Here is a 131,856-nt window from a genome sequence, read left to right as displayed (position 1 = left end):
CAAAAGTGTGAGACTACGGGATAGAAATGCAACAAAAAGAGGAGAGAACCTCTAATTTCTCTCTCTCTTTTACTCTGTCCTCGGCACAGCCACCCTCCTCCTCCTCCTGCCAGGCATGGCGGATAGGCACAAAGTGGTTGGTCTTGGAATGAAATATCTGGCCGCTAGACAATTTCCCCCTCTTCCACTCCTCTGAAACCCCCCTAACCCAACGTGAACACCGACAGGGACTCAGAGAGCTGCATGACTGCACGTCCCAACAATGAGGCCACACAAAAAGCACCAACTCAGCAGAACTGGACGTCCGTTTCTCAGGCGTTTGAGCATGCAATTATGTTCCCCTCTGCTCCCCGCTCCACAATCAGGATCAGGGGGAGCACAACGTGGTGTCTGTAGTAGTTCAATTCCTACAGGGGAGATGTGGAGACAAGGGTACTTTGCCGTCTAGATTGGACAGATTTTGTATGCAGGGGTTGTTGTGTGTGAAGGGAGATAAAGTTGAATGGAGAGCTTGTGTGTGCATGTGTGTGGGTAAGTGTGTATGTGTGTGAGGGAGAGGGAGAGAGAAAGAGCAAGAGAGTGTGCGTTTGTGATGTTGTGTTTGTCTGTGTCAGAAATTGAGATTATGTTTGTGTGTGGACCCACAGTGAGATGTATTACATGCATGGTTGTCTGTGTGTTTGCATGGGGTCGCTCTAACTTGAACCTCAACCTGCTTCAATAAGCACTAAAGAAACCAATATAGCCAGCTTAAAAATAGATTGATGCCACATTACAGATGACACCAAAATGTATATATCAGCCTTTTGTACCAATGGTATGCATATTGGCCATGTCTCATATGTGTGTGTGTGTGTGTGTGTGCGTGTGCGCATGTGTGCATTGTGTGTGTGTGCGTGTGTGCATGTGTGCATTGTGTGTGTCTGTGTTTTATGGGATGTTATCCGGTGGGGAGCAGTCCTGCTGAGGGCTAGGCCATGCGTCCATGCATGCAGCGCACACATATTCCCCATATGGGGTCCAGAGGGGCTTGCAGGGCCAGGCCAAGCCATGCTTATGGACCATTTAGCACACATTGCTTTCCCCTTCATGGTTGTACTGCACTCCCCCCCAACACACGAGTCAGAGCTGGAAAACTTTACACTGAATCACAGAGAAAGGCCCCACAAAGCACAAGGCTTCTAACTCAAAGGACATACAAATCTGTATTTATTGGCATATTATTCAATTTTTCCATTTTTCTTTATTTTGTTTCTTTGATACAGGAGGGTACCATCTATTTAAATCTGTCAAAAGTAGTAGTATGGCCTGTCAAGGTAGACTTGTGAAATACAACCATACATCCAATTTACAGAAATATGACTTTCAAATAGATGTGGAACCTTTTAATTAAAATGATTCAAATTCAGCTGACAGGGTGGCCTGGGTTATGAGTAAACCACATCACACACACACACACACACACACACACACACACACACACACACACAAAATCATCAAAGTCATACTGATATTTTTGACCTACAATCACAATTCACAGTGACCTTGGATCAGCAGCTCTCTCTCTCTCTCTCTCTCTCTCTCTCTTCCTCTCCTCCTTTTTTGCTCCACTTCTCCATATCCTCTCTCCCTCTTCCCCCTCTCTCTGTCTGTCTGTGTGTGGTCTGGAGACACTGTAAATCCCCAGCTCACACATGGTGCCACCCAGCGCGACGCTTAGGCCTCCTTATCCACAGAATCAGCTGTCTGCTACCATGTCAGACCAACCAGTTCAAGGCCATTCATGCCTTTAGACTTCCTTAAACAAGCCTTAATGAACTTCTCCCACGTATATAAAAAAGACACAATGCTCAACTGCTTTGATCTATATGATAACAGTAAAGTTGTTTGCTCACACCCATTGAGAATGTGATTGTCTACAGATGCCTCATTTGTCTTTGTCAAGCGGTTCGCAGCTGTCTTTGTATGTGCATTGATTGCGGATTGTAGACTGTGATACTGTGGAAATCATGGATACTGTTGAAATTGTCAAGGAGCTGAGGTGTCGTTCCTTTTCTTGACTTTTCTTCCACAGCCACTAGAGGGAATCGCTTTAACAAATTACCTCCTCTCATTTGACTCTTGATTCTTTCTTTCTCCCTGCTCAATCACTGCACACACAGAATCTTTCCTTCCGCTGTCCCATCTTTCACCTGGATGTTGCACAACTGATTGCTAACCAAGCTGCGTCATATTCACAGATATTGGTGACAGAGAGGGATTAATCGCATTCAGCTTTGAGGCCCTGGGAAGAGCGGAGGCGTTGAAAAATAAAGGCTAACACCCCGTGTCCTGGCCTGGCTGGCTGGGTGGTCTCACAGGCACAAATATCATACTTAGTGACCATGCCCTCCACAGTTCACATCAGCATGTTCAAACAAACAGAGGGCCAGAACACACTGCTAGACTGGAGATAGAGCCACGCAACGACGGCACGACTCGGGCTGCACTCTGCCTCGGCCAGGCTGGGACCAGGGGGGCGAGATGTAAAGAGGAAAACAGTGAGGGGGGGGGGAGAAGAGAACTAGGAGAGTAGAAGAGGGAGTGATCCAGAAAGAGAGACCCTATACGAGGGAATGAGAGAGGAGGTAGGGAGGGAGGGAAGGAGAAAACAAGGGAGAGGGAGAAAGAAAGAGAGTCAGGGAGAAGGGGAGAGAGTCTTGCGCTGCTCTGTGTGTGGTCTGAATACCTCCAGGCTTGTTCCGGGGTGAGTGTATGAGTGCGCCCTTCCTGGGCCCAGAGAGGAAGGGGAAAAAATAAAAGAAGGAGAAAGAGAGAAGTCTGCACAATAAAGGGAATGTTTGCCTTTGCTTGTGTATGAGAGCGAGCGAATGAGCTCTTCTTTTATGTGGAATAAGCAAGCAAACACTGGCATGTTTGGCCCGCCATGGGGAGATTACCGTGTTATTTGCAAATATATCAGCTTCCCACCAAACAGTGTGCTTTTCACTGGGCCATCACCCAGCGAGAATGGAGCCTTTTCTCTCTGACACGCACGTCTTCACATAGGACTCACAAAAAACTTGAGCAACTGTGTGCATTCTAGTGTGTGTGTTTGGCAAGGGTGTAAATGTATTTTTGTGAAAGGAATAGTCACAAGATAGATTTTGTAGATTGCATCCATTTAAATAGATTGTTAGTGGAAAAGTATTTTTTACCATTGTTGCATTCTTTTTCAATATACTGATTAAGTTGTACTAGGCCTATATACTGTATACTGTATATAGTACCATCTAATATACAAACCATGCTTACAATCTATAATCTTTTTTTACTGTCCTATATGAAACTTTATCCATGATTTACTTGCCTATAGAAAATGCTCTATGATTACCAACCAGTAAGTGAAACCTCTACCAATGGAACTTATAACTTAGTAATTACTGAGCTATAATCAAAACATCAGTACTATTGCATCCTGTCACAGATGCATATATCATTGAGCTATTTGTCTTGGATCGAGCCTCGCTGCACACAGGACACATGGCTAGTTGTAGGCTCAGTATATGATCTGTAAGTGGCAATGAGGCTGTTGGATGGAAACCTTGAATCTCTAAAAGGTCAACTTTTGACGAACTGAGGAATACTATCTTATAATGCCATTGAGGTCCATACATTTTGAAATTATACATTGAGTTTTGAATGAATTTCCTGGGGTTTAGTGGCACTTCAAGTAAAAAAGGCATCAAAATTAAGGATGCAATGTTAGACGTGACAGCAGAATTATGGCAGGTAAGTGTCATAATGCAGAGAGCAGCGAGGCGATCTGGACAGAACAGGCTCTGTTGCTCTGTGTGGATGGAGGAAACAGCGCAGGACTGATTCTGCCTCTGTGTTTGCACAAGCTCCCCGTTAGACACTATTTTGCAGCCCCCTACAATTTTTCTTCTTCACCATAGAAGAACACCCCCACCACTACACACACACACACACACACACACACACACACACACTAATAAACACTATATATACACACATACGTAAGCCATGGTCACAAACTTACTTGCACAACAACAGGTACACAAAAGGTTGTATGAACACATTGCTGCAAAAGCATTCACACACACATATACAGCACACACACATACACACCCACATACATCAAACACACACAAGTTGAAGCAGAGCCCTGAAAATTACTCATGCTCATTTAAAATCAACACTAACTGGGGCCTCAGACCCCGAAACCATTTCCAGAGACATTTTGTGCCCCTGCAGTAAAATGTGTCTCTGCGTCTTGGTGACTGCAAGGCTCAGGAATAAGGGGGTCTGGTGCTGAGCAGACAGGGGGTACACATGAATCCACCGCTGTGTGCCCTAAATATGGAGACCCATATACTGCTTCTTCAAATAAAGAGTCTGATTGGACTCCATCAGTCATCGCTTAGGGTTGAACCAGAGGTTTTTCCACCTTCGACCTAGAGGGGAACAGATGTCAGCGCACACATGCACACACACACACACACATACACACACACACACACACACACCACCTCCGGCCTAGATTAGGGAACTACATTTTTCATTAGCTACTGCTTGATTCAGGATTTGTGATGATTTTTGATTAACACTAACATGAGCCTTCCTTTGAAATCGATACATGCACATACATTAAATGTCAAATACGTAAAAGTGAACATGACTAACATCACATCGGCCTAACAAAAATATAAAATAGGTGTAAAATACAAAATAGATGTGTCCTCATCAGTAATCTAAATATACATGGCTTGAACAAGAATCTACAAGTTGGGAACAAGTGTGTTTAGTATTAGCATGTTTTTGTTTTTTTTTTCTATCTAGACTCCCCTTTCTGTGTGTATCTGTGTGTATCACTGTGTCAGATTGAGGGATTTGTCGCAGTTCTAGCTCAGTTAAGCCAGATTGAGGTATTATAGGTTGCTTCACTTGCAAAACTTTGAGGAGACCAGAACATTTATTAATGCAAGTCTGCTGTACGGTACATGTAAACCTCTTTCAACAGTGCGTGCAATGAAGTGCATTAATGTGACATGCATGCAGAATCAGTCAGGATGAGGGCATCTGCTGAGGAAAGAGGCAAAGACTGATGAAGGCACGGAGTGTTTATTTAGTCAGGATTTATTCTTCGGAAGCTCAGCATGTGTTGAGGCCATCATCAGCAGCCCCACATGGCCCTCGGTGCAGGCAGGATGTCCTGCCTGACAGATAGAAATAATCAGCTTCATTACTCACTCGGCCTCGCTGACACACAAAGCTACAAAGACACAGGCCCGCATACACACACACCAGAGACATACGTACCCAAGTATGGCAGCACGTACATAAACACACATGCATAAACACACGCACATACAGACACAGACACACACACTGGTACCATTGGCCCTTCCATTTCCTCTGCCTTTCAGACAAAGCTTACTTTCTATACCGCATATGCTGTATGAAAAGTATTTATTTTTCAATCAGAACCGCGCCCTCAGCGAACTTCTCCTCCCTCCATTCCAGTAAGTCCACTCTGTGCTTAAACAGTGTGTCAGATGTGTCACAGTAATATGCAGGGAGCATACAATGCATACAGGGAGCCTTACAATGAGATTTTGTTAATAGTTTGGAGCTGTGCACAAAATAGGTTTTAGACTATCATCACTTATTGGTGACATCCTACTAGTTAGTTACCCAGTGTTTCCTAAAAGGAGAGAGTGAAGGTTAGGAGGGCATGACAGAAGTGAATAAGGAAAGCGTTGGATGGTTGGCGCTTGAGGGTTAATTGGTGGGTGGATGGGAGTGTCAGGGATGCTTGCTCTGTGACAAACACAGTCATACGCACACACACACACACACACACACACACACACACACACAAATGTTAAACACATATGCACAGTTATGCACACACACACACGCAGGCGTTTTCTGTGGTGCCTGGTTGGTCTCCTCCAGAGTCTCATCTCTACTGCAGAAACCCATGGAGATGTACAGGGTGACGACGGGTCAGTGGCTTGGCTGTATGGGCACCATTGTTCTCACACTCCTTCGCTTTTCAGAATAGCTTTTAAACATCAGCAGCCTCATCGCACTGGGTGAGAATACAGGGGAAACATTTTAACGCAATGAAGAAGACCAATGTTCCCTTTAGATGGGGACTTGTAACTGTGGAAAACAAAATGTCGGTGATATGTGAAGGTCAAAATGTGAAGAGAAAAACTATGGGTCATAATTGTTGTGCAAAAATTCCTACCTACATTACCTCAAAATATTCACTGTCTAATGGCGTATAAAAATACATCAGATTAGACAAAATCCCTGTAGTTTATCCAACTACAACAGATCTGTGTAGGCCTTACTGTATATTATGTAAGTCATGCTTAACTTTGACTGTTTTGGTAATAATATGTTATCATGTAGTGAAACCAGAGTAATCTACAGATAGAATAGAAATGATAGAAAGCAGACCCACACTGTGCCTAATGTTTTCTATGGTTGTTACTTGAGCAAACCATATCATGGAGAAAGGGAGTGTGTTGTTTTACAAACCTAGGTTGTAGCCTAAGGTGCATTCCCACCTACACTCAAGAGTCATACAGGTGTGCCTACATGGTAGACCAGTGTGTGTGTGTGTGTGTGTGTGTATGCACGTGTGTGTATGTGTGTGTGGGCATGTCTGTGTGCATTCTTGCACGCCTATATGTGCATGATTCTACGTGTGTGTGTGTGTGTGTGTGTGTGTGTGTGTGTGTGTAAGGTCGAGTCCCCGTGTTTATCCACCCGTCTGTCTAACGAGACACATTTACCATTTACATCCAACGTCCAAGAATGTTTATGATAATCTGTTAAATATAATGATGGCTCGGTTTGTCTCCATGAATTAAGGCCTTTCCTATAAAAAGAAGAAAAGGAGGCTTCCCCTGGGGCATGTTTGGGGCTCTCTCCTTGCAGCACAATGGTTTTTACACACAGTTCTGGAGAGCTATAACTGCGCTTTGTATATATGCTGTGACTTCACGCTGTCTGCTAAATACAAGCCAGAAACCCCATCTGACATTCGCTGGGTTTTTATTGTGAGTTGAAATTGGAGTTCTGTTTTATTTCACCTCTCTTTATAGGGCGTTGCAGCGGTTTTTGTGCAACCATACCTCAGAAAAAAACGCTTGAAGAAAAAACACAAAAGTTACTACTGTCTTACCATCAGCGACTGTAAAAATACATCAGTACGGTAGTATGCATTTTTCTCAACAGAATGCATGAAACCATACAGTGTGTGCTTCCAATATAGCAAGAGATATAAATCATGTTTTCATCATTGACACCGCAGTTTTGTGTAGTTTGCAGTGGCATAAAATTTGTGTAGTTATTCTCATCTTTGTGCCCATTTTCTTACTCACCCTTGTCCTCCTCCTCCTTTTTCTTCTGCTCCTCCCTCTCCTCATCCTTGCCCTTCTTTTCCACAATCACACCATCAATAAATAAACATTGCAATAACTACTTTCTAAGAATTCAATTGATATAAATGAATGTGGTTTCATAATCCACCCTTTTAAAGATAGTGCTCTACAGGTTGAACCATAGGCTATGCATGAGGGTGATACAAATCTAGAATATATGAGAGGAAGAAATTGTTTTGGAAATACAAGACCACCTATTGCCAATCGCCACTGGCACCTCGTACATATGGACTGTAACATGAACATGATAGCAATCTTTGAACATGGCATTTTGACAGTCTATGATGCAGCTTGTGTTGAAGCATTTGTTCCAGACAATGCCAATGTTTTACATACCATCTACTTTGATTTTCTCCTTTGACGTTGTACAAAACAACTCTGGGGAAACAATGGAGCCTGCCGGGCTCCTCAATCAGAGCCCAGGCACGGCCCGACCAGAGCCAGATGTGGCTCTCGAGATGCTGATTATGTTTGTCTTGTTTACAAATGCAGCTCAGAGCAGATTCCTCATTTTCTGGCTTTTCCTTTTTTTCTCCGTCAGATCTATATACACAGACCCCCACTTCAGCAGAAACAGCAAACAAAGAGCATTTTGGTTCTGTCATATACAGAGGACTGTTTGCTGGAAAATGTCGCTCAGGTCTGTGGTTTATGGCATCAAAGTAGAAATGGTGATGCTTGTGTGAGCCTGCTCTTATCTGTTATGTTTATTCAGTGTGAACATGTACTAACCCCTCTAGTCTTTGATGTCATATTGAGATATAGCCCCAATCAGCTGGAGACAGACATTTTTAAATGAAAACTATGACTGTGATGAGTACTACAGTGTCATTTTTAGTTTTCGTAATGTTTTTAACAAGATTCATATAATTCATATAATTTACATTTACATTTTAGGCACTAAGCTGATGCTCTTATCCAGAGCAACAGTAGAATAAAAATCCTTGGTCACCTACATTACAAACAAGCAAGAGTAAAGAGTGCAAGGGCCAGAGCCACAGTGTCCTGACAAAACACATCAAAAATATCCCTGTTACCCTTGAATAATCGAGAGGTAGAAAGGATATATTATTTTAGTTCAAGATGAGCCATATTGGAACAAGTAGAGGGGGAAGATATGGGAGGGGGAGGGAGGGACGTGAAGTATTTATTGAAGAGATTAATTTTCAGCTTGCAACAGAAGATACAACAATGGTCATTCCACCATTAGGGAGCCAGAAGGGAGAAGACCTGTTCATTCATCACAAACTCAAACTGAACTTTCTGTGGGTGTATTAAAGTAACCTAAATTGTCTCTGGCATGGGTTGGACTTTTGGAAGGTTAGAGAAGCAGGATTCTGACCTGAAGGTTTGAATGCATGGACCGGCTGAGAAGAGCTGGGTGGGAGGAGTGTAATGAGTAATGCTCTCCCCCAGTGTATCTCTACAAATACTGTGAACTGCTACAACTAATTGCCCATGAATAAGGCACTGAACCCCCAACTGCTCCAGTGGTAGTACTGGGTACACAGGTGTGTAACACTGTAGCAATTCCAACAGGAGTTAGCTAAGAAGGAAAATGTGGTCTAAAAATAAAACACACTTTATAGAATATGTTCAATGAAATGAAATAAAATACAATTTGTTACAACATATTGTGTAGTGGGTTATGTCCTGTTTTGTCCCTCAGTATCTGTATCATGAGGCCCCCCACTGTGCCTCCGTATGAGGTCAATCAATACGGCCCCCTTTCGCCCCTCGCCGCCACTCTGGCAGGAAATGACCTCATACACAGAGAATGAACCCTCACCATCACACAGCGACCCCACTCACCTAAGGTCAAAGGTCACTGGAGTCATGGGGGAGTCAGAGTGTGTGTGTTTGAAATGTGTGTGAGGGCAGTCTCTGATCAATTGTCAGTGGTGGACAGTTGAGTGACTCATATATTTGTGTGAGTGATTCTGTGGTATGCATGGCATGTGTGACTGTCCATGTATGTGTGTAAATATGTTGGGGTTTTTTTTTGAGTGTGCGTATACGTATATCCACTTGGGCAGGTAGAGACAGATAACTTTACCTTTGATCACTGGTCTGTGCTGTGTATGTGTGTGTGTGTGTTTGGAGGGGTCACCAGGTATTGGGGGTGACTATGGGTTTTGTTGTCTGTCTGTCCTTTTAAGTCATGCATGACCTCTCCTGGAATGACCACTCAAAACACTGACAGAGCGAGGACCTCTGCTCCACACAGATGTCAAGCATGGTTACTGGAAGACTTCCTCTTTAGATGGGATGTGCCCTTCTGTCCCCTCTCTAGAATGCATGCACATATACTGTATGTGTGTGTGTGTTTGTGTGTCTGTTTCTTTGCCTGTGTGTCTGTGTGGACTTGTGTAAGTTTGTAGAACTTTTATAACTGCTTGTGAGGGCTTGTTGATGAATTAGTGAATTAGTTGGTGAAAACTATAGTCAATGCAAGGTCCTCACAAATATAGCAACAAGGGCTGCCAACTTTTAACATGTAATAACTTAATTAACACTCACTTAAAAAAATGCACACTGATGTGGCCTACTGTGCACCGAGACAGCACCAGAGAGGAAGAGAGTTTAGCATAAACTTTTGAAACTAATGGTCAAAGTAACTGTGACGTCACCTGTGGACTTTCTGTTGGCAGTTTGAAGCCCAGGACTGCAGGAAAAGCTGGACTATATGGCCTTATATAGTCATATAGTATGCACCTGTGTAGCTGCAGCCATGGCTGCTGCTGCTAACCTGACTTTCTCTCTCCATATGCCAACCATAGCCGTATTTACGCAGAGCTTTTATACTGGGTTTATGATGGAGCTGACACAGTTTTGATTTCTGTGTAAAGATGTCAAGCCGGAGAAAAGGAGGGTTGAAATAGCTCTGACCAACCTATAGCCAGAGAAATGCCTGTGCCAATGCCATGGTAACTATTTAATGTAGACAAGATCACACACCAGTTATCCACTGGTAGCATGTACATGGCAGACTGTTAAGTAAATTCAAGCACATTTCCACTTTATGTAGATTGTTTACATTCTATTTCATTGCTTTATTGTTTAATAGTATTTTACTGTTTCTATTGCTTACCTTTTCTGAATCATGGGGTTCCGCCCTTCAATTAAGCTTACATATGATTCACTAAGCAGTACTTTATTTCAATAAAATCTCACAATATAGAATTTTAAACAATTAGCAGCTCAATAGCATACAAATGTGCTGCATGCTCGTTTGCATGCAATCCAGTATTCTTACAATATGTATGTGATTACTGAATACAGAGTTTCCTTGCCAAAAAATGGTCCCCAGCCAAGGAGCTACGCTTTTGTCACTGACTAACCATACATTATGCATGTCATATCTATTTGCATTCAATTTGATAAGCACATGGTGGTATTCTTCTGATCTCAGATGCTAAAGAACCCATGGGGACATTGTGGTTTGTATTGGGTTATGGTTAGAGTGGGTATTATTGTGATAAATCTTGTGCAAAGGAGACGGTCTATGTAAATATATGGCCACACACACATATGCACACAAAAACATTAGCATGCAGGCACGCACACACACATGCTTGCACACATGCATACAGACAGTCGTATTTATCTTATAGCTCAATCCAGACCCTGTTCACAACCATACTGTGTCCCCATCTTTTTCTTCTTTTGGTGAATCAGCACATCGGCAGATTTGTGTTTTTCCAAATTACCTCATAATTGAAGACAAGTTCGGCTCATCGTTGCCGATTGCATTTTATGTCCAGATGCTTAAGGGAATCCATTCGTCTTGTTTGGATGTTGACTGGATGTCTGACAGAACTTGTGTTGGAGTTTCGTGCCTTTAAAGCCTGTTTACACATACAGCCCCATAGTGTATGCCAGGATCAGGGAGGCTCCATTTTGTACAGAGTGTTCCATTAAAATATTATGAAGTGAGGACAGGGATGAATACTAAAGCGTCTGTAATCTGGATGAAGTAAATTCCTAAAATGTATTCCTGAAATGTTTCAGTGTCCTCACTCTTTGTCATCATGTCTCTCGCCACTGATATAACCAGGAACAGCTTTCAGCCTTTCATTGTCCCCTAAGCCAAATAACCTAATTTAATAGTGACTGTGTAACAGCACATGTTGATTTTATTTAAGATTATTTATTTGGCATTTCTGCTCTACACACCAGCATGGTGGGGAGAGGACAGGTGAAGGCTTGTTTCATTCTAGAATTGATTTTGCATGCCTATTTATTTTAATAAACTGGTTTTATGTTTTGAAATCGTACCTGACCTCTTTCAGCTCATATTTTATTTTTTCCTCCAACACAACAAGAGATGCAGGGAGAAGGTTTGCAACAAATACCTACAGAACACCATTACATCACACATGACGGATCAGTTCACCACCTAATCCCAAACAATGCTGCTTTTGAATTGAACAGATACATTTTTCAGTGTTGCCAAGTCCTTTTGAGTTAGCACCTTCTCCGTGGAAAGCGAGGCTGGATTCAGATAAGCTGTCAACGGCACATTCTGTGTATACACAACAGGCCTTGGCAGTCGACGGCAAGGCAAAGCAATAATTAAAATGCAGCCAATAAATGCTCTTCTATTACATCCAGCTGTGTTTACATTCAGCCATTCCATCTGGAAATGTCGAGTCAATCTCCCTCTCTCTCCGTCAGCCGACTTCTTCTCTTTCTTGCTGTCACCACTTCTATCCTCCTTTAATCTCTTCTTACCTCTGTCACCTTAGCTTCTTCCACATTCATGCACACCTGGTACCTTCTCTCTCTCTGTCTCTCTTTCCCTGGAGAACAGAGAAACCCTGTTGAACTTCTTCCTCAGTGCTCTGGTATCACGTACAGTTGTTTGGAGGTTTCAGAGGAGATTATGGTTGATGAATATTCACGAGTAACAATTTTGGCAGGACTGTGAGAGTGTTTGACCAGAGGGTGCCCACATCTCGACCAACACGCATAAATTAGGCAAGAAGATTGTTAGCAGGCCGTAATTAGGAAACAGGGAAGTTAGCCGAAAGATACAGACATGGGTAATTATGACAGGCTATTTTCCCCTGCTCATCCCAGACCTCACAGTGAGCCCACCAGAAGTTTAACCAAAACAGATTAGACACCCACAGACATGAATCATGAATGCACACACACACACACACACACACACACATGCAGGTGTGATAGTAAGATGACAGGCGTATGTTAGGTAGGTTTCATGATCCTCTGTCCGCAGATGTGCTGCAATCCAACCATAAATCCCTTTCCTCATTTTGCTCTTGCTATCTCTGGAGATGTCCTAGATTGAGCTGTGTTTGGGCTAATTTGCCACTTAAGCTATGACCTCATGGTGTTGTGGGGAAAACAAGCAGATGATGACTGCGACGGCACATTGATGAACACTCAGCCAACAGAGAGTTGATACAGACACAGTGGTTTGGCTGCAAGTGCTGTCAACACACACTCTACAAGCCCACAGCGCAATCTCAAACACTGATATCGAAATGGATGAACCCTATTCTCCCTCTCTCTCTCTCTCTGACACTAACTCACTCCTTCCTCCTGTCTCTTTCTCCACTCCTTACGTGTAAATTGGGGGTTATTAGTTTGCACTTCAGTTCTCTTTAGGGGGATCAAACATGAAGTGCAGAGGAGCTGTAACCTTGAAAATTGATTTTCCCAATTGCACATATTTCAGCCTAGGAGCAGCAATTTGTAAAAACTGATCCAAGGTCGAGTTTTACAAGGCCTGATGTGTCCTCATTAGCCTTCTTGCTACCTCTAGAGATGCTCAAAACAAGCCAGCATCCATCGCAGCTGCACAAAACTGTGTTTCCCAGCAGATATAGGTCTGTCCGGATGCTTAATTTCCATGACAACTGACACAAACACAACCATAATTGAAAGAGCCAAGGACGTCCCAGTCACAATAATGAGGATTTGTTTGTGTCAAAGGAGCTCTCAATCACACATTGTCTAATTTACTCCATGTACTGCATTGTCTGTGGGTGAAAAATTAAGCATTTTGTTGGACACTCTTTGCTCATTCTTTTGACATTAATTTCAAGTCTTTGCCAGTGTCTTTTCCAAGAAACATTAAATTACTAACTTCACCAAAACAGAAATTACTTAAAGAGATATTGATTATATTTCTTTTGGTGATAATATAAATTCTTACATTCATTTTAGGTAAAAATCCTACTTTCTATTCATCACTCAGGGGTTGAATTCAGATTTCAAAGAGCACCTTGTGTTCATCAGAAAAATGTAAACTTTTATAACAGACACCAAATCCTGTTAATTGCGGGTTTTGGCGCTATTAAGCACACCTCAGAAGAGCTCTGGTATTCCAAATACTGCTTAATGCCACTTCGTCACCATTAATAGGACTCTTATTCCAGAACTGTAAACTTCTACACATGGGGAGAGGCAATTACTGACACACCACTGACAAAAGCTTTGTTTTGGTAAATGAGAAACGTAATTGACGACATAAATACTTTGTGGTGAGAGAGAATTTGAGAAATGTGTGTTTTATACAACTGAGGCTGTGAGAATAGATGAATTAAGGAAGACAAAGGTACGCCTCCTTCCTCGGTCTTGTTGAAATAATTTCTCTTAATGACGGTTGACGCTGCTTGTTTATGGGGTTGAATTCCATTCAGGAAGGTAACAGTTCCCGCCATTGTTAAGACTCATCTGAATAGGAGGTCTGGGTGAGTAAACAGAGGTCTGGACAGCTTATGAGGCTCTTACCTTTAAATGTGTCAGTTTTTCCAGAGGGCCTCATAGAGAGACCCACCTCAGTCAAGCCCTCTACCGCACTGAGCGTGTGCAGTCAAAATGTAATTTGCTGCAAATGTTAAGTTTGTGTTTATAATAAATCAGTGTTTATTTGTGCGTGTGTATGTGTGTGTGTCTGTGAGTTGATTTGTAGAGGAACCATGAAAAATACCTTTCTCTACTTTTTACAGAATTTAGAAAAATGGATATGTTGAGAAACAAGCTCCATCTGTTTGCCTGCTCTCTCTCGCTTTCTCTCACTTTCTTTCTTTTCTCCTCTCTTTCTGTGGAGCCACAGCATTGATATTGTATTATGCTGCTTATTTGTTGAGGCCATGTGTATACATTCAGAGCAGCACACGTTTCCTGTTAACGTTGGAGGCTGAACTCACTTCCAAAAATTACAGCTTCTCAGGCCAGTTCTGCAGAACAGACCACTGCCTTGTCTAAATACCAGCCAGCTCCAACATTGTCTATCCCAGACCTCAAGACAAATACAGGCCAATTGCAGCAGTGGCTTGCTGTGTGCAGTCCAAATGGAATTAATGGGAGTTTAAGTGGTTAAATGTCCGCAAATCAATATCCATAATGTCCAACAAATTTAAGTCTTTTATTTGCAGTCCCACACGTTCTGTCAGGCACACTCCTCCTCTCGTTTCTCCACTTTCACTTATGCTGCCAGCTTACTTTTCTGAGAAACATGGCCACAAGGTATGCATATTAAGAGTTTGTTAAAAAATATACAGTATGTAAGAACACACACACACACACTCACACACACACACACACACACACACACACACAAGCACGCAAACACCATCTGAGCTCCTGCCCGATCAAACCCTTTAACCCAGTTCTTAGAATACTGTGTAGCTACACCCACTTTCAGTATAACTTACTTTCTTTGCTATATAAGTATGATTGGATTCATGCATTCAAATGAATAATATTTAGCATCTGAAGCACTGCTAGAAACACAAAGAGAAAAATGAATTCAAACATGTATCCAAAATGAATGCAGGCTGCTTTTTCCTGCTTGTCAGTTTACCTCTTCTGATTAAGTCAGTCAAACATAGGCATTTTCTATGATATCACATTATGATGCCTTCGATCCGCTTCTTCATCCTGCGGCTGAACGGAGCATTGTGGAATTGCCTTGGATCGTCTCTGAGCTGCACTGATTGTGCATACAAAGCCAGTCGGAAATTGGGAGAGGTAAACAGAGGCCAGGCGGTGCTGCAAGCTGTCAAACAGCTCTGTGTATGATTGAAGACAACCTTGAGCTGGAACATAAACATCCCAGCAGACTCTCACCGTGCGCTCAGCCCCTAACGCCCCACAGGCAACCGTGATGGACCAGGGGGAGCCAGCAGTTGGGTCAAGATGGAGGAGGAGGGGATAGTTTTATGGCTTGGCAGAAATATTGGAAACGTTACCTGCATGGTTGCATGGTGCCTCCGAGAGGAGGAGGTGCACCGTGTGGGTTAGATTAGAGAGTTTCTTGTGAAGACGAACACTGACACACAGATAGAAACACTTACAAACACGCACCTTTGTGTTCAAATGATATGCTGACACACACACAAGCACACACATGCTTGCTCTTACACACCTATGTACGACTACTTTGAAGGTATAATCATAAAGGAACAATGATATGTGTTTCCCAACATTAACACCATGCAGCTAAAGCCACATATGCTCTATAAGCAGTCTGCATTTCTCAATGAATGATCTTTTAATCACCAAGAACCCCTCACTCCCAGGCATCCATATTTGTTTTCTCTCTTTTAGAACCTTTGGAATGGAGGAGAGAGAGAGAGAGAGAGAGAGAGAGAGAGAGAGAGCGGACATTCTTACTTAATTGGGATCTTGAGTGCATTTGTTTTCAATAAAGAGGTGTGCTTTGTTTGCATTCTCTCTCTCTCTGCTGTTTTTTCTTTCTTTCTTTCTTCAATGCGTTCCCTGAGAATAGTTTTAAATGCGAGTGGCTGCCTGTTCACACTGTGCCACTCTTCCACCTAGCCTTATGATAGCTGGCAAACACAGCTGGCTCATCATTTCCATTCATAACTAGTCAACTAAGAAGCTCACTGATTTAGGAGAACATGTACTAGACTTCATGTACTAGACAGTTTGTTTACAACGATGTGTGGATGGACACTGTTGGAAACTGTTGCTGTTCCCTGTGGCAACACACAAAAGTCTCTGACTAAAACTAAGTTAGAGGTTGATAGTTTCTCATGGTAATGGCTATGAAATAGTTCAGAAATTACACTGAATCATGAGATGAATCCATATCTCCACATCAAGTCAGTTTTCCTATAACTTGAAACACATTTTTTTCATACGTCTGACAATGAACCTGGCTAAAAAGAGACTTGGGTCTTGACTGAAGGATATTAATTCGCTGGCACACTGCTGCTTTGAACTGTAATCCACCTGCAAATCATAAATAAGTGCATGCACTAAACAGGGTTTTTCCGTTTTTTCCCATGGCCGCTAGCCAGCCGCCAGCCTTGAGGGGTGTGAAGGGCCCTGCCAGGGGTCAAAGAAGGTGATTGGTTGATGAAGTCATTCCGGGATTGATGCCCAATTCCTCCAACTCCTAAATGAACCCTTCGTCTCCTTCCCTCATTAAGGAATCCATGTGGATCTGGAAAAGGACTGGCTAAATATGAGCGATAAAGGAAAGGGAGATGAATGTTGACCAGTAAAATCCTTGGAGCCACAAAACTGCTGAGGAGTTTGATTCTAAAATGATATATACAAGCATTTTTAATACTTTACAAATGCAAATATACTGTCCTGAAAATGTCTTTTGTTAGCAAAAGTCTTAGAGAAGAATCAGAATCAATTCACCAATGTCAATTAATCAAGTACAGTGAATGTACAGGGACATATCCATAAATATAGCTGCAAATGACCATTAGTGGAGTCCCAGCCCATGGGGCAAATGATTTTACAGTGAGAATATAGTGAAAGTCATGTGACAGCAGGTGTAATGGTGCCTGACATATTGCCATCTGAAAATGTGTCACATGGTAAAGTTATAGAACACAACCAAATGTGGTCTGACACACTTTTAGGCCTTTGCAAACATATATATGATGTTTTGTTGCTTGAACATTTGGGCATTAAGGAATTATGCATTCCTTCCTGTTTGAATTTAAAATTTGGTGGACAGTGAGGCAACTTGGTAGAAGAAATAAAAAAAACTAGGTAGTATTGCATGGGTGGCCTGATGGTGGTGCTATGGAGCATGGCCAACTGTCTGACACACTTCTGGACCCATCCCAACATGTATGTGAAATTTGGTTGCTCTAGCATTTTTTTGAATTATGCCTCAGTTGCTGTTTGCGTGTCATCTCTTTCAACTTCATTTGTGCCTCAAGAAAAAATGGTTTGGATTTAATCTAGTAATCTAGGAAGTTTTGTTTTGATTGGATCAATTTTGTGGAAGAAATAGTGAAAAATGTGCAATTCCTGACCCGTAAGCCAAAACATAAAGTTGCTTGTTATAGCACCACCGCCTGACTGATTGGTGTAATTTTTGTTGCCTCACTAGTCGGTGAGATTTGAAACCTATTCATCTAATTTGGTTGCTCTAGGACTCTAGACTGGTCTCTGAGGTACATACTGTTTTAGGGCAGAAGAAGAAGAAGAAGAATCTATGTGCAGACATACATTACAGGGACAACAGCACCTCACATTCACTCCAAAGAGACAATGTAAGATATATAATAGACAGTAGACTATACATATCCCTCTGCATATAGACATTCAGCACTCTAGGCATTTTATGTGCACTCAGACAACATGGCATACAGCTGTAGCACGAATGGTGAGTGTTCAGCAGTTCATTGGAACAGCGTTCCGTGGGATAGTGTGTGTGTGGGTGGGTGTTACAGTAAACTGAACAGGATTAGAAGTATGAAATCATTTCTGAGGCTAAAGTGGGATAGTGTAAAAAAACTGCAAACATTATGAGCATTCTGGGCGATAATAAAATAGCATGGAACAAAAAATAATTGTAGAATTACAGTCAAGAGAGGATACCAGTAGTTCAGCAATAAGAGGAGATGAGCAGATAGGCTACAAAATGACTGTGACCAGTTGCAGTCTTGTAAGAATTTTATATTCTTTTAATCAGTAATTACCTGTTCTACGTTGTTTCACATATATAACTTTAATCACAAAATGATAATACAGTTATCACATAAGTACAGGGCAGCTACTTCATCTTTATAACTTTCTGCTTTTAGTTAAAGGACAATAACTTACAGGCCTAAACAGACTCAGCCCCCAGTGCTTACAAAAGGACTGAAATCCAAACTTGTGTCTGCAACGCAGGCAATTAATGAGTCATATTCTTGAAGAAAACTGATGGAGAATGAATTTCTCCAAGGTATGATTCTGAAAGTGAACGTTTAGTCCATCTGATACATATTAGCACATGGCGGTAAATAAAAAAAGGAAATATGTTCATGTTTGGTCGAGGGTGTTTTGGCATCCTATGTGCATACGTATTTCATTAGGTAACACAGATGCTTGCAATATAATCTCCCAGAGCATTTTTACTGGCATATCTTTACAACCTCTACAGTATTTGAAGGAGAGGACCATTTTCCACAATCGCCTACGGCACTTTGATGGAGTCCTACAGTGTTACCATCATGACAACGGCCTTAACGTGTCTAGTACCCAGATATGGTGTGGTGGTTATGACTCCTGCCTTTGGAGCCATAGGTACCCCTACTTCCTATAGGGGCATATCCCGCTGTAACATTCTCACCTGTGTCTGCCGTCCCAGGCCATGTTCTACACGGGGGCCATTAGGGGACATCGCACCCTTACTTTGTGCCCCCATCATTTATTTTTCCCTCTCAGATGCCTCACTAGGAGTCTCTGATGCCATTTAAGTTGCATTATTCTGTAATCAGTGAAGTCGTCTTTTCTGTATCCAGCCTTCCTACTGATTTCAAAGGGAAGAAAATGCTGACGGGACTGAACTGACGACCCTATTTAAATAAAAACCGTAGCATGTCTAGCAGCCATTATCTAAGCTTTTCTCAAAGAAACTATCTGAAATGAAGCAGGGTTTAAACCAGCTAGAAGAATACGGTTGAATTTAGTGATCTCGGCTATAGGCCAGTTTATAAGCAATGATACAAGACAAAAATAGACTTGTTAAGAAAAAAGACATTCAGTGTGTGATAGAGTGAGCAAATACAGTATTTGCAGCCACACAGTGATGTTGTTTAAATTGTCATCACCAGTCAGTCCAAAGACTTTTCAGGCATCAAAATTCAATATAAAATTCATGAATTTGACGTGTGCTTGAGTATGTGCAGGTGTCACTGTGTGTGTGTGTGTGTGTGTGCCTATGTGTGCAAGACTTCCAATGTATACACGTCTTCTGTTTGGATGTGTGTGTGTGTGTGTGTGTGTGTGTGTGCGTGTCGTATGCTTGAGTTTTTATGTGAAGCATATGTGTCTGTCTCTGTGTTTGTGTGTATGTGTGCATGTGTGTGCATGCGTGTGCATGCCTTCATACGAATACAAAAGTGTGTTTGTGTGCATGTATGTATGTGTGCATCTGTGTGTGTGCATGCATTCGTACATGCGTTTTTGTGTGTGTATGTGTGTGGATCTGTGTGAGTGTCTGTCTGTGTGTGTGCATGTGTGCGTCCCTTCATATGTATACAAATGTGTTTGTATTTGAATATGTGTGTATCTCTATGCTCTATGTCTCTGTGTGTGTGTATCTCTATGCTCTATGCCTGTGTGCGTGTGTGTGTGCGTGTGTGTCTGTGTCTGTGTGTCTGATTGACTCACTGACACACGGGATGCTGCTGTGCATGGGTTGGCACTGTTTACAGTTTTGGGCTAATCACGTGATAGGCAAAGGGTCCTGCCTATGCAGCGGACGGGACCACCCACGTGGCCAAAAGGAACAGCCATGTAATTGTGAGTGAACCTTTTCCAACGCAGAGCAAGATGCCTGCGACCAAGACGGATTACGATGCGTCTGACTCTTTTTTTCTCCCTGCGACAATAAAGCAGCTCTTTTCATCCTCATCATAAGTAACAAGTTTCGGAGTCTACCGGGGGCGGATATTATTGATTTGTCCAGGAACCTTTCCCCACCTAGAAGGAAGATGGTAAGTGCCGCCTGGCAGCCAGACAAGACGCTGCAGCGCTTTAACGCCTCAGGTGTGAAATCTTGGCCGGCTGATAAACTGATATTCTGGTCCATCAAGTGGTTACACTGGCTAATTACCGCTCCGACACTTTATTGGGTTGTGTCGGTTTTACTCTTCCAGTTCTACATTTCAATCTAGTGTCAGATGGTTTGATAGCATACTGTCTTTTTCCAAAAGAAAAGTGTAAACTCGTGGTTGTATTGGCTATTATAGTTCTTAGGCTTTTTTTTTTTATTTGCCTGCATTTTGCGGACCTTAAGGTATTATGTGATAAACCTCGTAATGACTTCATAACAAGGAGTCTGTGTTGCTGAATTTCATATTTCAGTGCATTAACATTCCATGCGTGCTTAATAAAAAAAAATGCATTGGGATCTTATACCCGATTTACGATGTGATTTGAATAGTCTCTTCAGGTATGAGAAATAATCATATTGAACTTTATCAACATAGCCCAGTACTGCATCCATATTGTAATATTGTAATAGGTCTACTACTGCATAATAGGCTACTGCATCCACACATCAACATTAAGTGATGTAGGAAAAATAATCATTTCCATGCGTAATTGTACAGATCCCAAAACCTTACTTTTGATTGTGAATAAAAAATAACAGGTAAATTAATTAGTCTGATAATGTTACAATTTTAGGCACAGCATGATATCCGCGAATAATTAATATTGTCAAACTGCAACTTAAACTATTAACATAATTCACTTGGGATGCTGCAGCGCTTCTTCACGCATCCGCACATACAGCCTTATCCTTATCCAGGGTTGAGGATGGAGGATTAACTCTATCACCTCAACACATAGACATCATTACAACGTCTATCTACAAAGGATTGTTATATGCCTATATATTTGATCATTATGACTATATGTATGACATTATGATTTCACATCTCCAAAAAAATTACAGTTGTAACATCATTATTTTTGTTTAGTATTGTAATTTTAATATAGAAACAGTTTAATCTATGAACAACAAAGTATGAGTTTATTTTGCACTGTTGGTGTCGTCTCCGTGTTTTCCTTTATTATAGACTAGCCTATGCTACAGTAGAGCTAACATTATAGCACCGAGACTGATATTTAGGACCTCCCCTTGAACCGCTGTAATTTGAGGCCCAACTACCACCATCATGGTGGTGGTAGAAAAAAAAAATCAAAGTTAAAAAACTGCAGTTCTGACATTCCTCGGGCCCCTTCCGACGAATAGACCGTGTACCTTGCCTTGGACTTGAGTTTTCTCAGAGAAATGCTCCCTTTAAGCGACGCAGCTCTATGTGGAAAACCCAAAAACCAAACGCACCAAGAAGGTTTGGCTCTCTGCAAGCCTCCCCTGAAGTTGGAGATGCACACATGAGGTCTCTCTGCCTGGGTGGTCTCTCTACTTTAGTGAGCTGTTGCTAAGCAGCTAATAATAGTCGTGTTTGCTGAGTAATTTTTGCCCTTCTGGAACCAATCAGATGCAAGAAAGTCCTGCAATCTGACAGCCCCAGAGGCGGGATCTCGACTCTTTTTTTTTTCTGCTTTTCACCCCTCCTCCTCCTCTGCCTCCAAATGGAGAGAGGTCTTTTTTCTCCTCATCTATTGAATCTCAGAGTTGGCCGTGACGCGCGGCCCAGGGGAAGACCACATAGATCTCACCAGAATGCAACGACCATCGAGGTTCCTTACCCGACGATTTGTGTATGGGAATCACTTTGCGCACCTCGCTTTTTGAGAGAAACTTACTTTTTTTAAGAGACACGGTGAATGCGGTGAAAGCGGTGGAGACCTCCGGATCACGAAATGTTGGGATGGAAGGCGCAGACTTTGACTCGCCGTCTCCAACAGGAGTATGAAGTCCTACTTCACGGGTGTGAGATCACCGAGAGTGAAACTTTGTTGCCTTGGGATATCGCTACACGCTTTCGGGGAAATATTATCAAGTGGGAAACGGTAACCATCGCGCAGTCCCCGCAACATGGCCTCGGCTGCTAATGCGTCCTCCGAGCAGGAAAACAGAGACCCCGATCGGCCGAGGATAACGCGGAGGAACAGGGGGAACTATACCCGCAACACACCGCTGGATTTGGAGTATTTGCAGCGGCCGAGTTACTGCGATGCGGGTTTTGCATTGGAGCAAATATCCGAGGTGCTTATTTCACGTGTTATTATGGTGCAGTTGTTTGGTCTTGGTGTCATTGTAGCCGCAAAAAGTGCCCAAACTATGTCCAGTCGCTGCTAGGTAACGGGATATAGCTGCGGACGGGCTGGGCAGGGGGATAGAGGGCTTTGAGACCAGCTTGTAGCGAGCCCGGGTTGGGTTTGTTTTGTTTTGTTGAACTTTTTTTTTTTTACTACTCGTCTGCAGTCGGGCTGTGTTTTCGGAGCTGGAGCAGGTCGTGTTTGCAAATAAATTGTAATAACTCGATTGTTGCAGCCCCCAAAACAACGTCCCAACCTATAACGGTCTCAAGGCAAAACATGCAACTTTCAGTTACAGGCTATATTACCTTAGACTGTAACTCAGTCACCAGCTCAACGTTTCCCGGTTTGTGTAGCTATCAGGACACAAGCTGAGCAAGTTTTTTGAGTGCCCGAGTAAAGTTTTGTGTGACATTATCTTAACTTAGGCGAATCGCTCACCTCGCGTAAAGAAAAAAAAAATCCATGTGGCTGCCCTCTTCCGTTCACAAATATTGTAAGTCCCTCTGTGATGGCTCCTCCACTCCCCAGCCCGGATCACACAGGCTGCTGGATTGGGAATGGAGTTGTGTGTGGTGGTGGTGTGTGTGGCTTTCACCACATGCACCTTTTCAGGGGATTTAATATAGGCCTATCACCACTTGATGTGTGCGCGTGGGTGTCCTTGATGTCTGTCTACTTCAACGGAAAAAAACACTATATTATAATATTCCTATAATATAAGGACTTATATCTGTGGCACAATAGCGAGCGTATAGTGACCTTATTGTGCTTGATTGTATTATTCTTATATCACTATAATATTCTTATAGGGACTTATAACTTTTTGATATTTGCATAGAACCCTTCCAAAATCGTTTAAGATTGCTATTGGCCTATATATTTTTCGTGTGTGTGTGTGTGTGAGAGAGAGAGAGAACCTATTATCAAAAAAATGTCATATAGGCTAATGCTGATTTGACAGCTATCTCTCTTTTTTTTTCTTTTTTCTCTTTTTTTTTACCTCCGTCCACGTTGGAGGTCCAACCACATCCAGAGCTTTGGGGCAGAGTAACAGCACCCCTCTCAAGTTTTAACCGTGTTAAACACAAAACGGTGACACCTATTACTCATAATTGTCAATCTTTCTGGATCAACATCTTAATAACTCATCACTGTCCGATGAAGTGACACAACGAGGCCTTAGGAAATGTAGGCTGCTGTATGTAGGTGAACTAATGCTCTGTTTCTGTGCGTGGAGCCGTGCATTAATAAATCGTGCTTTTGCATGCATGTAGAACTATAGTGCAAGTTTGTCCATGTCAGTGATATGATATAGCAACCCAGTGGTTCTCAAAGTGGGGTCTGGGAACCTCCTGGGAGCCTTGAGTGGTTTCCGGGGGTCTCCAGCATATTCATTTCACTGTTATTTCATTCACAGTGAGAGAATGTATAAGTGTGTATGATTATTTTGATCATAACTCTCACTGCCCCTTCCCTCCTACGTTATAGACACGTTTGCAATTCTATAGTAAATCATATGTAGAAACTAATATGCTCACATGGGGTTCCATAATTGGGTCTAAGTGTTATCTAATGGGGGCCTGGTGGTCTGATCACGTTGGGGGTCCTTGACATGAAAAGTTTTGGGACCCCCCCCCCCCCCCCGTGATAGCCCATCCCTAGCCCATGTGGCATACATGCAGTTCAAAAGCTGATTTGTTTTCTTTATTGCTGACAGACTCACCTGTCCAGGTAAGCATGGTGTTGCAGTGTTTTTCTGTTGTTGTTGACAATAACATTGGGACTCTTCTCTCGTCGCAGGGGAAGGCGACTGGGAGAAAGGCACCTCTATGGCTGAGAGCGAAGTTCCAGAGACTTTTATTTAGGCTGGGCTGTTACATACAAAAGAACTGCGGAAAGTTTTTGGTTGTGGGCCTCATGATATTCGGAGCTTTCGCCGTGGGCTTACGGGCAGCTAATTTGGAGACGGATGTGGAGAAACTCTGGGTGGAAGGTAAGATACTCTCATTTATTATTGATTGTTTTTTTTCCTGAGAAGTTATACTGTTTATTATCTCTGATGCAAGTGTATATGGAGGGGTGTGTGATGAATTGGGTGTAAGATGCTCTATTATAGATACTGTATTATTTATTAATGCGTTTTTGAAGTGATACAGTTTGTTATTGTGTGCGTGGAGGGATATGGGATGGGTTGGGGTGGGGGTGAGGTGGGGAGGGATGGTGGGTGCTACTAAACAAGCTAGGGGGATTGTTTATTGTATAGGGTCTGGCAAGTGGCCAAGTCAAACTTGAAAATAGTTTTATTTATCGTAAGTTGTTGCTTCGGCTCACAAACCGTGGCGGATGCGCGCACAGGGCGACGCGCAGTAGGTGACTGTAACTGAACACAAAAGTAAAGTTGTAATTAAGTTCATAAGCAGCTTTTGGGGGAGAGGAAATTTTGTCAAAGCCGCCATTTTGTGAGAGTGTGTGAGTGTGTGTGAGTGTGCGAGTGTGTGTCTGCCTGCCCCCAGCAGTTGAATGCTCGCAGACTGTGTGTGGTCCCGTTTTGGACAGCTCTCAACTTTCCAAAAAGATTTGTCTCCGGCTGAAGGGAAAAAGCGGAGTGCGGACAGGAACTCGTGTTTGTGGAGTGGATAGACCACTCACTTGTTGTTCTTTGCGGAAACAGCTTATGAAGAATGAATTCTGTTTTGTTAAAGAAAAGGACTGTGTGTATGGGTGGTGTTTGGGGGGTAAGGGAAAGGGGCTGCGCTTTTTTCCTTTCCTTTGATCTGCATTCCAGCACTTAGGGCGAGAGTCAGCTATTGGAGTCATGAATGGAGCTGCAGTTTTAGCTGTTGAGAAATGCTATAAGGATTTTTAAAATTATATATTATATAATATATATTATTTAGCCTATACACATTTCTTGTGTGTGTGTTGTTGCCTTTTTTCTTTTTTGTGCTGGCTAGTCTGTTAGGATTTGGCAACCCATTTAGACTAGCCTCCTTCAAATACAAATCAGAAATGTACAAACCATTAGAACAGACTGATTCCTATACAGATCACACTAGCTCTCTCCCTGGGTTGGCTGCTCTCTCCTTGCGTGCTGCAGGGGTCTGACAGACAGCGTGTTCCTCTAATCTGCTGCGCAGGCGCAGTAGGGAGCAGCTTAGTTGGAGGGGAGCTGAGGCCTTCAGCCCAGGACTCCTGATTTTAGCCTTGGTTAGAGAGGAACACCCTGTTTTCACACCCTTTCCCCATGTCAGACCACGGTCATGTGTGATATGGCTGTGTGCACCATATGGAACAGTATGGTCATTATAAGCTTGATAATACATAGTTTACTACCATGTTATTACAGCACAGACATTGCATAGGATTCAAATTCATTGCAGTTTAACCTACGATTCAATTTGTTATCCATGTTCTTGCTTGAGTCTACTGTTAGGCAGACCATCACAACCCTATAACAAGCTGTCTTTCACATAAGTTAGACCATATAGAATTGGTGTTGGCAGAACAGGTTAGTTTCACGTTGAATCAGAGAGAGATCATGCACTAGCACCAAGGCTGCTGACCTCTGCTAGACGTTGTGTGTGACATGGTCCCACTCTCTCTCATGCATAGACAGGCTGATACACAGAGACCTGCACATACACACAAACACACACACACACACAGACACTGACAAAGAGACCGGGCTGCGGTGGTTTCCTAGGTCCCAGGACGTGAGGGGTTCCAGATGCTGGTAGGGAGAGATCTGTTTGTTTAGATTAGGCTGCACAGCTGAGGGATAGATTAGTTCTGCCTGGACCGTGGAACGCTGTGCTGGGCCGTGCTGGGGGACTGGCCCGTCGTCCGAGAGCGGAGAGGAGGAGAGGAGAGGAGAGAGGAGGAGAGAGGAGGAGAGGACAGAACGGCTGTTTATGTTTCATTTGGAACTGCCCTCCACAGGCGACCCGTGGACGACCCCGCCTGGAAGCTGTGTGGCCTGGGGACGCGCGCACACACGCACACACACACACTCAATACACCCACCTCATATTAGATCTCTCAATCCCATTAGAATTGAGTGGAGCTACATTTTTACGTGGGTGATCTCATCCCGTGTCTGTCGTCACCTGCCGCTTGGTCATGTCGAGGAGGCTGCGGCCCTCAGCAGACCACCATTAGCCGCGTACCAGAGCCGGCCGGTGTGTTTATTCTATGGCCCGTCACGTGCCACAGCTTTCGCAGGGATTGTCTCTTCTCACACAGCGCTCACTCAGCACTGTTTATAAACACTCAGACACAGGAAGTTCTGTTTATTAGACAAAGCGACAGAGACCAATTGGGAGCTAAACACACTTGCACAAAGAATCGATTGTGTCGGCCTCCGAGGCTCTATAGGGTTTTGTGTTTTGCTGAACATTTGCCGAATGATAATAAAGTCGTCTTAAAGTCTTTTTTTCCCCCTACCCAGATCACATGAAAATGATAGCGGCGTGTATTCGGGGCAGATTGCATCCACACTGCAGATAAATGCTGTGTTTATGTCGGCTGCAACGCTCACAGGAAATTATTAGCTGAAGCAGGAAGTTGTAGTATTGTGGTCTGCTATCTGGCTCTCCCCACACACAAATGTGGCTGGTTGCCCTCTGTGCTTCCCACAATGTCAGAACACATGCACATTGGCCCGTGCACAGCTTCAGTTTTGAAATGTAGATGATTCTGGATGATCTTGTGATGATTAAGTATAAGCCACGTCCACGGAGCAGAGATGTGGAAGAGAGGAAGAAGCCCCCTTTAGAGTTCCTCCCGGCCACAAATGGAAAGTGGAGCCATCCCTTGGCATTCTGGGTTAAGGCAAACACAGGCCAAATTGTAAAGAAAATAGCAGCGCCGCCTGCCTCTAATTAAAACAGTATCGCGTAAACATTGGCCTTCCTGTAGGACGGCCCCTCACTCTCTCGCTCTCTCTGTGCGGAGAGAGAGGGGCTGGAGATGTGGCTGGGGTTGGGCTGTGGTTATGTGGCTATGCCTTGAGTTAGGGATGAGGGGAGAGAGAGAGAGAGAGAGAGAGAGAGTGAGGGGGGTAAAGGGAGGAGAAAGATTGGAAATGGGGCTTTTGAAGCTTGAGCTCTGAGCAGGGGTTGAAGTTGAAACTGGGGGTGAAGTGGATGAGAAGGGCGCTGGAGCTGTACTGTAAATTGGGCTGGGGATAGAGTTGTGGTTAGCCTATAGCTTTAGCATGGACTCAAGATAGAGAAAGGGGCCTATGGCTTTCATTTGGCATGATGATAAAGAGGATGTCTTTTGTTTTCAGTGTCTGACATGGACTTGAGTTGAACTGTACAGAGTTATGTGTGAGTGACTCTAGATGAAATGAGTCTATGGCAAATAGAGGTCCCGGAGCGCTTTCTTGGGGGGCATAGTGTAGAGGCCAGGGGCCACAGGGTAGACCCCTGGGGCCCTGAGGTCATCTCATAGAGGCCCCGCTATTTAAAACCTCACCTGATACTCACCCTGTGGCCGGGGTGCAGAGTGAAGACTCACAGCAGAGGGGAGGGGGGGTGGACGAAGGGAGGGGATGAAGAAATGGCGTAGAAGTAGCAGCTGTCACCATTAGTTGTTTGTGACCTGTATGTTTGCATGCGGGTGTGTGTGCGTGCGTGTGTGTGTGTGTGTGTGTGTGTGTGTGAGTTTGTGTTCATGTTTACCTGTATGAGTGCACACATGCATGATTAAGAGAGTGTGTGAGAAATGCATTTTTCTTCTATCTCAATATTTCATTTTAGGAGTGTGTGTGTGTGTGTTTCCCTGGTGACATCTGTCCTCCAGCAGAGGGCAGTGAATCTGATATAATCTTGCTTTAATCTCTGATATATAATAATTGTCACTAAAATCAGTGAATGCTGTCTACTCTCTGAAGATTATGAATCATTCTTGCTTTATTGGACAGAGTTTATATTCAAGACTGACAGGAGAGAGAGAGGCGAAGAGTCAAACTCAAACCCATGTTGTTTGAGATTCATGGTTTGTGCCTGAGCCCACTGCATTGCAGAATTCCCATGATAGTCATATTTTTTATCATCTCATTGAAAGTTGACTGCCATTAACTTAACTTAACTACTACTGATATTGATCAATCAGTCAATATGGTGTGAATCGTTAAATCGGTGCCCCTGCGTGTGTGCATTCTCAGCCTGATGTAAGTGTTCAGAATATAGTCTGATAGGAATAAACTTTGTTCTAAAGCAACTCTTTCCCTCCCATGGATGTCTGTTTTTTATCTAGCGTGATTAAGAATCGAGCTGACAGAGTTGGTGGTTGTTTTGTTGTTTTGCTGGTAATGGCAGTGGAGAAGAGAGCAGTATAATGTTAAGTGCATGCGGAAGAAGCCTTGACATCCTTTCTTGTGGACGAAGATGAGGAGGAGGAAGAGGAGGAGTGTTCTGAATGTGGCTTCTCTGCTGAGAGGATTGTGGTTTCCATGATTGAATTATCCAGCTTTTGATGTGTATGGGAGCACGGATGCATGCATGAGCACGCAAACACACACACACACACGCACACACACAGACCATGTTCCCTCTGGGTTTTGGGTTTTGGTTCTGTGAGTGAGTAGGTGGTTGAGCAGGGTTGGCATGGCAGGCTATTTCTATGGGCCTCCTTTGCCGTACTTCCATCTTTATCCCTCTGTTTTTCTCCTTCTCTTTTTCTCTCTCTTTCATTCTCTCTTTCTCTCACTCTATCTCTCATGCTCTATCTCCAACCGCTTTCATTTAGCAGCCGCAAGCAATCAAACACACAAATGTGCCCACACCCCATATTTTTTCCTAGTTTGCACAGAATACACAACACACAGTCATCCATCTTTCTCTCTCTTCTCTTTCATTCTCTTCTCTCTCTCCCATACACACACACACACACACATACACACACACACACACACACACACATATATATACACATGCAGAAACTCAGGCAGTCACGCACCCACCCATCTACATGGACACACACCCATGCACATATACAGAAATGTGTATACGCACACACACACACGTTCACATTTTCCAAACTGGACTCAATTAAGTTTGTGTTTATCAATTCACTACAAACAGGATTAAACCTCTCTAGAAGGAATAACATTCCAGCGTGTTGTGTTAAACTTTACGAGTTGATGAAAAGTGCAGGCTAGCTGGTGAGGGATTTAGTGTGGGGAAACATTGTGCCTCTGGTACTGTACACTGACTTACAGCCCTGTTTTCTCAAGCTAGCTCTCCTTCATTTGAAAGCAGCTTTGTTTATATTAGCCCTACCTGGCTAAGTAAATGTGAAATAACTTTTAAAAGTTTACTCGCTCAGGTCTCCATGTGTGTCCGGGTGTGTGTGTGTGTGTGTGTGTGTGTCTGTGTGTGTGTGCGCTCCCGAGGTGAACGCACTCCCATTCACAAACGACATCCTGAGATGCCTCCAAGCTCTCTGTTTACATTTTGCATTCTTTCGGGCGCTCTTATTCAAAAACCAGAGCCCTGCGAATGACCGACCACAAGAGACTGTGGAGAGACTTACCCTTCCCCCCTTCTCTGTCTCTCTCTCTCTCTCTCTCTCTCCCTCCTTCTCTCTCTCCCTCCTTCTCTCTCTCTCTCCCACTTCTATCCCCCTCTTTTCCTTTCTGCCAAAAAGGTCTCTCTCTTTACCCTAGCCTCCTCCTCCCTGCACCCCCCCCCCCCCTCCCCCCTCCCTCCCTCCCCCTCCTCCTCCACCCCCCCCCCCCTTCCCTGGCTGGAGAGAGAGAGTGGCCTCAGAATGCCAGATGTATTACAGAGTGAGGCACGGCAATGTAAACACTCAGCCCTGCCATGAGAGCAGGGTGGTCTGGCCTCCCTCCCGCCCTCCCTCCTTCCCTGCAGCCCTCCTTTCCTCCCTCCCTCCCTCCCTCTTCCCCTTTCCTCTCTTCCCTCCCTCCCAGCGCTGACTGCCAGAGGGGCGGAGAAAGTATGAAACAGCAGAGAGAGAGAGAGAGAGAGTGAGAGAGTAGGGGGGAGAAGCAGGAGTATAGTAGCGGTAGTGTGTTTGTGTTTTGGCTGCAATGCCTGCGGTACACTAGGAGAGAGATTGGGGTGTGGATTGATGCTTTTCAGACTGCAGCACAGAGAGTTTTTCATGTGAACGTACTGTAGATTTCTCCAAATTGTGTGTGTCGCCAGAACGTTTGCCCATGTGTGTGTGTTATGTTAGGCCTTCTGGTACGCACGGGTTACGTCGCAGCTCAGTTCATTGCAATTCCTACGGCACAACGTCATTGAATCTTGTAACAACAGCAATTACGCCACTGCCACACACACACATACACACACACACACGAGACATAATGATACAATAATATAAAACGTTTCCCCTCTCAGATGATTGAGAGGGTTGGAGTTCCAGAGTGAGTCAGTGTGCGTCAGAAGGCAGCAGCTTCCAGCTTTGAGCCTGTGCTGAGGCCGTCCTGCTAGGCTAGCTGTAGTGTTGGGACAGGGGAACACCTGTGACCCAATGCTGCAACAGGCTGATGTACTGCTGGGTCTCTCTTTCTTTTTCTCTCTCTCCCATTCCCTCTGTCTCTCTCTCTCTCTCTCTTTCTGTCATTGTCTCTCTAGTCTTCTCTGTCTTTTACATTATACATTTGTAGCTTACACTCTTCACCAGAGCGATCCACAATGAAATAAGTTTCAATTCCGATATCAACTAAATTGGTAACAAAAATCAGGAGTGCAAATGTCAGGGTATTAATGCGCTCACAATCTTCCTGTGATCATAGAAACATCATGTAAGAGAGAAGTGCTTTGAAAAGAAACAGAATTCTATCTGTCTTTCTCTCTGTTTTTCTCCATCTCTCCCTGTCTCTCTCTCCGTCCGTGTGTCTTCTCTACTCCACACTTAGGAATGTGTGATTTTGGGATACCTGGAATCATGGGCCATCTTTCCAGGAAATGACAGAGAGATGGCTGGCTGAGATTGGCTGCTCAGGCTCATGTCACGGTCTGTTATGGCTGGGCTGTGGGCCAATCACAGGGCAGTAAATGCAGCAGGGGGAGAGGGCTCACCTGGCTTGCATTCGACAGGCACCGACAGGAGAGACGGCCTTATGTAAAACTATAGGATGTTTTTTTTTTTTGCTAGAGTTGATGAAAGAGTTTTTGTAATTTCACAAAATTTGGGGCTTTTTTATAGTCTTCGCTCTAATTTGAACCATGAATGGGTGGTTTTAAAAACATTTTGTCCCTCGTTTTCGTTGTCTCGATTTTATGGCGCGGTAAGAATTTCAAATCACTCACAATGAAAATCAAAATGAAATCTCCTGTGTCCTCTTGGTCACATACGTCAATTAACACATCATTTCGCCCGACATCTTGGGTATTTTCAGTCGAAACCGCGACCGCCGCACACACGCACACTCGCTCTCACACACACACACACACACACACACACACAGACTTTCTCTCATCGTTTTCTTTCCTTACTACTCTTTCCACTGCTCTGTGAATCCAGTGGCATTGAATAGGATTTTTTTTAGGGGGGGGGGGGGGGGGTTGGGGTGGATGGGGGGTGGGACCTGAATGAAGGCAGCAACGTGGAAGAATCTGCCCATTGAGGAGTGTGTGAATGTACACCTCGGGCCCAGGGGAAGCTGCATTGGGAGCCAGCCGACTGCTAAATACACCCATTTTAGGGGCTGCAGGGGCCGGACAGGTGATTAGCATAATCAGGGGCGAGGGGACCCATACATATGGTAATGTTGGAGTTGGGGGGTGAGGGCTGGTGGGGTGGGTGGGGGTGTGGCGTCGGAGTTGGGGGGGGCGGGGGGGTTGGCAGCTGGGGTGTCACATTTGTGTCAGGGGTCGGGGTGCTGTCGGGGGGGGGGTGAGTGAGCTGGGGGGACAATGTGCTACAGCTGCATGTCAGAGCACTTCCCTCCCCATTTCTCAATATTTCTCTCCCTCTCTCTAGTTCTCTCTCTCTCCCCCTCTCTCTTCTATATATATATCACTCTCTTTCTCTCACTCCCTTACTTTTTTCTTTTCTTTCTTAATCACTCGCTCTCTACCTTGCTTGTTTTACCCTCCCTCTGTGTGGCAGTCCCCTCCCCTTTGAAAGCTGAAAGGAGAGAGAGAGAGAGAGAGAGGGTGAAGGGGGAGGGAGAAAAGAGTTGCTCTGGGTCAGATAGGGTCTCGGCTCTCAGTGAGGCCTTTCAGCAAGCATTTGTGGATGTGTGCACACCTGCATTGCACAGCTCACATTCAGTACTGCTATTACTGCTACTGCTCCTGCTATGACTGCTAATAGTCATGCTAGATGGGTCCAGTACGTTCAAGGTGATGAGAGAGAGCAGGAGGACTGGAAATACACATTTTCTAAACAAATCTCAAACCAACCCAACCAATTCATGTAGTCCAGCAAACATGCAGTAAATGGTGGGACCTCTACAATGGCTTCATCTAGAAAGAAGCTGTGGGCAAAGTCAAACTAGTAGAAGTTATAAAAGAGTGTTGGAGGAGGAACAATGTGGAAACAATGCATGCCTGGAGAGTAAGAGAGGAACACATAGTAAAATGTTGAGAAATAAAAGACAGAAACAGGATAATAGTTGATGGCGTGTTATGTGAGGCGTTTATGGTTTTGATAGAGGAAGGCAGAAAAAGTGATGGTCACACTATTGCTCTGCTTGTGATACAATTCAGTACACAGTAACAGGTTCAAGATATTGTCATGAGAAACAAAGTGGAAATAAAAGTTTCTAAATGAATAAGTCAAATTAAGTAATCAAATAAAGTTTGGGAACAATTCAAAACTCAAAACTTCCCAAACTTGTTACTTTGACATGAGATTATGGTAGGCCTTGTCATTGAATTTCATTACCCAGCTATAGTTAAAAATTTTAGATCATGGCTGTAAGTGATACATCTCCACAATATAATGAGTGACAATATCTTGATTCATGCCTTATGGCAGAGAATAATAGACATTTGCTGAGGTTTTAATTGGGGTGTATGAGGATGTAGCAGCAAGAGCAACAGTAAGGCATACTTTAAAAGATGCAGTGAAGGGCAGAAATGGAACGACAGCAGATGAAGGTAGAAGCAGAGGGATGGCGGAGCAACAGGTGGGTTCTCCTCGGAGATCAAAGCCCTGTCAGGCGATTGGCAGCAGCAGCTGAGAGAAAGAACAGGAGGAAGGAGGAGAACAGAGAAGAGAAAAGAGGAGGTCCCTACTGTGGGAAAACCATACCTGGACAGACTGACAGACCACTGGTGGGGACAGAGGGAGGGAAAATGAGAGACGATGATGCAATCTTTTTCTCCCTTATATACTTCCTTCTTTTAATTAAATCTTCTTTTGAGTTGGAGCCTGCTCTGTGTTCATCAAACTGCTCCAATGAAAATAGACTATTTGGTGTAGATGTCTTGTGTCATAGCTGCATGTTAAGCATGTCTCCACTGCTTGTAGCATAGATATATGAAGCACTGTGTCTATGGCAGCTTACCTTGTATACAGGGATGTGATGCAGTTTTTCTCTCAGTAATTCAGCCCTTACAAAAAACGTCACCTGGGAAAATACACATGTGAATCCAAACCACATGTGATTTTTGGATACATGCTGGTTTTCACGTCAGCAATTTTGTCACGTGACAATTTGCACCTCAGATGTGAGAATTTTGGTTTTTTTTTACTACATGTAGTCAGCTACCAATGTTTGTTTAACATGTGAAAAATGTATTTCACATGTCATGACAAAACCAACATGTGTCCAATAAGCACACGTGCTTTGAATTCACATGCGTATTTTCCACATGTGACTTTTTTTTTTTTTTAAATGGCTTTTGGCTACTATGGAGATGCTGCTGCTTGTGTCCGCTTGTGTATCCATGATTGCAACCTGTTTTTTTTGTGGGGGGTCATCCTGATCACATCCTCATGTATATGTTGTGGGGAGCTGTGGAGCGCTCCAACTCTCCTGGCGGTGTGGTATCGGGGGGCTCAGGGTATGGGAGGTCGCTGAAAACTTGGTGGCAGAGAGATGACCTGGTTTTGGGGGGCTTCCTCCTCACCACAGGGGGTCCCTGCTGAGAGGGGGCCTAATCCAGCTAATCCTCTCTCTGCACACACACACACATGAACACACACACGCACGCATGCGCATGTAGATGCGTGTATCCACATGCACATACACGTATATACACACGTATATGCACGTATATCCTACACACACGCGTGCTCCTATCACGTAACATGACACTTCTCCCTCTGCTCCCTTTAACAGCCTTGTCTCGCCCCCCGCTGAGCTCTCTGATACTGGGTCAGATATTATATCAGACCCTTTTTAGTGGAGGTGAGGGAAAGTGGGACTTAAAACTGATTCTAGACCTGCTGATAGGAGGGAAACACATCCTGGGTGAGACTTGGGATGTCTATTCAGGTTGTGCAAAATTTCACAGGAGGAATACTTTTATTGTTTTGTTTATTTTGATTGTTTTTGTATGTCTGTACAAGGTGTGTGTGTGTCTGCATGTGTGTGTGTGTGTGTGTGTGTGTGTGTGTGTGTGTGTGTTTGTCATGTCAGAGCCACACACAAATTGTTGAAATCAAGTTGTTTGCCACTGGTGGTGCATGTTTCACTTTAAAGTGAGGGATGCTTCCGTTGTCAGGCGTAGGAGATGTGCAGGGGGTGGGGCTGTGTTGTTGTGTGTTGCAGCGTGGAAGAGAGAGAAAGGGGGGAGAGAGAGAGAGAGAGAGAGAAGGGGGAGGTGGGGGTTGGCTTTGACAGAGGGGCTGGGCTGATTGCCATCATGATCTGGCCAATCACAGACCAGCGCTGAATAGAGCCGAGAGAGAGAAAATGAGAGTATGGGGATGGAGGGGTGGGGGTTTGAGTTCAGAACTGAGAAGGGGGAGGGGGTGATGTCAGTTCCTTAGAAACCCACTTTCTCTCCCTCCACCCCCACCCCCCCCATCCCCGTCCCCCACATTGAGAATAGGGGGGACCAGGGGTTAATGTTATGCAACAAACTGAATACCCTGCTGAAGGCTGCAATACAGTGACACACATAGGGCTGCCCGCTCTCTTCTCTTCTCTTCTCTTCTCTTCTCTTCTCTTCTCTTCTCTTCTCTTCTCTTCTCTTCTCCTCTCTTCTCTTCTCTTCTCTTCTCTTCTCTCCCAATCCTCCATCTCTCATTTTCCCTACATGGACAAAGACACTCATTTGCTTCTTTTGTGTGTAGGCCTATTTTTGAAAAGTGCTGCCTTGAAAAGCGTATTAGTAATGCATGCACACATATAGTAACACACACACACACACACACACACACATACACAGTGGTGGCAGTACACATAAACACCTCACATGTGTGTGAATGACAGTTGGGGATGGGTAGTGGAGGAGATTGAGAAGGAGAAGAGAGGGATGAAGGAAAGGGACTAGGGAAGAGAAAGGAAGAGTGTAAGAAATGGAATGCAATGGGATGTATTTGGAAGTGTCAATGGCACTTTGTTTTAGGCCGTAGCTGTCGAGGCCTTGAGCAGGACACCTTTGAGATATCAACACATGCCGGGGTCAACCAGTTTTCTTAGGAGAAGGAATATGGGAATATGTGTCATTGAAGAAACACAGCTGTGTGTACACACTCACACGCACATGCTCGCACGGACACAAACGCACACACACACACACACTCACACGCACACATTTTCTCGGTCCAGCTGGGGTGTTAATTTCACCCTGAGGCTGTGCGAGTGTTGACCCCAAAACGCTGTAACCTCGTGAAGTGTGGAATTCTCCAAGCCTGAGGCCGTAATGTGCTGTTTCCTGTAGAGAGAGAGAGAGAGAGAGAGAGAGAGAGAGAGTACATTCCTTTGACTTGTCCCATTCCTCACTGCTTGCTGTAAACTCAAGGTCTTTGGGTGGCAGTCCAGATCTTGGAATGTGTTCAGAACAGAGAGAGAGAGAGAGAGAGAGAGAGGTCTTTCTAAGCACGTCCCTCCCATCTTTTTTCAATCATCTTTTCTCATCTTCTAGCACGCTTAGAAGCAAACTGAAAATGGATGCACCAGTCTCTCTCTCTCTCTAGTATCCGCTGTGTTCCCAGTTCTACTTCTTGTCAGTGTTCTTTGAGAAGAAGCCTTGGGCTAGCTGTGCCTTTGAGCGCTGAGTGTACCAGACAAGTCGACTTGTTAGTGCACTGTCAGTGTGTGTAGGGTCTAAATCAGTTCCATGCGTGCTCTTTTGAAGGGGGGGTGGGGGGGGGCTTGGTGTACCGTTGCTGTCTAGCTTGCCTAGCAGTGGAAAGCATGTCGCTCCGGTTAGCCTGGGCCTGCTATTAATGATGAGTATTATAAACATGCCTTCAGACGGGATCAGATGGGAATGCTGTTTGGGTCCAGAAAAAAAGAAATCAAGTGTGTTTTCCTAATGCCCTGAGACACGGCCCCCTCCCTCCCCGTTCCATTGGTCTGACTGGGTGGTCCAGCCCAGCAGAATAGGCATGCTTATGTTCAACTTTAATGCCATTACAATGGGCCGAAAATATTCAACCTATGCCTGTTGTTGCATGAATTGAGCGGAATTGTTCAATTGGATTAGGGCATAGTAAAATGTTACAGATTTTTCACACAGTCGGCTTTCTCACAGTGCATTTTTCATGTCGGTGGGTGTGCGCGCCTGTGTGTGTGCGGGCCTGTGTGTGTGTGTGTGTGTGTGTGTGTGAGCGAGTGAAAGAAGACAGAGGACTATACTGAGTTGTCATTGAACATTCACTCACTGATGATGATGGAAGGGCTCAAATCTTCTGCTGGTAAATCAGACACAGATACACAGAGTTGAGGGATACAGACAGGCAGACGCACACAGACAAACATGCACATACACATGCACAAGCACAAACACAACCCCCAGTCTGAAGTGAGTAGTTTAAAGTGATGTTATATTTAAAAAAAAACATGTACTTTTATTGCACATTTAATGTTGTAGCGTAGCTGGCGGTCAGTAGCTTCAAAATTCAGCACCAATGTTTTTGCCAATGCAAGGTTGGACTGAATCAGCCTTGTAGTTGACTGACACAAGTGTGGGAATGTGTGTATGTGTGTACATGCATGTGAGCATTTGCCTGCATTTGTTCGAGCGTGTGTGTGTGTTTGTGTCTGTGTGAGAGAAAGTCTTTGCCAGAGTTGCCTTGGCTATGCTGGGGTGGAGCAGGGTAGCTAAAGGACCTGAAAGGCTGCTTTTGTAGCTGGGCTAGCTGAGAGCTCAGAGCGCACGCACAGGGCTTAGTCCCACCACGATACTGGGAGCAAAGCCTGGAAGAGAGCCTCTCACACACACACACACACACACACATGCACTGAACGTGGTCTGGCGCTTGCTGACTTGTCAGCAAATTTGAGTAGAAACATTAAGCTGTCTTTTTGAAATGTGGATTTGTTCGAGTGATGTTGCTCTCCTAGATCCAAAGGAGTTAGGATGTTTGGCAGTGCACCGGTACGAGCTCGCTGTAAGCAAAGCTCTTTTGTTTAAGATAGGAGTCTGATAATGTCGTGGCCGGGCTGAGATGTCTTTGGGTTTACTTTGCGGGAAAAATAGAGGATTATTTCTTAGGTCAGAGATGTTGTAGTACATGATTTTGCTTGTGAGTGTGTGTGAGTGGGGGGCTGTCAGACTGTGTGTGTCCTGTCTGTCTGACCTTCTGTCATTCTTGGAAAGGAATGTGTATGTGCAATATACTGATTTGAACCAAATTGATGATCAAATCAATCCAATACAAATGCATCTACAGTAGGAGTAAGTTTGGTGTGTTTGGATGTTTGCACGGTGAGTTTAAACACGTCTGCTCCTCTCTGTGCAGTCGGCGGGCGTGTGAACCAGGAGCTGAAGTACACACGTCAGAAGATGGGCGAGGAAGCCATGTTTAACCCTCAGCTGATGATCCAGACGCCGCGGGAGGAGGGAGCCAACGTTCTAACAGTGGAGGCGCTACGACAGCACCTGGACTCAGCTATCCGAGCCAGCAGAGTTCATGTTTACCTTTACAACAGGTAAGCATTGTTGCACCATGTCTTTCTGCTTGTCTATCTGGCTGATATTAGTGGATACAGATGATAAATGTATTCTTGATGATGATGATGAATTTATTCTAAGAAAACTGATCATCTGTTTTGCTCCCCTTTGTAGACAATGGAAATTAGAACACTTATGCTACAAATCAGGAGAGCTAGTCACGGAAACTCATTTTATGGATCAGGTAAGATCGAAGACATTTCAGTTTGACACTGTAAAGTTATTTTTTATCTGGACTTTTACTCCCAAGGTCCTGTTGAAATATCATCAACAAAATTTGTTGTTTTTTTTGTCTTTGTTGCTTGTTTCCTCCATTCCTCAATGTGTCAATACTCCTCTGTGTGTGTGTGTGCATGTGTCTGTGTGTGTGTGTGTGTGTGTCTGCCCAATTAGATCATAGAGAAGCTACATCCCTGCCTCATCATCACCCCATTGGACTGTTTCTGGGAGGGAGCCAAGCTCCAATCTGGAATGGTCTATCTCCCGTAAGTACACAAAACCTTTTCTTATTTTATGATGTGGTAACACAATCTGATCATGCCAGCACAGCATATCATTAGATCAACCGACCAGTCTCTTTCAAGCAGTTAAATGGTCAGATGATCAAATGCTTTTTTAATTGGTCACACATAGGGCTTTCCTCGCTATGAGGTCAATTGGCAAACGTATTAAAATGATGTTTGGGGATAATGAGATCTGGAATGCTGAGCTCATGAGTGTTGGTTATGGAGATACCGTATGGTGACAGTATGTTCAGATTGTTGCCGTCTGTTATGTTGGAGAGAGAGAGAGAGAGACAGAGAGAGAGAGAGGGAGGAGATCTGGAACTCTGGATCTTGTTTTTACCCCTTTAGCAGTGACTGCCAAACACGCTCAGCCCAACCAAACAGACACCACAGAGGAACAAGAGTGTGTGTGTGTGTGTGTGTGTGTCTGTGTGTGTGTGTGCATGTGTGTCTGTGTGTGTGTGTCCTGAACTCGTCCCCTCTGAAGGCTCTATTGTAGTGGTTGCTGGCATGCGTATCGCTGGCGATAGTTTCTCTCCAGCCCTGGGCCTCACACCATTGTCTGGCCCTTCTGTTGCTAATGGCCTGCTGCTACAGTAATACTCAGCAGACCTTTACCTCTGCGTGTGTGTGTGCATGCACATGCGCGTGTGTTTGTGTGTGTCATTGCTGTCAGTGTATATGCATGTTTTGTCTATGTGCGAAAGCGTATGAGCGAGAGCCGTTGTCCTTGGTGTATGTGTGTGAGTCTGCGTGTGTGTGTGTCTGTGTGTGTGTGTTGCCCCTTGGTCTCAGATGGTAAATAAGGTTTTTACTATGTTCTGGTTGGGAGGCTGGGAATAATGACCCAAGCCTGGTTAAGCACATACAATGTAGTCTGAACCACAGAGAGAGAGAGATTCAGAGAAAGAGAGAGATTGGAATGTGCGAGGCATAGAGAGCATAGAGAGACAAGGACCGGTTTGGAGCAGGAATTCACCACTGCTGCACGATGGGAATAGGTCTCCATTTATTGTTTTCTAGCACAGAGCAAGACAGAGATTCTTTCTGGTCCCACTCCTTATTATACTTGGTATACCTCACAGAAATTTGTCAGCCAATCAAAACTGCGAGTGAGAGGCAAACTGTGCACATAATTGCACCTAAACATCTGACAAATGCAACCCAAAAACTTAAATGCATAGTTTCCTTTCTCCCTATACAATTCTGGAAGTAGAATGGCAATTAAACAGCAGTTAAGGTTTAAAAATGTAGCTAAAGTAAAATACACAAGCATAAAGTAACCCCACAGCTCAGTGCCGCTAAAACAAGATTGCTGTGATAGTAGTTTGGTCAAATATTTGCTCTAGAATCCAATCTACAGACTTTCTACAGACAACAGTCAAGGAATAATACTAATCTTCAGGCAGAAACACAACACATGCAGATAGTTCACTGATATCCGAACAGAAATACAACACACGGGATAAAACAGATAGTCGGAATCAGTTTAGTTGTTCTAGCATCTGATGAGTTAACTCTATGTAGAATAGGTAGATTGTTTGTCTTGCTAAAATCTACTCTTGCCTACCTTGTGTTTTTCGCTATGCTTGTCCTATATAATTTTGCTCACCATTGATTGTGTTTAGTTAGATCTAGCTAGACACATTCTCTGTAAAGTCCTCTGAGACATGTTTGTGATAAAGGGCTATATAAATAAATGAACTTGAACTTGAACTTAACTCTCAAAATACACAAAACAATACCATATTATCAGTCAGGGTCAGAGTCTAAACAACAGTCCTAATCTGCCCTTCACAGAGGGAAGCCCCCTCTTCAGTGGACCAACTTTGACCCGAAGGACTTCCTGGAGGAGCTGCGAGCCGGGAACTTCCCGGTGGACAGCTTCGAGGACATGCTGGAGAAGGCCGACGTCGGACACGGCTACATGGATAGACCCTGTCTGAACCCGGCCGACCCCGACTGCCCCCTCACCGCACCCAACAAGAACGCCACCAAGGTAGACACACACACACACACACACACACACACACACAGGACAGGCTTTGAAGGCCTGTACACACATGCAGGCTCACCCAGCAGTTGAGCATTACAGATCTATCCGAATTCATACTTTTTTGGTAAAATATAAGCAAAATCTTTAGCTTGAGCCTAGCTGCTGACGTTTTTTTTTTCTCCCTGTTGCTTTTATTGCTGGTTCGCCAGCCATTCGACGTGGCGCGGGCCCTGAGTGGCGGCTGCCATGGTCTGTCCAGGAAGTACATGCACTGGCAGGAGGAACTGATCGTAGGAGGGACCACCAAGAACGGCAGCGGACCCCTGCTCAGGTAACATACTCACACTTACACATGCACACACACACCCATAAACACCGCTGTGATCACGGCAGCGCTTATTCTGGACGGAGTGTGTGTTTTTTGTTCTTTTATACTCTCCGAAACGGCGCGTGCGTGCGTCCGTGTGCGCTCTGTGCTGTAAATCTTGCAGTCATTAGCAGATTCCAGTGAAATCTTAGAGCTCCAGCTGTTCCTGCTCAGCTCTGGCTGCTCTGCTTGGACACTGCCTACCCACTTCTACACACACACATAGACACACACACCCGTGCACAGAGTGATCTGTTGCCTGGCTCGTTTGTCCAAATATACAGCTATATAAGATGAATGCACTTAATGCCAGTGTGCATATCAAGCACAGAGACAAAGTACATAAATTTGTTTGTGGTATACTTATGGACCCTTAGTTTTATGTGCACAGTAAGCTCTTTGCCCAACATAACAAAACACATTACACAGGGCACACAATCATAAATTGTACATGATTTTTATATAAGCATACAACATAAAGTATACACATGCAAACGGAAATTAAAACATGCGTATTTTATTAAGTAGTAAGAAGTTCGCCCTAACAGGGATAAACTTTACAGATTATGTGAAATTTTTGCTAATGGACCACTTATTTTCATATTAAATCGCAGTTTGGATGGTGCATACGCACACACACACACACGCACATTCACACACATACTGGTCACAGAGTACAGTGGGGTGCGTTGTTTGTTTTGTGGTTGTGTTTTTTCCTGGCAAGGTTGGGTCATTAGGGTGTCTGTGCGTGCCTGACTCTGTCTATGTGTGCGTGCGTGTGTGTGTGTGAGAGTGTGTGTGTGTGTGTGTGTGTGTGAGAGTGAGAGTGTGTGTGTATATATATATGTGTGTGTGTGTGTGTGTGTGTGATTTAGCCATTGGGCTGTTAATGTTGGCGTCTTGGCACTCAATGTCTACATCTTGTTTACTAACTGCCACCATTACCGTGATTATCACCATATTACAGTGATCACATTCATAAGGAGAATGACTAGCTAATGTCTGCTGCTTTGGTTTGTAAAATTTGATGATTTACTATTACATTGACCGAGTTGACTGTGACATTTTTAGATGACACTCCAGTTCCATGTCATTTTGTTAAAGACTTGGCAAGGTTTTAGGAATTTCACACAATTTAAAGTGGTACTTTGCAAGATCCTCATTTTGGCGTCTTAAATCTTAAATGATAAATGGTCGCTGCTGTGGTGTCTCTGAGCTGCACGTCCCAGAGATCACCCTGCAGTCAGTGTGTTCAGCTCTGTGACGTCTTTTTCCTTTGATTTTGTGTTGATGAAGTTTGAGTTTCTGTAGGTGGCGCTCTTTTCTTTGTCTGTTCAGCCGTGGCGGCTATCGCTGCTCATGCTAACTACCCTGTTTCTTCTTCTGTTTATTCTAAACAAACTTCTGTTGCTGCTGCCGGAAACGTAAAATGCATCTCTTCCTGTGAGGATTTTTCCTAGGAAAAACAGAACAGAACAGCAGATGTAAAAATGTTCACACAGTGCATATAGGTTGGATCATAACTGTATTATATCAGTCGGCAATAGAGAATAGCAAAACTGACATTTATTTATATGAAAATGTCATGGTTTATTACTTTAAATAATAATATCTCCTTCCCCACCTCTCTCTCTTCTCCTCCCTCCCACCTCCTACGTCTCCTTCTACCGACCTCCCTTCTTTTCATCTCCCCCCCCCCCCCCCCTTTCCACCTATCCTCCCCTTTTCCTCCCTCTCACCCTGCCACCCTCCCTCCATCCCTCCCTCCAGTGCCCAGGCCTTACAGACCATGTTCCAGCTGATGACTCCCAAGCAGATGTTTGAGCACCTGCGGGGCTATGAGGAGGTTTCCCACATCAACTGGAACGAAGATAAGGCCGCAGCCATCCTGGAAGCCTGGCAGAGGAGATACTCTGAGGTAAGGGCCAAAGCACTGTGAGATGAGACATGCAGAGAGGGAGAGATCCAGAGAGAGAGAAGGAGAGAGAGTGTGTGTATTGCAGAGAGAACGGGAAAAGAGAGGCTTCGTTTCAGACCTTAAATCCTCCACAACCACGCTGTAAATCACAGGCCGGATACAGGTGAACATGGAAAGGCCCCATCCAAAGCCCGGGCCCCTGATAGATACTAGGCCCACTGTTGGTGTGTGGTAATGGGCTAAGGCTCACCTCCCTCTCTCTGCTCAGTGGAGGGGAGCAACAGAGCAATGGAGCAAGCATGTCTGGAATACATTAAGGGAGTGCTCTCTCTCTCTCTCTCTCTCTCTCCCTCTCTCTCTCATACGCACATCTCGCACACACACTCAAAAGTTCACACACAATCTCTTTCCCAGCTGTGGCCCCATTGGTGGCTCATGTGTGACATCATCTGGTCTTTGTTTTGGAGGCCCCAACCTCTGCTCGACACGGTGTGACCTTGTATTCGTGTGTGTGTGTGTGTGTACGTGTGTGTGTGTGTGTGTGTGTGTGTGTCTGTCTGCGTGTGAGCGCGCCATTCATCTTGGGGCCCAGGTTTCAGTGATAGAGAGGAGGTGTGATCATTTGTCTGACTTCAGTGTTTTTATCAATGAAATACGGCTCTGGCAACCATCAGTGAAAGAGCCAAGAAATGCAAAAATTTTGTTACACTCTGTGTGTGTACAAATGTGTGAGCACGTCTCTAACAGTGTGTCGTGTGTTTGAGTGTGTTATGCACAATTAGGCGTGTCTGGAAGAATATGTGCGCGCATGTCGGTATGTGTCTCACACATGTGCGTGTTCACACGTGACCGCGAGTGTGTGTGATGTAGTGCGTGTTTCCTAATGTGTGTCAGCCAGCATTGCTCCCCACTGAGCAGTAAGCACAGTTCAATGTTGAAGCCATCTGTCTGCGATGAGACAGTGAGAGAAAGAGAGGATGGGTCATGGTACTGTCTACGGATTCTCCTGAATACCTCCTACACTGGAGGTGGAGCTTATTATTCAGAGATGGGATTTTTCTGTTGTTTATGTAGGACATGTAATTTCAACAACATTTGTGGAACAGACTGCTGCTTTTCCCATATTATCCCCAGCTTTTTCATTCTGTCTGCTGTCCTAGGAGACATCATTCAATGCTACAACTTGATGACTTGCACAATTAAGGCATCATTTGGTTCACTTACTTATTGATTTTTTCCCCCTCTCTCCATTTCTCCCTTGCTTTTCCTTCCTCTCCTCTCTTTCTCTCTCTCTCTCTCTCTCTCTCTCTCTCTCTCTCTCTCTCTTCCTCCAGGCGGTGCAGCAGAGTGTGGCAGCGAATTCCTCTCAGAAGGTCTTGTCTTTCACCACCACCACCCTGGAGGACATCCTCAAGTCTTTCTCCGACATCAGCGTCATCCGTGTGGCCAGCGGCTACCTGCTCATGGTGAGAGCCAGGCGCACCTTTTGGCACGCGTTTGTATTTGAGCAAACTTGAAGAGTAAAATTAAAAACGATTTTTTTACATTTTAGCTTGAAATGAAAGGACAAGTTTCTCTTACAGGGATCAACAGAGTATCATGAACCCCAATTAAGCAGTCCTTTGTTTATTTTCTATGGAGAGAAATAATTTAATTTGTTTGGACATTATCATTTTGTGTGTGTTCTGTCAGTGGTTTCTGCTCTGTGTATAATAGGTTGGTTAATTGACCGGTTACTTGTGTGCCGTTTGTGTCCAGCTGGCCTATGCGTGTCTGACCATGCTGCGGTGGGACTGTGCCAAGTCTCAGGGGGCTGTAGGACTGGCAGGTGTCCTGCTGGTGGCGCTATCTGTGGCAGCCGGCCTGGGCCTCTGCTCTCTCCTGGGCATCTCCTTCAACGCTGCCACCACGCAGGTAACTCACACACTGGACGCCGCTAGACAGCCAGCCAATCGGGTAGCTGGTCAGTTAGCAAGAGCCAAGGTGGCTTGAGTATCATAACACACACAGTCAGTGAGTCAGTTAATTGGATGGTATGTGAGACCGTCAATCAAGGTCACATTTCTTACAATGATTCTTTATTTTGCAGTTTCAGGACCCAAAATAGTTCACGGGTCTGTCTCTTTTGTTTGTCCCCCTATGACAGGAGAATTAATATGTTTTAATGGGTTGAAGGGTGAGAAAATGCAGATTTTTGAGAACCCTTGCTTATACGGTATCTTAAATATTGTAAACCATGGAGCGCTGTGCTGTGTGGTTTCATGATATAGCTTTGGTTGCTCTGTACTTGGAATAGAAAAGTCGAGATTCTGCACTATAATGCCAGAACAACCCGACCAGAACAGGACATCCCATCCACATAACATGCACTCCTACACAAAGATACCCACTAAAAAGCACTAAAACCGAATACGGCTGTAATTATCCAACGAGACACACAACACAAATCAGTCACACTAGAACACGTTCCCGGCTTGTGTTCCTCATAGCGGCTCACGAAGTGTGTGTGTGTGTGATATGGTGTGTCTGTATTACAGGTGCTCCCCTTCTTGGCTCTGGGTGTTGGGGTGGACGATGTCTTCCTCCTCGCACATGCCTTCAGTGAGACGGGACAGAACAAGAGGATCCCATTCGAGGTGAGGCAAACACCCACACTCACACACACACCCACACACAGACGCAAACTTTACACACTTACACACTTCTCCCTCACCCCGTCTCAACCCCTCTGTCCTCTTATCTCCTCCATAGAGGAATGTGTGAGTGCCTGTCTGTGCCTGTGATGTAGCATCAAACAACCCCTGTGCCACACACTCAGCCCGCTCATCAAAGCAAAGCTCCATATTAAATGTCTTCTGTTCTGAAAACATCCACCAGAAGATTAAAGTTCTGTGGCTGCCTGCGTGCGTTTCAAGGCAGTCTATCTTAGATATTTAAATTCACTCTTTGCCTTTTTGTTATTCAAGGATTATCTCTAATGACATTTTATTGCAGATCAGTAGTTGATTTTATTATGAAGATACTTGTATTAATTGACTCAGTATTGCTAAACAACTGTACTGAACAAAGGATATCATGACTTTAGTACCTGCTGAATGAATTTGGATGATGCAGGCATGCAAGTTCTCTCAATGAAAGACAGCTATTGACTTACAGGATCACACTGTCTACTTTACACACCTGCACCTGTGTATGAAGTGTATACTCTGTGGACTAGAGTACTGCTGTAAATGCATGCTCATGTGTGGTCCTAAGTGTAGGATGTATTATAGTGTCATTCCATCAAATGAAAGAAAGTGTTCTGCCTGTGCATGGTGAATGGAAGAGTATACAGTAAATTGTCTCTTTATCAGCAGTCAATAGGATGGAAGGTTTCCTCAGAAACCTCAGGCTTCAGTTTAAAGGGGGGGGGGGGGGGCTGATTGATTGATCAACAGGCAAAGACACATTCCTTTTACACTGCTGTGGGTTTGTGGGTTTGAGTCCAGCTCATGATATGTCATTAAAGACCTACCTCCCTTGCTGTCACTCTCCACTACACACTGTACAATAAAGCAAAAGAATGCAAAAAAAAATAAACAAAAAAACTGATAGAGATTGAAGTTTATATTATTTTCCATGTGTGCAGCCGTGCATTCATGCATGTGTGTGTGTGTGAGAGAGTGTGTGTGTTTGTGTGCAGTGGGATAACTTTCATCTCCAGAAGGGGAAAACACAGACATGTATTTGCTTGTTTTTGTTTTCCCCCGCTTTCCTCTCCTTCTCGTCCCTGTCCCCCCCTCAACCCCCCCAACCCCCAGCTTCCTTTGTGTGGCTGAGATGAAAACTAAACAGAGCTGAACCTGATCTCTCCTGTGTGACACACACACACACACACACACACGGACACACGCACACGCAGATACGCATGCACACACTCGCTGTGTGGTCCTGCACGTCCTCAGCTCTTCACACAACTGCCGACAAACCCGCTAGGGTTGTGTGTGTGTTTATGTGTGTGTGTGTTTTTACTCAGAGACGTAGTAAAAAGGATGTTCAGCAGTTACGATTTTGCAAAAAATCGATAGAGGTGAGAGAGGCGATGTGTGTTCTTATGATTCCTCTGACAGCTAAGAGCAAAGTCAAGGACAGTTGGATTAGGATTATTGTAAACACTTAGTGTCTCAATCAGTTTCCAATATGACTGACTGATTTTATCTTCCTCTCTGTCTGTCTGCATCATTTCCTTTTCCCTATTACTGGTCTGTGCCTCGAGCCTGTTGGATTCTTTTCTTTCTTTCTTTCTTTCTTTCTTTCTTTCTTTGCTCTTTTCCCCATCCTTAAAACAGAGGTAGACAGGCCCAGGTGGATTATCTAAGTGCACTTCAGGTCTTCAGGAATCATTGTAATCACTGTCAGTTGTATCATTACTATGATAATTGTACATAATCTCACGTATTACACATAGACATTTGCCTTTGGCTAAAATCCGAACGGAAGACTTGTGTTTAATTGCTTTTCTTTCCATCTGCCTCTATCCCTCTCTCTCTCTCTCTCTCTCTCTCAGGACCGTACAGGCGAGTGTCTGAAGAGGACAGGGGCCAGCGTGGCTCTCACCTCCATCAGTAATGTCACAGCATTCTTCATGGCAGCCCTCATCCCCATCCCAGCACTCAGAGCCTTTTCTCTACAGGTATGCCCGGTAGTGTGTGTGTGTGTGTGTGTGTGTGTGTGTGAGAGAGAGAGAGAGAGAGAGAGAGAGAGAGAGGGAGAGAGAGGGAGGGAGAGAGCTCAGTCGTGTGGGGCCTCTCTTTCACTAATGGTCCTGTTCCAGTCTTCATTGGCTCCAGATTTCTCCAGGCCATTGTTTTATTGATTTCATTCATCAAACTGAAAGTGAGTGTGTGTGAGGAGGGTGTGTGTTTTGCTAAATCCACCCCCATCCCCCTCCCATTTAGACGCTGTTTAGTGGTGGGCCCGGTGTCTGTCCAGATTGTGGCTGAGGTTCACGTAACCCAATCCCTGTGTGTGAGTGTGTGTGTGTGCGTGTGTGTGTTTGCATGTCCTCACGCTATGAGTATGAGTGAGTGTGGGGGGGTTGCGGTATCTGTGTGGGAGGTTTGAAAAGCAAAGGTCTAACTGTGTGTATGTGTGCCTTTCCGTGTGTGTGTCTGTGTGTGTGTGTAAGGTCTGTGTGTAAGGGCGGGGGTATGCAGTGGGGGGCTCTGACTCCTCTAACATCTGTCAGTAATTATAGACGTCACCAGAGCGGTGAAAACTGGGACAGAGAGAGAGATGTCTGTCGGTCTGTCACCGAGTCAAACCGCCTCCAACAATGACCGAATAGTTAATTCACACACACACAAGGGTTCATACTGTAAAGAGAAGATAAGATCAGATGAAACTTTAATGATCCCTGTGTGGAAGTTGGGTTATTGCAGCAGCAAAAGTAGTAGAATATAGCCAGAAGTAAATAGAATATAGATGTAAAAATAGATTATAAACAAATTGGGGTTGTATAAACAAGGGCTAGACTGATGAGATTGCTGATCTATCAGGCCGATATTGGCGTTTTATTAGATATTGAGCATGCCAGAGTTTCCCCTACCATTGATTATGTGTGGTGGGTCACTAGCTGCGAAACCTAAAAGAACTTCATTAGTCTGGTTTTTCACTGGAGGGTTTAAGTCTTCACATGATGGTCTACATGCTGTTTCAGAGGCTTTTCCATCCTGCTGAGAATATACAATTCTGGGAGAAGCAGTGAATCCTTGTAATGTTTTGGCATGAAAGTGGTCAAATTTAAAGATATTGAATATTGGCAAGAAATATCAGCTATCGGCAGCTTTAGTACAAAAATATAGGTATCAGTATTGACCTTCATAAATCAGCTGAAACAAATGTAATCCACAATTTCAACACGTTAACTGGGCTATATGAGCGGGAAGTAAGAAGAAAAGTATGCTGCTTGATTTCACTTACAGTTACTTACAGTTAAATAGTACACAGTTAACAAGTGAGTAAGTATATAGTTAAGCAAGTGGTGATATTTGTCTCTCTCACACTCTCTCACACACACACACACACGTGCTCACACACATACACACACACACGGAGTTAGGCAAGACGTCGCCACAGTGAGTAGAATATTAGCATGTGTGGATAGATGGCTTTAGTACAGCGAGTCTGTCAAACATGATCCATTTACCCCATAGGTCTAATCCATGCAGTATGCTCTTATAGGGGGGACATACACACACACATGCATACACATACACTCTCACACATGCATACACACACATACACACACACACACGTGCACGTATACACATAGCATACATACTTTACACCTGTGGCTTTGTGACTGTGGTTGGGGGGAAGACTTGCACTAAGGCAGACATGCTGATACCCATCTTTTATCATGGACACACACACATAACACACATACACACACACACACACACACATACACACATACACGCCTCACTCTAGGGTGTTTGTCTCTCATGTAGGGCTCTGCATTGATGCTGGGTTGAGAGATGTGTATCTGCTGACCTGTGGTTGTGGTTTGTGTGTGTGTGTGTGTGTGTGTGTCTGTGTGAGTGCTTAAAAAACAACATTCTTGCCCTTATCGCCATTAAGCACTTCCTATGGTCGACTCCTCAATGGATTCATCTCTCTCTCTTTCTCTCTCTCTCCCTCTATCTGTCTATGTCTCGTTTTCTCTCCTCCACCAGTCTGGGGAAACAAAAAAGCAAGAATCTTAGCTTGATAATGGCATGAACACACACACACGCACACACACGCGCACAGAGGACAGATCTGATGATAAATCTTCCGAGTGGTGTCTATTCTGGGGTCAGCTAACGGTCGCGACAAATGAGTGTGAATGTGTGTTGGTGTGTGTGTGTGTGTGTGTGTGTGTACGTTGGTGGGTGTGTGTATGTGTGTGTGTGTGTGTCATGATACTGTATCTGTCTAGCTGATAGCGGGCCAGTTGAGAATGAATTGTCTTTCTCTATTTACAGAAGTTTCTTCTATGTCTCCCTCTCTTTGTCTCATACTATTTCTCTCTGTTGTTGACTGAGTAGTGAGCAAAGGAATGAGGGAGGGTGAGGGGAGGTGTGTGTTTGTGTGTGTGTGTGTGTGTGTGTCTGTGTGTGTGTGTGTGTGAGTGTCTGGTTGGTGTTAAGGTGTGGTTTAAGTAGGAGGCTGTACAGTTTTTTAAGCTGGCAGTAGAGATGTGTGTGTGTGTGTGTGCATTTTTTTGTGTGAGTGTGTGTGTGTGTGTAAGGGGTGTGTGTTGTCTGTACAGCCCCAGCGCCTGCTCATCACCTCAGGCCTGCGGGCCTCCGGCTCCCTGGGTGGTCTGGCACACACACAGGATTGTGTATGTGTGTGTGTGTGTGTGTGTGTGTGTGTGTAGTGGTCTGGCAACTACGCAAGATCCAGATTGTACTCTGGGCAGGGCCCCAACCTAACCCCAACCCCCACCCTCTGCTCCAGTGCACCACCTTCAAATACTAAACTACACACTGCACTGGCTTCTATTACACACACATGCGCACACACACACACACACACACAGACACACACACATATACTCTCACACGCACACACACACCTTGCTTTTTTCTATGCACATTGATCGTGTTTTTTGGTCTTGGAAAGAATTGAAGATGTGTTGAAAGGCATTTTTCTCTGATGTCAGCTTTTCCAGATACTGATATTTTAAGGTATATGTAAGGCTTCAGAGAGACTGTAATTCTTGGAGCTCATATAACATTTTCAATTTTATTTTGGAAACTGGACATGGATGGAGAGGCAGAAATATTTTTTTGAGAGAGAACATATTTACTGTAGATTGATAATTAAACTGCATTCAGGGATCCTCTCTTTGAAGCCATTTGTGCCCCCAATTCCACCAGAACTTTCTCTCCTGTGTTTCACCCACTCTTGTCTCTACCTCCAACTAAGTAAATAAAAAAATCTCTCCCAGTATTTTCCATAAAATAACATATTGTCTGTGTGTGTTCCTGCAGGCTGCGGTGGTTGTGGTGTTTAACTTTGCCATGGTGCTGCTCATCTTCCCCGCCATCCTCAGCATGGACCTCTACCGGAGAGAGGACCGACGCTTTGACATCTTCTGCTGCTTCTACAGGTAGACACACACACACATGATTATTTCTGAGATATCTTCACCTTAATCCCCCTCAGTCAAAACCTAATTACTGTTAAAAGTTGTCTGTTTGTCTGTCTGGGTGCTTGGTTGTTTGACTGGCTGTTTATCTGTTTTTATTAAACTTCACTAGTCTGCCTGCCAGTCTGGGCATGCTTACTGGCACAACAACCACACAGACACACACAGGAGTATACACTATTAAATTCCCATACTAAGTCTCATCTCTGTATTTCTTGTTGTTGTCTAAGGGGGGATTCACAGTAACGCAGGATTGATGAAGGTTTTCAACCAGATTTAATGCCAATTAGAACATTTTGAGATAAAAATCTCAAGTTAATGTTTTCTTTTGAGGCTTTGCCAGAACAACCTGATCTTGAAAATTTGAATATGAGAAACTGGTGCTTAATCACTTCTAGAAATCTGATGGTGTACCTGTCAAACTTCTCAGCACTCTACGGTCTAACTCAACTCTTTTCTCGCTTTCTGTCTCTCTCTCTCTCTCTCTTTCTCTCTCTCTCTCTCTCTCTCTCTCCAGCCCGTGTGCCAACCGTGTGATCCAGATCGAGCCTCAGGCCTACCTGGACGGGGCGGACGGCAGCCACTACAGCCCTCCCCCATCCTACCACACCCCTCCCTCATACCGCACCCCTCCCCCAAGCTATAGCAGCCCCCCTCCCTCCTACAGCAGCCACGGCTTTGCCCAGCAGACCCAGATCACCATGCAGTCCACCGTGCAGCTGAGGACGGAGTATGACCCCCGGACACAGGCCTTCTACACCACAGCCGAGCCCAGGTCCCAGATCTCCGTGCAGCCCATCAACCCGGCTCCGACACGGAGCAACCCTAGTAACGAATATTACAGCAGCAACAACAGCGGGAGCAGGAGCAGCAGCAGTAACCACGACAACCTCAACAACAACAACAGCGGGAGCCGCGGTAATGGGGGATCTGGAGGTTCTGCCACCTTCTCCCATCATCATCCTCCTCCTCCTCCTGCTGCTGCTGCTGCTCAAACTCCAGGTGCTGCCCCAGTCCGCCAGGGCGATGCGGCGGCAGCGGCCTGCCAGAGCCCCGAGAACACCAGCTCCACACGGGACCTGCTGTCCCAGTTCGGAGAAGCATCGCTGGGCCTGCGCTGCCTGGATCCTCCCTGCTCCCGCTGGACCCTGGCCTCCTTCGCTGAGAAGCACTATGCCCCCTTCCTCCTGCAGCCCACCACCAAGGTGAGCTTAGTTTCTGTGTTTGTGTGAAAGAACGAGAGAGAGAGACAGACAGAGGAAGAGACTACTGTGTAAGGGAAGTGTGTGTGTGTGTGCGTGTGCGTGTGCGTGTGTGCTGACTCACTATGGTGATAATTTCAGTGGAAGCGTTAGTCACTAGCAAATGGAGTACGAGGAGGTGTGGGGTTGAGGCTGTGGTCATTTACTATCTGACTCATTCACACACACACACACACACACACACTAAGTCTGACCACAGTCTACTGGGTGGCCTGTCCTCTCAGAACTACTCATCCAGTGGCACAGCTGTCATTATTAGAGCATGTGAGTCTTACTTAAACCACACACGCAAAAGTAGAACACCAATAATTTGGCACTGCCACTATTCATCTCAGAGCTTTGAACTGTGATCACAAAGAGTCAAATGTTCCTCCACATTATCAGTTCATTCATGCAACACTGCTCTGACAGCTGACTGCCTTAAGGAAATGTTGATGCCTTTATCTATTCTGGAGGGTTTTGCAAGTAATTCCTCTCAATAGTGGTGCAACAGTGCTGCAGCATGCAAACATGGGATGTCTATAATGGCTGCATCTGTACATACATAGTGATGATGCCACTCCCTATGAATATAACTCAAAATTTAACTCAAGACAGCTGATCATTCACAATGAAAGATCTCATCCATGATGTAAAAATCTTGTCTTAGACAGCCTAAAGATGACAAAAATCACACAATACGAATGGCTTAACATGAAACTACCAACTTATATGCATGAAAATGGTTCTGTAGCTCAATGGGCTGACCATGGTACCGACACTGCCAGGGTTAGGGCTTTCATTCCCATTGGGACTTATGCTAAACATGTATGCAGTCTGTAAGGCACATTGGATAATGTTATGAAGATCTTATTGGTCGTCCTGTCTCCAGGTGGTTGTGATAGTGCTGTTCCTGTGCCTGCTGGGGGTCAGTCTATACGGGACGACCCGGGTGAGGGATGGCCTGGAGCTGACTGACATCGTACCCAGAGAGACCAGCGAGTACGACTTCATCGGCGCCCAGTTCAAGTTCTTCTCCTTCTACAACATGTATGTGGTGACGCAGCGGGCTGACTACGCCCAGAACCAGCCTCTTCTGCACCAGCTCCACCAGAGGTTCCACTCCGTTCGCTACGTGCTGAAGGAGGACAACGGACGGCTGCCCCTCATGTGGCTTCACTACTTCAGGGACTGGCTGCAAGGTAAAAATTTTGCTCAGTGTTTAACATTTAACCCAACTGAAACTCCATTGAATTGGGTCACTTGGGTTTGGATCCACTGGACTTGACTGGGACACATTTTCAGGTTTGGGTCGGGTTCAGGCTCAAATCTTCAAGCTTTGAAAGTAAAGGGGTCAGAAGGAGCAATATGGTTCGTTGTTCAGTGTTTAATTGATCTGAAAACAGATTTCAAAGATGTTATTCCTACGATATTATTTCATTCAATATCAGTGATCAAGACATTCAGGCAGTTAGAGTTGGAGTTAATTCACTTTTCTTTTAATCAATTTGGTATGTTGGTAAGTTTGAAAGGGAAGCTGTCTAGTAATCAATAGTAGTCAATGGGTTGCTGGTTCTGTCCCCACTACTGACAGTGTCTGAGAATGGTGAAGTGCTTCTGAACAAAAGTATGTAGCTCCCACATGCATTATCAACCTAATAGAGAGTTGGGTTTACTATAAAGCCAAGTGGAGAGTGCCGGTGAGTAAGTGCACTCACTGACTTGTTTCTTACGGCAAAACACATTGTGAGAGTCTGTGTGTGAGCAGGCTGGGAACCACACAGAGAGTGTGTGGGTGAGAGAGAGAGAACTGTGTCTGATATTGCTCTCTGCTATGGTGGGACAAATTGGAGCCAGACAGGCCGAGGAGCGAGACCCAAAACAACATGTCCCACAGACGGACCACAGCGTGGGCCATGGGGGAGAGCTGAGAGGGAGGGGAGGGGAGCGATCCACATATGGATTAGAGAGTAATACAGAGAGAGAGACACATGTTGCTGATATATTCCTAATGATCGCCTTGAATCAAAAGCAACCGATTCTAGGCTTTTGAACTCTGGTGTGGTGGGTGAGAATAAAACAGAGTTATCATATTAAATCAGTCAGGCTTATTATAGGGTTAGGTTTAGGTTGCTGAGTTGTGTTGTGATGTGTTCTGTTGTACTGTGCTGTGTTATATTGTGCTATGTTGTGCTGTGCTGTCGGGCTATGGTTGAAATCAAAATGCACGACAATCAAACGTTTTTTTTCCGATACCGATTTACATGTATATCACGATATGCCTTACTTATGCAATGTTACATTGGATAATCAAATTGATATTCATCGCATTGAACTGCAAAGTAAATTAAGTGTGATGTCAAACAAAACTCTGAAATTGTTTCATTTTTTAAATACAATTTGCTTGTTATCCTCAATTTATACAACGGCATTGTGTATCACAATATCACAATATCATCATAATCATCACAATATGAATCCACTGAAAGACAATAAATGATAGTATTTAATTATTTCCCAGCCCTATTATGCTGTGTTGTTATGTGTTTTGTTGTGAACTGATGACTCATGTCTTAAAAGTCTTCATGGAGCCTCCCCATCTTCATGATTCTAGGCTTTTCAAGTTTGTTGCAGAGGAAGAATGAAGATAGCAGCATGTAACCTTTACTATTATTCCCATCCAACCAATCTCTCCTGCTGTGCTTCCCTGCAGCGCTCCAGCAGGCGTTCGACAGGGACTGGGAGGCAGGCCGCATCACCCTCAACAGCTACAGGAACGGCTCTGATGACGGCGTCCTGGCGTACAAACTCCTGGTGCAGACCGGACGCAGAGACAAGCCCATCAACTTCAACCAGGTACGTTCGGGATTCAAGCCCATGTCCTTCCTCTCAGTGTGGTCCCAGACGTGTTGTATTGCCTTGACTAAAAGGTGATTAAAAGGCAGTATATGAGGGGTTAAATGCCTGCTTTGTCAGAGGCGCGACTTGAGAGGGATATCGACAGCAGTGTCAAAGCCATTTTGTTGTTTTTTGCATGCATGTATGTGTGTGCATGTGTGTTTTGTGGTCTGTGGCCGAGGCTGAGAGAGCCACACCTGGCTTATAAACGCTCTCTCTCTCTCTCTCTCTCACTCTCTCTCCCCCTATCTTCTCTCTCTCTCTCTGATGACTTTACCGAGCCCAGGAATTTAAAGCCCTCACTGGGGCTGCAACCCGCCTCTGAAAAACCTATTAACTCTTCATTTAAACCATTTGTCCCATTTGCTAGCTACAGGCTAGAGATCGCTGTGTGTGTGCGTGCGTGTGTGTGCGCCTGTGTGTGTGCGCCTGTGTGCGTGCGCCTGTGTGTGTGTGTGTGTGTGCGTGCAGGGCCCTGACAGTAAGATGCCTCCCCTTAGCATTAGGGTTGTCAGTTTAACACTTTTGCAGTGATTCCAACTACAATTCACAGTATGAGAAGAGAGAGCATGCTGCAGAACACAGCTGCAGGCCACAACAGGTCTATAAATAATTAGCTGTATAAGTAATTAATCAGCCTGGGTGCTATGGCCCTGTAGGGATAAATAATTATGAATCTCAACATGCCCTGTATCACAAAGAAATGTAAACAAAAATTGGAAAATGGCACATGTCTTAACACCCCAGATTATATAAAATCAGACTGCACCCATAAAGGTGTACTAATACTCACCATTTCAATGCAATGAGGGCAGTTTGATATTCATTTATCCATAGCAACATTTGATTTTAATACTTGTTTTGATAAATGGCAGAGTTGACAAAGGTCAGCTCCAGTCGCTGACCTTTCAACACGCAGCTTTACAGTAGGTGGTTGTAGTACACCCACCATGTTTGCAGTCTTGTCATGATTTCCAAAATGGAGGAAAAGCACAATCAATCCTTTGACTCAATTTAATAACACTTCTTAACGTGCATTTCCATACTACCACCTCCAAAAAGCACCAAAGAAAAAGAACCATGGATGCATGGCTGCATTCTTTGGCAGGAAACACAGAAAACAGACGATAAGAAAGTAGAGAAATATGAATACAACATTCCTGGCATAAAACAAGTCACGTCCTTTTCAGCATTGAAATCATTTTTCTCAATAGTGCTATGTAATTTTGACATAGACCTGATGTTTTTCGTTATACTTCAACAAAGAATGTACATAGGGATGCCCCCAAATGTAACTACTATAGATGGGATTGGAAACAAACATTTCCATTTGAGGTGCTATTTGCAAATATACACAAAAAAAAATGATTTTTTATAGGGCAAAGTAATTTATTCTCTCTCATCAAGAACCAGGTCTTTCTCCTTCGATTTCTCCTGTGTTTGTGTTTGGGTTGTGTGTGTCTATGGATGTGTGTAAAGGCTTTCTCCCCCTCTATTCTCTTCTTTCTCAGCTTTTTTTTTTTCTACTTATTGCGGCTGTTTCTCCAACCGAGTCAGCTCCATTGCGCCTACTCTGCCCCGCTCTTCCACTAGCCAGCAGGAAGCAGGAGGCAGGCCTGGTGTGCGGCCCTGTGACATCACTTCCTGTGCCTGTGAGGGAAGTGTAGTTGCCGTGAGGCGCGGGGGCCGCCAGCCATGCCGCCTGGGCTTCCCGTGACAGCTTGAAGACATACAGTTGTTGCGTATCCCGCTGCTAAATTCAATCCAGATCCTCTGGAATCCAGCTCTCTCCCTTGCCCCCTCTCTCTCTCCGCTCTTGCTCTCTCTCTCTCCCTTTCTCTTCCTCCTCCCTCCCCTCCCTCCCTCCCTCCCTCCTTGCTCTACTGCTGTGTCCTCTTTCAATGAGGAGAGCTGAAACACGTGGTCTCTTTTAGGCAGCTCAGTGTGTGTGTGTGTGTGTGTGTGTGTATGTTTTGAGTGTGTGTTTCTGTTTTTGTCAGTTGTGCATGCACATACAGTAGTAGCTATTTTGTGTGTCTCAAAATGAAGACCAGATCTTTCCCAACCCTGGCAAATTGCAAAGCTAGATGTTTTATTTTGATATGCCACACCATGGATCTCTGCTGAGGTGTTCCGCCTTTGATCTGTGGCTGCTAACATTTCTCTCTGCGCTGGGCGACCATTCATTCCTTATGGCCTTGCATGGGAATCATATGGGAGTTGGTAGTCTGTGTGTGTGTGTGTGGGGTAGGAAGATAAGGCCAGGGAAAGATAAAGCTTTGGAGAGTGAAGACAGAAGGAGCGAGAGTAAGCGAGAGGGAAGTAAAGGGAGAGGTGGAAAGTTTGCGAGTGCTAAGGAAGACTGCTAGTGCTATCAAGAGCTCTTTTCTTTTCAGGGCCGGGTTGGTCTCTGGCGCCGGGCATTCTGGGTACCCGTAGGGGTCAGGAGAAGCAAGTGTGAGCAACATTTGTACAGATGTTGTGTTATTTTTATAGCTCTACTCCATTTGCTGGGTGGCATTTCCTTCAGTGTTAACAACCAGGTTAACTGCACACAGACGCGCTCAGGGACTCCAGCCAATTTTTTTATTGTTACGCTAACTCAAGCAATTTTTCTCCCCCCACCCCCCACCCCCCACCACAGAAAACCTTCGTCGTTTCTCCATCTACCTAGCCCCATGAGTCCAGCCTCACCCCCTAACCCCCCACCCAACCCTTCCCCTGCCTCCGTGAAGGAGGGATTTATCGTTCTGAGAAGGGAGAGTGGCATGGGGCGGTGTGCAGTAATGGTTTTACCTCTCAGGAGGTAGCCATGCTAGGCTACGCTCCCCTGCTTCCACATGGGAGGGCGAGAGCAATGGCAATGAACGAGACAGCCGTGCTTCGGTCTAACTAGCCAGTGACCACAGTGGTTACAGCTAATGACACACTGCAAGAGAGCTTGGTAACAATCTGCAAAGGGATAGAAACACCCTACATGGGTTTGTTCTGAAAGGTATTCATAATGGCAGGATAGCAAGGCCTGAGGTTTCAGCTGCAAGGAGACTTCATAACACACACTCTGCAAAGGGACTTAGTAACACTGCAAGAAGACTCAATGTGCAGGGAGACTTAGTAACACACTCTGCACTCAGCAGCACCTTCTCAAAGGACCAGTAACACATGCTGCAAGGGTTTGTTCAGAAAGTTATTCAGTGGTCAGGAAGTTAGGACTGAGATCGGCCAGCCAATATCTACTGCATGTAGGGGTAGAAGCTGATTTAACATTTTCCATGTTTTAATGTGGCATGATAATTCTGGGAAGCTGTGATGAGAAGTACGGGAATTTTCAGAAAGGCGACCAGTGTTTTACTTGTTGACTTTTCTTTGGTCGGAAAGAGAGAGGGAGTAATATTTGACTCTTATTTTGAAAGCTGCTCCGTTCTCTTGCGCTCATGCATGTGTATAAATAAGCATTTCTGTGGTCAGTTCACCTGCAGAATGTTTTGGTTCAACATGTCTTATTTCTACAATGACTTTTCATATCCAGCATAGACTTCGCAGCCTCAGTGTGATTTCCTATGCAAGCTCCTCCTAGGTTTTTGACCTCACCTTCCCATCTGTTAATTGTCTGTTTCCATTCCATTCCATGGATTTATCATTAAACCGTCTCCTGTCTGTTTTGCAGCTGACTCGTCAGAGGCTGGTGGATGCAGATGGGATCATCAACCCCGGGGCTTTCTACATCTACCTGACTGCTTGGGTCAGCAACGATCCTGTGGCCTACGCCGCCTCGCAGGCCAACATCCGCCCACACCCTCCTGAGTGGCTCCACGACCGCACCGACTCCATGCCCGAGACACGCCTCAGCAGTAAGTCAGCGCACCATGTTAACCTCACAAGATACGGTGGAATAAAACAGAACAGAACACCATAGCATAATGGAGTGGAGGTTTGCTTCCACATATGGATGGAAATGTAATTTTGATTCCAGGCCACAATAATGATGTAGTTAGCTCCAACAAATTAAGCGTTGCGTAATGTTGAAGTTCATACTTGATGGTCGAACAAATTGCATTTACGCACTGCACACTGGGTTTTGTATCATGACTGTTGTGTGGCTCATTGGACTTGGCTCTGACTCCTTTATCTAAGTTTCTCAGGTTCCATAAGGCGGCCGCTACATGTGAGCAGTGTTTACCTCTTGTGGTTTGGTTTATTTCACTCCATCTGTGCAGTTACTGCTCCTGGTCTGCCTCTTAGCTTTAAGTGAGGCAGTAGACTTTACTGTACCACTGTGGTGTGTGTGCATTTGTATATGTGTGAGCTCAGGTTGCAGGGCTGAGGAACAAGACATGGCTCACTGTGGTTCTCCTAATGGTGCCTGTGGTGAATGCTATAATCCTGACTACCATGGGGCCCTAGCATTACACAGACACACACACACGCACACACACATACACACACACACACACACACACACACACACACACACACACACACACACACACACACGCTTACTATTAAAACTCAGTGACCCCCAACACTACACACACCCTGTTCTCATTTCCCTACCACACAGACTCTAACTCACATAAAAAATACACTCATATTGTTGTCTGATTCTAGCCCGTGATTTGGTACAAGTCAGGAAGTGCACTGTGGGGGAGGAAAATGATTGGATAACAAGCAGAGACTGGGCTTGGGTGGGAAGCGCAATTGGATAACAAGCAGGAAGTCCTTTACAGGGGGGAATATGATTGGATAAGCAGCGTGAAGTGCTTGGCTGTGCGGGAGCCCCCCGGAGCAGATCTGTGTTGGCCGAGGGCCAACTGGTGTCCTAATGGAAATTTATAGTGGAGATTATAATGGGCCAAACCGTGTTAGCAAGTGCTGCTGTCTGACCCTGCAGGCACTGGGGAACACACACACACACACACAAACGAGTCCAAAAACTTTTTTAAAAGAAAATCTTAGCCACAGTGCCATGGCTATGCATACAGATACATACATACATACATATATACATACAACAAAAGTTTGAGTGTGTGTTGGTTTAGTTCAGTCGGAGTGGGGGTGGAGTAAATAGGAGTTTTGGAAGAGTGAGCTCAGACTCTGGAGTTGAAGAGTAAATCTTTCAAGCCTTCCTATGATCAGCCTTGTGCAGCAGTCTGTTTGTTGTTAGTTACATTGCAAGCCAAAGTCTGAATGAATATGCTGTTTTGTAAGCAACAACTATACTATGATTTCATAGCCGTGTTTGACAGACAGGTATGCATGTTTGTGCATCTGTATTATACACTGTATGTGGCGGTGGTAGGTTTAGGGTGTGGTAATGGTGGTGATTCTGACATTGTAATTACCGTGAATCAACGTTAGCTCTGACACTCTGCTGTGTCTGGAACTGATAGGCCCTCATTAGCCAGGCTGGGCCACAGACCGGCTGGGTTTGAGTCAATGGAGCTCTGTTTCACACTGCTCCGCCCACACACACACACACACAGACACACACACACACACACAGGCGTACTCTTGGAAGAAGGTTGGGTTAGGGAGGGGAAGCCTTGATATTGGTGGTTTGGCTGACTAGTGCAAAATTATTTCTACAGATGGGCTGAACGATCAGAACTTCAAACTTATTGCTGGTTACCAAAATAATTTTAAGTCAGCATAGACAATATCAGCTGCAATATTATAGCCAACTTTTTTTTTCCACTGTTGATTTAACTTTCCTTGTTTCCTTTAACTTTCCTGGGTTCCCTGGATAGAAATTTTACTATCTTGCTGGGCTGCAACTTCTATTTCTCACACTGGGCTAGGGCAAAATCATCAGCACTTGCTAAAACTTGGGGTCTAATAAAGATGGTGCAGTGATTACAGCTAAATACTGCAGGGCTAGCAGCCAAGATCAAGTTCCACCTCGTTTTGCTTCCAACTCATTTATCTCTCTCTCTCTCTCTCTCTCTCTCTCTCTCATGAATTTTTTTTATGTCTAGTATAATGAGTAAAATTAACAAACAAATGCATGACACATGAAACATGTAACTAAACGACTAATGACTAACTAAACTAAACATGTAAATAAATAAAAGGTAAGAATAAGGTAAGAATGAAAATCTCACTCTCTCTCTCTCTCTCTCCCCCAGTCCCGGCTGCCGAGCCCATCGAATACGCACAGTTCCCCTTCTACCTCAACGGGCTCCGGGAGACGCCCCAGTTTGTGGAGGCCATCGAGAGCGTGCGGGCCATCTGCAGCAACTACAGCCGGCAGGGCCTGCCCTCCTACCCCAACGGCTACCCCTTCCTCTTCTGGGAGCAGTATGTTAGCCTGCGCCACTGGCTCCTGCTGTCCATCAGTGTGGTGCTGGCCTGCACCTTCCTGGTCTGCGCCCTCTTCCTGCTCAACCCCTGGACCGCCGGCATCATAGTGAGTGTGAAGAAAATGGAGAGAGAGAAAATAGACATACACCTACACACGCAACAGATATCCATGTACATACAATAGGCCTGCGTGTTGAGCAAGACGCAGAATCCGTAGCTGCTCACTCATTGGGGAAGAACATCAGCTAACTGCCTTGATAGACTGACTGATACACGCCATGGACAGACCCACTCTTGCACACAGAGAGACAGAACCCCAACTTTCAATTAATGAATGTTTTGTAATGAAAAATCCCCTTTTCCTGCTCCCCTCCCATTATTTCCTGGTTGTTACGTGTGGTCCAGAAGGTCCCTGAGAGGAGAGCGTCGGAAAGGAGAAGGGGCTGCTGTGTGTTATTCTAGCCCCAGTCACCAGTGTTTATCTTGTGCTGTTTTGTTAGGGCCAGTCTGTTTAGTCTACTCCAACTCTCCCAGACACCAATGCTGAAATAAATGGGGAGAGGACACAAAGTTGCTCGGGCAACTTGCTCCCACTCTAAACTTATAAAAAGCTAGATTTTATTTCCATCCTCCCAACCTCTCCCCCTTTACTCACAAGAGGAGTTTCCAAGGATACACGCTCCCGTACACACAGGCAGGCGCAGACACACACTTCCTCACACACGCGGACATGTATATGCTTGCACATGTATGATTGTGTAAACACACAGGTACATAATTCACACACACACACAGACAGTGCTCTGGTTTTTCTCTCTGGTGGGTTGTATTTTACGACAGGCAGTGGCCAGGCCACCCGAGCCCTCTAAACAGGGGAGGAGGGGACCTCATGTTCATCCTTTAGGCTTTACAAGCGAGATGAAAAGAGAAGTTATGGAGAGGCGTCAAGTTTAACCATTTGCTCTGTCCCGACCAGACCACCGCCAACCCTAAACCATGAAACCTACAACCTTAACCCCACCTAAAACCCCTCAGCTATCTGGCCTGACACCCACGTTAATCACATAGACGCACACATACACGTACACACACCACACACAGATACCCGTGTGGACATGCATGTGCATGCTCCATGCTCACACACTTGTACTTATATGCACACACACAGACACACACACACACACACACAACTCTCTCTCCCGCCCACCTTAGCCCTCTTCAAAGGATTTGGGCCTCATGTAACCCGACACCTGTCAGCTGATAATGGCATTTACTCCCAGCTCCTGTCCCAGCTCTCCTCAGAAGCCCCTACACACACACACACACGCACGCACACAGGCATGCACGCACACACAAACACTGACACACACGCTTAAATATTTCACCCACATGCATGCCTACTACTTAACACATGTCTACAAGGCAGCGAACACTCTCACGCATATGATCCTCCTGGCCACACATCAGAAACGCCCCCTGTCTGTCTCACATACATCCAAGCAAGTACAGCTCAATTGTACATTCTCACAGCCCATCCAGTGGATAAAACTTATTGTGAGATGAAAAAACCCAAAGAGCTTGTAAAATCATCTCACCTCAAAATATTCCTGGGACTCAAGTATTAGTATTCAAATTAATATCAGTACTAGTATTAGCATGAGCACTAGTATTAGTATTTGTAGGTTCAAAAACACTTGATTTGCCTTTGAAAACTATTTGCTTAGACACAGTCAAAAGACTTTCAAATGTTGGGGACTTGCTTGCCACAGATGGGTCCCATGCATCCTGCACATTACTTACTGCTGTCCTGTCCTGTGTTTGATTACATGCATTAACAGCAATTGCCATATAGATTTACTGGCTATCTTCATGATTGCTAAACAAGCTTCCTTCTTGTTCCTTGCAGGTGTTGGTGCTGTCTCTCATGACTGTGGAGCTGTTTGGCTTCATGGGCTTGATGGGAATCAAGCTGAGTGCCGTCCCTGTTGTCATTCTCATCGCCTCTGTGGGCATTGGAGTGGAGTTCACCGTCCATGTGGCCCTGGTAAGCATATGCATACTGACACAATACAGATAAAAAAAAGAATCAGGGTCAATGTAAGGCCATTCTCTCTTCTTCTGATCCAACATAACATAGTATAATAGAATATATATTGCTGGCCCATGTTGTCAGCTCACAAGAAGGGTGAAATATATGTATATAGTTGAAAAATCTCTTTGATACTGGCTAATGTCTCCTTACAAATGTTGAAGTTAAGATAATGCTTTTTTGGCTGAATGGTTTTGGTGAATTGTTGGTATCAGTGACTCCTCCGAGTGTGAGTCACAGTATGTATTTGTGTGTGTTGCAGGCGTTCCTGACAGCCATAGGGGATCGTCACAAGCGGGCGGTGCTGGCGCTGGAGCACATGTTCGCTCCAGTGCTGGATGGGGCCTTCTCCACCTTACTGGGCGTCCTCATGCTAGCAGGCTCCGAGTTCGACTTTATCGTCAGGTGAGTTCGATGGAAACAATTGGTGGCAGTCATGCGCTCACACACATATGGTTCCATACATGTGTAGTCGCTCACACCTATGGGCAAACCCATTGTGCAAAACCAAACCTTATGAGGCTTGAAATCCTACATTCATCCAAGTAGAAATACGCTCTTCCACACAGTAAATGTGAGTGTAGACACATGTGAGCATTTACGTGAAGACACACACAACCACACACTATCAGACATACAGTGGCTATGGTGTGGCGTCTTTGTGGCGTCAGTAGACGGTTGAGACCGTGCCTGAGCCTGCATGTCACACAGGAATCTACCTGAGACGCCACTCATGCATGAAGGCCGCTCTCTCTCTCCCTCCATTCCCTTCCTCCCTCCCTTCCTCCATCTCTTTCTTCTCCTCCACCCGCATCCCCCTTTCATACTCTCTCTCTCTGTAAGCCCCTCTGTCTTAGACCTCATCCCTTTTCCAGCTCCAAGTGCCTCCAAGTTATTTTTTTGTCTATTTCTGGGGACTTTCTCTCCAAGAAACTTCATACACAAGGTCTCTATCTTTCTCTACTCTTGCCCCCCCCCCCCCCCCCCCCCCCCCGTCTGCCTTTCTTTCATCCTCCTCTTCTCTCCTTTACTGTCTCTCATGCCATGATATTTTAGGGGAAACCAGGGGAAGGATGGAGAGTTGAAGGTCAGGGGAAGGAGGAGGGATGAGGGGGTGGGCGGAAAAGCAGAGGGGAGTGAAAGGGAGGGAGGGAGAGAGAGAGAGAGCAGGAAAGTCTTCTGGCTTTTGTAATCTCCTTCAGCTAGTTTAACTGCCCTCGCTAGACATTTATAAGCATGGGAAGGAGTAACGGGGTGGGGGGCAAGAGGGCAGTTGTGGAGAGACAGGAGAAGTGGAAATTAATACCGACACACTGTGGGGGCTCTGTGTCGGTGGCTCCTTCTGTGTGTGTGTGTGTGTGTGTGTGTGTGTGTGTGTGTGTGTGTGTGTGAGCTTGTGAGTAGCAACTGACTACTACACAAAGGAGGAAAATTTATGTATTTTTGTTTTACATTCTCGAGTATAACGATACAACTTTCCAGTGAGCTCAGTGAATAATTTCATGTCTCCTACGGTCTCATGTGGTTCCATATGAGCATGTTCTTGGTAGCCACTAGATGAGGTAGCTGTATAATTTGGTTGACCTGCCCCTTTAAGAAAAGGGGGCCACTTTCATCCATGTGATCTGGAAACACACACATTCTGTCATGTGCACACACACACACACATACATACTCTCTCTCATATACACACACCACCCTGCTCCCTGACCTTGTAATCATGGGGGTCAATCATGGTGTGCCTGCCAGTGAGAGCACGCACACACACAGACACACACACACACAAACAGACACGCAAAAACGCACACATACACACACACACACACACACAAACAGACACACATACACACACAAACACAGGGAGGCCTATAGACCTTCTCTCCTCACCTCCAGTGGTGTGCTCTGGTTTCTGGCTCAGTCCCGGGCCTCCATTTAAAGGTTCTGCTGTTGTCTGAGCAAACAAAGCAGCGCCCCAAGACGGTGCAATAACAACAGGCCCGGCTCGTATTTTTCTGCTTGCGCCGAAAGAAATGTTTCCCTGACTTTCCCCGTCAGCCCTGTGAATGTTTTGAATCTAAACAGCCCGGCGGTGCACACAGCGTGGTATGTGGGCTGCACGCGTGCTTGTGTGTGTGTGCGTGCATGTGTGGCGTGTGTGTGTGTGTGTCCAAAGGTGACGTGGCGTTAACCCCTCCTGAAGTGTATGGAAATGCTAACCAGAGGGATGACACCGTTGCTCCACATCCATTCAGATAAACTGTTTGGAAAAGCATGCAGTACTAATGAGGATAGATGCAGGATAGGGTGATATAAAAAATGACACTTTAGGTAGTCCTAGTGTGTCTGCTTTCAGTAGCTATATGAAGCTGTGTGTGTATAAAAGGTTACGAGAGAGCAGAACAGATTAAAGCATAACTGATGGGTAAACGTCATCCGCTAACGGACTTCATCAGCCAAAGAAATTTATACAGACTACTTCAAAAGGTTTGGAGACACGCCCACAACAACGCAATGAAGGTGGCTTCACCACATATGTCTTTCCAAATTTCCAAACGTTTCCAAATTTCCAAAAGCTAAAGTCAGAAAATGAGAGAGATTGTTTGTAGGCCACATAGACGCCCACAGTGTGAAATCATATGTACGGTTTCATTCCCAAATGAGATATCAGACATTTGAAAAGTTACGCCTCCACTTACAAGTGATTGATGGCACAAAATTAAGATAAATGATGGTGATTTGTAAAGGATGGGAGTTAACATAAATCATGGGTGAAACAAAAAGATAACACTTAAGACGAGATCATTTAGATTTTGGAGGTATTTAATGATGAACTTTGGGTGAAAAAAAAATCTAAAATAGATTTATTGTATTTTCGAATATAACTTACACGCTCTTGTTTGGTTTGGAGCAACAGAGTGTGTCCATGCAACACATGAAGGTATTTAGTGCATTTAGTCGGTTTCCATCCTTCCATCCTGTCTCGCAGTCAGACAGTGTAGCAGTGTTGTGTAGCGGGGGCCACCCATGCTGGGTGGACAAGGACCAGCTCTCCTCACTCGCGGTTCCTCTCCACAGCGCCTGCCTTCCTGCTGTGGAATTCCTCTCATACACACACACACACACACACACACACAGGCATGCACGCATACACACATCGACAGATTAGTTATGAATGTGTCAGTGCGTTTAGTCTGAGGCCCAGCTGCACAGCATACCAGCTGGCATCAGCCCATCTACACCTCTCTGTTACACACACACACACACACGCACACACACACACACACACACACACACACACACAAGCACGCATAGTATACGTAGTCTACTACATTCAGAAACAGTTTTTGTTATAGATGTTATTATAAATCATGAGAGTGACCACCTCAACTCACACCCACACACAGACACCCCACACACACACACACACACACACACAAACTGGTCCATCAGTGTGTCCCTGGCTTGTGTACCTTAATGAGCAGGGTGGAAAGCAGTGGAGGGAGCGCAACCTGAGAGCTTCCACTGGAGAACCAAGCGAGGAGGAAAGCCCTCCTTAATGAAGGGAGCTGGAATGGCAAGAGAGGGAGAGAAAGAAAGAGAGAGAGGGAGAGAAAGAGAGAGAGAGAGAGGGGGATTTAGAGTGGAGATTGGGGGGTCTTACCTGATACATTGGAGATTTAATTAGACGGAGGGGATTGTGGAGTGGCCGGGAATTTCACAGGGGCTTAGCTGGAAAGAAGGGAGAGAAAAGAGAGGCAGAGGAGAGAGAGAAAGAAATAAAGAGAGGGAGAGAGGCCAGGGAGGGGTGGCACTCTGAGGGTCCCCTTCTCTTCCTCCTAGACTAAATTGTTTAAATTCTATACCCTTCACTTCATTTGTTTGCTTCTCCCTCTCTTTTTTAGAGCCAGAGAGGAGAGAGAGGCCCCTGTCCCTTTGTGCCCCCCCCCCACACCCCTCCTCCCTCCTCCACCCCGTTCCCCTCACACTCCTCTCATCCCCCCTTTTTTCCCTCCCTAACCCCTCCCCCGTCCCTCCACATTCCTCACCGCTTTGTTTTCTCCATGTTTGCTTATACACCACACACCCAAGAGAGAGTGCCCCCCCCCCCCCCCCCCCCAACTCCCCCTCCCCTCTCCTTCCCCCGTGCCTTTGAATTAACCAGCTCCGGCTAATTATGCTTCCCCTTTCTTTTCTCTCTGCGGCTTCTTAAAGACTAACCCTCTTTGGCAGGACTTAGAAACACACAAGGTACATTTCTGTTTTGCTCTTAAAAACCCGCAGTGCATGCCTGCCTGTCTGTGGGGGGTTCGTGTGAGTGTGTGTGTGGTGTGTGTGTGTGTGGGGAGTGGCCGGGTGTCTTTGTGGAAGTATTATTTCGGGCATGTGTAATGGTTGATCTTGCACATGTCTCCCCACGTCTAAACCTCTGTGCTTCAGCCCTGTGGTTTGCGCAGGTATTTTCTTTGTTTCTTCGCCATCGCTGTCTGTTTGTGTTGGTTTGCTGGCTGATCTGGGCGACTCTTTGTTATGCTACCTCTCATGAAATTTCCTTATGTCTGCGAACTCGTCGTATTTGCCATGTCTCATATAAAAAGTGTTATATAAAAGTGTTTTTTCCTACACGTTGCGTTTTGTTAAATTATCCTTGAGATTACCGTTTATTCTCCACGTTAAGTCTGATTTTGTGCATGTTTATGTTTTGCAGGTATTTCTTTGCAGTGCTGGCCATCCTAACAGTTCTTGGAGTGCTGAATGGATTGGTCCTTCTTCCAGTATTACTGTCATACTTTGGACCCTATCCAGAGGTAAGATCACAATAAACACAACTGTCTGAGAGAATCAAATCAAAGTCTACAATTTACAAAATAGGCGAATGATTTTCAGTTTGATCCAAAATGTGTTTCTGCAGCTCCCTAAGTTTGACACCTGCTTATTTTGTGACAAACTGTTGCTCTCCTCCCCCTGCAGGTCATCCCAGTAGATGGTCGTAGCCGGTTACCCACCCCGTCCCCCGAGGCCCCTCCTCACGTGGTCCACATCTCAGTCCGTCCTCGCCACACCACCGCCACCACCACCTCCGGTGCTGCTTCTGACTCTTCCGACTCGGAGTACAGCTCTAACACCACAGTGTCCGGTATCAGCCAGGAGCTTCAGAACTACAACCTCCCCTCAGCTAGGGGGCGAGCTAGAGCGGAGGAGCAGCAGTACCACCTCCAGACCAGCAGGGGCAGAGCAGCCAGGACAGAGGAAGACAGGAGGGCAGGAGCAGGGCACAGGCGCTCAGCCAGACAGCATGAACCCCCAGCCTATACTGTGTCCTCGGTAAGAGAATAGCCTCCTTTGTGCTCATGTATGGGGTCGTTTCTGTTAATTCTTTCTGTTAATTTAGAGCTTAATGTTGACTTTGACTGTTCTCTTCACAATTTCTCACATTCTCTCTCTCTTTCTCTTTCTCTTTCTCTCTTTCTACCATTCTGTCTCTACCAATATATCTCTATCTACCTTGCTCTTGTGCAGTCTGTCCCCTCTCAGGGTTGTGATTCTGGGCCCCAGCCCGGGGCTACTCACCGCCACAGCAGCAGGGACCCCAAGAGCCAGCTGCACCGGCAGTCCCCGCCCCCAGCCCGCCCGCGCATGGACGCTTTTGAAACTGCTACTGAGGCTGGGGGCCATTATGGCTCGCATGGCTCCGGCCATAGAGAACACTCAGCAGGCCACAGAGCCCGCTCCTCCCACAACCCACGGCCTAGTCACCACCTCCCGCACCACTCCAACCCTACCCCTTATTGCCAACCCATCACCATGGTAACAGCATCGGCCTCCGTTACTGTCGCCGTCCATTCGGCCCCCTTGTCCAACCAGAGCCCCCCTGCTTCCTCTTACCCGGGATACACTGCAACGGACAGTTACCACCCAGCAGGGGCGGGGTCCTCGGGGGCAGAGCCGGAGCCTGCCGTACAGGATCCTCATGTGCCCCTGGACACCCACACAGGGCCCAGGGGAGCCAAGGTGGATGCCATGGAGCTCCAGGATATGGAGTTTGAGGCAGCTGAGAGCAACTGTGGCAGACGGGCTAGCTGAGGTGAGCTCATATGGATGATGCAGTCAAGTATCGGTCCTCAGATTTACTGCCTTCAGTAAATCAGTGTGTCAATATTACTGACAATTCAAAGTCCATATAAATATGATTCCAGTACTATAATCCTTTTATAGAAAACTGTTACATTATTCCCTATGATAAGGGCATGACACTATATTGTCCTTCCCTTTTGTTTCCAGTTGTGGAGAGCAGAAGTACAACGGCCAAAGATGGACTCCTCTGTATTACTAAGCAGCTGACCGGCCCGGCCCAGACCGGCCCGACCCAGCCCAGCATGGCCCCGCCCGGCTCTGCCCGGCCCAGCCCGGCCCAGCCCGGCTAGCCCCCGGCCCTAGGCAGCGAGACACTCACCAGTGTTGCCGTCATGGTGCTCATTCTTACTGTAACCCAGTGGACTATTGTCTTAGATATGTCTATCAATATTTAAAAGATGTACACATATGTAAATATGAACAAAAAGTAGCTATAATTTTAGGAGCTGTACAACTCCTCTTGTTAACAGACTGGGGCAGCCATTTACATGGCATGTATGTGCGTCTGTGTTTTGTATAAATGTGTGTGAGTGTGTGTGTGCGCATGTGTGTGTGTGTGTGAGAGAGAGAGAGATAGATCTCTGATTACTGTTCACTCATCTGTGGATCTGTGCCATGAGGAAGCTTCATCTAGACAAAAATACCTGTCAGCATTCATTGTTGCTGCTTGAAATATTTTGAAATAATATACATTTATAACTCTATGCAAATGTCTCTTTAAACAAAAGAAGTGTGTGAGTTGATCTGTGTGTGTACATTAGTGTATCTGTGTGTGTGTGTATGTGTGTGTGTGTGTGTAGTGCTGTGATGTGAAACAGCCTCAGTTCTTTCTGGCTTATCCATCAGATACATCTTCAAATAGGCTAACATTTACACTCATTTAAAACATGAGGGAAATTGTTATCAAACAGGGCTCTTGTATACGTGTGTGTACGTGTGTGTGTGTATACATGTGTGGGATACGTGTGTGGGTGTGTATTATTGTATAAAGGTACGCATGTTAAACTATTAATTTTTTATCACAAACCTGTGGTAGTTATGAAACAATTACTGTTTAACTTGACACACGCTATGCGTGCTATTTAAGACAAGCAGATATGAAGAAAATTTAAAAGCTGTTTTTTTTTTTGTTTGTTTTGTTTTTTTGTAGTTGTAGCCTCTGCATTGGAACCTGTTTCTGCTCTCAGCTTAGTATCACTGTCTGTTTGGCTGTTCTCCGGTTGTATTTTACTGTAAGAGGCGATGTATTGTTTAACCCTAGCAGGCTCTCTCAAAACAGGTTCTATCTTGTATACTGACATGGGATCAGTAATCCCACCTCAGAAACTAACCCAACCATTATGGGGATGTTCACATTACTGATTCTGGACCAGGGTCAAAACGGGGCACTAACTCTTTGTACCCTAAGTGGCTGTGTCTAGTGGATAAGCTAAAGCTCAGAATACTGTATGACCCAACTCAGCCTGGCACTTGACTGCATCCAAACTTCCATTCACAGGAATATCTCTCCTTGAGTAGCTCTTTACTTCTGTCCAACCAATAAGCTAGCCCATGCAGCCTGCTAAGGGCTAAGCCCTATATGGCCTGACAATGCGCTCCATTTGTGTTACAATTTACATGTGTGTAGAAACATTTCTCTGTGTGTGTGAGTCCATCCTCTTGCTCCCTTTCAGCTCTCCTTTAGTGACAGCAAAGACAACTGGCCCCAATTTGGCCCCAGCCGTCCCCACTGACCTCAGCCCATAAAAATCCACAACATAACGCCATGACACTAATTGGAAGTCCCCCCTCAACTGCCAAATGGCACAGCCCAGAGCCTCAGGGGTCAGAGTGTACACCCCCCCCCCCCCCCAGCAGTGGCCCAGTTTGTGTCTGCATGTGTGACTGTTGCTAAGTGTATGTGTGTGTGTGTATCCATCACTTCTAACTCCTTCCACCCCCCCAACCACCAAACACTCCACATTAACCCCCTACCAACCCCTCCCCTTTTACACTCTCCCTTCCTGTTGAACATGTGTAGCTCTTACCATCTTCCTCCATCCCAGAAGTCTTTGCAGTTCCTCCCTTCTGTCCACCATGTTACATCAGCTGCTTGCATTAAATAGGTTGTTTTGTTTGTTTTTGTTTTGTTTTCTCCTGATGTCACATTGGCAGTAACGGAGAGAATCATGGCTGGCAACTATTTTATTCATTTTTAAATGTTTTTGTTTGTTTTTGTTTTCAACGTTCAATTTGCGATATTTATATTTTTGTAATATAAGATGTGTTGTTGTTTTGTTTCTTTCATTATTGGTCGTGATGCCAGTGGATAACAAATGCAGGGATTTTTATGTCTATTGAAAAAAACACTATTACAGTTTAATGTTTTTACATTAATGGAGTTTGATCTGTATAAAGTGCTTACTAATGTTAAATAGGAAAAAAGAGTATATAACATTTTACACTACAAGTCTCATCATAGCTCTTAGAGGATTTTAAAAGGAAAAAAAATAATCAATGGTTCTCCCAGACTGCCATTTTGGTCTCGGTTGGCGTGGATGTATGCTGTTTTCAGTTACAAAGATAAATGTATGCCATATAATTTATTTATATGAAAATTTATTTTTGTAGTGTACATAGTAGTTGTCAAGGTATTTGACAGAAGTATATTTTTAAAGAGTTTATATGTAATGATATACCATAACAGGAAAAAGAAACCTTAAGGTGCACACTTTCATTGCTAACTGTCTTCTGAGACGACATGGACACCTCCCCTTCAGTATTATCTTCCGATCCTAGGAGAGAGAAGTCAGACAGCTGTTTCTATGGGTTTGTCAAAGGCTAGCCATGAAAGTAGAAAATTGTACTAGCTCTCTAAATATTAATGTTCAAACACTGATAGAATTCTAACAAATAAAAATATTATAACTTATTTGTCTCTTTGTTTATAACTTTAATAAATGGAATCTTAAAGGAATTGCTTTGGTCTGACTGTGGGTTGATGGCTTCAGAAATGGTTTTGTGGTGTAGTGCGACACTAAATTGTGTAGCTTCACTTCTGATTCAAAATTTAACATTCCACACCATACACACCTTTCAAAACACTCCATTATGAAGCAGCTCCTTTGCTGTGTTACAGATTAATTACAAACTTCACCTCCATGCAAGTCCAAACATTTCTGGTATTCTCTATTAAGAATAGCTACAGGTAAACATGAACTCCACCCCTCTATCTCCCTCTCTCTCTCCATCCCCCTCCCTGCATCCCTGCTCTCCCTCCCTCCGTCCCGTCCTGGAGTGCAACTCTGACATCTGGTCTCGAGCCCCACAGCCCTCCTGAGCAGCCCGCCCAGCTCCGCCCCTCCGCCCCCCACCTCCACTCTCTGTTCCGTATGATTTTGATTGACAGCTTTATAGACTGCAAGGAAATTGGTTGTAGTTACAATACAGCTGGCCTGTTCGGAGTAATGAAAAAGGGCATGTGGCCTTGAGCTTGCAGCGGCGATGGTGAGAGAGAGAGAGAGAGAGAGAGAGAGAGACTGCCTTGTCAACTGCATGGGTGGCAGCTATTTATTCTCATACTGCAGGGTTACGTTCATGAGAGTGAAAGGTCTAGACTCTCGCCACTGCTTTTCGGTAGGCTCACAACTAATGCGTTTTCATCAGAATAGAATTAAACCTGCTCTATCTATTGCATCACATTTTTGCAATGCAGATGAATACTGATCGCTAGCTTTCACAAATTTCCAGCTGTTGTCCGCGAGTCTAGATAGGGGATTGTTTTTTTCCTATAAGCAACAATCCAAACCTGAACCTCAAGGAAGCTGAGGAACTCACTGACCCTGGATCAGTGGTTAGAGGCAGCCTCTGCTAAGCATGTCATTATCTTTTAAGGCCAATAAAGTCATAAGCTGCTGCATGTCGTCCAGCCAGTGCAAAGAGGCAGGCTGACATCTTACAAATGACAAGGTGTGTTTGGAGAGCTGGGTGGCAGGGTGGTATGTGTCATGTTTTGAACTTTTCTAACCCAAGTTGAAGTTTTTAGTGTGTTAGGCAGGTAAAGATCGATTCAGCTGTTGCTCGTGCAGAGCATAAGAGCTTGAGATTGCACCGCCCCGTGTGCAGCAGCTCTGCAGCTGAATTTTAGGGTTGGAGTTTGAAGAATGCATGGCTATGGTTATATCCAACAATCTAAAGAGTGATGAGGAGAGTCAGCGGTTGTTTAATATGCAGTTTCTGCTGTTAAAATAGGTCAAAAGTGCAAGTGTTCCCACAACTACTGCAGTAAACACCGCCACAGTGAAAATGCAACCATTGTGAATTCTTCTATGAGTGCTCATCCAATACGTTAATGTGTGGGAAAAAAAAGTGAAAAATCGGTGACCACCCTATGGTTGTTTGTAGGTGACACGGTTCATTGAGTTCTAATGTTGTTAAGGTCTCTCTCGCCAGGACTCCCCTCATCTGCTGCGGGACCCCAGGTCACCAAACCAACAGACCACCCCCCACCCCCCTGGCCCTGCCTTACCCTTTAGCCCCCCCTCACCTTTAGCCTCCTGACAAACACACACACACACACACACACACACACTTGCCCTCAGAGGTGGAACTGCACATATTGTGAAGAGTGCTTCATTCAGCTAACGAGCTCCAGGTTGTTAATGAATGAGTGTTTCCTGTACCTGTCCTCTCAGCCAACTGAAGGAGGGATGAGGGGAGGGAGGGAGGGAGGGAGGGAGGGATGGAGGGAGGACGAGAGAGGAAGAGAGAAGAGGCAATTAAAAAGTTCCTTCTCTCCTGGAGTAATGGACTGTTCAGCCGTGGCTCTCTGCCCAGACTGGGTGACAATAGAGGGCAGAAGTACTACACAACAAAGCTTTTTTTCATTCTTCCGTTATTCATTTTCTTTCTTTCTTTCTTTCTTTCTTTCTTTCCTTCTTTCTTTCTTTCTTTCTTTCTTTCCTACCACAAACCTACATTTGCAACAAAGGGAATTCTTGATTCCTCTGTTCCAGTCCTTCTTTTCCTTCCCTCTATCTCCCCTCCCTCCTTCTTTCCATCCATCCCTCATTCGTTCCCTGAAAGGCTTGTCCATCATCACCTGCCGGCAGAGCTAAAGCCTCTAAGTGTATACACTCCTCCACATGAATGATTGCTCTGTTGACATGACTGCATGGGACACACACATACACACACGCACACACACACACACGCGCCTGCCAGATCCAGGCCAGATTTACACATTCTTTATAAGAACGGAGTAAAAGGATAAATCTGCAGGAAGCATCAGATGGCGTGTTGATACGACTCCAGATCCAGACGAATGGGGTTTTACCTTTGAGGCCTCACAGACACCTTGAAAACCATTCAACTTTAGAACTCAGTGTGTGTGTGTGTGTGTGTGTGTGTGTGTGTGTGTGTGTGTGTGCGTGTGTGTGCGTGTGTGTGCGTGTGCAACAATATGTGTATGAACAAGCGCTGTTTGCCAGATTGACGTCAAAGCCGCTGGTGGTTTCCAAAAGCTTGTCTTGAGTGACAGCAATATTTTATACAACACTTGTAGTTCCATTTCCCGGTCTCCTCGCATGACATGAGCCATTTTCAAGCCATCTGATTTGATGTGGGACAAAGGGAGGTGAGGCAGGCGTAGGATGGGTTGGGGTTGGGATGGATTTCTATGGAGCAACTGAATAAATAGTGAGTAAGCCCTGTCTGGCTAGACTATTCATACCTATAATGAGTTTACATTCGAAGGGTAAACAGCCCGACAACTAGAAATGACTCTGCTGTAGGTTAGAAACAAGTACTGGCAAGATACACGCTTACTGTAGGTATTCATTTAAGCTCCCATATGATTTCTCTGTGTTCAGAAAGGCCAAAAGAACAATGGCTATGTGGCATATTTCTAGCATGGCATAGCCTATTCTATTCTATTCTATTCTATTCTATTCTATTCTATTCTATTCTATCTGGGTCAGCAGTGTGAGGCAGCCACGGGGTTTCAAGATGGGTGGTTTTGGGTGGGTTTTGGTTTTGGTGTTCGGTCCCACCCAGGGACGCGTTTGGCTTGGCTGACTGTTCAGCTCCCACAGAGGGAGTGCAGTCGGCCTGGAAGACTGATCCAGGAGAATGTGGGGTCCAAGTCCCGAACGGCCAGACTTACATAAGGCCAGTGTTACAGTGCAGCACAGCAGGCTGCAGTGGATAATAAGAAAATGGCCCTTGTGAGAATGACATGGGAGAAATATGCTTGGTATTTGATCAGCTGAGCCGTGTGGACATACTAGAGAGAGCGTTGACCCGCGGTGTCAGGATGCAGGCCCAGGAGAGTGTGTGTCTGTGTTGTGTGTGTTAGTGTTGCAAGAGCAAGCCCATCGTTGTGTGTCAGTGTGTATTTTGTGTGTATCTGCTTGCCTGACTGCCTGTGTGTCTATAGGCCTGTTTGTATGTCTCTTTGCTCTCTCTCTCCCTCTCTCTCTCTGTCTCTCTCTCTCTCTCTCTCATGTCTGGGAGTCATTACAGTTGGAATTCAGCATTCTGAAATCAGACCTCTAATGATCAGGAAAGATCAGAGCGAGAAATTGATGGATATAGTGGAAGGCAGGGAGGAGGATGGTACTGGAGGAAGTGTTGATAGAAAGTCATCGGAACTTGCCATTGGACATAAAAGCAACAAATGATCTCTGACCAGCATTGAGAGTGTGTTTGTGTGCAAACACACACTTGTCAGCAGGTGTGTATGTGTATGCATAAGTGTATACTTTGCATGTGTAGACATTTATATTTTAAGAGTTTGCTTGACAAAACAAAACTTGTATTGACTGGATCCTCTATGTTTTTGACATATTGAATGGAAAATGTCTGTTTTGTTTTCGATTGTATTCCAAAATCCATATATAACCTTTTGGAACAGAACTCTTCATTTTTTTAATGCATGCATTCTTTCATGTATGCACGAAATATGTGTGTAAAACGCACGTGTGTCTTGTGCATGCTCTTGCAGCAGAAAGTACAAAAGCCTTTGTCGAGCACATTTTCTTACGCACTGTCTCAGCTCTCCAGGAATCTAATGAGTGACAGAGAAAGAGAGAGAAAGCGAGAGAGAGAGAGAGAGAGAGAGAGAGAGAGAGAGAGAGAGAGAGAGCAGACAGTGCGGAGGTCCAAGTCAGAAAGAGAACCAGGTCCAATTCTTAGAAACAGCTGACATGATTCACTATGCATTCAGCGGGGTTCAAAGGCTTCTGCTGCAGGAGAGGTCCACCTACAGAGCCAAAGATTGTATCTCTCCCATAGTCTGCAATAAAAGCTCAAGAAATTTGCCAAGATTATTATTACTTTTGGCTGCTGGGCCTGTATTCAGACAACATTCTAAACTAAATGCTGATGTACGATCATTTGTAGAAGTCTTTGTCTCCAACATTCACAGCCTCACATTTCTGCCATACGGTGCAGATTCAGACCACCCGACTCTCAGCTTGGGAAGCAAAGGGCTGATACAACTAGGTCAATTAAATCAGCAGTGTCAGTGCAGGATTCAGTCAAAACAGAGGAAATATACTTGGCCGCGGAGGGATAGAGAGAGAAAGTGCCGCGGCAAGCAGGAGGGATCGAGAGAGAGTTAAGTGAGAGGTGTAACTGTGAATCGAGTCATAAGAGAGGGGGCAGAAGAAAGACTGGGAGTAAAGGCAGATGGAAAATGGAGGGAGGAATAGCGCGAGTGGGGGGGGTTGGAGGATGCTTGATGGTGGATGGGAGTAGCCGTATGAGAGTGATTATAATGACTGATGTTGTTTACTCCCATTTCCCCTCGCATCATTTATTCTGTGGAGGTGGAAAACCCACCCACTCTTTCTTTGCGTTACAGACGACTGCTGCGGAGCCATGCCAAGCCATGTCATAATCTCTCCTCTTCCGCTAACACTGGAAGCATTTATCCTGCCCCTTAACTTCTCTCCTTCCACCCTCCTTCACCTTTATTCCACTTCCACCACGCTCCTTTCCTGCTCTCTTTTCCTCTTTCACTTTCTCTTTACTTTCTCTCTCTTTCTCTCTTTCTCTCCCTGCTCCATCTTTCCATTCTTTTTTTGTTTTCATGACTGCTGCGTTGACATGGCAGTGTGACTGCTGTGACTGGGTCCAGCACATGTTAGATGTTAGCATGATGTACGGCCGTTTACACTGAGGATGACAAACTGAGGCTGGATGCTGTCTTCTTTTCTTCCTTTTGTTTAATGTAGTCCTGGTGGCACGCACACACACAGACACACAGTCACCGGCACACATGCATATGAACACACAGATACACACACACACACACACACACACACACCACCCACCTCTTTGTTTAAACTATGCTGTTTGTCTTTGCCAGAAAACATGCAACAATGTATGGAAACAGATGCGTCATCTAAGAGGCAAAGGGGGGCAGAGAGGGAAAGGGAGAGAGAGAGAGAGAGAGAGAGAGAGAGAGAGAGAGATAGAGAGAGAGAGATAGAAAGAAACCAACAACTAAATATTTTCATCTGTGTCTGGGAGTGTTGAGCGAACGCACGATTCTGCAAATCCAAACAAAACTGGAACACATGATTTCACACATCTCTCTGTTTCTTTCTTGGACTTTTTTCCTGCACTCTACACATTAGTTTAAGGAGGGGGTACATAATCTGTGGGTCATCAAACAAAGAACGGTGCTACAAATGAATGAGGGACCAAAGTACAGTGAAGAAGAGGAGGGTCTTTCTTTGGTGATGATGGTAAACACTTTGGAATTTGCTAATGATCTACCCATTCACAAAGAGAGGAGAGGAGAGGAGAGCAGAGGAGAGGAGAGGAGAGGAGAGGAGAGCAGAGGAGAGGAGAGGAGAGTGATTTTTTTTTTCTTCCATCTGTGCTTATTGATTCTGGCACCATGACAGGTGCCTAATGAGGAACAGGGCTGGAGGAGAGCGCTGAGGACCCCAGAGGGAGGCTCTGACTGAATCAAAACACACATACACACGGACACACACAGACACACACACTAGTAAATGAACACATGTATATGTAGTATTTACAGACATACATGCACACAGAGAGAATGGTAAAATGGATTATCACTAGTATTCACCAACACTGGCCTCCACTGTCTGACTACAGCTCTTTAAAGTTCTCTTTCAGATCCTAATTACTGAGTTAATTATACGTATTTTACCCAAATATTCCATGGTGCAAACAGTGATTACACTAAGTGGGCTGTTGAGAGAGAAAGAGAGAGGGAGAGAGAGAGAGAGAGAGAGAGAGAGAGAGAGAGAGAGAGAGAGAGAGAGAGAGAGAGAGAGAGAGAGAGAGAGAGAATAAATGAAATGATTACAGTGAAGTGAGAAAACTAATTTTGTCTGTATCCTTTTATCAAGTCATTACTGGATACACCATTAATTTCATAACCTGTCAAGTCACAAGTCATCAGCAATCAAGTCTAAGTTGGGTCCTGGAGTAGGCAATTACAACGCTGACACACACACACACACACACACACACACACACACACACACACACACACACACACACACACACACAGAAACATCTGAGACAGTTCAAACAAGCAGGAGTGCTGCAAGTTGTTTTCCTTCATATCTTTATGCGTGCCTTATAGTACAGTTACTCATAGTATGTAGTGTATCAGTGTCACCCCTGATGATGCACACACACACACTCAAACACACACAGAGACATGATTGGAGTGGAAGCTGTCGGGGAAGGATTTTAGAGCAGGAAATGTGTAATTATCATGGACAGAGGGGCAGATAGATGGATGTGTGTGTGTTTAACACTCCCACTCAATTTCCCTGCAATCTACTGGACTAATAGAAAGCAGGTGTGTGTGTGTGTGTGTGTTTGTGTGCATGCGTGTGATAGTGTGAATGCATGTGCAAATGTGTGTGTCTGTGTGTGTGTGTGTGTGTGTGTGTGTGTGTGTGTGTGATTGTGTGTGAGTCTGTGTGACACAGCATGTCAGAGCAAAAATTGAGACACAGCTCTGGTGTCAGGTTGTTGAACTTGGATGGCGGATGCGGGACAGGGACGGGGTTGTGGTGGGGCCTCCTCCCTGGCATTTTCAGGTCAAGAGCAGTCCAAGAGGGCCCAACGCAGTCAGGGTTGATTTTAGCTTTTGCAACACTGTAAACTGTGGTCAGATGTGCTGTTATGTTTGCAAGTGTTGTGCAAATGGGGCCAGGGCAAAGAAAAGCCATCATGGATTTAAAGCACTATTTCACTTTGCTATAACGTTCATAGTTTTTAGCACTCAAATACTTTGAGTTTCTGAGCAGTCAGCCACTAACATTGGCTATGATGGTAACCAGTAGTGATGGCATTGAAACATACTCCTAACACATACAACAAGTAAAGATGATGAGACAAAACTTTTTTTTTTTCTGTATACTGCGATCACTCACTGCGATTTGTAATAGCAATGTATTTTTCCTCTTATGATCACTCTTATGTATATTTTGCTAATTGCAGTAATCAATCATGAGTCTGAATGCCGGTAATGATGTAATGCCAGAGATTGATGGCTAACAGTGGGTAGGCATGTTGCTTTAAGCTGCATTCAACAGTTCCACAGTGTTGTGCCTTTGTTTAGGGAGGGTCATGTGGTTTAGTGTGTGATTTCTGGGGTTAAAATGAATTAATAATATTAATTGTTGTATTGTCTCTATACAATAAATACAGTTTTGGGCTGTACAGTGAAAAAGTAGCTGTTAGAAGACTGCTAGAGTTTCACTGGGTATGATCTTCTTACTGACTGATTGCAAATGCAGAGTCTCAACTGGTCGATCCGATCTTACTGGTTGATTACCGGCCTGTAGCAGCCAGCTGTGTTACATGTGACCACCTGTAATCAGTTGGTCTATTTGATTAACCACACACACCCACACACACACACACACACATAATGTGCGCATAAAAGCATAACTAAAAGTATGTGTAAGAACTCAGTATAAGCATATACAGTTTATAGGAGAACCACACTCATAATGTCCTAATATAAGCATAAAGATATGAAGGAAACCAACTTGCACCAATCCTGCTTGTTTGAACTGTCTCTGATGTTTCTGTGTGTGTGTGTGTGTGTATGTGTGTGTGCGTGCGTGCGTGCGTGTGTGTGTGCAGACTTATGCATGTGGCGCTGTTTCAAATTGGTCACAGAACCTCTCTCCCTTTCTCAGCCAATCCTCTGCTTCCTTTCTAAGCAATAAAGAAGCACGCTTTAAAAATGCCTGGAATTGCCATAAAGAGTGTGTCCTTGTGTGCATGAGTATTTGCATGTGCATCTGTTTGTGTGTGAAAGAGACAGGGAGAAAGGGACAGAAAAACAGAGTGTGTGTTTGTATTAGTGTGAAGTTTTACCCAGACATAAAAGAGTGAAAGATGTAAACAGGTAGAGTTAGGGAGAGGATTATGTAAGGTAAGACCCTGGTCCTCTAGGCATGATTTTACACCCATCATGTGTAACTGCTCACACCAAACATTTTGAGGCAGAAGGGCTTGGGTAGGTTTTGACTAATTACAGACTCTTCTAACAGCTTTCTAGCTCCGGCCTCTCTCATCCAACCAAAGAGCTTGAAATATATTCTCTGGTCTAATGAGAAGTCTCTGAATGCACACGCTGATATGAATGATGATGCTGATGCTGATGCTGACATGAACTCTCAACTCGGGCACAATGAAATATCAATGAAACCATGAATTAAGGCCTCATCTTTACTGTGGTGGATTATCTGGCTTGAGTAAGGGAAATTGTTCTTCATACAAAAATGAATGGCAAGAAAAGGGAAGAAGGGAAGAAAACAAGCCTTGATAGAGTCAGCATAGTCAGAAAGACTATGCTGACTGTTCAGACACCAGCAGGAATAACATAAAGGAGAGGGGCAACCTAAATAATTTGCAACAAACTAAAAAAAAACACAAAGGATGATACTCAAAAAACAATATTATCCTTTAAGACCCTCTAGAACCCATAGAAATGTCCATGAACCTAAGGATGATTTTCAAAATCAATCAGAAAAATCTAAATATTTTTGCTCACTACCTGAAATTGACTTTGCAGGCTGATATCTAGTTGTTTAAGAATATTGATCCTGTTGTACACTACTGGCCTGCCAGCCTACAGTGGCTCATTCCGTGTTCACAGGTAACGATGGAGGGAGGCTTTGCCAGCATGGAATAAATTTTAAAGACAATTACACCAAAATTTCCAACCATTCTTTTTTGAGGACCCAATTTTCCTGCCACCCACCTTTGGGCACCGACCCAGATGTGTCGGCGATGGCAAACATCACAAAATGGTGTGAAAAGGAGCGTGGGTAGTTTCATAATGAAACTTAAGAAAAGGGAAGGTGACATGAAGGCAATAACTGTCTCATACAAAGCTCTGGAATGTAGGATGCACACACACACACACACACACACACACACACACACACACAGGAAGGACTGAAAAACAGCCCCTTTAAAGTTTGTGCGAGGACACAAATCCATTTATGAGGGCGAGCTGGCCCCTGTCTGGAGACGCCTCTGACAGCTCTTCCTTTCCCTTCTACAAAGTGCTCTCTTTCTCTCTTTCTCCTCCTTTTTCTCCCTGTCCCCCTTCCTCTCTCTCTCTCCTAACAGCAAGAGATTGAGAGTTAAGCCCAAACGGATCTTAAGATTTTTAACGGCACATTCCTCTACTTTAATTTGAATGTCTGCTTCCTTCACCCTCCATTGCTTTAATTGTCTTCAGCACAGACATTTGCATCCATACAAATACAGACCAACATTGTCACATGGACGCACACACACATACACACACAAATGCACACACACACACACACACACACACACACACACACATACACACTGTACAGAAAAAGGGTCTGAGTGATGTGTGTGTTTAAGGAGGAGATAGCGCTCTTGGAGATGTTGGAACTAACAACACTCATGAAGAAGAAAGAAGAGGAAGGAGAACAGGAAAGAGAAACAGCGCTGGTAGAGGGAAGACAGAGAAGAAGAAAGAGAGAGAGGGAAAGAGGAGCAAAAGAGAGAGGTAACACCCATCATCTGAAGCTCATTAGTTTTGTATGAGCAAAGCAAAAGCCATAATCTTAGTCAGAAAGTCAAGCAGTCAGGCAGTCAGTATTTGGTCAGTCATTCAGTAAATCAGTCATTCTGTAAGTCAGACATTAATGGGGCAGTCACACTGTGTTCAGGATAACAAGCAAGTGGTGAGTAGCATTAGTCAGTGATGCAGAGTAGATGTAGTCAGATTGAAGAGCAAATGGCAGGTCGTGTAAAACATTTACATTTTTATTGCTTATAGCCTGGATAATTTAAAAGTTATGTGAACATGAATAGATTGTGTAGTATTTAGTATGTGTGTGTGTGTGTGTGTGTGTGTGTGTAGGTGTGTGTGTGTGTGTGTGTGTGTGCATATGTATGTGGGCATGTATGCAGTGCCAGCGCGTGGGCGTGGGGCAGACAGGGCAATTGCCCAGGGCGCCACGAAAGAGAGAGAGAACTGATTGATGCTGTGGGTCATTGTGTGGCAATAACAATGGGCATCATATTATTATTAATAATAATATGATGCCAAATAACATTGAGTTGGCAATCCTACGTGAAATAGTTGATAAAACGTGAGAACGTGTGGATAGGCGGCATTTATAGTTTTGCCCAGGGCGCCTGATTGGCACACGCCGGCACTGCATGTATGTGCATGTATGCGTGTTAAAAGACGAAGAGGGAAAAAAGTAGGTTTTGTGTACCACTACAGTTGATTGGATTTTGAGAAAACAACCACTGGGAGCAAGAAAAATAAGAGACAGGAAAAGGAGAGACCAGGGTAAGAAATGGGCCATGCTAACGGAGCTTAATGCTGCTCATCGCAGAGGTCATATTTTCCTGCTGTAGTATCCAACAGCAGACACCACACACACACACACACACACACACACACACACACACACAGGCCAGGCCATCCAGCAGAGCAGCGTCGGTGTGTGGGGCAGTGAGACAGGCGTCGGGTCATGCAGGGCCATAGAAGCAGAGCCAGGTCGGTAATGGCTTTGGTCTGGACCAGAACTGGTAATAGGATTGGTCTGGATCAGAACCGACTAATTTGTCAGCAGCTGTGCAGCTCCTGGTCTCAGTGGGCCTGGGATAAACTCCAGAGACTGATACCGGAGCTCTCCACCCGGCTCCAACTCTCTGGCCAAACCACAAGGTCAAAAACCAACTATACTTCAAAAATCAATGATCATGAGCGATGCCTTTTTTCCAAATCTATTTAAGGTTAGGGTTAGGCATGAAATTTTCACTGGGGATAGGGTTGAGGCACGGGTTAGGTTTATAATTCTTTGCTGAAAAAACGATAATGACTTCCAGCATAGAGGTTTGGCCAGAAAGTGACACCCTCTGCTCTTTACATTGTCCTGAAAGATCCGGTGGGACAAGACAAGATGGATCTTGGGAGTGAGATGGAACACCTGCAAATACAAGACTGTTAAAAGTACATGTGAAAGAGGATGAGAATGTCAATTTATACTAATCATCATAATTTTTTGTCTAAAAGGCAACACTCATACAGCATGAAATAAATATTTTTGCATCTATTGATCAACTTATTGTTTGTGTTTTTTCTTTGTGCATTAAGAATGTATTTGACTACCAATTTGTCAAGTCCAGTTTCATTTCAAGATCATGTGAATGGACACTGGATTAGCAGCAGGCTGGTACAGTCGCACAGTTGGCGATGTCAAATCTCTGGCTGCTACCAGGCCTCCACCCCAAGTATGAAAACACACACACGCGCACACACACACACACACACACACACACACACAAAAGTTGACACACCCGCACATAAGCACACACACACACACGCTCATATGCATGCCAAGTACAAACATGTGCATGCAAGCGCAGCCACACACACACACACACACACACACACACACACACACACACACACACACACACACACACACATACGGACAAGCCACTGGCCCACTGCGTGACAACCCCTCTCTTGGCTCTGTAATAATCACAGAGTGGCAGTACAGTAAAAACACACGTGGTTTACACTACATTTCTGCTTGCATATGTGTGCCCATACGAGCATAGGCATAGAAACACACATACACAACCTCAAGGACAAACACACACACACACACACACACACACACAAAAACATCAGTGTGTGGGTTTCCACTTTGGGCATCAAACCACACTCTCTCAAGTTTTTGCCGTGGTTTTTCTTTCCTTCTCTCTCGTTTTTTCGGGTTTTGCCAGAGACCTTGTTCCAAACCCAGATGCTGATGTTTTTACAAGGCTTAGACACACACACACACACACACACACACATGCACGCTCTCTCTCTCACACACACACACACACACACCACACCACACGTGGAGTGATCTAGCCCTGGTTGACCTACATGTTGGCCCAGGCAGACAGTTAGGGTGGAGCTGATGGTGAACCTGGGTCAGTGCCTTCTGATTTTTACTGCTGTTTTCAATGGACATTTATTGATGGAGACACTAACATAAATATGTTAAGTTAATCCAATGTCAGAAACAGTTTAGCATTTTTGGATTAAAAATGTGTGTAATTAAGAAGGTTACAGTGTGTGTTTTTGTGTGTGAGTGTGTGTGCATCAGTGTGTGCCTGCATGTGCGTGTATGTGTGGTGCAATGGCCTTCACCTTCAGGCCAGGGACAGAAAATCTTTCATAAAGCCTTACATACAGTACATACTCAGCAGTTTGAGCAGTAGCAGATAACGAGTAAAGGGATTACATTAATCTTATAATAAAAAAGACAGTAGTCACACTGCACGCTTCTGAAAAAAAGGGGATTAGTTGAGGGATTACTCTGAGATGCGTTTCAAGAGAGAAACATCATTTGATTGTGAAATGTGCTGAATCATCACTTCAACGACTTGAAATAATGATTAATAATGGTAGTGGATGATGTTATTGGCACAATTCCTAGCAATGCCTTTTTATTGCATAAACTGTCTCTATACAACACAAACAAAAGCAGTGAAAGCAGCCTAATCAGATTACATTACTGAGTTTGAGGATTACATTTTGAAGGCAATCTTTCCAACTCTTTGTATACACACACACACACACACACACACACGCACACACACACACGCACAGATTTTGAAGAAATTCTAAAAAAAAAAAAAAAAAGCAATTTTTTTACATACAGTTTGTTCAGCCATGTTTCCATTCGGCAAACAGGAGGCCTCAGGCACAAAACTATGAGAGGGAAATAGCACACACTCACATGCCAATCCACACACACCTGCACACACACACACACACACACACACACACACACACACACACACACACACACACACAGTCTGTGTACACACCCATCTACCCACCCAGACACACATACACAGGCCGCACAGCCCTGGTTCTTTTACCACAGTAGTTCTGATGTCTAGTTCTGAGCCGTTACACCACTTTAAACACATTCCCCATCTTACAGACTGCTGCTGCCTGTCTGGAACACACATACGCACATACATACACATATACATATACAATATACACTTTTACACGTGCACAAGAAGCACGCTCTTATATTAAGCTTAAAATCACACACACACAGTTATGAAAGCATGTGTATACAGCACATAAACCCGTACTATACCCTTGTATGATTTCTTTGTCATGCATGCACCCATGCGTACACACACGCACGCACACACACACGACATTAGGCGTGTTTAAACAACCTTTTCCTGGTGCAGTGTGCAGGGCCGCTCTGGAGCCCGGCTGGAGCCTCTGGGTGATTTGTCAGTTAGAGCCACGCAGGCCGGGAACCCCTCAACGTTTGCTTTGGGTTCCAGAGGGACACACTCCGAGACCCCCGAATTCCTGTCCATGGTATGCACTCTGCTTCACGCTCTGGACCCCTCACCCCCGAAATGTATATGACACATATACATACGCTCACTCACGCAGATGTGAACTTAAGCGTACATGCACACACACAGACACACATACAGTAAGTATACATATTCAAACCCAAGTAGACACACATTAGTCTACACATACATTCATGTACGCATACACACACACACACACACACACACACACAGCACAGTCATTGTTCCAGGCATTCCCCAACCCTCTCAGTGAGCCTCTAAATGACTGCATGACAGTTTTATCTCAAAACCTAGGCCAACTCGATCAGTTACACTTTTTTTTTTTTGACAATCTGAAAATACAGACGAAATTATTCCTTTTTAGAACAACAAACCATCCATTAGGCATGGCGATGGAGCATGCTCAGGATATGGCTTAGGTCAGGACTATGTCATCCTTTGGGATCTCTGAGCTTTGCCAATATGTCTCCTTTTCCACTTTTTGACCCTTTACTCCTAAAACATTTTTCCTATAGGTCTGATAGTTAAACCTCCCGCATGGTCATATGCAGAATTACACTAATACACCAACTGTTTCACAAGCATGGGAGTATCACAAAAACTTTTGATGGGTAGATTTGATTTTGCACAAATTCTTACAAACAATACAAATTTAATACAGTTAACACTCATGTTCTGTGTTCTCTACTGTTCTCGTATAAAGCTCAATCAATGACAGTGGAGCGTACCAAAAGTTATTGTAATGAAGAAGAAATTGGCCTTAAAGAAAGAGGTGGGGGGGACTTCAGCAATGTCTACGACTCTATGTATACAAACATCAAGCCTGATAATAGCTCGCTGCTCATGAAGGTAAAGTTGTCTCTTCACTGATTAGGCCAGAGTTGTTGACAGGGATAACATAATTGGATACCCAAATCTTCCTATAAACCTCTCTCATTACCTCACTGTGGCTACCATATAATCAGTCACTTCTGTGGAGAGGTCATCTCAGTGCATATAGCTCACAAAGACAGCTAACTACTATGTCATATAGTGGAGAAGAGTGGGGAAAAAAATACTCTCTCTCCAGACAGATTAGAGAATCAAAACCTGATGCAGCACCTGTCCTGAGAAGGTCTGTACACTTTGAGTCACGACCAAATTGTTCTCATAAATACTTACCCTATAGGACACTGAGGCAAAGCGCTTCAGTTCCAGTGAGGACAACTTCAACTGTGAAGAGGGAAACAGGGTTACAGATGTGTGCCAATTAGGAGTCAGCAAATGGGTGTTTTTCCCGTTCGTGGTTGGAGTGCTAAGCCTGACTTCTCTGGTTCCTATTCAGGGGCTTATAGGCAATGCTGAATGTCAGCCAGAGCTCAAGTCATTCATCACACACAACAAGAATTCCTCTGATGTACTCTATCCATTTCTCCACACCTTCCATCTCTAAGCACCAGTACAGCAGCATTGGCATAGTTAGTCACAGCATTGGCACGGTCAAAGATGGGAAAAGTACTAGGTTGGTATATTGTAAATGGTGCATCAGTGTTAGATATGCAAAATACAACTACACGAAGTGGGTGAGTATATGGCTAAGCCCAAATGGGTTTCAAAATATGCACAAAATTGGCCAAAAATGCATTTGTACACGTGATGAGTTTCATTTGAAATAGCCTATATTTTGGATATACTTATATAAGTTGTCAACAGCACATAAAAATGTATTTCCAGTGTTCAAAATATAATTCAAATGAATATCATCATGTTCAAAAACATTTTAACATTTTCAATCTGTCAACATATTCTGGTGAATATGAAGAAAAATAGATATTTTTGCAGTGTGAGAGGGAGGAAGGGACTCTGACTGCATAGCTTGGGGAAAAGAAAAAACGTTTTAACTTCTACAGCACCACTAAATGTTCATAAGAAAGAAAAAACAAAGCATGAGAGAAGTTGAAGGGTCTGAAAAAGACTATGGCAAGTCCTTAACATTGGTATTCCTCTTCAGAGAACTTCAGTCTCTCTCTCGCTGCTGCTGCTGCTGCTCCTGCAGTCACGTGACTGAGATTCCCAGCAGGCACTGCCAGGAGGGCGGGGCGATGCGCTTCTCAGCCAATAGCATTCTTCCATACACGGAACTACCGGAGAAGAGGGAAGTTCAGTTTGTTTACATCGCGGGAGAGAAAGGTTAGTTAATCTGAAGACACGGCAAAGATGAACGAGTATAGTTAAGTCTCTGCTCTGTAGAGATTCTGGTTTGATGGTTGGACGTCGTATTTACAGGTAGTTGACGTTTAAAGCAGCTTGATATGCCTGTTGAGTGATAAGCCTGCTAACAAGCTAACTAACAGCTGAAACAGCTTCTTGCAAATGAGGAAAAAGATGATGATGTGGCCCCAGTTCACTTTAGTTTATTTATGGAGTGTTTAACAAGAGGTTGACATACAGTAATTAACACTCAGCAACATGAGGTTGTTTGGTATCTGTAACTTTTATTGACAGATAATTTGTCACCATGTGTAACGGCACTGGAGCACAGGAAACACTGTCATCCTGTGGTGTGGTTTAGTTATTGCACCGCGTGTCTCGAGTAAACTGTGGCGTGGGGATGGTCAGGTAAAAAGATGCTCTTAACAGCTGTAATTGCCACAAAGGGATGTGTGTGTGTGTGTGTGTGTGTGTGTGTGTGTGTGTGTGTGTGTGTTCTTGTATCATGAGACAGGAGGGTGTTCTCAAACTCCTGCTGCTCCAGACTCTAGACCAAGGGAGGTTTCAATGTAAAGGCAACAGCTTTTCAAGTGAGAGGAAAATACCAAAATTAATGACAGATTCTCACAACTGGACATGTGTATGATGCTGTGTTTTAGGGTTAAAATTATGACGAGTTGCATCATTACATTTTGCCTTTAATTTGGTTACACTAAACTAAATTGTTCTATTCATAATTGTTGATACAGGCGTAAGCATTAGCCTTACTGAGTCTAGTTCTACCCAGATATAACATACTGGAGCACACGGCAGTAGATTTGTAGAAAGTGATGTTTAACTGATTTGATTATTCTGATATAACGTCAACAATCTCGTAATTGGAACGGCAAACTCCCCCTTACCCAAAGTCCACAAGCTTAGTTTAACAAATCTTCAAAGATAATATTTGACCAGTCACATCTCGTTCCTGCTCCAAAATGTGTTTGGCCAACACCTGAGTTTGTGTGTGTGTGTGTGTGTGTGTGTGTGTGTGTGTGTATGCGGGAGCATGTATGTGGTTGTGTGCCCCTGTGTGTGCGTTTACAACTCTGTCTGTATACTTGTGTGCATGTGTGCACGTGTAATCGTGTGTGTGTGTGTGATAGAGAGAGTGTGTATGTGACTGCTACTTGGGTATTCAGCATGCAGTAGTTCTGTTCCACCTCTGCTGTACTGAAAACTGAGCTCCCAACACAAGTCAACAAGAGGCGTTTGTTCCTAATTTGGTTGGGCTTTTTTTCCTCCCCTAAAACGAGTATTTATATATTCACATCAGCGAGCCATAGGGGCTTTCCAGCAGAGATGATGGCAAGACATTAAACAAGTGGTCTGTAACGAGGTGATCGTAAAATACAACCCTGTGGTGTCCCACACAGACCTGTCATTATGGCTAAAAACAACAAATACACACACACACACACACACACACAATTCTCAGCCTCTATACAGACACAAAACACATCCTCACACACCCTCGTGAGTTGGCCCCCCACTCTTTTCTCCTCATCATCATAAAAAGTGAAGAATGCACTGTTTATTTCTCAGTAGGCCTTGATGAGAGTGTGTTGAGAAGGCTTGATTCCCCCAAGCAAGGTTATGATAGTAGTGCTTATCATAACCAGCTTAACCCACTTTGCTTTAATCTACATCCATTTATTTCTGCTCTCTTATAGAAATTACGAAAATAGGGTGATGATGACAGATTTAGTGGTTCCACTGGGCCACACATACAGGCATTGCCTATATAGTGTAGTCTAAAGATGGGACCCTTCAATAACTGTTGCCCCTATAGCTTCCAAAGCTGTCCTATTAGTAAGCTAATGTTGCATGGTAACAATTACCAATACTGTCAGTGGACAGTTCTGACAAACGAAACGAAACCGGACAAGCAAGCTTGTCTTTATTGTAGTCACACAACACACCACAACACTTGCATGCAGCGACCACACTCACACACACACATGCTGTCAACGGTGGTCGGTGAAATTCAGTCTCTGCTTTTAACCCATCCAAGACATGTCCTTCCTCCGGGGGGCAGCCAGGAGCAGTGGGCAGCTTTACAGTACAGCGCCCGGGGACCAACTTCTGTCATTGTCATTGCTGGTCAGGCGATGATCTTCTGCATGTTTTTTTTTTTTAGTGGGGGTCCTTACTGATGTTATATGGAGGAAACCCCATGTGAGCACAGGGAGAACATGCAAACTCCACACAGAAAGGCCCCTTTTTCACGAGATAGCCCACCTGGGCACTAGGCACGGAAGGCATGGGGAGAACATACCCCCAGTGCCAACAGCGACCCAGGCGGGAATCGAATCCAGGACCTTCTTGCTGTGAGGCGACAGCGCTACCACTGCGCCACCGTGCCACATCCACATAATTACTTGCAACAAATTTTAGCTTATTACCAAAAAGTAAAGATAGAATTATTGGAAGTGTAAAATCTTTCAGGCACATCAATGATGTAACTGTCTGTAGAGATATGGCTTTGGTTTAGCACAATATTTGTTTCTGTGTATTCCCTGAGTTTTGACAATGATTGTTTTTCTCACCTGGGATCTCTCTTAGCTCCTAGGTAAGTTCACCTGGACCCGGTACAAATCCCAGCAGCCTCATCATGTCTCAGCTGCAGCCACTGATCCAGCCGCAGGCAGAGCCCCTGCTGGATGTCCAGGAGATGCAGTTCTGGCTGGAGAAAGCGGTGGCTTGGGGCCAGGCTGACAGCCCAGACACCCAAAAAGACACCTGCCTGTACCTCAGCAGACTGAGGGCTTTCCTCCAGCTCCTCCTCACACACATCAACAAGATGGTGAGCGGACATAGTGAAATTAAATGAACATGAAGTCTATCCTCTTACCTCACAGCCACTGTCTTCTTACCTTCCTCACAATGAAAGAGAAGCTCTGAGATTTGAGTCCTCTGAACTATTTTGAACCATTTTGAACAACTTCCATTCTTGACAGGTTTGGGTAATCCTGGTTCTGCAGTATATCCATCTCTCCCAGATGCTCTAATGACATGGTCCATATCCACTAAAAGGCCCATTCTCCAGGCTGTAAACACTCTACCTAATCCAACTAATTAGGCCAGTTAATCAATTAGGCTGATCAGCCAAATGGCCCTCTGATTAATGAAGCACTAAGCTACTGCAAACACCAGCAAGCCTAGTACACACACACACAAACATGCACACGCTCGCTCTCTCTCCAAGCCAGGGCATGAACAGTAAGTCCAGCGTTGGTAGGGTCGTATTAACAGAGGCTGCTCTGTGCTGTGCAGAGGCCATGTGTGTCTGGTTGGCAGCGCTACAATGTTGAGTTAGCCAGGTAATAGCCGCATTGGGACCTCCAGCGCTAACCTAATGTATCCCCGTATCAAGTCCAGAAAATTTGGGAAGGGGGCAGAGGACAGGAGGGGTGCTGGACTCTGAGATTCCAGTGTTAAAATGGCCGTGCCTCCTTCAACCGCCTCTTGCTCCTCTCCAGATGCCTTCGCTCTCTCTCTCTCTCTCTTTTTTTTTTTTTTTACTATTTTTCTCTCACATTTCTCTCCTTCATAAAATACTCTCTCTTCCTCCTGTAAGAAGTCTTTGTTTTTGTTTGACTTGGTTCGACTGCTCATGCATGTTTTAATTTGTGATTCTCCTCAGTCCATATGTTTTACTGTAACAAATTAGTGATGGTTAGTATCAGTTTTAGAGTGTCTCTTCCTCTGTCGTACTCTCTCTACTTTGACAACTTGCCATATATTTTTATAGATTGAGCATTGACAGTCAGTTTCTCTCTCTTTCTGTTTCTCTGTCTGTTAGCATCGATCTGGGTGTACGTCATCCAGAGGTGTCAGTATGTGTAGGATGATGGAGGGGATAGAAAGAAAGTGAGAGAGAAAAGAGGGTATCGCTTAATTGGAGTGAAATCCTTTTTACTGGCAGTGGGCTCATAAAAGAGCAGCTGAGGATAGCCTGCTTCTTGGCAACATTTTGCATCCTTTGATGACTTAACGACTTTATTGTGGCTTTAGCCCAAAGATGAAAAATATTCTCAGTTAATATTAATTTCCTGGTTTACACTGGGTTAGCAACCTCAGATTAGTTTGTGTGCGGAAGGTTTCTATCCCAACAGTGCCCTTCTCATAAACCATGTGCTTGTGTGTATGTGTGTGCATATATACTTGCACCCGCAATTCATATGAAATTATGTGTCAGACCTCATGTTGCACAGCTATTACAGATATAGTCATTGTAGAAGTCCACATTTTTTTTTACATGGTTGCTACACTAATGATACAGTATTACTTCACTCCCCAGAGGAATTGATTGGAAAGTCCTGCAGCACTAATGTCAGATGGATGCAGGATGTGGGGAGTTCTACAATGGATTCTAGTGTATTTATACAATCACCACAATCACTTTATTTATTATTAATAATAGTCACTACTCTGATTTTAGCTCAGTCATGTCAGGGACAAAAGTTGTTTCTTCACTGTTCTCCTCATCCTTGGGCTGGCAATGTCTTCTATAAACTTCTCCCATTACCCCCCTGGCCACCACATAATCAGTCGCTTCTGTCTGAGTCGTCTGTCCCAAATCAAGACTAGATACATGCTCTCATAGTTCAGCTTTTTATTAGGGACAATGTTAGTATCCAGACAAGGCTTTGATGGTAATTTGGCACTGGTAGTCAGTGATAATTATTTTCTGTTGTGATGGCTCATTCTTATGGGCCTATACTGCAATTTTCAATAGCCACAAAGCGTCGTAAAATCCTCATTGTAAATGAACATTCCTTCTTAGTTACATCACACACACACGCACATATACACACACAACCTTTGCCATGTGTTGTAAGATTGATCGGAAGGCAGAGTGTTAGGGTTTTGTTCCAGACAGTGTTGATGGTGTTGGCGGGGGGGGGAGTAACATGTTGAAGTGATGCATAGAGGGGCCATTTAGAGAAACTCTACTTGGCCTATTACCATTCTGCTTCCCATTATTGATGATCTCATCCACATGGATGAGTCAAGTTAGTCTCTCAAAGCCTTAACTTGTCTCCAGGGGATTGTGTGCAATGGGGACACTGAAAGCACCCAAACATTACCTGGCAGGCATTATAATAATAAAAAAAATAATAATGATAACATTTTTATTATGTAGGACTTATTAGTTTACAAAGTTGCTTCTGTTACAGGAAGGCATAAAAACAACAAGGTTCATATTTGTTTTTTTGCTGTATAATTGTTTCTGGTGAAAAGATCATAAAGCCAATGTTGATGCATAGCAAGGCCTAGTTTTAATCATTCCTTTCTTTCCTTTCTTCTTCTCACCTTCCCTTGTACCCTTCCTCCTTTCTTCTTTCCTTACATCCCTTCCTTCCTTCCTTACATCCCTTCCTTTACTCGCTTATCCACACCTTCCTTCAATTATTCAGTCCTCTGACCCAATTTACTTTTCTCGGTACAAACTCACTGGACAGTAGAAAGATATCAGGAAGATTTCACACTTTTTTTAATTGGCAAATTCTAAACAGATGGTCTTGGCTCAAGGGGTCGTTGATGCCTTGTAAGAGTTTCTCATGGCTGCCTATCACATCCTGCCCTCCTGACACCACAGCCCCCTGCACTGTCTGTACATGGCAATGAAACAGCCAGAATCTTCTTTGTTTCAGCAACAGCACACTGCTTCAATTAAAACTGGCATATGTCAGATTTTAGATTGGGTGTGGGCTTCTCCTGCTGTGATGTAGAATTTAATTGGCTCAGAGGTGAAACGTTTGATGTAATCTGTTGTTATGGGCTGAATAATGAATGAAAAAAAAAGGGATTGGAAGCACCTTACTTGTGCAATGTCAAAATATTGATTTTGAACATGCAGAATATTCAGAATTTTTATAGGCTATATATGTTCACCTGCTCATTATGTGCTTTTGAAGCTTTAATAAATATTTTGACGTTTCACAAGTAAGGTGCTTCCAATTAGGGCTGAAAGATATGGGCAAAAATGAGTGATTATTTGACAGAATGTTGCAATTGCGATTTAAACTGCGATTCATATCATCACAAGTTTTTCTTGTCATAAATGTTTTAGAACTTGGTTAAATAAAAGTGAGTTTGTTAAAAAAAAAAATAAAATAAATAGATGTCGGTGTGCAGGATTTACTGAATTTGAGTATGATGAAAGGTTTTCACCAATGTTGCATGTAATTCATGGACCAAGGATTACCCAGAGCACTAAAACACCTTGTTTAGAAATCCATTTTGGACTCTTAAGCAATTAATTGCAGCCTCTGTGAACTGGAAATTGCAAAAGTTCATATTGTGTTTTCTATTTTTTTCTGATTAATTGTTAAGCTCTACCAATCCCTTTATTTTGATTATATCCTGACCTGTACCACATTGGAAGCCCACTGTTTTTTACTTACTAATAAATGAACATAAACATTAACATAAACATGATGCATGCGCAAACACACGTGCATGAGCACACACGCGTGTTCAGACACACGTGTAAATTTATTGCAGCCCCGAATACAACCTAATCCTAGCTAAGTAATACCTCACCCCTTTGATCTGTTTTCTGTATGTCCCACTGCAGTCATCATAATGTAAAACATGATGTGGTCTGTGTTGACGTGTTAAACCCAGAAAAGCAATAAGGTGCAACACCAACAATGTTGCGCACCTGTGTATATGGAGTTAAGGCTGAAGTACTTGTGTCTGGTCTTTGTCTCAAATCTGGTCTCCAGGCTGTATTTTGAAAGTCTTTGTCCAGTGCTCAGACAGTTGTATCAGTCTCCAACTTGTCTTGGGTGTTTGTGTGTTAGGTGTTATAATTCTGCCTTGGACCAACACAAATAATCCCAAGGAATTTTGTGACAAACACAATATGATTTCTTTCTGATTAATGTCTTGGTTCTGCTGAATTAACAATGCTGAGTGGTATTGCCAGTTTTGAAACTCACCTTCTGTGTGGTATTGGTCTTGAATAATAAGACTTGCGACTTGCTCCAGTCTCTGTTTTGACATGGACAAGATCCTTCTTTGAACTGTTTTAATGTTGACTCGCACTCAGCTAGACCCAGTCTTAGTTTTTCATTGATTTCAACGGGTTGGCCTTCACTAGACTATTCAAACCTATCCAAAACCTTCACCCCAACACTTTACAAATCAAGGTCATCTAGGGGAATTCAATATTTTCAACTCTGAAATGTATGGAAAATCTGGATGACTTATGTGCATACAATGTCCTCTCCTAGCTTGAAGCCTTCCTGGAGTTTTTAATTGGCTGTGGGGTGAAATGAATCACATGGTCTGTTGTTGTGAGCTGGATAAACACGCGCAGACACACACATACTAAAACCCTTACAGTTATAGCACCCTCAACCAGAGCCCTGTTCTGCGCTGTGTTCTGTTCAGTGTATCTCTCACTGTTGCCACCATGGTGGGAATTTTGACGTGACATTGTATGACTAAAAAATAAAATACGGGAAACAAGGTGATATATGAGCAACATACTGCACACCTGTGGATGTGTCTGTTATTGAACTCAGTAACCTCTATCATTAAATGGACTAGGTCATTCTGTGCATCTAATGATGTTAGGTGTTATGACACAGGTTTGCTAAGTTTGAAGGATAAATAATAGGATAAGGCACCAGTTGAGGCCTGTTTAAACATCTGTGATAAAGTGAAATCATGAAAGCGATTTTTTTTTTTGTATTGGCTCTACATCTGTCATGCTCGAGTCTCATTATATGCCAGAGGATGAAAACATATTACTGTATGTGTCTTCTGTTCAGAGAACTAGCGCACGTATTGTTAAGTGTATACTCCAAGCTAGGTATTTTCAGGAGGTATTTTCAAAATGAAATACAAATACAGTATTAAATTCATCAAATTCTTTCTCCTGTGTCTGAATATCTCTGTCCTGTCCCTTAGAGCTCCACAGCGGAGACCATGAGGAGGCTGCCCTTCCTAGGCCAGTTCCTGGGCCGGATCTGCTGGAACCCTTATGTCACTGCTGATGGTGAGTACACACTCTGGACACCTTTCACTTTTCATTGCCAGCAGGGATCAGTGGATGGACCAGGCCACAGGGATGGCAGCCTCTTGGAGGTCATGCAGTCTTCAGTGCTCCCATAATGGCAGGAGTAATGTTGATGCTTAGATAGTTCATCAACCAGTAGTCTGCCATGTTTTTACCTTGGTCTACTCCACACCGAAACTGAATGTATCAACGGCTGCTCTGATTCACATGTTTCCATTATTGTTTTTTTGATTTTCCATGATGAAGATATCAGTGTGTAATTGTGTTACACAGTGTTGTGTTGTGTTGTGTTGTGCTATCCAGCTGCAAGCAGCAGGCTGTTGTTCCAGAGTCTGTGGAGTCTGTACTCAGAGCATCCGAGCAATGCTGTGGAGAGGAAGGCCAACCAGTGGATACGGGTATGGACTGGAGATTCTACATCTCTGTTATTATACCTCTAAGGGTGCAATGATTCATGGGCAGCATGAATGGAGGCAGATCAGAGCTGGCAATTTTGCCTTTACAGGGTTAAGGTTTAGGAAATGAGATGCACATGTATCATGACTTTAACATATTAGTTTTAGTACCACCTTCAATCCCTCTGTCAATCACTTCATTACTACATGTAACTGGGCATTATCAGTACAGCCATTGATCACTCCTAGTCACCATTCATCACATTGGTAGTACAGTAACATGTGAACAGTGTACAGTAACGGTGAAAGAGCGAGGGAGCAGAGTTTTTTGTATGATTCCCTACGTATTATTGTGGAATCAAGCCGCGGGATTGCCCACTTCTGAACATTCCCTTATTGCTATTTTCTTTTCCACTCACTTGTCGTTTGCTTTTCCTCATAATCCTTAGCCTTTCAATCTGTTTGCTGTTATGTGCTAATTAGATCTGAACAGTCTTGACATACAGATTGACTACTACTCCCAGAAAGAATCCTTCTTTAACTCCCTTTGGGCTGTTGGGAGATTTTCTGTCTAATTTATTTTTAATAAGACTTCTCTCGCCAACACTCTGTCTCTCTTCTTCAGTGGGACATTGATGATTAATGGGTTAGATTAGGTCTCTAAAGTTAGTCTAAGCCTTTGTGCACAAAACTGTAAAACATGTTTTGAAAAGCAAATTAAAATTGACTGTTTCAGTGCCACTTGTCACCAGAGAACAGATGAAAGGCTCAGCCTTTATATTACGGTTAGTCAACCCTGATTACTATGTGACTTTACTGTGTTTTTAAGACACACAGAAAAGAGGGAAAGAGAAAGGAGAGAAGAAAAGATTCAGGGATTTTCAACTTTCAGAGGGTTCACACAGATGGCTTATGATAAACAATGTGGAACCTTCACATTTTTGCCAGATTAACTGTGTGTTTGTATTCTTTTGATTAATTTCTCATCTAATAAAACGTCTTGCTAATTAAAACAGTGCCTTTAAAGTAAACCTTGAATTTGCCAGATGGTCTTTGACCTATAAGAGGGGAAGTGGAGTGCATGTGTGCGTGGTAGTGTATAATATATATATATATATATATATATGTGTGTGTGCATATGTGCATGCATATATAAGTGCTTGTGTATGTGTGTTAGCATGTGGGGGCATGCTGGGGTGAAGGGATGGTGTGTAGAGTTACATTACTTTCTCACATAACAGCGAGCCTTGCTCAGGATGAGATTATGTGGGCAGTCTCTTTTATTATGTGCCTGCGCCAGAGAACAGACGTGTGAATAAAGGTTGTTGAAGAGATGCAGTAAAGGTGCTCCAGTGACTGTGTAGCGGTAATCCTTTGTAAGAGATGTAATTATTTAATAATCTGTTCTGTTTTGATGACTCTTACTCCGACATCAATTGTATTGATCCTTGATGATCTATCCAAACTGGCGTAGGTTCATGCTGTACTTTCACTATTGTATAAAAGTAGTTATTTGTAGCTCAGTGGTTAAAGTATAGCACTGACTCTGCCAGAGTTAGGGGTTCACTGGGGCCACTCATACTAAAAATGTATGCACTCATTAGACTGCAAAGCAAGGCACTGGATGAAAGTGTCCAAATAGCAAAAGCAAAAACACATAACCGACTCTTCAACTTCTCCTCATTCTCCTTTTCCTCTTCCTTATCCTCTACTGAAGCTTCCACTTCCCACAAATGACAGGAATGGCGGGAAGCGCAAAAAAACCCTATTCACCACAGCTCAGCCTGTCTGGGAGAGCGGGGCAGATGGTTTTAGGCCAGAGATGGTCTGTCTCTGTGTCTCTCTGTGTGTCTGTGTTGTGTTGTGCTGCCTGTCCTGGAATGCAGAATGCAGCCTGTTTTCTGTTAGCCCTGTCTGATCTGACTCCCCAGCATTGTTGTCTCGCTGCCTCCGTAATGGGCTGATGGTCTGGTGTTAAGTGGTACCTAAATACCGTGTTTGTGTGTGTGTTTGTGCATGCGCTTGCATATGTTTTGTGTGTTTGTGTGCAAAGGCTTTTGTGTGTGTTTTGCTGCTATATACTGTTAACAGCCATGTCGTTTTTTCCCCCTGTAATTATGATAGATGTGGAGAGAATCTTGCCGCTTCTTCATCTCATCCCTTCACCCCTCCCGTCGTCTCTCTGTCCCTCCTCTCCACATCTGAGTCCTCTCACTGTGTTTGATGAGTGCTGGGTACAGCCACATAGCTGAAGGCAGTGCGAGTTTTAGTCTTTAGATCAATCGGTCTGTTTCTCTACATCCTGTACTAGTAAGGAGACCACACAGTGCCACAGTAACATGGCATGATCTTTGAGGAGATGACAGATAAGTAAAGCATGAGTGTAATATTAGAGGGCCGGATGACAGTGGGTTTGATAGCTTCATCTTTGATGTGTATCTTTAGTGACTCACATAGAGTGAACTGCAGGTAGGCCTGGGAGCTGTGACTGCTTTCCAGTCTTAGAACATCTTTTTCCTCAGTCTCTCTTCTCATGTTGGCTGCAGCTCACAAAGTTTTACTTGGAGATAAAAGTGTCTTTGGCAGAATAATACTCCACCTTTGTCTGTCTGATTCTCCTTATGTGTGGTCTCACTTTTAATGGCCCAACTGACTGACATTATTGTTTATATTTCTTCTTTTTCATTTAATCTTAGACAATTTCACTGGAATGTAAAAATTATAGTACTGTCATGTCATTTGGACTAAATAACTGAAGAGGTTTGCAGTCAAAAAGTAAGATGAATGCTTCATATTTCATTTTAATTCAGGAAGAACATAATTCACATACAGTACTCTATGATTAGGCATTAGGCCATCAACAGTGATATGTGTCGGCGCACCAGTTCTGAGTGCAATTGGCTCTGTAAGCTTCATTATTGTGCATTATCGTCCTAACATTTCTGCTCTCCCTTTCCCTCATTTCATCTTTCCCCTGTTTGTCTCTGCCATTTTGACCGTCTGAGGCTATACTTGAGTCTTTCATTGGTTTTGGGAGAATTCGATCATGGCTTAGTAATTGTTAACAGCAGTCAGAGGCACCCATCAAAACCAGCCCAAGTCCTTGCCTCGTGCATTTTTCTACATCCTCTGTTTTAATTTTAGATTTATGGAGGGATAATTCTTATGCCAGCAGCATGTCCAAGCCCCCAAAAACCAGCTCGGTTGCTGTTTTCAAGGAGAGAAAGATGACTTTTGACCTAAAGTATTTGCCATCCATCTATCCATTTGCCCTTCATCCCATTCCTCTGGTGACCACACCCTTTTTTCCCCTCTGAAATCCAACCATTGCATTGCGTTCCATTCTCTCTCTGCCATTCCCTCTAACCAGTCTTCCTTCCCTCTCTCTTTCTCTGCTCCCCAGCCCCACTGTGCCTCCTTACCCAGGGTGGGATAAGTGTGAGTGGTTTTGTATGTACTCGATGTGCAGGGTTTGAGGGAGCTCAGATGGTAGTGATTGGGGTTGTTGTGAGAGACTATGTGGAGGGTAAGCATCTTAGCGTGCTGTAGGGCCTGGCCAAAGAAACCACACAGCTCCACCACCAGCACTGCAGCACTCCTCGGCTAGGGGTTTTGGTTTCCGCCTTCTCTTCTTGTTTTCCCGTCTTTGCTCTCTTTCCACATATTCAGCCTCTCTCTCTCTCTTTCTCTCTCTTTCTCTCTCTCTCTCTGTCACCTCTATTGCTCTCAATCTCTTTCTCTCTCCCTCTCTTGCTCTACATCCCAATCTCTTTTTTGGTTGGAAGTTGGAAAGGGATTACACTTTTTATTTTTTTTAGTCTACTCTTAGTGGTGTGGATGTTTCTGTGTTTTTGGTTCATTGGAGTTGTAAAAACAGATGTGTGCTGAAGATGTGAGGCCTTGGCTCGTTCTGTTGGATCACACTTTCCAACTTTGTACCAGTAGATCAACTTGGCTGAATAGAGAAGACTTTGTTTCTAAGCTTTAAATCAGTCGTTGATTCAAAGGCATAGGTCTTTTGGTTTTCATCACTACTCTGAGTGAATCCTGATGAAGGCAATGTTTGCCAAACATTGGTTTTAATATCATAGGAGTTTAGAGCTCTGTGTGGCATCTTTTTCATTTTTAAGAAGGCTCACATTTAAAGCAATACAACGGTTCTCAACCCTTCTTGTACCATGGAATGAGCTAATGTTTTCCTTTCTTTACGTGTTCCTAAATTGTAAAAAAAACAATCGCTATCAAACAAAGATTTTGCCTAACTTTATTGAAATCTAATGAACTCAGCCCATGGTAAGACTTTTTGCACCTGGAAGTCCTTTGAAATTTTTACATTCAAATGAGAACCACTCTTGTAACGTTAGGCCTAGCAATGACTTATGAATCTCATGCTCAGTCTCTTTGTTCGTGCATTGTGACTAGTAATTCCCAGAATCAGCTGAGTTTATTGGTCTAGTTTATCAGTGTATGATGAGGCCCCTTCTGAAATATGCTTGTTAAAACACCAAGGCCCCCCCGTAATGAAGAATGTTCATTTTTGAAGTTGCTCATATGCTGTCCATACATTCTCACTCTTGTGATCATTGGAATGCCTTTTCTCCACTCATGTGGTTCAAATGATGTGATGCCAGAGTCATCCTATATTCCAGTAACTCATTAGCTTTGATGGTATAGATTATGGGGTTTAGCACAGTGTGTCAGTGTCTTGTCAATGTCTTTAGATGTACACATAAAGCACCAATAATCTGCTGCACATTGTTGCTCATCTCCCTACAGAAAGTATTGTGTCAGCTTGCTACAGAAGAAGACGATACTACAACACAGGCATTAGTGAAACACATGGGTGTACCGCCAAAAGAGTACCATCTCAAAATCCTGAGGAAGGTATTGACTCGCTTTTGACCACTCTGTGTATTCTTTTCAATTTGTCACTGTTGATTTTGGTCTGCATTGATACATGTATATTTGTGTAGGTATGTGTGCCACTTGTCCTCTTCCCTCCTTTTCAGATGGTGGCATTGCTGTTGGAAAAGATTGGAAAGGGCTGCAGTTATCTGGTCAACTCAAATCAGAGGTAAAGAGAAGGCCAATCTCTCCAGAGAATATTTGTCCACTGCAGCTTCAGTATAGATGAAGTCACGCTACCAGCATTATAGATAGTGTGCAGAGTAACTATATGCTCTCAAAGAACAAATGTTGATTTTTTTGTTTTAGCTAAAAACACATAAATTGCATTTTGATGGAAAGCAATTTTAGAGCACTGGGGAGCTGTGGAATCCAATCTTTGCAAGCCATTGAAATGGTGATCTGATTTTATCCTTGTTAGCCATAAAGCGAATGACTCTGTACAGGTGTTCATGTGGCAGCGTTCTGGCTGCATCCGAAGCCTGTGTTCCCCTGGTCACTTATCCCGAGGCTGCTCCTCTCATTGGAGCATTGCTACAGCGGCCGGTGACTTGTGTGAGGGCGGCTCTTAGCCAAGACTTCCTGGATGCTGTAAGCGCCGCCTACTCCAGGTAGGGGAACATGGGGGACTCAACACCTGTTAGTCCATAACATGAGTTTTCACTCACTACAAACTACAAAGTTGCATCTGAACATGTGAACCAACATGTGGATTGAATAGATCCAGTAGGATATGAATGGTTTTTTTTTTAATCCCAGCCAGCGCTTGTCCTTGGAGGAGCAGGCAGTAGTGTCTCTGTGGTGTCATAGCCTGCCCAGCCTGGAGGGGGCAGCGCTCAGTCTGCTGGAGTCTGTTCTCACCAACACGGGGTCTACACCACACAACTTTGAGCAGCAACTAACTCAGTCAATGCTGGTGGGTAATTTTTGTGTCAGACCTCTGTAAAATCACAATTTGAAAAGGATTCAATCATGTATTTCTGGGATAGATTTCATCAGGTTCACCAAACAAATTGCCCCAAAAGTCTAATTTCTGTCCATCATGAATCTATAGTTGGCAGACTGAAGTGACTCAGAATCTGAATCAGAATCTGATCTGAAGTAAGTTTTCACAGTACAAGGAATTTGCTTTGGTATGGAGGTGCAGTATTTCAAGTATTTCAGTTTATAGGCTAAATGACCAATGTCTGGTTTGTCATATACCAGTTTTCCAAAACGTGGTGCCTGGGACTCTAGATATGTAGTTTAAATCAACTACATTTTAACTCTCCATCAACAGCTATTTTGGTGGTATCTCACAAGCTATTATGGGACAAAAGTAGTTGATGGTAGCTGTGTCAAAAAAGCAGAACACTATCAGAATAGGGACATCTGATTTGCATCAGATCTGAATTAGTGATCTGACCATAGAGTGTATGAGGTGGATGAAAAATCCCAAACGCCCACTTGTGAAACTGTTGGGTAACTGATGATGGCCTCAGTTTAGCTTTGCAGTCAGAGTTGCACTGAATTGATATGTAGACTGTTGTGCCATTGCACTGTAAGGTTTACTGCATTTTTAACTGCTGCACAAATTGGCAGCTTTTAAGACTGTTGCTGAATTGGCAAGGTTTTACCACAATTAAATGGTTTGGTTTAAACCTAACTCAATTTATATAGTTTGACTCATCTGCCCCGAATTATAGTGCCTCACATCAGAAATCACTGCGCACTCCACAGACGTTTAGCTGGACTTTGAACTGCTTTGTAAACTGTGAAACCAAACAGTTTCAATGTATTGCCTCCTCATTTTATTATGAGTTACAGAGTTGTTCTGTTTTCATATGCATAGTTCTTGGAAAATTTCCATTACTTTTTTGATGGATCTTTATTGACTGTTTTTGCCTGGCTAACTCACACCATTTGGCTTTGCTCTGCATGCATCTCACATCATTTGGCTAGCTCTAAACGGCATCTCACATCATTTGGCCAGTGCTACACAGTCTTTACCGTGCTGAATAAGTACTGAACTCTCTGTTACATGAGTTCTTGGCCATTCCTCACTTCATATAACTTAAGATACTGACTGGTCCAAAAATTCAGAAATGATAGTTGATTCATTGATTGTTATGGCCAGTTTTTGAAGGCCTCATTATTACATTGCAAACGAAAAATAACAACAGTACGCTGTTCTTTGACATGGCTACCGGAGGCTACTTTTTTATCCTATAATAACTTTGACCATTCTAGACAAATCAGTGCAAGCACTGTAAGAGAAGTACAATCTGTCAAAAGATAATGTTCATGTATAGTATAGCAAGATCTGTCACTGAAACCAGACATTTCAAGACAATTATAGGCAAAACTTTGAGAATAGATGTATCTTCTTGCAACAATCGAACAATATTTACAATCTCGACCTATTTGCAGGATAAGCATGGGGCCGATTAAAGGAGAATGAGTTAAGAATAAAGTTTGTTTTAGCCTAAATCTGTGCTCACTAATACCTTGGTATACAGTTGTGAATGGCATCCTTTTTACCCCAATCACTAAATGCATTCCCTTTGGTAGCTATAGATGTTTGAGAAAATTTGATGGGAAGCAAGAATTTACCTGCACACCTTGCCCCATGTTAAATTTAAACCATCCACTGGGTTACAAGGTAGGAAAAGTTTGTCAGTTGTGTCACTCCTGTTTTCCCACAGTGATGGTCCGCTTGAGCTGCGTCATGCTGTGTACATACTGGCTAGCAATGTACGCTTTTTGAGATTAGGAACCGTACTCAATGATTTAGATAGATTGGAACACACTGTATGGTATACATACATACGACTTGCTAACGCTGCATGTACAGGACTATGCCCACCCGCTGATTAGACTTGATTCCATCATCTTGAGTTTCTGCGAGCTGGTAATCAGGTATGCATGTTGGAAAGAACCATACATAGAAGTTTTGTAAACAACTGAGTCAGTTCTCAGTCGTGTGTGTGTCTGTGTGTGTTTGACAGTCCATGACCAGCTGTTTATATCTCTCTACCGTCATGGATCTATTTGTTTACTCTCTCTGATCCATCTCTGATTGGCCTCTGTTATTATCACCTTGTTAGTACACACACGCACACACACAAACACACACACACACACTCACACACACACACACACACCATGCCTTGTTTGTGAAATTACATCTGGTTCAGTGTGTCTGTCGTTAAGAGGGTGGGAGGCATACGTTTAGGTTTCATTTAGCCCTCAGGTTTGTTTGGATCTCAGATGTGTGTTTATATATGTGTGTATGTGTGTGTCTGTGTGTGTGTTTCTGTTGGCGTGCATGAGGGTAAGGGCAAAAATGACAGGCGTAGGAGCTGACTGGCTTGCCTCTCTTTTCGCCTCCCTCTTGCTCAGTTGTTTAAACTGCAATCAAAAATGGGAAACGTGAAATTAGGCTCACATTCCTCTTTTGGGCTTGTTCCCCCCCTGTGATCCAGCGAGACGCAGGTCCAATAACAATAAACACTCACTTCCTGGGCCTGACTGCCAAAAACAGGATGTTTGCTGCGTGCTGTAATTGACCCTCCTTGAAGTGTTAGTGGTAAGGTATGGAGGAGGATGCTAAAAAACCCATCTGTTTTCACTAGGGGAAACCATGACGGTTCACACACATGCATGCACATGGGCATACTACCCACATAGGCAGATGCACAGCAACGTATATAAACATACGCTGACATATTATAGATGCTTACACAAAGTCTTGCACACACAGACGCGTACACGCAAAGCCTTTCGTGTTTGATGTTGCCACATGCCATTTGCTGTCCTGAGAGGACCAAAAAGGAACAGACAGGAAAATTATGTGTTTTTTAGACTGAGGATGGAAAGCTCTTGATTTTGGGAATGTTGTAATGACACCATAGTAACACTTGAGGGGGCTGTTTGCTCTCACTGACTTCACTATGACTGTAGTTGGTTTTGTACTGTGGCACTTTCTCAACTGTGTAGTTATAAGCTGGATGGAAAATGCCCCCTAGTGCCCCTGATGACTGGTACATATTCAGCATTAAAATTAGATTTGAAGCAAATTGATATGTATTAATGTCCAACTATTACAGTACAAAGTTTGCTACGTGTTAAACTGCCGAAGAAAAAGCTTTTGAGACCTGTGGAGAGTTGGCTGTGAAGCACATCAATTAAATGGAATAGCTTGTTCATGTGTGGATGGGGGGGTGAGGGGGTTGGAGCTTTCCTCTCTTAATCTTTTTACGACCATGTAATACTGCAAGATTAAAGGCTGTAGGGTAAGCCTACATGTGCTCCTCCTATAGTGAGCCTTATATCCCTCTCAGTCTGAAAGAGGAAGAGAGTGCAGGTGAGCAGGAGGATAATTAAGGTTGTTGGGTCTAGAAGATGTATGGGTATGAACATGGAGAGGGAGGCATGCAAAGTGCAGCTGTTAAATGTTTGCGGAGGGGCGTTTTTGAATGTGTAAATGTAAAACACATGATGTGCCTGCATTAGGCAGCGATGAGAGAGTGGGTGAGTGTGGGTGTGTGTGTGTGAGGGAAGGATGGACAGAGTTGTAAAGTATGATGAGTAAACTAAAGGGGAAAGACAATGTAAGAACATGGAAAAACAGGCCTCCCTTTGACAGGGAGGTTTGTAGACGATACAACAGTGACACCCAGTGGTTGTTATTTTGGGTAAATGCTTGTGTATTTCTGGTTAGACTAGTTAAAAGGGAAGTAGAGATGGGTACAAAATTACCAGGTCCCAACATATGGGTACCACCCAGCAGCATGCCTTTACAAAATTTTTAATGTGTGTTTTTGTGTGTTCCAGCCTAAAGCCTGTGCTCAGCACTGCTCAGTATTCTTGGTTGTGAACGACATCTTAAGGTGAGTGGTAGTGTGTTCTAGGTTGATGTGGTGCTGAAGTGTGTGTGAGTGTGTTTGTGTGTGTCTTGGCTGATGTGGCAGTATTAGCCTGTTGAGATGTGTATGTCTGTGTCTGTGTTTGTGTGTATTTGTCTGCAAGTTCAGGTAAATTGTGTTTGTGTCCAACAGGTCCCTCCTGAAGCAAGCAGAAGGGAATAAGTGTGTGTTGTCTCTTATCCAAACCTTCACCAGCTGTTTCCTCAGGGAACTGGCACTGCTGCAGCCTCAGGTAGGCCTGGGCTTCTCAACCTGGGGGTCAGAACTCACCAAAATGTCACAAAATGATTTTAGGAAGTTTTAAGCTGATTTAAAAAATATGGGGAACAAAATCTGACATAAAAATATATGTGAAAAATCTTTGCACTTAATATTTTTCTTGTGAAATAATGAATTCAATTGTTGTATGCACCTATAATTAATCAAGTATTGTGTGGAGAGAGACAAAGAAAATCCTTTTTTGGTGTCACAGTTCACCACTCTGCATTCTTTTGCCTGCGTTAGGTGTTTCCAGTAGGCGTCCTTTGTTATTAGGAGACGAAAGATAAAAATGTTAAAGGCCAGTGCTGTCCTGCTGAATCTGCATGAAAGCTCTTACATCCCATGAGAGGTGGACTGCTAAGCCTTAGCTCCTTAGCTTAATTTTCCATGTGAACGTTCTGGGAACACAGGAACAGTTGTTAGATGTGTTATCAGGAAGGTGTGGCTCTAATGCCTCACGTTTGATAACTTTGGTGATCTAGGAATTGAAACCTATTCTACTGATGTACTCATTGTAAGTCATGGATGATAAGAACATCACCACCTCTGCCAGTGTAAATGTACATGCAATTCAAATCTGTTTACAGCAGATGACCAGTGGTTCTCATGTTGTGTCCCCTGAAAATGAAAGGATAGTTACTTGTGATCCCCAGGCTTGGATGTGCACACACAGAATGGTGAATCATGACCCCACAATACCTTGTGGGGTCATTTTCTTTGTCTCTCTCCACACAATACTTGATTAATTATAGGAGCATACAACAATTGAATTCATTATTTCACAAGAAAAATATTAAGTGCAAAGATTTTTCACGTATATTTTTATGTCAGATTTTGTTCCCCATATTTTTTTAAATCAGCTTAAAACTTCCTAAAATCATTTTGTGACATTTTGGTGACATTTTACCCTTTTCAGGCAACATCACTTTACATTTCACAAATATTATCACATGATCTCCAGAAGAGACCCTTCTCCCAAAGATTAGAACACCTACCACAGACTTAAACTTCTGCATCATAGACAGATAGAAATGCAAATTGTTTTTAAATTATCGTTTTTGCAAGTAATAGCATCATGCAAATGAATCGTCGCCGTGTCGTCGCGTGCTGTTGTAGAGCCGTCGCCCTGACTTGGCACTATGATGGCATGTGCACTTTCAACGCTCTCAACCTCTCCTCAGCCTCTCAGCCCTCAGCCCCCACAGATCCTCAGATATATATGAGCCTGTTACTGTATAGGGGACCTCCATCATCCATCAGCACATCCTGTAGGACTCTAGAGAATTAGGGGCACATACTCTCTGCCTATACTGTCAAAAGGCCAGAAAACAAACGTGTCATTATGTAGGTGTGACGATTATATGTCTATATTATACACTAGTGTAAATATACATTATATTTTCAAGTTGTGACATGCATTAACCACTAGATGGCAGTGGTACAGTATATTTACAGTAGACTCAATTTTATTGGCTGTATTCACGCTGCACTAAACGCTACCTATTACACGCTACATTACACATTAGCGCACGCTATATCACTGTTATATAGCCTCCCAGTCAAAATGTTGTTTTTCAGACTTGCAATACAGAGTAATGTATGAGCTTTTTTTTGTCAGTTTTCTCACTTGTTAAATGTGTTTTGTTGAACAGAATGAGTTCAGCAAAGGTATGATTTAACGCTCAGTGAAATCTGTGCTTTGTTTTGTTTCAGAAAGGTGTATCCTTGAAGGCCTTCTTCCCAAACACACCTCAGAATCTACTGGTTCCTCTGTTGACCCAGCCGTCAGGTGAGTGTGTGTGTCCACGCGTGCACAATGCACAGAAGCTATCCTTTAACTGTGTGTAAACAAAGCCGTCCTGCAGGAGAATGAATGGATTCTTGTACTCCACCAATCAATTATAGTTAGTTAACATCCGTTCGTGTTTGAAGTCAAATGTAAAGGTCGATATGATGTGGAACGAAAGTGAAGCTTACATATTCTGATAATGTCTTAAGAGTCATTACTCACATAAGATCTATACTGAAGTTTTATGAGTTACCTGTTTATATGAGCTGCCTTAGTGTGCACTACCTAAACCATTGATCATGTTAAACAACCTTTTTTATCTGCTTAATCTGGAACTGATACTATCCAAACTGAACGTGTATTGACAATATTTGTGTATGGGAATCTTTGTCATTGGAGAGATGGTAGGTGGAGAGATGGTAGGTGAGTGCAAGAGCCCAGCAGAGCAGTGCTTATCAGTGTGTGCCCAGACTAGCCTGTAGGCAGGAGTGATTTACATGAATGGGGCCATTTAGGGACACACTGGAGCCCAGCCAGAACTCAGAGTTAATTATTACTGTGTGCGTGATGAAGGGCTATTTTTCACTGGGGACTGAATAGAAATGGTACAGTGAGAACTAGAAGATTTGAGGTTTTATCATAATTTGTGCTCCTTCTGAAGAGTTGTAAATTAAGACTTGCACTTGGGGTTACTCCACATCCTAAATAACATTGTTTATACCATCGCTTGGGAGAATACGTGTTTCTGATTGGCTGGAGGGTGTCCATTAAAGTAATTTAATATGCAGTATTGATTTGTATTTCCCTTTGAAAAGTAGTAAATTCAGACTTTTATTTGGGATATTTGCCATCCCGGATAACGTTGAATAGATGGCTGGCTTTGAATTGTGTGGATGGTGATTGATTGGGAAAATGCAAATTTGTGCAAGAGTAAGTCAATATGTCTCTACATTTCAATCTGTCCTTCCAGAGATGCCTCAGGAGGCTTGGAAAGATCATCTGAACTGGCTCAGCGGCTCCCTACAGAGACTGACCGAGGAGGAAGAGGAGGAAGATGAAGACGGAGGCACCAGGTGAGAGTGAGAAAGAAACAGAGAGAGAATGTGTTAATGTGTGTCTGCTTCTGTCATCCTGCTGAATGCCTGTGTGGTGTTCTCATTTCCATTAGCTGCTGTTGAGGGGGTGGTTAGTCAGATATTTTCCCCATGCATCACAGCGGAGAGGTCCTGGTGCGCGGCGTGGCTCCTCCAAGCGCTCATTAGAGGCTATTAGCCTGGGAAAGAGAGAGCTGCAGAGAAAATCAGTGTTGGAGAGCATAGAGAGAGAAAGACTGGGAAAAGGAATGCAGAAGAGGAGGGAGAACCAGGGAGGGGTTGGACAGAGGAAAAAAGATACCATATTAAAAAGAAAGAGAGAAGCGGGAGAGAGGATGGCAATGACTGGATGTTTTTGGAGAAAAAGAGGTTAGGGGACGCAGATAAAAAGAGGAAGATTGAGTGAGAGAGGCGGAAAGAGAGAAGTGGTTGATGGCCCAGGGATGGAGACGGCTGACTTGATACCCTCCAGCTGCGGTTTTTAACAGGGCCCATTATCCCCACCGCCGCTCCATTCTGGAGCTCCATGCAAAATTCCCAAAACATTGTTCTGAGCCAGCGGTGGGAAAGTAGTGTGCTGTGTTGCTCCGAGCGGAGATGCAGCTGCCAGGGCCTTCAGAGGGGTGCTGTTAAAATTGGGGAGCCAAGGGGAAAGAGTGGAGATGGGGAGAGGGGAGCTCTAATGATGGTATTAGGGAAATTTGATAGAGATCCTTATCCCTCTTCTAACTTCTAGTCATGGCCTAGCTGTTGCAGCTGTCTGGCTGTCAGGCTTCTTTCACTCTGTTGCTGCTCTCTCTCTGTCCATATCCCACTCTGTCTTTCAATCTTGCTTACTTTTTTACCTTTCACAGTAGCAATCCATTGCACTCACTCATGTGCTCTCTCTCCCTCTCTTTCTCTCCCTGCATTATTCTTAGTCACTCTCTTCCTTTCACACTGTCCCACTTTCTGTGCCCTGCCATCTCATACTCCTTTCTGCCATCTCTGAGTTCCAGGCAAATATGGCCAGATCATGCAGCATTATGGAGATTGAACTATTCTAAATGTAAATGGGCATGGATTGAGGCCAAGTTCTCTTAACCAGGCAAATTTGGTAACAACTTGGGTGTAAATAATTGGGTTGACAATTGGCAATTCTTTTTTACAGCAGTGGCTTGGGGCATTCGTTGGAGAAGGAGAAGATTGTATTCATTCACACAAACCTAGGAACCACTTGGCTGGTGGGGGTTAAGTGCGGGGCTATACCTTGATTAACCAAATTAGATCAACTAAATTATCTTAGGCTATAGATATAGAAGGATTGTTGTATTGTTAGCCTTATGGAATTGGCTAGAGTTCAATGTACTGCTTTGGTTTCAAGCCACTGATGTGTAGCAACTTAAATATAAAATGTCATTGATAATATATGCTATGAAGCATTTTTTAATTACAGTCTGTGCAGCGTGTGCACATTTAATTAGGTTCTCTGGCCTGCTGTGGTGTCATGTGTCCATCCACTTCCACCTGCAGCGTTGTGTAAACAACCAGCACCACAGAAAAATCCTTCCGGTCCTGTGAATCCCATGGGAGCCCAGTGTTGAGGCAGCCTTCTACCTGTAGCGTTGAGTGTTCTTTCTCCTCCCGTCCTGCAGGGGGCAGTGTGTTGTGTTTGAGGCCTGGTTCCTGCTGGTTCAGTGTGCCCACTGGGTGCAGGTGGCTGTCCAGCTGTTGGTGATGGCAGGGCCTGAGGACTGTGGCCCGCTGCTGTGGCTGCTGACCTTCTACCACCACCCCACCAACAGGGGGCACCACAGGACACAACAGCTGGTAGGAATTCAACAGGAGACAAGCAATTCTTTGGTTCGCCTCTGTTCTCCGACTTATGATGCATTTTTTGTGGTTGAAACTTATATCAACCCATTTATATTCGTACGAACAATAGAGGTACAATAATTTGTAATTGATTGATGTCATAGCAGAGATGCTCTTCCACAGTCTTAAGACTTTTAAATCCATACCCAATAGGAGTGACTGTAGCCTTCAAGTAAAGGAGTTCACACTGGGCTTCAGCCCAACTGCTATGTGACATAATAAATGGGCAAAATTTCCACTAAGTGTAAGTGGACAATTTGGCCAACAATGATGACCACAGTTGTTTTTGTTTTCCATAACAATGTCATTCCTTATATTTATATTCCTTAAACCTTGTCCAATCCCAATTCACAATACATTTTTCTCACCTCTGCCACCTTCAAAGTTGTCAATGTGTCATTGTAATGAAATTCAGAGGAGCGGAGCCATGCCAAAATGCTTAGTGTGTAGAGGGCCAAGAATACAGTGCATGGTTCTGCAGAACGTGAACTATCAGGATAATGTAAGGCCTTGAAAATTTGATTTCTTCCTCGGGGAGTGAACCTCATCCAATTCACCTCTGATGGATTTATGTAGCTGAGCCTTCACCTGTATTATTTGTCTGAAACTTTGTTCCCATCCAATGTGAGCTCACCCCACTTTTAGCATCTTTACATTTGGAACCTTTTAGTTTCAGAATTGATTTTAAGATTTTACTTATTTTATTAATGATGTTGTTGTTGTTGCTGTTCTGGCATTAGACAGCCTGCTCTACTTAAGCAAACAGTAAATAACAACATTGTATTTATAAGCTGATGTTTGGAAGTCTTTCAGTGAGACAGATGTGTCAGTTTATTTCTGTATCTATACAGCATGTACAGTATCATAACATGACAACATGACGGTGTGGATGGTCTATATCATTTGCCCTGGGCAGGCTTGTCCTTGCTGAAAGCTACCGAATAGACACAGAGAGAAAGATGAATAACACATTAAAGGATTAATTATGGATGACCCCTATCTGAGAGAGAGAGAGAGTGAGAGAGAGACAGAGACTGAGACAAAGAGAGAGAAATACAGATCAGGGAGGGGAGAGAGGTGAAAGGGGTGATGTAGTATTGATTTCTCTGTGAGTGTGTCTGGCCAGCTGGCCTGAGTTTCATCTCTCTGTCTCCTGTTTGTCCGCCTCCTCTCATAATCCTAGGAGACTCACTGTCTTCACCGCCATCTAGCCCATTACAGTCCAAGACCCAAGGCTGTCCTGCTCCATCTTTTGCGAATTACTAATTTATTGATTTTTATTTTCAGTAAAGCATAAAGTGATACAGCTTCATTCCACTGTGGTCCACAAATAGAAATCACTTTTTGTCTGATGACCATAAAATTACACGTCACCTTCGCTTCCAGGTGAATGCCAAGGAGGCATGGGACTGCCTAAGGTCCCTCTTCCTGCTCTTAGCTCCTCCTCTTCCTCCTGACCGCCTGCAGTCATTGTTTGAGCTCCTGTCCCCCCGCCCGCAGCAGCCATGCCTGGCTCCACTATTGGTCCTCAGCCTCTTGGTCAACTTTGCTGTTTTCTCCCAAAAATCACTGAGTGAACCAACGGAGATTTTATGGACGGTGAGGAAATTATCCTAGTTCCTTCCTGAGTCTGAGATATACATAAAATATCCATCAAAGTGAAAAGTGAAATTAAAATGAAAGAAAATTAAATGATCACCCACATTGCTTTTAGGATTTTCTTTTCATTTGGAAAGAATGGCTTTTTAGATCCAAAATAATTGCATTTTTAAATAATTTGCTCAAGGAGTGCACAAACCTTTACGCATACTTGTACTGTTAAAGGTTTCTTCAAAGAGTGGCTTTGTCATGTGTAAAATCTTTGTGTGTGTGTGTGTGTGTGTGTGTGTGTGTGTGTGTCAGTCCAGGTGGTGGAGCGGTCTGGTCTGGTTGGTGAAGCAGCGTGTGTTCTCAGTTCAGTGGAGCTCAGACTAAACGGAGGAAGCTGCTCATCAAGCGACGCTAACAGAGTTCAGCTCAGGATCAAGGCTCTTCAAAACATACTGACACATACGCATATGGAGCCCTGCTGAGAACCACACACACACACACACACACACACATATACTCAGACAGGTGAGATTGCACACACACACTCATTCATGTGCATAAACACACAGCAGTGAGTTCATCCTTGGCTGAGGGCTTTTTCGGGCACGTTTGCAGAATAACAAATAGCCACGCTCTTGTAGCCATGCAGCGCTACAACGACAAGACTCTGAACAGTGTGTCAAAACAGCAGAGCAAGGACAGATTATGTGGAGAGGCTACAGTTGTACTCACACACACATGCTCACACAACTGCAGGGCCCACAAGGACGCCTCGGCGGTGACAGATCACACTGCAAGGAAGCTGCAGCTCATAAAACGTGTCAAAGCCCTCCCACTCATATAATTGTCTCGCAGTATAAATTCTTCACGCTACACACACTGACTGGGAGACATTTAGGTTGGGAAGGAAGGAAAACCAAAGGCCAGCTGTGTTTGTACAGTTACTGTTTGTGTTAAAATACTGTTGTATGAACAACAAACACATTGGATAATGAAATGTGATGTCATTTCTTTCTGTATGTGAACATATTCTAGTGTTTTATTATTTATAAAGTTGAAGAATGTATCTCTGCCCCATGTCTTTTATCATTCATTGTAAGAACATTGTAACATTTAAGATTAACACTTAAGTCTAATATTTAAGAATACCTGCTTCGACTTCTACATACCTAGTTCATGACACATTTATTGTCAACAATTGAGTAGATTTACACCCACACTAAAAAGAAAACAAAAAAATAAATAAATAAATAAAAAAAATATATGATATTTCGTGGATCAATTTTGGTAGCATTCAGTATCATTGAGATTTCGTTTTAAATTCAATACATATGTTATTAGACCATGTGATTTGTTGTCTTTTTTTTCATCCTTTAAGGGAAAAAGTGGCCTGAAGTTGGTTCTGAACGTTGGTCTTGCCACCTCCTGCCATCCCCATTCAAGGAACGTTGTTGAGGTCAGACCGATATAGATCTTTTTAAAGCTGCGACCAGCAGCTCTATAGCGTGCTGTGTCGGTTGGTCGGTCGGTCGGTCGGTCCCCAAAAATTTCCCCATGCGTGTATGCATACGTGTACGTGGTCGCAGCTATTGTGAATTTGCACTTGTTTTAAAATAAGATACATTATTTGGTCTTTTATTACCATAACGTTCACCGAAAATCAAGGGAGAGTGTTGTGACTGATTAATTGATCCTTCAGTCAGTTTTACACGTGATGACAGATGGGCGGAGCTGAGCACTGCTATCTGTGTGTGGTGTCCATGTTTTACTGAGGACAGAATTGTGGCAGGTTGGCCGTTCAGGAAGGGCCTTTCCCAGGACTGATGTCACCTTTCCAACAAGAGAAGACCATTGGTTTGATAAAACATAAATGGCCTGACAATGATCTTGATGACTCTTCCTAGGAAATGCCCTCCAAATCTGGACCACCCAGCCTGGAGACAGTCACGGTTAGCAGACCATGAGTCCTCCACACCTGTCTCTGATCTGTTAATCTCATATGTACTTCATTACTCATTAGGAATGCTGAATATCTACTGTATCCTTCCAGTCTAGGAACGTCTGATTGCAAAAGTAAACTTTAATTTAGGTCAGTTGACTTGCCCCTGGCCATATTCACCACCAAGCATTTGTTTGAGTTGTCCCTTGTGATCTGACCACAGTGGAATGACGAAGCTTTATTCTATAAATTCATATCTGTCACTGGATATTCTGGACAGCACACAGCAACACAGTGGGCAGACCGTTTGTGCTTCACTCTTGTCTGTCCTCACATATGTAAGAAGTGTAACATCACATAGGATAATCCTGTTTGTAAGAAGTGTAACATAACACAGGATAAGACTGTTTGTCCAAGGGCCTCTTTTATACAGAAATCTTGCATCAGTATTCTGCATGTGGCATAAAGCATAGCAAAATATGACTATAGCCTTGGGTTTCATATGAGAAACGCGTTTGAATTTCATTCTCGACTTGATTTTAAATATCTTTATGAATAAATGGTGCATGCGGCGCATATTTCACTCATTGAATATGATATTTCTACTGAGTTGCAGATAAAATCCAAGAATATGAGTGAGGCACTTGCTGATGTTCAGTGCACACGCAAGCCATTTCAATACCGCCTGTGTCTGGATAAAAACGCATCGTGTGGACAGCTTCATCAAACCGCTGGATTTTGTCCCTTTATCAGAAGATTGAATTTTGTCACAGCCCAGGGAAGAAGAATTTCCTACCAGTTACAGAATAAGCATAAATAAAAGTCATGCATTAATTTTTGGATCAAATATTTTTATTGTGCTACTTCAAATGAACATCATATAAAAAAAGGTTCTCTAAAAAAAACTAAATATTCTGAGTAAAACAAAATTGACCGGTCATTATTATACGTTGGCAAAGCAATTACGAAAAACATAATTTACAAGTACAGAAATGCCCTGAGAACAGACCAGGTCTTGTATATTTTCCAATGCCAGTGATTACAGGGCAGAGTGAAGTAATTTGTTATGTATGAAAACATGACTCACCTGAAAGTATTTCCAGTCTAAACTCTTAGAACCAGATCATAGCCTCAGACTAAACAGACATGCACTTGCACCTACGCACACGTATGTGTGCACACACACCCTCACAGAAACACACACTAGTATTAAACATAGACGGAGACGCAGTGTCTTTATCCATGAAATCTCTCTCTGTCCCTGTTGCCTCACCTCATTTCACTCCAGGAACACAGACGGAGGAAAGTTATGGGTAAGGTCCTATCTGATCAAAGCAGTAGTGCAATCACCAACACCTACTGAACGACTGTGTATCATTATTGGGAGCAGGTTGTATGGTTAGACACATATTCATACACACTAGCCACTTCTTTAGACTTCAATGAATAGTACTGCTGTGCTCTAAACCTTGCCAATTGGCCTCAGCTATTGAGTAAGTGCAGCCTTCTGGTGTTCACACTGCTGAGTGAGGCTGTACAGTCTGTGTGAGTTGCTGGTGATTTTGCAGCGTCTCTTCTCCTACAGAGGGAGAGGAGGTGAGTGCTGGATCCTTGTGAGCCTCCTGTGCCAAGCTCCTGTCATCTCCGTCTGCAGCCGACAACCTGGGAAAGAAAGGAAATGTAAATTGGAGCGTTACTGAACATTTGGTAGTCTACAGTCTACAATCCTGCGTATCCATCTGATTTGAAGATAAACATAAACGATTGTACATCCATTACAGACAAATAATCCGGTTTTGATTATCTTGCATGGTCCAAAAGCCAAAGAAATTCAAAACAGATGTGTAGGTACAGTATGTGGCAGGATTGTCCCCAACTAATGATTGACTCTTAGCCAACTATCAACTTTTTAGAAAAGAGAACGTTGTTAGATATGACCTTTTCCATGCAATTCTAAAAGGACAAGAGGACAGAGTTCAAACTAGATTATTTTAATTGGAAATTACATAATAAAGTGCACAAAGTAAAGCCAGATTACTCTTCTCTTCTTTGCTGACTGATTGTTCACTGCAAATGGCTCTGAATTGTCCAATTTCCGATGTTCCAGTTTCTGTTGCTTATGGAGAGCCACAAAATTTGTCCTCTGTAATGGATGTGATTTAAAATGTAGCTAAGTACAATGATTCAGTAAGAATGTACTTAAGTAAAAGTAAAATTACTGACTTTACTCAAAAATACTCAAAAAAGTACACAAAAAAGCTATTCAAATACAGTAAATGTAATTAGTTACTTCAACCCTTGCAAAGTGGTCTCCTGAAAACTAGTGTTTATCAGACAACAATGTGCATGCTGTGTGAATACAGTGATGCCACAGATGTGATCATTTTCCATGAAATCCTGAAAAAGAAATTACAATAATTAAAATAAACAATAATTAACTAAGTTGACTGAGACGTAAATGCACAATAGAGGTTTTGTATGTAGATACATAGCACACCACACATTCTCAATCTGGTCCCTCAGTACAGGGAAGCCTGTCTGTTGGGACCAGTAGTGTGTGGTTCTGGTTCTGGATCGGTGGAGAGTGAACTGAACTCCTGTTCCTGCTGAACTGAGCCAGTGGTTCTATAGGACTGATTATCAGCTCAGTAGGCACAGGAGGCCAAGCCCAAGTCTTTTCTTTCTATCTACCGATCTCTCTCTCTCTCATAAAGCAATCATTGGCTACCACTTTTTTTTTTGCAATGCCTGTAATGAAGCAAAATACAACGCCAACTCAGGATGTGTATCAGGAAGTGTCTCTGGGCCAAACCCATGAGAAACCACACTGGGTCCATTTAAACTGTTAGGACTGCTGGACGACACTAGCTGGTGAAAATGTGTGATTGACATGGAGGAAACCTCACTGCCAGTGTCAGCCAGACCACTGCTGGGTGACTTGAAGAAGCTCAGCTACATATAGCTATAGTTGCATATAGCTATAGTTAGCCAAAATTGTTGGTATATTGTCGGTAAAAAAAAGGCTAAGGGACTATTTTAGGAATGAAACCAGTCATAAAAAATATCTATAATTTCCTCAAAATCAAATCCCAGCATTTTCTCTCAGAAGCATGCATGCATGTTACACTACTGAAAACTCAAAACGTTGCTGACATATACTTTGAAATACAATGTAATCCAAACCCTGGAACAGCTCCCCAAAATACACTTGACATTAAAGAGATAATCAGTCAAGTTTACTTATAGCATGAAGAAAAGAGGGTGTGGGCAGTGTGGGGCAAAAAAGTTTATTTTTGGTGTCTTTATACAATGTTGCTTTATCCTTTGATGTGCAGAGCACCATTTCCTTCCCATTAGAGTGTAATAAATCACCTTTTAGATACGGGCTCTGATGGCAATTCCTCTCTTTTACAGGCCTTTGATGGTCATTACTCTTTTAACAGGCCCTAAATATAGGTCTAAAAATGGCAGGCTCCACATGGCCCTCATTTCTAATTCACACATCTGTCCTCGTTTAGTCGCCATTTTGTCGGCGTGAATATAGAGCGCTATAATACCTCCTCACTGTTAATATTCTGATTTGCCAAAAGGCTAGAATGACCAGTTTTAAAATACATTCTCAACCATCTGTCACTGTTTTGATTAGGGACCTTTCAGTTCAGAACGATAAGAGCTTTGCATTACAATTAGCTGGTATAAAAGTTGATTATGAAATATGTCCAGTATAATACGATGGCTGATACCCGAGTTCATAGCAAAGTTTATAGAATAGTCCGTTTTGGTGGGTCAGTATTTGAGACTTACTGGTCTCAATCATATATCATGATTCTTTCCATGCAGACCTGCTGCAGAGTTGCTGACAACTTGGATGTTGGCTAATGAGTGCAGTTGGCAGGAGTTTGTTTTTGTGAGAGACTTTTTGTTTGTTAGAATGATGTATAGGGAGATTGTTGTTTAATAGTGTCAGTCTACAACAACTGCATTCCAAAACATATTCTATTTTTAGGGTAATTCTGGACAGATCCAGAGTTGATGACATTTTGTTGATGACAAATACACAGTAAATATAAACTTGCATGTTAAACCTGCTGACGTTGCTGAGAATGTTGTTTGTCTTGTAAGCAGATGCCATAGTTTACATCGTTTTGTTAACCTCATCTTGGCTAATTTGGGAACCCTCCCACGGTACACTCTGTCACACATGCAAACAAAGCGTGTGGTGTAACCCAATTGAGAATTCCTGCTTTCGTTTATATCAGTGGGTGTTTTACAGATCACAGGTTTCTGTTTCTCCTATTTGAGACAAGACAATGTTAAACTGAGGCGTATAGCAAGAAATAAATCCACTGTAGGAAAAGAATACTGCGCCAATAAAATGAGATTGACATCCCTAAACAAAGGCCAGCTCCGATCTCTAAAATCTTAACAAGATTTCCATCGTTGAAGCCTCAGCCTTGTTTTTCCTTCACAGTGTGGGAATGTGTTCTATGAGAATCCATCTCCTTTATGGATCTCTGTAACTTGGCTACCTCAGGCTGAGATTAGATCAGAAATCAATACATATCAACCAGGGATGCACAGATGCCCTTTTCACTGCCAAAATGATACCAAGTTCAAAACCCGAAGTGCTTTAAGTGCTTAAAGGATGATTCTGAGTACTGATTTGCTGCAGGCCCTGTTGAACTTTTGTGATGAGTGTTTTCAGATACCACACTGCATCTCAAAACTCTTACTGCTGGGTATGTCAAACTGTTCACTGAGCAAGAGTCAAGAGTGCCTGCTGCAAATTAGAGAGAATGATCGCAATGTAGAGGAGGATGATGATGAGGATGATGGTGATGATGATGGTGGCCACTGCTCCAGGACTGATGGAATGGCTGTCAGCAGCATTAGCGGCGTTCGGGTCTCCCCAGGCCTCATTAGTACAGGAGCTACAGTCAGCCTGTCTCTCTCCTGAGGTATCTGGCTCTCACCGTCACTAACACTACAGAGTGTGTACCCAACATCATCCGCAGGAATGGCTTTCATAGTGCATAACCAGAAAGAGATAGACAGAGATAGGCAAAGAACAGCAGGAGAGAGAAAAAGTAAAGGCGACCAAAAAGGGGGGAGGAAATAGAGACGGAGGGAGAAAAGATGAAAGGAGGAAAAAGAACAACAGGCAAAGCAGGAGAGCGTAGCGTGGAGCTAATTAGTAACATTGCACAGCATTTCGAATTTGTGAGGAGGCATCGGTTAAATTCTTGCGAGTGAGAATGTCTCAGTGGAAAAATTGTTAGAGATATATACAAGAGACAGACTGGAGGGTGAGAATAAAATGGGGGGAGAGAAGAGAAGAGAAGAGTGGTTCGGTAGACCGGAGTGAAGCAAAGGTGGAGGGGAGAAAGGAGAGAGAGAGGGAGGAGAGGAGGGGAAGATTAAGGGCGAAGAGTGAGGAGATAAGAGGGCAGGTTGGAGGAAAGGCCAGAGAGGTAAGAGGAAGCAGGGTAGTGGAGGGAGGACAAATGAGTGAGAAAGGAGAAAAGAAGGGGGGGGGGGCTGTAACACAGAAATGTCTAAGCACACGCTAGACAAGTGAGCTGTGAAAAATAAGGCTCAACTATGTGCACACACACGCACAAACGCACACACACACACACACCATTGTGTAAATCTACAGCAACATGGGACGAGTTGGACCCCAGGGTCTCTCTCTCTTTTCACCCATTTACTGTTGTTCTTTCTTTCTTTGTCTGGTTGTCTGGGTCATGCTCTCCTCAGGGGCAGAACTTAGCCACTGTGAACAAAGAGGAGATCAATCACTGTTCACCAATCAGCTAAGCTCTGTACCTGGCTGGAGAGAGGTTACACAACCTGTCTGGCTGACTGACACACGCACGCACACACACACACACACATTCTTACAAACACCCACGCGCGCACATCAGACCCTCTGGCACCCACATCATCCTTTTTTTTGTTCCGTACTTCCAAATCATCAACTGCACTCGACCAGGGCCTCAACCACAAAGAATCACACACTCTTAGATAATCATGTCTTCTTTAGTTTGAGTTTCTGGGGCGTGTGTGTGTGTGAGTGTGTGTGTGTGTGTGTGTGTGTGTGGGGCCCCTGGTTGCCATGGCAGCCGGCTGGGTCAGGGCTGTGTGGTAATCCCTGGCAATGTGATTTTATCATAAGTCACAAATCAGCACGCCAGGAACCCTCACAGCCCAGACATGAAAGAACAAGATCTTCTCTCTCTCTCTCTCTACCTACATCCCTCCGTCTATCCCCAGTCTCTCCGCCAGCACGCCACAAACCCACAAGACCCACAACTAACTTTCTCTCCTCGCTCTCTCGCTCTCTCTCTTTCACTCAGCATGCTGACATGAAAGACCAGACCTGTAGATCCTCTCTCCCTCTCTCACTATTTCCTTGGTTACCCCTCTCCTCCTCTCCCATTCGCCACGCTCGGCTACACCGGCGATATGCCCCTCATTAAGCGGATCAAGAGGGATTCCAGAGGCATGTACCGGGGGAAGAAAAGAACGAGGGAGCGAGTGGGGAGGAAGAAAGACGGGGAGAGACCACCCTTCTCCTTTAAAAACACAGAGCAGGGAGCACACCCTGACAGACATGTTGTTTTCAGTTAAAACCCTCTGAGCCCGCCTCAGCCTAATCCCACTGTACTGTGCTCTGTGTGCGTGCGCGTGTGTGTGTGTGTGTGTGTGTGTGTGTGTGTGTGTGTGTGTGTGCAAGCATGTGTATGTGAGTGCAAGCGTGTCGGGGCTACAGGCAGGAGTACTCTACTTAAGAAAGGACGATGAGGGAACACAAACCGAGCAGTGAAACATAAATCCATCTCCCCACAGTGCAATATGAAAAAACAGGGAGGGCGATGGTTCATCCATCATTTTAATTGGAGAGCGATTTGGATCTGAGCTGACTTGACCAGCATGATCCATTGATGTTTACAGAGGCTCGTTTGGTTCAAGCCAACGGGGAAACAATGGCAAAAGATGGGAGATTAATCTCTAAAACGCTCTTTTCTATTCTTTTCTTTTGCCATTCTATTCCATTCCCTTGTACTTGTATTGAGACTCCACAGGGAGGTGGAGTGAGGGAGTGAGGGATGATGACAAGAGATCTGCGGGCACAGACAGATAGGGCAATGTATGTGTGTGGTGTGTTGTGTTGTGTTGTGTTGTGTGTGTGTGTGTGTGTGTCAGAGAGATTTATCAGGAGCGAGCCAGATGCCTGGAAAGCCTTTCACATCCTGTGCAAATGCATAAAGCTGTCTCTTTCTGTGTGCATGTGTGTGTGTATGCGCGTACGTGTGTGTGTCTGAAGATAAAAGCCTGTCTTGTAGTGGCTTGGTCACAGCCTGAAAAAGGATTTAGCACTGTAAGTCACTCAGGTTGATGTGGACAAGTATTTAGCAGTGCCTCCTGACACATCCACTGTCTACCAAGGTCACTGCAGTCTTATATGGACTAATACTCACCGGATGGGGACATACTAGATAATAACATGGCTAGTGTTTTTTTAAAGGCTAGGTCTGGACCCAAAGGTAGGTCATGAAGAAAGTAGAATAGTCCCCCAAACTTATTCTGGAAAAAAAAGATTAGCCATACATGCATTTTGCCAAAATCTTACTTAAAGGATAAGGCCGGTGTTTTTTAATGCATTGCTTACCATCAACAAATCCTATGAAAATAACAAAATCAGCAATGATTTTGTTTTGCCAACAAGTCTCGTCCATGTAGCCGGTGCCCAATGAAGCCATGTCCCAGGAGCCATAGAACTCCATTGTATTAAAAAAAAGATTAAAAACACATCAAAGAGCCATGCCGTTGCTCTGGGCAGCATATTTCATCATCATGATGCACCGGACCAGCCGACTTTTTCCTCAAACAACTTAATAAGCCGGCTGTAAACACTTTGCAATCTCAGGAAAGTAGTTCCGTAGCACCGAAAATAGTCCCCGGCGTAATGAAGAATTTGTTCCCATTTTAATTTAATTTGGTAATAACTACAACAGCCTGAGTTTTCGTGGTAACAGTTAGCGATTTTTAACATTGAAACTATGTCTTTGTGAGCTGTATTTCAAGGTTTTTAGCTTACAATTGGAGCCAATGACTTCTGGGTGATGGCTAAAAACAGTACATGGGAAGTCAGAAAGTAACCTGAGTAGAGCAAACGCATTGTTGATTTTGTTATTTTCATAGGATTTGTTGACGTAAGCAATGCATTAAAAAACACCGGCCTTATCCTTTAAAATGCATGCAAAATAAGATGCAGTTGGCTGAAAATAAAAACAAAAAGCGGAAGGCATTTTAGTTAGATGTTTCCAAAAATATAAGTTTAGAAAGGACAGACCATATTATTAACCAGGTTAATTGTACTATTCTGTACTATAGCATCCTATTCATAATATACTAATTTATTGTTTCAAGTTAACAACAGCTTAGAGTATAGGATAGTTCGATTACAACAGTTAGATTGTCAGGAGGAGATCAGTTTAATGGCCTGCTCTCATCATTCAAAGGTTAGAGTAATGGCAGGACTCCTATGAAAAGATCACCACCTTCAAAGAGACTTGTCTTCCCTCCATTCCTCCCTTCCGCTCTTTTTCTTCCTCCCTTTTCTTACTTTCTGTCTGTCTAAACCATAAATTTCTCTCTTCCCCTCATTCAGGAGGGAAGTGACCAATAAACCCCTCACTGTTTTGAGAATCCCAAAAGCCCAGTGGGCACACACACACACACACACAGAAAGGAGGAATTTCAGGGTAAACAGTGTAAAAATCGCCCCACTCAAGAGGAGACTCTCCTGAGCCCCTCAGAAAACGCTCGCTGACCCGTTCTCTCTCTTTTTCTCTCCTCTCTGTCTCGTTTGTTTGAGGAACACATTCCCAAATTCCTTCTCTGACAAACACATCCTGACGGCGCTGCTGTGAAACCACGGAAAAGGCCCCATTCTGAGTCTACACACACACACACCACACACACACACACACACACACACACACACACACACACACACACACACACACACACACACACACACACACACACACACAGTGGGCTCAGAAAGGAATGTGCAGTCTAGGTAGCCAAGTGACTCGAGGGTGGACTGTCCAGGATCGATCCAACACAAAGGTTTCTTTTACAGAGGCCATCTCAGAGTAAAAGAGTTAGATAGCAGATCAACATATTGTATTTCTAAAATGTAGAAATGTTTAAAACAAGACGAGCAGAAGATGAATAACAATCGGGCTGTTTCCAATTGCCATCTCAAAGGCCCATGTTTAAATGATTCTGAACAGTAAGTATCACGTAGGATTTTCTCTTAACGTATCTGTGAAACACTGCTGCTACATTCTACAGCATGCAAGCTGCTTTATATTGGTGTTTCCTTACTTCTTTTCCCCACAATGTTTAAAGTGAAACTCACCAGCCTATTGAAAGGCATTTTGCTGCAAATTGAACTCTGGATATGGAGCAAATGAAAGCCCCGAGCAGATCACCGGGGCTACTGTTCCATAATCCTACACAAAGAATATTTAAGTTACTGATTCAGCTTAAGTTAAATGCCCCAATTTGAGCAGAGGGACTTTTCAGTTCTGTGCTGACCTGGGCCTGTCAATATAATTCCATATAAAACACATTGTGCCTCTGATGAAACGATAGCTCCCCCAAGAGAAAGGGAAGTTGAAATGGGACTTGACACTTATTGTTGATTTTGGGATAAAAAGGAATGAAAGTGCCAAGGAAAGGGAAATTAAAGTTTGCTTTCATTCACTTTGTCGTCACCAACTGAATTTAACCGGGGAATGAAATGGACACAGAGGAACACAATATGCCCACACTGTGACATTAGATGAATGGAACAGATAGCAACCCTGTTTTAGCCAATGACAGTTCAGAATGAGATTCACCTGCGATGTCATAAGACCATCTTCTCCACCACTTTGCGTGCTGATTGGTCCATCTCTTCCTGGACCAATGAGAGACAATGCTGGGCCAGAGCCTGCTGCTTTGCGTTTTCCTGTACCATCAGCTCCCCGTACAGATACACACCCATGGCCTGGAACACACACACACACACAATCAATTGATTTAAGTCTTTTCTCAGTCAGAATATACTGTATGTTCTAAAATATGTGTGTTTTTCTTTATATCATACAGGATGAATGTTCAACAGTTGTGTGTATTTACTTGGTCATGAACCAGGAAGTGTTCCACATCTCTGTAAGCCTTGGAATACCCATGTTTGACCACCAGCTCACACCAGCGGTGCCTGACCTGAGAGAGAGAAAAAAAAATGGAATAAGAAATACAAATATGAAGTTAAAAGGGTAATTTACTCTTCAACACAATTCACTTTTAAACACAATTCACTAACCACTAACCATTTGTCCTGCAAAATCATACTGTGTCATTTTCTTTATTAATACATTTGACAGGTGACTTTTCTTTCCCCTGCATGTGGAAAGAGGATCATAAGCCTTGCACCAAGCTGAACCATTTATAAAACCGATTGTAAATGATCCAAATGCAGGATGGCGTCGATGGAAAAATACATCAGCTTTGATTTGATCAGTTCCTAAAAAGATGTCATTGTGGAAGACAGTGACAAAATCTTATTCCTGTGATCTTGGCCAAATATATGAACATGAACAAGTCCCAATGCCAGTAACAAAAGACAAAAGACTGACGAGTTGAGAGAAATAGCTGGAAGCTGCTCCACTGATAATGAACAGATTTATCGAGGATGTTAGGATTAAACTGATGTGAAGGAAAATAGCTCAATTTAAAGTTCATCATGATTAAAAGGCAAACCATTTTTCTTACTATGTGCATCTGTGTGTTCACAATAAGTGTGCATACGTGTGTTTGTACTGTATTTGTGTGTGTGTGGGTGTGTGTGTATGTGTGTGTGTGTGTAAGCCGATGCCTGGCCTTTCTCCCAGAGGATCAATAGGAGCTCTGTTGCCGCGGTTACAGGGGAGATCAGAGACTGGTTCTGTCCCCGCCTCAACCATCATCCCCCATCATCTGTGGTGTGTGTGCGTGTGTGTGTGTGTATGCGTGCATATGCATGTGTCCGTCGATGCACTCTTGCATACTTCCAAGTGTGTTTGTGAGAGAGTAGAAGAAAGAGAAGGAGAAAGAGGGAGAGGGATGAAAAAGGCAAAAGAGCGATAAAAAGATGAAGATGGAAAATGCTTTAAAGCACTGTCAAACACTTTAAAGCCCGGCAGTCTTCCCTTGGCTGTTTTTTTCCGTGGGTGTTCCAATCTCCTCCATAACTATCTCCACATACTCAGGATAATAAACTAGTCCTTTGGGGAGTACAGTGACCAAGCGTGGGATTCTTTGGGATTGATTCTCTTAGCCCGCGACAGCTCATGGGTTGGATCTAACTACAGTGTTGTGTTGGCTTCATATTCAACATTTCAACAGCAAAGTGCTCTGCTTCTATAAATGTTAAAATGTAGCTAAGTGGATCTAGCCAAGTGCTGTCCGTATGTGCACACTCTTCTTAATGGGAGCTTTTTGATTGTCAGTTTGTGTGTGTCTGTGTGTGTGTGTGTTGTGCCCGGAGAGTTGTTCTGCCTTCCACTTGTTTATGCAGCATTAGAAAGGAGACTGAGCAACGCTCCATTGACGACAGCCACATTTGAATCCACCCATTACCTCTGCAACCTGCTAAATAAACATGAGTTTAATTGGCCTCAGAAGGGCTTTCTCTTCTCCTCTTACTCTCTCTTCTATCCCCCTCTTCTTTCCGGCCGTCTGCTCTTATCTCTCTCTTTTGACAAATTAAAAAAATCTCCTTACGTCCATGTTGTCTTTTCCACTATTATTTATTTCCACACATACCGGAAGACTTAAAAAATCCCAAAGCATGCATGACAGAAAGTATAGGGCATCAGTTAACAGGCTACTCTCCCCTTCGCCTGCATGGGAACAAGGATATGTGTCTCTATACTGTGCATTCATGAATGTGGGAGTGTGTGTGTATGTGTGTGTGTGTGTGTGTGTGTGTGTGTGTGTATCTCTGTACCCTCTGGTGCCAGCCCTGCCCTTCTGGCCTGCGTAGCCCCAGCAGCTGTTCCCTGTGCTGGGTTACATTCCTGGGGAGAGCCCCGGGGCGGAGCAGCTGCCTGGTGCACCTCTCCTTACCTCCCCTTTACTCTCTCTTTCCTCCCTTCCTGGGCCCCTCTCTCTGACAGCACATGCAATTACACAGCGACATTCCTTCATTTATTACTGCTCCCCCCCCCCCCCCCCCCCACACACACACACACACACAAACGCTGCAAATATTCACATATACTGTATGTGTGCTTGCACTTACCATGATCAACACACTCATGCATCTCACACACATACACACACACACACAAGCATGCAAGTAGTGCGTAGTGCAGATGCGCTGGTTTATGTGACGTGTCCACATATACCAGCATGGGCACTTGACCTGCTGTCTCATATAACACTGCACCTTCAGGCCCAAGTGTGGAAAAGTACTGTAAACAGTATGTCATCCTTAACCTACTGCAATAAGGAGTGAAAAGCAGCATGTGCTGTCGAAACTAAAGCATGCCTCAATGTAGCGTACAGAACCTGTACTATAGTGGCAAGAGAGGTCATTATTCATCCATTCATTCGTTCTTTCTTTCATTATGTTTGTTTCTTACTCCAATACCTTTCATCTTAGACACTCCTTGGTTCAATCTTAATTACCCTTTTTTCATTTTCCTTTGTCTCCTCAACTCCACGTGTTACCAGACAGAGCTTGATGAGGTCCAGGGATCGGAGGGGTAAACCTAACGTAGGCAGCAAGAAGCCACAATGGTACAATATGTCCTGTGTGCTTGACCGACAGATGGCCTTCGACTACACACACACACACACACACACACACACACACTAACACAAGTGCACGCACACACGCTCACGCACGCACAGGCACACAGTATCACACATCACATGAGGCTCATATGAAAGGAAGTGAGCCAAAGTCACGCACTCCCTCTCATACATGCAAACACATGCTCCTGCTCGCAGACACACTCACACACGTATTCATGGTCACTCACACCGTTCACACAGCGGTCCCACTGCACGCATATTCGTGGTCATTCACATATTTCCTGTCGCTCTCGCACACATATGCACGCAAAAACACACACAGAAACTTTAACTAATGCTTGCACGCTATTCTCCACACCACATTAAATTCACAAACTCCTTCACAGCTCTGACTGAGATACAGTATGTACAATACAGCATTAACTGGTGGGGTAACAGTTTGTAACAGCATGCCATACCATATAGGGGATACACAATACAATCGCCATAATATCTCAAATGAAGACAAAGTGATGAGAAGTTAGCTTATTAATGGATTAGTCTAGGCTAGCAATTCCTTTCTTCAATAAGATGGACTGAATAGATGAAGAAGAAAATATCTTGTTATTGTGGCATGAAATCTTGATGATAATAATTGTGAAAGATTGTCACTCAGTTGACGTTAGCCGTATGCTACAATGACAGATAATACAATACATCTTTCAGGTTCACAATGCATGTTGTGTTTTGTCTTATCACAATACATTGTGAGTTGATGTATTATTAACTGCCTTTCACAAACATAAGAGTCATTCTTATAATCCAATATTCATCCACTCTGGAAAGCTCTCATTCTCTATGAGGTAAACAGTCCGGGTCCATAGAGGCCACCCTGCACTCAGTCCTGTATTTATCCAAGACTTTCAAACAAATTCATCATCAATCTTCTGGAGAGGATGTGGTAACAGACAAAGAAAAGCTAAGTAATGGGCGAGAGAGAGAGGGAAACAGAGACAGAGGGAGAGAGCAAGAGAGGGGGAAATGGAGAGAGAGAATAAATGGCCACATTTATAAGGAGAGACGTAGGTGATTAACCTCTTCTGAATGAGATTACTAACATTAGGGCTGGACCATTGCCTTCAGACAGGTGCGTGTACATGTGCACGTGCATGTGTGTGTGTGTGTGTGTTCGTTCACATGCATGAGTATGTGCATAATGGCCCTGTATATTTTTAGCAAACACTGAAAGTTTTTCCTGGAAATTGCAAATGAGAAACTCCTTTGGTCTGCCAGGCAGCCCGACTACAGAGGCCAGGGAGGGACATTCTAAAACTGAACCTGGACCCAAGGCCAAACTCAAAGTTGTCTCAGTTCTGTAACCACAAGGTTGAATGAATTACATTAAAAACAACGCAACAACCTAAAGAAGTGAGTACTATGTGTTTTTGTTTTGTTTTATCCTTTTCAGTTTTCAGATTCCCACTAATGAATTGACAGAAACACTTTCAAAATTTGAAATTAGAAGCAAAATACTTCTTTTGTAAATCTGTAATTGAATGAGTAGTCTGAGTATTTGGAAGGTATGTAAAAATGTCTTTAAATATTAATTTAAATGTCTGGATTCAGTATAACTTTAGGGGCACTGTACAATAGAACATCTGAGCTCTCTAATATACATTAATCCCCCAACAAAACAGCTCATATAATTAATAAGCACTCGTAAAAAAGGAAATATGTATCAAATTTTTCTTTTCAAGACAAGGCATGTGTTAATGATGGAGGTTAGCGTGGACAGTTTACAGACTCTACCACAGCTGTGTTTTCACACTCACGCTTCTGCACTCGGAGGCAACACGGTACAGTAAAGAACTCTTAAGCCGTCAACACACACAGCTGCAGAACACAAACACACACACGCACACACACACACAAACATCATTAAAGTCTAAGCCCATAATAGTACCATTAAGGAACTCTGCGCTGTACTAAAACATGAAGAGAATACTTGGGGGATTTAGTCAGTAATGGTGCCTGTAAAGAAGAGAGCTGCTATTACAGCAGAATTTACTACACACTACTAAGCCCTGTGCCTTGGGATGGGAAGGGAGGGGAAACTTTTTTACTTTTTATTATTGGAGGAGATTATGTAGCAGAATCTTTATGTGCGTGCGTGTGTGAAAGAGAGAAAGATGTATATGCTGACTTGTCTGTGTACTTGTGTGAATATATGTGTGTGTGAGGTGTGTGGTGTTACCTCAGCGTCTTGTTTCTGAAGGTTGTAGGTTCGCTGCAGCATGCACAGTGCTGTCACACTTAGCTCCGCCTCCTCTAGCAGGAGCTCCAATAGCATCACTAGTTGGTCTGATGTCACCTGAGCAACAAAAAAAAAAATAGGGACGAGGGTTAATAGTGTCTACCAATACAAGCACTCTCATAAAAAATACATTAAGGCATATTATTAAATACTATGTGCAAAAAAGTCCCATCATCCTGTAATAAGCACACACATCTGCAAGTATTCATTACACCAGCAACTTCTAAACTAGCAAAATTATCTAGACTAGCAAAATTCTACACATATTGCATACTGCACATCCACCCACAAGCACATTTACATTTACATTTACTTCATTTTCTGCAAGATTCATTTTATTTTCAACACTGGGAAGGCTTGATGAAAAAACACATCAATATCCATCAGGCAATTAATACAGGCTTTCAAACGGAGCCAACCGCAGCATAATAAAACAGAGCTGAAA

General features: G+C 43.9%; 3 protein-coding genes across 7 annotated transcripts in view; 2 read left to right on the top strand and 1 right to left on the bottom strand.

The window, feature by feature from the left end:
• Nucleotides 1–20,334: 20,334 nt before the first annotated feature.
• On the top strand, nucleotides 20,335–73,294 carry ptch1 (patched 1). Of its 3 annotated transcripts, none has more exons than XM_071518321.1 (24): nucleotides 20,335–20,416; nucleotides 24,459–24,651; nucleotides 38,508–38,697; nucleotides 38,834–38,903; nucleotides 39,113–39,204; nucleotides 41,026–41,224; nucleotides 41,431–41,552; nucleotides 43,359–43,506; nucleotides 44,841–44,972; nucleotides 45,265–45,420; nucleotides 46,044–46,142; nucleotides 48,053–48,178; nucleotides 51,528–51,646; nucleotides 52,203–52,890; nucleotides 53,819–54,128; nucleotides 55,640–55,782; nucleotides 59,492–59,675; nucleotides 61,950–62,230; nucleotides 64,031–64,168; nucleotides 64,476–64,618; nucleotides 68,919–69,018; nucleotides 69,182–69,535; nucleotides 69,731–70,295; nucleotides 70,493–73,294. In XM_071518321.1, the coding sequence occupies exons 1-23, from the start codon at nucleotides 20,414–20,416 to the stop codon at nucleotides 70,292–70,294; spliced, it is 4,554 nt and encodes a 1,517-aa protein (XP_071374422.1). In that variant the 5' UTR covers nucleotides 20,335–20,413; the 3' UTR covers nucleotide 70,295; nucleotides 70,493–73,294. The 3 variants fall into 3 exon arrangements, with proteins under 3 accessions (XP_071374422.1, XP_071374421.1, XP_071374419.1); XM_071518320.1 differs by lacking the exon at nucleotides 20,335–20,416 and adding an exon at nucleotides 22,077–22,602 and having other exon boundaries at nucleotides 69,746–70,295; XM_071518318.1 differs by lacking the exon at nucleotides 20,335–20,416 and adding an exon at nucleotides 22,077–22,602.
• Nucleotides 73,295–89,384: 16,090 nt separating this feature from the next.
• On the top strand, nucleotides 89,385–115,704 carry fancc (FA complementation group C). Of its 3 annotated transcripts, XM_071518327.1 has the most exons (16): nucleotides 89,410–89,518; nucleotides 92,048–92,288; nucleotides 97,412–97,499; nucleotides 97,824–97,918; nucleotides 102,692–102,799; nucleotides 102,925–102,989; nucleotides 103,267–103,431; nucleotides 103,580–103,736; nucleotides 107,636–107,691; nucleotides 107,860–107,959; nucleotides 109,702–109,777; nucleotides 110,748–110,850; nucleotides 112,506–112,680; nucleotides 114,112–114,324; nucleotides 114,633–114,840; nucleotides 115,694–115,704. In XM_071518327.1, exons 2-15 carry the CDS (start codon nucleotides 92,097–92,099, stop codon nucleotides 114,795–114,797), a joined length of 1,758 nt encoding a protein of 585 aa, XP_071374428.1. In that variant the 5' UTR covers nucleotides 89,410–89,518; nucleotides 92,048–92,096; the 3' UTR covers nucleotides 114,798–114,840; nucleotides 115,694–115,704. The 3 variants fall into 3 exon arrangements, with proteins under 3 accessions (XP_071374427.1, XP_071374428.1, XP_071374426.1); XM_071518326.1 differs by lacking the exon at nucleotides 115,694–115,704 and having other exon boundaries at nucleotides 89,385–89,422; nucleotides 114,633–115,384; XM_071518325.1 differs by lacking the exon at nucleotides 115,694–115,704 and having other exon boundaries at nucleotides 114,633–115,384.
• Nucleotides 115,705–117,084: 1,380 nt separating this feature from the next.
• aopep (aminopeptidase O (putative)) overlaps nucleotides 117,085–131,856 on the bottom strand; it is a 70,504-nt gene continuing 55,732 nt past the window's right edge. Inside the window, exons 14-17 of the mRNA XM_071518317.1 lie at nucleotides 131,352–131,468; nucleotides 126,455–126,541; nucleotides 126,175–126,323; nucleotides 117,085–117,916 (exon numbers count right to left, since the gene is read on the bottom strand). Coding sequence (XP_071374418.1) covers nucleotides 126,183–126,323; nucleotides 126,455–126,541; nucleotides 131,352–131,468 — 345 coding nt within the window. The 3' untranslated portion in view covers nucleotides 117,085–117,916; nucleotides 126,175–126,182. The remainder of the gene's footprint in view (nucleotides 117,917–126,174; nucleotides 126,324–126,454; nucleotides 126,542–131,351; nucleotides 131,469–131,856) is intronic.

Source organism: Centroberyx affinis, unplaced genomic scaffold (assembly GCF_046629955.1).
Source record: "Centroberyx affinis isolate AG114_WGS23_722 - 3 ecotype Tasmania unplaced genomic scaffold, CSIRO-AGI_Caff_v1 ptg000563l_1, whole genome shotgun sequence".
NCBI lineage: Eukaryota > Metazoa > Chordata > Actinopteri > Beryciformes > Berycidae > Centroberyx > Centroberyx affinis.
Note: the sequence above shows the minus strand (reverse complement) of the source record. Positions and strands in the feature narration are given on the sequence as shown.

Bases quoted from the DNA above. Each gene is read 5' to 3' on its own strand.
- ptch1 (XM_071518318.1), top strand. From the start codon at position 22,432: ATGGCCTCGGCTGCTAATGCGTCCTCCGAGCAGGAAAACAGAGACCCC. The intron at 46,143-48,052 runs GTGAGGCAAACA...TCTCTCTCTCAG, and splicing joins ACAAGAGGATCCCATTCGAG to GACCGTACAGGCGAGTGTCT. The intron at 51,647-52,202 runs GTAGACACACAC...CTCTCTCTCCAG, and splicing joins ATCTTCTGCTGCTTCTACAG to CCCGTGTGCCAACCGTGTGA.
- fancc (XM_071518327.1), top strand. From the start codon at position 92,097: ATGTCTCAGCTGCAGCCACTGATCCAGCCGCAGGCAGAGCCCCTGCTG. The intron at 107,692-107,859 runs GTGAGTGGTAGT...TGTGTCCAACAG, and splicing joins GTTGTGAACGACATCTTAAG to GTCCCTCCTGAAGCAAGCAG. The intron at 110,851-112,505 runs GTGAGAGTGAGA...CCCGTCCTGCAG, and splicing joins GATGAAGACGGAGGCACCAG to GGGGCAGTGTGTTGTGTTTG.